Genomic DNA, 144,179 nt, shown 5'->3' on the forward strand with positions numbered 1-144,179 from the left:
TGGTGCATCTCATGTAATATTATGTGGTGTTGTGTTGTGGATGAACGTGATGTGTGTTGTGCATCTCATGTAATATTATGTGGTGTTGTGTTGTGGATGAACGTGATGTGTGCAGTGCATCTCATGTAATATTATGTGGTGTTGTGTTGTGGATGAACATGATGTGTGTGGTGCATCTCATGAATTATTATGTGGTGTTGTGTTGTGGATGAACGTGATGTGTGTTGTGCATCTCATGTAATATTATGTGGTGTTGTGTTGTGGATGAACGTGATGTGTGTGGTGCATCTCATGTAATATTATGTGATGTTGTGTTGTGGATGAACATGATGTGTGTTGTGCATCTCATGTAATATTATGTGGTGTTGTGTTGTGGATGAACATGATGTGTGCAGTGCATCTCATGTAATATTATGTGGTGTTGTGTTGTGGATGAACATGATGTGTGTGGTGCATCTCATGGAATATTATGTGGTGATGTGTTGTGGATGAACATGATGTGTGTGGTGCATCTCATGTAATATTATGTGATGTTGTGTTGTGGATGAACGTGATGTGTGTGGTGCATCTCATGTAACATTATGTGATGTTGTGTTGTGGATGAACGTGATGTGTGTTGTGCATCTCATGTAATATTATGTGATGTTGTGTTGTGGATGAACGTGATGTGTGTGGTACATCTCATGTAATATTATGTGATGTTGTGTTGTGTTGTGCATGAACGTGATGTGTGCAGTGCATCTCATGTAATATTATGTGGTGTTGTGTTGTGTTGTGGATGAACATGATGTGTGCATTGCATCTCATGTAATATTATCTGGTGTTGTGTTGTGTTGTGCATGAACGTGATGTGTGCAGTGCATCTCATGTAATATTATGTGGTGTTGTGTTGTGTTGTGGATGAACATGATGTGTGCAGTGCATCTCATGTAATATTATGTGGTGTTGTGTTGTGTTGTGGATGAACATGATGTGTGTGGTGCATCTCATGGAATATTATGTCGTGTTGTGTCGTGGATGAAAGTTATTGATTTGATTGTTGTTTTAAAGATTGTTATAGATTTGAGAATGATGTGATTGATGCGTTTCCGCCAGATTTGTGTCTTTCATTGATTTTAATTCCCATAACCCCTACGTTAGTTATTACCTCCGCCACCGAAGGTGGATGCAGATTATATACTCAAAGGCAAAAGTTGTTGTGTCACACAAACAACAAACAGAATCAGTGTTAAACATTCACTGCCGCGAATGAAATGTTATTACATGGAAAGACAAATGTTTCAAGGTGTGGTAACGATCAACAGTCCATGAGAACAGTGCACCTGGCATATGCAAATGAGCCACAACACAAGAGGGGGTTCACAAGCAAGTTCACACGGTCAGTAGCGAGTGTGTCCACCTTGTGCATTGATGCAAGCCTGGCACCTTCGCCTCATTGAGGCCACTAAACGTCGATGAAAGTCCCGGGGAAGATCATTCCATATCCGAGGAAGGATTTGGCGGAGTTCCTACAGCGTTGTTGGAGGATTCGGATGACGTCGTAAACGTCGCTCCATTTCATCCCAGACGTGTTCAATGGGTGACAAATCAGGGGATCTTGCGGGCCAGGGTAACACATTAACATTGTTCTGATTAAGATACTGCTGCGCATCTCGAGCAACGTGTGGTCTGCTCCACTGGAGACGTCGACGTCGATGTTCTGGCGTTAGAATTGGCCGTCGGGCTGGGCGTCTTGCACGGATGCCGGAGACGCGTAGATGTCGTCGAACTGTTCTCGCAGATATACCTCTGTTGCCAGGTATGGTACGGGCTGGAAGGGTTGCTGGCTGGAACCTGTGTCGGAGGTGCGTGGTTCGATTCCATCGGTCTTGACGTGGGGTCGTCACTGGTGGGCGGCCACTACCGGGACGGTCTATAACTTGATTGTTTTGCTGAAAACGTCGCCATAAGTGCCAAATGGTGTTTCTATGGACGTTGAATCGACGAACAACGTCACGCTGCGAGGTACCAGACTGAAGCATACCTATAGCTCTCCATCTGTCATTTTCCCCGAGGCGTGGCATGTGGAACTTGTTCCAGAACGATGAATAGAGGTGTTTTTCTGACTTCTGGACTTCTTTCGACTGCATTGAGTGGAAATGATAAGCGTCTGGTTGTCTGGCCTTTTAAAGTGAACATTGCTGGCCATTTTTCTCGAATATGTCATGCTCCTTGCAAATTTCGTGCAATTCGAACAACAACTGCTTGGTTGTGTTTCTTCGACCATTTTAACACTCTTTCTCTGGTTCAAATCCAAAAATTCATTCACAAGATTACCAATGAAAAAATTCCATGTCACTATTTTTGCCTCTGAGTATATATTCACAGATTATATATTCACAGATTATATATTCACAGATTATATATTCACAGATTATATATTCACAGATTATATATTCACAGATTATATATTCACAGATTATATATTCACAGATTATATCTTCACAGATTATATATTCACAGATTATATATTCACAGATTATATATTCACAGATTATATATTCACAGATTATATATTCACAGATTATATATTCACAGATTATATATTCACAGATTATATCTTCACAGATTATATATTCACAGATTATATATTCACAGATTATATATTCACAGATTATATATTCACAGATTATATATTCACAGATTATATATTCACAGATTATATATTCACAGATTATATATTCACAGATTATATATTCACAGATTATATCTTCACAGATTATATATTCACAGATTATATATTCACAGATTATATATTCACAGATTATATATTCACAGATTATATATTCACAGATTATATATTCACAGATTATATATTCACAGATTATATATTCACAGATTATATATTCACAGATTATATATTCACAGATTATATATTCACAGATTATATATTCACAGATTATATATTCACAGATTATATATTCACAGATTATATATTCACAGATTATATATTCACAGATTATATATTCACAGATTATATCTTCACAGATTATATATTCACAGATTATATATTCACAGATTATATCTTCACAGATTATATATTCACAGATTATATATTCACAGATTATATATTCACAGATTATATATTCACAGATTATATATTCACAGATTATATATTCACAGATTATATATTCACAGATTATATATTCACAGATTATATATTCACAGATTATATATTCACAGATTATATATTCACAGATTATATCTTCACAGATTATATATTCACAGATTATATATTCACAGATTATATATTCACAGATTATATATTCACAGATTATATATTCACAGATTATATATTCACAGATTATATATTCACAGATTATATATTCACAGATTATATCTTCACAGATTAATTATATATTCACAGATTATATATTCACAGATTATATATTCACAGATTATATATTCACAGATTATATATTCACAGATTAATTATATATTCACAGATTATATCTTCACAGATTATATATTCACAGATTATATATTCACAGATTATATATTCACAGATTATATATTCACAGATTATATCTTCACAGATTATATATTCACAGATTATATCTTCACAGATTATATATTCACAGATTATATATTCACAGATTAATTATATATTCACAGATTATATATTCACAGATTATATATTCACAGATTATATATTCACAGATTATATCTTCACAGATTATATATTCACAGATTAATTATATATTCACAGATTATATATTCACAGATTATATATTCACAGATTAATTATATATTCACAGATTATATATTCACAGATTATATCTTCACAGATTATATATTCACAGATTATATCTTCACAGATTATATATTCACAGATTATATATTCACAGATTATATATTCACAGATTATATATTCACAGATTATATATTCACAGATTAATTATATATTCACAGATTATATATTCACAGATTATATATTCACAGATTATATATTCACAGATTATATCTTCACAGATTATATATTCACAGATTATATATTCACAGATTATATATTCACAGATTAATTATATATTCACAGATTATATATTCACAGATTATATATTCACAGATTATATATTCACAGATTATATATTCACAGATTATATATTCACAGATTATATATTCACAGATTATATATTCACAGATTATATATTCACAGATTATATATTCACAGATTATATATTCACAGATTATATATTCACAGATTAATTATATATTCACAGATTATATATTCACAGATTATATATTCACAGATTATATATTCACAGATTATATCTTCACAGATTATATATTCACAGATTATATATTCACAGATTATATCTTCACAGATTAATTATATATTCACAGATTATATATTCACAGATTATATATTCACAGATTATATATTCACAGATTATATATTCACAGATTATATATTCACAGATTATATATTCACAGATTATATATTCACAGATTATATATTCACAGATTATATATTCACAGATTATATATTCACAGATTATATATTCACAGATTATATATTCACAGATTATATATTCACAGATTATATATTCACAGATTATATATTCACAGATTATATCTTCACAGATTATATATTCACAGATTATATATTCACAGATTATATATTCACAGATTATATCTTCACAGATTATATATTCACAGATTATATCTTCACAGATTATATATTCACAGATTATATATTCACAGATTATATCTTCACAGATTAATTATATATTCACAGATTATATATTCACAGATTATATCTTCACAGATTATATATTCACAGATTATATCTTCACAGATTATATATTCACAGATTATATATTCACAGATTATATATTCACAGATTATATATTCACAGATTATATCTTCACAGATTAATTATATATTCACAGATTATATATTCACAGATTATATATTCACAGATTATATATTCACAGATTAATTATATATTCACAGATTAATTATATATTCACAGATTATATATTCACAGATTATATATTCACAGATTATATATTCACAGATTAATTATATATTCACAGATTATATATTCACAGATTATATATTCACAGATTATATATTCACAGATTATATATTCACAGATTATATATTCACAGATTATATATTCACAGATTATATATTCACAGATTATATATTCACAGATTATATATTCACAGATTATATATTCACAGATTATATATTCACAGATTATATATTTACAGATTATATATGCTTGTTTGTCTATTTGTATGTTTGTCTGTGAACATGACATGTCAAAATTGTGGACAGATTCGGAAAAAATTGGTGGAGAGCGTTGGTATGTGACAGACTGGATAGTTTGGTGAAGATCTGGTTCTGGATGTGGATCCGAGAATTTTTTAAGTCATTCTTCAAAATTGAGTGATCGGGAAAAAACGATTTATAGCACGATATCTCAAAAAGTTGTGGATGGATTCGGACGAAACTTGGTGAACAGGTTGTGTGTGTGACGAGGAATAATTTTTGCAATTTTGGTGAAGATTTGAATCCGGATCCAGTTCCGAAAGTTTTTAATTTTTTAAAAGTGATTATTCACCATTGAGTGCTTGGACCAAAAACGATATATAGCACGATATCTCGAAAAAAGTTGTGAACGACGTTTTACAAAACTTGGTGGATGAGTTGGGTTGGTGACGAGAACAAGCCGATTAGATTTTGGTTCTGGTGAAACATGTGAAAAAGGATCTCAGGGAACAAAATGACGTGAAACATGTGAAAAAGGATCTCATGTAATATAATGACGTGAAACGTGTGAAAAAGGATCTCAGGGAACAAAATGACGTGAAACATGTGAAAAAGGATCTCATGTAATATAATGACGTGAAACGTGTGAAAAAGTATCTCGTGTAACAAAATGACATGAAACATGTGAAAAAGGATCTCATGGAATAAAATGACGTGAAACGTGTGAAAAAGGATCTCATGTAATAAAATGACTTGAAACGTGTGAAAAAGGATCTCATGTAATATAATGACGTGAAACGTGTGAAAAAGGATCTCGTGTAACAAAATGACGTGAAACATGTGAAAAAGGATCTCATGGAATAAAATGACGTGAAACATGTGAAAAAGGATCTCATGTAATATAATGACGTGAAACGTGTGAAAAAGGATCTCGTGCAACAAAATGACGTGAAACATGTGAAAAAGGATCTCATGGAATAAAATGACGTGAAACATGTGAAAAAGGATCTCATGTAATAAAATGACTTGAAACGTGTGAAAAAGGATCTCATGTAATATAATGACGTGAAACGTGTGAAAAAGGATCTCGTGTAACAAAATGACGTGAAATATGTGAAAAAGGATCGTGTAACAAAATGACGTGAAACATGTGAAAAAGGATCTCATGTAATAAAATGACGTGAAACGTGTGAAAAAGGATCTCATGTAATATAATGACGTGAAACGTGTGAAAAAGGATCTCGTGTAAAAAAATGACGTGAAACATGTGAAAAAGCATCTCATGTAATAAAATGACGTGAAACGTGTGAAAAAGGATCTCATGTAATATAATGACGTGAAACGTGTGAAAAAGGATCTCATGTAATATAATGACGTGAAACGTGTGAAAAAGGATCTCGTGTAACAAAATGACGTGAAACATGTGAAAAAGGATCTCATGTCATAAAATGACGTGAAACGTGTGAAAAAGGATCTCATGTAATATAATGACGTGAAACGTGTGAAAAAGGATCTCGTGTAATATAATGACGTGAAACGTGTGAAAAAGGATCTCATGTAATAAAATGACGTGAAACGTGTGAAAAAGGATCTCATGTAATAAAATGACGTGAAACGTGTGAAAAAGGATCTCGTGTAACAAAATGACGTGAAATATGTGAAAAAGGATCTCGTGTAACAAAATGACGTGAAACATGTGAAAAAGGATCTCATGTAATAAAATGACGTGAAACATGTGAAAAGGATAATGTGTAACAAAATGACGTGAACATGTGAAAAAGGATCTCGTGTAACAAAATGACGTGAAACATGTGAAAAAGTATCTCGTGTAACAAAATGACGTGAAACGTGTGAAAAAGTATCTCGTGTAACAAAATGACGTGAAACATGTGAAAAAGTATCTCGTGTAACAAAATGACATGAAACATGTGAAAAAGTAAATGAAGCAGAATTTTTCATAACGCATTCCTCTTGTTGTTGTCCTCATGATGATCGTGGTTGTTGCTTGTGTACTCCTTCTGTGAACTTTATATTAATATTGTTTTGAAAAGTATGATGTCTACTTTTCTGTGCTCCTTCCGTATCCATCACTCTTTATTCCAAAGGGTCCTTCCTGGCGTTGAAGAATAAAAATGTTACCCTTGGAACCACGACATTAAGCTCCAAGTCCGGATAAAAGGTATTTATTGTTCTTATTATTCAATGGGCGTGATGTTTCAGAACTTTGTAATTTTTGTTTAAAGTTGATTATGTGCTTTCAATGGGATCATTTTTTAAACCACAATGGCAGGGACCCTTCAGAATAAAGTTTGACGTGCGCACATACAGACACACACACACACACACACACACACACACACACACACACACACACACACACACACACGGGGACACGCACACACACACACACACACACACACACACACACACACTGCTCCTTTTAGTGATAGATGGATGATGATTTGCAGGACAATGCCATCAGGGAATATCAGCATGTGCTTTAACATGAATTACAAAGAGAACTGTGAAGAAAGGACAAATCAACACAAACACCTAAGATTTGAACCTCGGATTCTAGTACGATAAGGTAAATGTACATAAAACAGGCCAAACCAATTCAACTTTAATCCAAAAATTGACAACATCTACAACAGCTCAACCACCACCGCACCTGCTCCCCCTCAAACCACCTGCCCCCCCCCTTAACCTGCCAACCCCTGTCTCAGTTCTTCCCAGTCGCCCCTACTGACCTCTCTGAACTCCTCATAGGAATGAAAACTGCCACCTGCACTCTTGACCCCATCCCCTCCAGCTTTGTCAAGGCCTCCCTTCCTGCTCTCTCTCCACTTATCACTGCAACAATAAACTCCTCCCTGTCTACAGGCATCGGCCCACCATCCCTCAAAATTGCTGCTGTTACCCCCATTCTGAAAAAACCTGGACTAAACCCTGACACCCTAAACAACTTCAGACCCATCTCCAACCTACCCTTTCTGTCAAAAGTTTTGGAAAGCGCTGCAGCCACTCAACTTAAACATCACCTCTCTGCCAATAACCTGTATGAAACATTCCAATCCGGATTCCGCTCCAACCACAGTACTGAAACTGCTCTCCTCAAAATCACCAACGACCTTCTCCTCTCCTCTGACACTGGCAACCTCAACATTCTCATCCTCCTCGACCTCAGCGCCGCCTTTGACACCATCAATCACACCATCCTCCTCACCCGACTTGAAACCACCTTTAACATTACCGGCACTGCCCTCTCTTGGATCAAATCATACCTCTCCGACAGACGCCAGTTCATCTCCATCAACAACAACAACATGCATTTTAAAGGCCATTTTCCCTGCTAGAGCGGGGGTTAGCCTTGCGGTCCCCATGACAATCTTCTCCATTTTGCCCTATTTTCTGCATCTCTCCTTGTTAACCCCCTTGCCCGCATTTCTTCTTCCACCATCTTTAGCCAAGTCTTTCTCGGTCTTCCCCGTCTTCTACTTCCTTCTACATTCATTTCCATCACTCTTCTCAACCAGTAACTTTCATCCTTCCTCAACACATGACCAAACCATCTCAACCTGTTCCTCTTCACAGCATCCATCACAGGCTCTATTCCCATCATCTTTCGCAATTCATCATTTGTCTTCCTCTCTCTCAACGATACTCCACACATCCGTCGAACCATTCGCATTTCCACCCTTTCCAACCTTTGTTGCTGCTCTACGTTCATTACCCATGTCTCGCTCCCATAAATCATAACACTTCTCACACATGCAGCATACACCTTTCCCTTCAGCTTCAACGACATTCCCCTCATCATCAGCACGCCACTCAATTCCCGAAACTTCTTCCATGCACATCTCACTCGAGCAACCATTGCCGAGTCTGATCCACCTTCTCCATTCAGCATGTCTCCGAGGTAGCAAAATGTTTTCACACCTTCCAGCTTCATGCCGTCTCCAAGATCCAACTCAACATTTCCTCCATCTGCAGCTCCCTCTGTGCACACCTTACATTTGAATGTAGCTGCCACACTGGTTAATGACCCTCTCAGACCTCTACATTTTTGATGAACCCACTCAGCGCACATTGTACACTGAATGGAGTTCACTCCGACACCCATCCTACACACAGCACAGGGCCACTTCCCAGTTCTTTCCACCTCACCACATGCTTTACCACTTGCCATCACCTTCGTCTTTCCGATATTCACCTTCAGACCTTTTGTCTCCATACATTCCTTCCACGTGTTCATCTTTTCCTTCAGTCCATCCATACTTTCCGCAATCAACACCAGATCATCTGCATACAACAACTCCCACGGTAAACCCTCCTTTACGTTCTGAGCCAGCACCTCCATCACAGCTACAAATAGTAGTGGACTTAGTACCGACCCCTGATGCACTCCCACCTTCACCTCAAACTCACCACTGTTCCCGTCCTTCGTCCTTACAGCTGTGCGCGCTCTTTTGTACATTGCCATCACTACTCTGATCAACCATTCCTCCACTCCTAACTTCCTCAATGCCCATGTCAATACTTTGCGTGGAACCCGATCGAATGCTTTCTCCAGATCAACAAACCCAAGAAACAACTTCTTCCTCCTCTCCATGTACTTCTCCTGCAACTGCCTCACAATGAAAAGTTGTACTCCAACTCCATGTACTCACATCTCCATCAATAACTGCAAATCCCCCACTGCTCCCCTCCCCCAAGGTGTCCCCCAAGGTTCAGTTCTTGGCCCCCTCCTCTTCATCCTGTACCTGTCCCCCCTTCGTCACTTAATCCGCCGTCATGGTCTCCAATTCCACTGCTTCGCCAATGACATCCAGCTTTACATCTCCACCAAGTCCATCTCCACCGCCACCCACTCTATCCTGACAAACTGCATCACTGAAATAAAATCCTGGCTTCAAATCAACTTCCACAAACTTAACTATGATAAATCTGAAATAATCATCATTGGCCCAAAAACGCTCATCACATCCACCCATAACTTTGTCCTCAACATCGACGGTTTCCCAGTATCCACCTCCCCTCACATCCGGAATCTTGGCATCATCTTCGACCAAACCCTCTCCTTCGACAAATACACTAAACAGATCACAAAGACAGCCTGCTTTCACCTGAAAAACATCGCCCGTCTCCGTCCATCCCTCTCCTCCATGGCTGCAGAAACCCTCATCCACGCCTTCATCACCTCCCGTCTGGACTACTGCAATAGCCTCCTCTTTGGTTCACCCTCAATAATCATCAATAAACTCCAATACATTCAGAACTCCGCTGCCCGTCTACTCACCCATTCCCGGACCCGTGACCACATCACCCCCGTCCTTTACAAGCTTCACTGGCTCCCCATCCCCCAGAGAATCCAGTACAAAATACTCCTCTTGACCTACAAAGCCCTCCATAACCTGGCCCCATCCTACCTGACTGACCTCCTCTCCAGACACACTCCCACCCGCAACCTCCGCTCTGCTGGTACCAACCTCCTGACCCCCCCCCCCCCCCCCATGCGGACCAAATTCAGATCCTGGGGGGACAGGGCCTTCTCCATCGCTGCTCCCACCCTCTGGAACTCACTACCTCACACCATCAGAGACTCTTCCTCACTCACCACATTCAAAACATCACTCAAGACCCACCTGTTCAACACTGCATTCAACATTTAACCCACAGCATTTAACCCCTGACTATCTCTTCTCCTTCTCCTTCCTTTTGCTTTGATTATTTACCTGGTGATTTTTGTCTTTTTGCACTTGTTCTTTTTTGTACTCTGTCAAAGCGTCTTTGGGCTTCTTGAAAAGCGCTATATAAAATAAATGTATTATCTATATAATAATAGCGTAAGGACTCGACTTTGTTGTCCCTTTTACGGCGCACCCAGTGACCTGATGCCCACGGCACTAATGGATTTACGATCTACGAACCGCGCTCTTTGTTTATCACATACAGACATACTCGAAAAATCTGAATTGGCCGACGTTGGGGCCCAAAAGCATCCGATTAACTGCCGATACGACGCCATATTACGACGCCATCGTATTGGCGTCTGCTGGGCGAAGGCGAAGCAAGGCGTCCGCTGATTGGACAGGTGAAGGCGACAGCAAGCCGTCCACTGAGTGGACAATCCCAGAGTGGTGCTATGCCGATTCCTATTACGAATCCATTCATTTTTCAAACGTATATCGTAGCGTTGTCATTTAAGTAGATTGCAATAAATACGTTGTTCATATACGCACTCTTCATTCTCATCTTTCTTCCTAACTCTTACTCGGACAAGCAAATCCCCTATGCCATCCATAATGGTACACTCTATCCATACACCACATCCTCCCTTCCGTGGATGTTCCACGGGTTTCGACTAGTCTATGTAATAATAGCGTAAGGACTCGACTTTGTTATCCCTTTTACGCTGCACCCAGTGACCCGATGCCCAAGGCACTAATGGATTTACGATCTACGAACGGCGCTCTTTGTTTATCACATACAGCCATACTCGAAAAATCTGAATTAGCCGACGTTGGGGCCCAAAAGCATCCGATTAACTGCCGATACGACGCCATCTTACGACGCCATCGTATTGGCGTCTGCTGAGCAAAGGCGAAGAAAGCCGTCCGCTGATTGGACAGGCGAAGGCGAAAGCAAGCCGTCCACTGAGTGGACAATCCAGAGCATGCATTTGCGACGGTGTCAGCGATCGTTGTTCATATACGCACTCTTCATTCTCATCTTTCTTCCTAACTCTTACTCGGACAAGCAAATCCCCTATGCCATCCATAATGGTACACTCTATCCATACACCACATCCTCCCTTCCGTGGATGTTCCACGGGTTTCGGCTAGTTATTATTATTATTATTAATCCAAATTCAAAGCCATGTCAAACAGGATGTTGAAGTGTGGTGCTGCGCACACAACTTGCTTGCCAAAGAGGTAGGCCACAACGCGTTTGTTAAAACCAAAAGAGTCTTTATTTCGAAAGCTGGAACTGCAGCACTGAGCGGGCTCGAGCTTAGAGCCCGCATATATGTGCCGAGGCCACGCCTAGTCCCCGGGCGTGGCCGATCGGTCGAAGAGCGGGGCATGTGCCATCGGTCCCTGCCTGGGCGCTCGCGCCACCCACTGGTGCGCGGAATTATTGCCCCTTGTGCCCGCCACATGCGCCCCCTCCAGAATTCCCGCGCACCTGAAGGGTGAGTTTGCGGGGAAGCCGGATGACCCGGCCGAAACGCCCCCTGGCGATGGGTGCAGGGCTGGGGGGCAGCGGGCCGGCGAGGCTGAGGGGTGCCGGGGGTCTGACCGCCGGGGGTCGGCCTTGACGCGGAGGCAGAGCTGATGGCGGGGGTGCCGGGGGTCCGGCCGCCGGGGGGCGGCCTCGACGCGGAGGCAGCGCTGCCGGCGGGGGGTGGTCCGGATGGAGGTGGGCCGGCTTGAGGCGGTCCACGGAAATGCGATCCGGGGCACCGCCGATGTCGACCGTGAAAAACTTGTCACCGGTCTCCAGCACGCGGAAGGGCCCGTCGTATGGGGGCCGCAGCAGTGCCCGGTGGGCGTCGTGCCGGATGAACACGTACTTTGCCGTGCGAAGCTCTGGGGCTACATGGGAAGGCGGGCAACCGTGGTGTGCCGTTGGCACAGTGGCGAACCTCCGGGCGGTCTCCTGAAGGGCGGAGCGCTGTTGCGGAGCGGACCAAGGAGCCATGGAGTCGGGGATAAATTCACCCGGGTACTCGCAGCGGTTGCCCGAAGACCAGTTCCACTGAGGACGCGCGCAGGTCGTCCTTGGGCGCTGTCCTGAGGCCCAGCAGGACCCAGGGGAGCCTGTCGACCCAGCCGTCGTCGCGGAGGCTGGCCCGGAGAGCGGCCTTCATGGAGCGATGAAAGCGCTCACACAGGCCATTGGCCTGGGGGTGGTAGGCCGTGGTGTGGTGTAGCTTCACCCCGAGCCCTTGCGCCACCGCGGCCCAGACCTCCGAGGTGAACAGGGGGCCGCGGTCGGACGAGCTGTCTGAGGGGGCACCGAACCGGGCAACCCAAGTGGCGATAAAGGCTTGCGCCACCTCAGCCGCAGACGTCGCCGCCAATGGGATGGCCTCTGGCCACCGCATGGTGCGGTCGACCATGGTGAGGAGGTGGGTGAACCCCCGCGAGGGGGGCAGAGGTCCCACCAAGTCGACGTGCACGTGGTCGAACCGCCGCTCGGGCACCGTAAACGGGGCCAACGGTGCCTGGGTGTGGCGGTGGACCTTTGCGCGCTGGCACGCGAGGCACGTCCTGGCCCAGTCGCGGACATCCATCCTGAGGCCATGCCAGACGAACTTCGCCCCAACGAGTTTCTGGGATGCCTTCGCGCCAGGGTGGGACAGGCCGTGGATGGCGTCGAACACTGGGCACTGCCAGCCAGCGGGCACGATGGGGCGAGGCCGGCCGAGGGAGACGTCGCCTAGGAGGGCCGTGCCCGTGGCGTCGAACGGCACCTCGGTGACGCGGAGGCCCGTGACGGCGGTCCGCAAGGCCTGGACGCCGGGGTCGGCGGTCTGGGCCTCCGCCATCCGGGCATAGTCGACCCTGAGGTGGACCGCGTGCACGACAGACTGGGAAAGGCAATCCGCCACCGGGTTGTCCTTACCCGCCACATGACGGATGTCCGTCGTGTACTCGGACACGGCAGAGAGGTGGCACTGCTGCCGTGCCGACCATGGCTCGGCGACCTTGGCCATCGCAAACACAAGGGGCTTGTGGTCAACGAAGGCCGTGAACGGGCGGCCCTCCAGCAGGTAGCGGAAGTGTCGGACCGCCAGGTGGAGCCAGAGCAGCTCGCGGTCGAAGGTGCTGTACCGGCGTTCGTGCGGGCGAAGCTGCCGGCTAAAAAACGCCAGCGGTTGCCAAGCACCACGCACCCATTGCTCGTGCACCGCGCCCACCGCGTAGTCCGACGCGTCGGTGGTGAGGGCGATCGGTGCACCGGGCGCCGGGTGCGCCAGCATGGTGGCGTCGGCCAGAGCCAGCTTTGCGCCCGCAAATGCCGCGGCCATCGGCTGCGACCCTGCGATGTCACCTTTGCCCCGCTTGCCCCGAAGGGCCTCGTGCAAGGGGCGGAGGAGCCGTGCGATGTGGGGCACGAAGCGGTGGTAAAAGTTTATGATGCCCAAGGAACTCCTGGAGCCCCTTGATCGTGCGGGGCCACGGGAAATCCCTGACCGCCTCCACCTTGGCCGGTAAAGGGACGGCCCCGTGCTCGGTGATGCGGTGCCCCAAGAAGTCGATGGTGGCGACGCCGAAACGGCACTTGGCAGGGTTGATGATTAGGCCATGCTGGCCCAGGCATTCGAAAAGCGTGCGGAAGTGGAGCAGGTGCTCCTCCCGGGACGCGCTCGCGACTAGGATGTCGTCCAGGTAGACAAACAGGAAAGGTAAGTCACGCAAGACGCTATCCATAAGCCGCTGGAACGCCTGGGCCGCATTCTTCAACCCGAAGGGCATCCGTAGGAATTCGAAGAGGCCGAAAGGGGTGATGACGGCCGTCGTCGGGACGTCGTCCGGTTGGACGGGGACCTGATGTTAGCCCCGGATGAGGTCCACCTCAGAAAACACGGTCGTGTTGGCCAACCGGGCAGAATAGTCCTGAATGTGTGGGACCGGGTAGCGGTCGGGGGTGGTGGCTTCATTGAGCCGGCGGTAGTCCCCGCATGGCCGCCATCCCCCGCCGGGCTTCGGCACAATGTGCAGCGGAGAAGCCCAAGCGCTGTTGGAGCGCCGTACGATCCCCAGCCGCTCCAGCGTGGCGAACTCCGCTTTCGCCACGGCGAGCTTCGTGGGCTCGAGCCGGCGTGCCCGGGCATAGACCGACGGCCCGACCGTGGCGATGTGGTGCTCCACCCCGTGTTTAACGGCCACCGCTGAGAAGGTGGGCCGCGTGAGGGCCGGGAAACTGGCGAGGAGGCGGGTAAAGTCGTCCGCTGCCGGAAGCGTGCAAACCAACCTCGCCGGGACGGAACCTTCCAGCAAGCTGCTTGGCAAGCCGCTCGGTGAGCCGCTCAGTGAGCCGCTCAACGAGCTGTTCAGCGAACAAGCGAGCGAGCTAAAGGTTTCGGCCTGGACGAGCCATCTGCGCTTCACGTCGACCAACAACCCATTCGCACATAGGAAGTCCGCACCAAGCAATGCCATTGGCACGCTGGTGGTCACGAACGACCATTGAAAGCGCTGCCCTCTGAACCGCAGGGAGAGGCAGCGCTTCCCGAACGTGCGGATGGGTGTACCGTTGGCGGCAAGCAACGCGGGGCCCCGGCCCGCGGTTCGCTTGTCGGACGTGGAGGCGGGGATGACGCTTACCTGCGCTCCTGTATCGCAGAGGAAACGACGCCCGGACAAGGTGTCCATGATGAATAGGAGGCTGCAGGAATGGCCGATGCTCAGGGCCGCTAATGAGCGCCGGCCCGGTCGTTTCCCGACTTGTCAAACGAACATGGCGGGCAACACTTCTTAGCCTTGTGGCCGAACTTGGCGTGGAAATGGCACCAGGCTTGAGGCAGTGGGGGCGGCTGCGGCCACGGCGGCCGCGGTGTTCTCGGCGGCGGTGGTGGTGGGCAGGGCGCGGCAGCAGCCACGAGGGACGCTGTAGCCTCTACCCCGGGATCCACGACGGCAGCACCGTAACTCGACCGCGTGTTGCAAGCCGCGAAGAACTTGTCGGCCTCTACGGCTAGGGCGCGGGGTTCCTTTATTTTGGAACCGGCCAGCGCGAGGCGTACCTGTAGAGGTAGCTGGCGGAGGAAAAGCGCCCGGAATAAGAAATCCAGGGCTTGGTCCCCCAGCAGCGACAGCATAAAATCCATCCACACGGATGGTCGTGTGTCGCCGAGTTCGGGAAGGTCCAGGAGGCGGTCGGCCCGTTCGATCTCCGTGAGGCCGTACGTGGTGATGAGGAGACGTTTGAGCGCCCCGTACTTGTGGTCGACCGGCGGGTGCCGCAGGATGGACACGACTCGGGCGGCAGTGCCGGGCCCGAGGGCGGCGACCACGTGGTAGTAACGGGTCTCGTCCGCCGTTATGCCTCGAAGCTGAAATTGCGCTACGGCCTGCACGAACCACACGTCGGCCTGTGCTTCCCAAAACTCTGGGAGTTTTACTGCGACGGCGTTGGTGGCCATGGCGCGTTCGGTGGTCAGCAACGACTGAACCAATCGGGCTCACCAGTGAAGTGTGGTGCTGCGCACACAGCTTACTTGCCAAAGAGGTAGGCCACAACGCGTTTGTTAAAACCAAAAGAGTCTTTATTTCGAAAGCTCGAACTGCAGCACTGAGCGGGCTCGATCTTAGAGCCCGCATATATGTGCCGAGGCCACGCCTAGTCCCCGGGCGTGGCCGATCGGTCGAAGGGCGGGGCATGTGCCATCGGTCCCCGCCTGGGCGCTCGCGCCACCCACTGGTGCGCGGAATTATTGCCCCTTGTGCCCGCCACAATGTATACATTCTCAATATGCCGTATATGGGTTTCATTTTAAATTGTGAGATATGCAAAGATGTTTTAGAAAGCGAATGTTTCAAAGTGAATGTAACACAAGTTATTACAATTTTCATTGTATTTTTACAGGAGACATGAACGAAACTGTTGTGGGATCTTTGCCTCTCACGGTCACATTGGATGTGTCGGACATTCCTTTGGATTACGGCGGGAGAGTTATCATGTGGGTTTTCACGTTTATCATGTGTATTTCAATCCCCCCCAACGCAGCAATCATAGCGGCTTGTTTTTATCGTGGATTCAATTCACCCATGCTCATGTACATCGCTTTATCATCGTTCGCTGACACTTTATGGGGAGTCGTGATGATATCATGCTATTTCAGTCGAATAATTGCAAAGCGTAAAATAATATCGTTTAATGAATGTTTGGTTCAGTTGTTTACTGGACATTGTACATTGTTTCAGCAGTTTCTCACCACGTGGTTAATGTACGTTGACCGACATTGGGCTATTTTCTGGCCGTACAGTTACGTGGCTCTGATGGTGAACAAAGGTGGTGCTGTGAAACTTGTGACTGTAGTTTTAACAATCGGGTTGTTGTTGGGTATAAGCTATGTTATCGTCCCAACAACTATGGTGTACTGCAACTACTCCGTGGTAGTTCATGATGCTGTCTGTGCTTCTTCATCCGTTTCCAGATCAGCTTGTGGAAATGTTAATCCTTCACTCATTTATTCTCTATTTTTTCTTTATGTTGTGTTTGGATTAACCGGTTTTACAGCAGTGTACTCTACATGGTGTATTGTTCGTAAATGTCGAAAATCATCCACAGAGGCAAATCGAAAAGCATTGCACACATGTTTCACACAATTGTTTGCATCTTCAGCACAGTTCATTTCACTTATTGCCATAATTATGATGAAACGATTTTTACGAATTCCCACATTTGATTTTATCTTGCTTCTTATGAGCTCAGTTACACCGGCTCTGGTTAATCCATTAATATTTGGTTTAAGAATGCAAGAGATTCGATCAACGATGGTTCTTGTTTTTCGTAAAATGCAAGTAATTCATCACGAGAAGCCATTCGATCTGGGTTTAATTGTAAATCCTGAGAATGACAATCTTGAAAAGAAAAAAGTAAAAATTACAAAGTTTGAATTTTTGCGGATGTGACAATTTTCAAAATCTGCAGAGGTTTATTTACCGCAATGTCCCCGACACATAAGAACATCACATTTACCTTAAGACATTCTCGGATACAGCCAGGGTTCACATGAGTTCAATATGATGGATGATCGACTCGTTAAAAAGGTGAGAGAAATAAATCGTGCTATTTTACCATGTTTGATGATCACGAACAACATCCACATCGGTATGAAGATTTGATCCAGATAGGTGTGAAGTTCAACATCAATTACAAGCCTGGCGGACAACTGGGTTTGATTTCAGGCAACTTGTGCACCCACTCCGAACAGGAGCAGCAGAAAGGGTCATGTTATTATCCTCTCTGGGGTACATCGATCAACTTTCAAAAATAAATATTGTGCATTCATAGAGAAGAAGAACAAGGGGTTAATGTAGCTTAGAGGGACCCAGAGTAGGTGAGAGAATAGATAAAGCATGTGATGTGATGAATTATGTGAGGACAGATAATGGTGAAGTTGGCTGTCTTTCCTGTTTGCCGGCCCCTACCTGCATCACCTACCTGCCAGCCATATCATCGGCCTGGCGGCTTGCATTACCTCCCTGCCTGTCGCTGTCTCAAACTTTTTTCCTTACAGATCAATACTATTTCATATTGCATTAATGATTATAATCAAATTTCTCGTGATTCTGTGAAGCCTTAATACTAAAGAAAATTTACTATGGATTTGTCTGCTTTTGGAAACAATCAATCGTATTGTGGATTTATCTGCTTTTGACGCAAAACAAATTGAATTATGTTTTTATTAAATTTAGATTTGTCAAATTCTGGCTTTCTGTTAGTTTTCTCACATCAATTTAGGACCATCCTTTTTGGAATCGATATGTTATACCAAGAAAGCACATTTAAAAAATGCATTTACCGAATATTGAAAAAATGGATTTATCGGTTTTTGCGTCTGACTTCTTCAAGTGTTCATCAATGAATAATATCGCGTTTCCTTCACAAAGCTCTTCATGGAGGGGTGGCAAGAAAGAAGGCTTTCCTAAAAAAATACGAATCTAAGAACTCGTATGTGGTTTGCGAAAAAGCATCTTAAAGATACTGCATGAATATGTGGCGAAAAATTTTGTGGTCAGATGAGACAAACATTTCACTTTTGGGTCTAAATTCAAATTGTTTGGTTAGTAATGGTGGTGCAAGCCTAACAATGCACACCACCCGATCAACAGGTTGTCAAGCATGGTGGTGGCAGCATCATGCTCTGGGACTGCTTCTCCTCAGCAGGAACTGTCAAGCTTGTCAGCATGGAAGGAACTTGAACACAATTTAACGTTTATAACAAGACTTGAAGATTGCAGTCCTTCGAAAATCCCCATCAAACTTGGCAGGACTAGAGCAATTTTGACTTGAACAATGGGAAAAGATTTCACTTTATGCCGTGTTGATTTCTGCGTTGTCTGCCGACCTATCTCTCCTCCGCTGGGGGTGTTTCCTCCTTGGCCAAACACTGTGTTAATGTGTATAAATAGCTTATCGTGCCGTTTTTGTGAGCACCGCTACCATAGGTAAAAATATTATAAACCACAAACACGTTTGATTAACTTTTTAAACAGTTGCTAATACTGTTTAACACTAAACTGCAATAAATTTGGAGGAATCTGGACATCAGTCAATACTTATCATGTCGACGAATGCACCTGATCGAACATCTACTTCAGTCTATATACCCCACATGGGTTCATAACATGACCCTTGATGCCACCAACGTGGAATTCTTCCAGGGCGTTTTAGTGGTGTTTTTCAAAAGCCGCTTCTCATTACAAAAGTAATGGCAACGCTTATGATAATAGCAAAATATTAACGATATTACAAAACAATATCCCCACCTCTGCACAAGGGGTTTTGTGACTTGTGATATTGCCCTCCCCACAGAAACCTTCATGGAAGCAATTTTTTAAATAGGGAATTTAGAATGGTGAGGCACAGTCTGATCTTACAATGACTTTATCTAACATAAGTAATAGTAATAATAACTGGCAACAATAATAAGGGTAATAACATGACCCACTGCTGCTCCCGTAATGAGCGGGGGAGGGGGGGGGGAGGGGGTGCGGGGTGTACTCGTTATTGAAGCGTGCATTTAATACTTAAATCTTTACCCTACTTTTCGTCCTTATTCTTCATTATCTACGAACACGTAACGCCGCCCCACCCCAAAATGCACAGTGGTAGGGTCCACAGATAAGCTTAGCAGGTGGTTCCTCCCTCTGACTCCTCTGATTAATTTATCTTTCTTGCCTTCCTCAATATCCCCTCCGAACACATTCAATTCGTTTAGGGGAGCTGCCATTCTGGAAAATATCTCTAAATCTTGAGTTGAATGCACCTGCACACCCATATCATATTCCTCATTGGAAAGCTTATTATCTCTACTTTGAGATTAAGCATGATGTGTTGTTCACAGGTGGTCACCTTTTCTGCAAGACTGGAGTGTTTGATAGGTGCATATCAGTGTCTGAAGCACATTTTGCAATAGCTGGAAAAGTTTAAGGTGACATGAAACCATTTTAAAGCTACTATTTACAACATTTATCGGCATATGAAAAGTTAAATATATTTTTCAATAATATTGTCTCTATACCTTGAATACCTTGAAAATCTGTTCCTATCTATCTATAATTCCAGTAATCTCTGTGTGTATGTTTGTATGTTTGTATGTTTGTATGTTTGTATGTCTGTGACCGCTGTTTCTCGACAACCACGGGTCCGATATACTTGCAACTTGCCAGGTATATTGCTGGGGACCCGAGGATGTGCCTTTTCAAGGTTTGAAATTAATCGGACAAGTAGTTACCGAGCTATGGCGATTTCTTTACCAAACACCGCAAGCCGTTCGCTTTGGACCAAACCATTGCATGTAAATAGAGGGGGGGGGTTCTGTGGTCGTTGCGAATGGACCAAACCATTCATGTAAATAGAGGGGGGGGGGGTTCTGTGGTCGTTACTGCCACGTGGTTTCAAAGTTTTTTTTTGTTGTTGTTGTTTGCACGCATGTTTTTTTGCACCCACGTACGGGCACGCCCTAGGATGTTTACACACACACACCCCTACACAAAATTTTTTTTTTTTTTTTTTTTGGCAAGGAACGGGCACCCACGTACGGGCACGTCCTAGCTTATATATAGTACGGGCATGCCCTAGTACCTATAAAGAAGTCAAATATTTTGAACAGTTGATCTGCACTGAATCATAAACTCATTTAATAGCAGTCATTTCTGTCAAGGAAATCATTGTCGTCATGCATGGCGATGACGTCATGACGTTCGCTCATTAGGTTGGAGCACCAAATTACAGATACTAATTAGTAACTCCCAACCGCATCCAGGTCGATATATATATTCTCCGTCGGTGATCATGTCTGTCTGTCTGTCTGTCCGGGGGAGTGGCTACACCCGGTCTGAGAGGGGCTTCAAAAAACAAATATCCACCATTTTGTTGACTTGCATAGCTTTGAGGCCTCTTTTGTTAGGCCAGCGGTGTCTTGGTCTCTCTCACAGTTTTATTTCAACTCTAATTCGATATCTCATTTCATTTTTCACAGTCGCTAAGATGGTTTTAGACTCGGTTGAAAAAAAAAACGAGAATAAAATTCGATGAAAGTTACCGTTTATAGAACAAAATGCATTTTCAAAGGCATGTAACATAAAGGCCATTCATTGAGTCACCCTCACGATTTTATCTAGAATTCACCATCTGATTTCATTTTTATCGATGGTTTTAGACTCGGTTTCAGCAATAATTGAGAAAATAAACGCACACATGGGAATCGGGAAATTGCCGAGATATATTAAATAATCGCGGCTTTTCACGACTCGGTATATCTTACACCGCCCAAGATGACACAGACAGGAAAATGCCAAGATATTAAATAATCGCTGCTTTTCATGACTCAATATATCTTACACGGCACAAGATGACACAGACAGGAAAATGCCGAGATATATTAAATAATCGTGGCTTTTCACGACTCGATATATCTTACACCGCCCATGATGACACATTCAGGAAAATGCCGACATATTAAATAATCGTGGCTTTTCACGACTTGATATATCTTACACCGCCCAAGATGACACAGACAGGAAGTGTGTGTGTGTGTGTGTGTGTGTGTGTGTGTGTGTGTGTGTGTGTGTGTGTGTGTGTGTGTGTGTGGATGTATATGTATGTGGGTGTGTATGTGTGTGTATGTGTGTGCATGTGTGTGTGTGTGTGGATGTATATGTGTGTGTGTGTGTGTGTGTGTGTGTGTGTGTGTGTGTGTGTGTGTGTGTGTGTGTGTGTGTGTGTGTGTGTGTGTGTGTGTGGATGTATGTGTATGTGTAAGTGTGTGTCTGTGAATAAGAGAGAATTGTGAGGAACAGAAATGAAAAAACGAGATGTGTGTGTGTGTGTCCCACTCCTGTGTGTGTGTGTGTGTGTGTGTGTGTTTGTGTGTGTGTGTGTGTGTGTCTGCCTGTGTGAATAAGAGAGACACAGAATTGTGAGGAACAGAAATGAAAAAACGAGATGTGTGTGACCCACTCCCGTGTGTGTGTGTGTGTGTGTGTGTGTGTGTGTGTGTGTGTGTGAGACCCACACCCCCCTTACCCCCCTGTGTGTGTGTGACCCACTCCCATGTGTGTGTGTGACCCACTCCCATGTGTGTGTGTGACCCACTCCACCATGTGTGACCCACTTCCTGGTGCAGTGTGCGTGATGTGGGAGGGATGGGGTGGGGAGGGAGATGATTTGAGCTCTTGAAGTCACATTTTACATGAGATGTAATTACACATTTCAAACTGTACTTCCCATGTGCATGCACATGCATTCACATGTTAATATCAGAAGTAAATAAATTGTGTCGATTACATCATTCGTGGATCTGATAAATTGCCAGTAACCAGTGTGTAAAACTGAATGTGTAGGTGCAGCATCTAACTCAACATGTCCAAATGTCACACACATCCATGCCCGTGGGAATCCCACGAATGACCCCACTAGTATACATATATTGTTGTGGTTTTTAGAACCCTCCACTTTGTAAATATCTGTAATATTCCCTTACAAATAATCCCCTGTAAATATTCCCATTTTTGGTGTAAAGGTCAAAGGTCGCACCCTAGTTAGGCCACGAGCAACATGTAGCACACCATAGGCTTCTTCTTTAGTTATTTCATTCGTATGTGTTTCAGGTAAGGATCTGTTTCCAATAGTTGAATCTGCGTTGCATTAATCAAATAACCTAGGCCCCTTCAATTATCCCCAATCTCTCTCTCTCTCCAAAGTGCCAGTAGCACCTTCAACGGGGCTTGTCCTTCCCTAAAAAAAAAAATTAAAAAAAATGCTTCCCAATGCTGCCACATAATCTTATTGCCGTCATCGCTGCCTTTTGGTTGTTCCTGCCCACCGCCATAAGCCACGTGGCAGAGTGGGAAAAGAAGGGAGGAGCGGCCAGGAACATAGGCGTGGCCCCATCAACGCATCACGAGGGGAGGTACCAATGAACCCTCACGACCAATCCGGGCCGATGCGTGTTCACGAGTAGGCGGAGCGAAGTGGACGCGGCTTCATACGCGAGGCTTGTAATAAAAGCGCCGCCGCGGACTACTTCGGGAGATGATCGGCAGATGGAGAGATGCGCCAGAGAGAGAAGGAGTCAAACTTGAGAGAACAGCGCAGAGACGGCGGATGATAAGAACACTGCGCAGAGGATCGCTTGGAACGATCGTTTGATACGAACTGCCGTTTGGTTTTGAGAGTGTTCAGCATGCTATACATACGCAGCATCCCAGGCCCTCGCATATGTAAGGTTCGGTCGCACGCCAACGATACGCGAAGCTGCCTGCCGTTCTTCGCCCGTGGACCCAGAGCCTGGACGGATCCCATCGCCTGGAACCATCTGCCTGGACCTTCCTCCCCTACCAGCTACCATTCCGTGTGAGTCTGTCTGTTTGTCCTGGGGTCATGATAAGTTAAGACTGTTCAGATAAGCTTGCCCTATGTCCTTTTATTTCCTTCTTTTGTATATTCTTGCCTTTCGTTTCCTCTTTTAGTGTAGTTAATAAATCATATTTGTTCATCCTTCACCCTTCTTATTCTTTGGGTTTTCCTCTCATCCGGTCGGTCTAGTCTTTTCCCAATTGAGTAACCGTGGCACGATTTGGCCAACCACTTTTAATCAGGTTTAGTGCTTTTGTTAACGGCTCGGATCGTGGATTGCTAAACCGCTCGGCAATTACCATCACATCCGCGGTTCGAGCAGGGCCTCATCTCACTGCTTTGCGGAGAGATTGGTGAAGATATTTGGGAAACCGTTGACCAATCACCCTGGCCAATCTCACCCCGCAAAGGAGCGGGATAGTTCCAGGACCGAAGACGGCCAGCTTAACAAGACAAGGGGATTAACCCCCCCTTGCTAATGGGAGTGCCGTACTCTGAGATCCGTATCAATTGGTAGTCAGGAGTTGGTATCTGGAACCTGGGACTAAATTTTTTAGACCAAATTTTCGACACGAATTGTGCTATTGGCCGCAACAATTTGTGTCGGGGAGTGGGATTTGAAGCCCGAACCAAATTTTAATCCATCGGAAAAAAAATTGGTCAAAATTACGAGCGGCCGAAATTTTGTATAACATCCAAATTGAGTCGTGCCATGGATAGTCAAGGCGATCGGATGCTGGTAGGGGAGAATGAGGAGGTAAATGAGGAGTTAGAGTCGACCCAGGACCCCAGGGAGGAGATGGGGGAGATAGAGGAGGAGGTTGAAGAAGGTGCGGTAGAGGGGGTTGCAGGCGCACAAGATGGCGGCGCCTCACACGTGGTCATGGCAGCACAAGATGGCGGCGCCTCGCACGTGGCGGCGAGTGCCGGGCCCACGGGGCTAGGGGACTTCCAATTATTTATGATGCAAATGAGAGCCTTTATGATCAAGGCGGAGCATGAAATGGGTGAGCAATTGGAAAGTAAATTAGACACCCAAAAGGAAGAGACGAGGGCTCAGGGGGAGCGATTATAAAGCCAAATTGGGGGGCTAGAAGGCAAATTAGGAAACCAAATTGAAGGCTTTCGAAACATAATGTGTGACCGCATAGAAAAATGTGGGGAGGACATAAATCGCATGGCAGGCGGGGAAAGCGCATTTGTACACGACGAGGTAACGTGACTCGAGGAGCGCGGATTGAGCAAGGCAGAGCAGAGCGCGGTTAAAATGACCAGGATAGAAATCGCGACCCGGGGTATGGGTAAGCCGGCGACCGCCGAGGTAGAAGAGAAAATTTTAATAGAGGCAGCGGTCGTCGAAGGAAAAGACATTGAAATTAAAGAAAAAGAAATTAGAATCGAATCAATCGAACAAATAGTCGAAATTGAAATTGAAAAGACGACGGAGGTAGTCCAGGAATTGAAGGGAGAGATGGATAATGCACAAAGTCTGGATTCGCATCGTGATGCCGTGCTTAATCCTTATAAAGATTTGCAGGTGTTGGAGCAAGGAGGAAGAAGCGCCCAGGTGAGTCGGGCTGTATATTGTGCGGGGAGGTTTTGCAGGAAAGTGTTTGTCGCGAAAGGAATGTTTGCACGCTTGGGATTCCAGCGTAACCTGGGCGCTCGTAAAAGGTCCGTGGTGCGCTGTGTGAATGGCAATGGCGCGCGTGTGAGGAAAAGGTGTGTGAAGGTGAACGGCGCGCGTGTGCGAATGGTGCCAGAGCGCGAGAGTGATACCGAGTGCAAGAGTGAATGCACATCGGAGTGTGGAAGTGGAACGACGAGTGATACGGAGAGTGAGATGGATGGAGAGAGTGTGCGAGGATGCACACCTGAAATGGTTGAGCGTGTGCGAGGAGGCACACCTGAGTTGGTGGTGGAGCGCGTGATGGGGAGTGTTACAGGGGATGTAACGGAAGAAGGCACGCCTGTGGTGGTTACGGAGTACGTAACGGGGGAGAGTGCACGCGAGAAGTGTGCGAACGATGAGTGTGCGCCAAGGTGTGTTATGGAGTGTGTGAACAGCGAGTGGTGTGTAACAGAGAGTGCGGTGGTGGAATTGACGGAGTGTATGGGATGTAGGAGCAAAGAACAGAACAAGTGGTGTGAGAATGTACGGGGAGCATCGACGTTAAACGGGACAGCGTTCAGACCGACGTTTAGCCGATGCGAGCTCCCGGTCCGTGCCAGGCGGTGTGTGCTGCGGGAGCCGACGGGGATCGGTGTCGCGTCGCTCCTCTTCAGAGCACCTTGCACGATTCGGGCTGGGCCCCGCCCTGCACGGTCGAATCCGCGCTTTGCCAGGCAAAGCGAACGGCCCGGTTCGAGGGAAGGTAGGAGGGGTCGGAGCGGCGCCCCCTTGTGGTGGCGGTGCTCCACCCGGGCAAGGCTGGGCCATCGCTCATGGGAGCGCAAGGCCCCGCGCCGGGATGGTGCTTGGAGCCTTGGCCCGAGCAAACCTCCCCTGAACCGAATGCCGGACGGACTCAACCTGTAGGAGACAGACAACCCACCCGCATGCATCGCGCGGCTCTACGAAGCCGAGCTTTGAAAATGCATTGACGTACCGAGAGGCTCAGAGTAGTGACTGGATTAGTGATAGTGATGATGGCAAATGGTATATGGTGTAGAGGGATGGTAGATTTACCATCCCTCACATCACATCTGGGGGGCAAAGGAGCTATAGTTTTATGGGGTATGGCTGTGAAAACCTAGCCTGGGAGGGTTAGGATAAAATGATAGAATTTAGAAAGATGTCCATAGGTAACTGTAGATTTAAGTAGCGACATGACACCTGTAGTAGGGGACGTAGGTAGGGTAGTTGGATTATAACGACGTGGCAGCGCTTAGTATAAGGGAAGACGGGGAGCGCGAGTTTCAGAAGGGAGTAGTTAGATCAGATGATGCTGTGTGTGTGTGTGTGTGTGTGTGTGTGTGTGTGTGTGTGTGTGTGTGTGTGTGTGTGTGTGTGTGTGTGTGTGTGTGTGTGTGTGTGTGTGTGTGTGTGTATAAAGAGTATTGAGCAGAGTATTGTGAAAGGTGTGATTGTGCGTTGTATTGAGTGAATGGTCCTGGAGGTAAGGAGGGTGCAAGTGCCACCAGGTGTGCAAGTGCCACCAGGTGTGTGGGCACAAGGTGTGCAAGTGAAAGTACAGGTGAATGGAGAATGGTTATATGGAATGAATGGTCTGGAATACATGGAGTATGGAATGGATGGTGTGGAGTGAGTAGTGTGGAATATGTGAAGTGGAGTGGTTGGTGCGAAAGGAGTGAGTGGGGAAGATGGACCCCTTCACGAATACCCGGGGAGGGTAGTTTAAAAGTAGGTAGAGGGAGTAGGTAAATTGTGGTTGGATATTGGCATCTGTAGTGCGGGTAGTTGCACAGGAGTGTTGTGTTGGGTGCATTAGTAGAGTAAATTGGCTGGGCGTGTGGCCTGTTAGTGTGTGTGATTAAATGGGCACTCCGCCACTGTTAGTCTGTCGGCCAGGTGAGGCCGCAGGTAGGCTCTGGGAGCCAGTAGAGTTCAATGGGGCCTGAGGATCCGGAGGACGGACCCGGGGAGCCCGACGCCAGAGAGGGCGGTAGGGGGTGAGAGCGCCAGAGGGCCTTCCCCAGGTAGGTTAGGGTAAGGAGCAGGTAAGCTCGGGAGACAACTGCAGTGGCGGAGGTGTGCAGGTGAGCGGACCTGCTGGGAGCGCCTCACGACCCAGCTCGGAAATTGTGCGAGGGCACAGGGAGTAGGATCGGGGGAGTGAGACCCCAAATTGGTGAGCACCACAGTTTGGTCAATGGGAGTTCGGTTCTTAGAACCACATAGTGTAAAATGGCCAATGGTTTTGCAGGGAAAGACCCCGGGTAGAGTAAAAGTGTTAGTCATTTAGAAGGTAGTTAGGATTGGAAATCTCTTCGCACCATCCGCATCCACTCACCAAGGTGACAGGACTCCACACCGCCGTTTTTTGCAAATGTCTGGTATGTAAGACGCATCATGATGTGGGGGTGACATTGTGCTGATGTTCCATCTCTTCCTCCTTAGGAGGGATTGGTGATAAATTGATTGATGGCAAATTTGGTTAGAGGGATTGTTGATGAATTTGGTATAGAGGGGAGATATGGGGAAGACAGGACGTTAGCGACGAATTTGTAAATGGTGTAAATACGGGGTAAGGGCAAGGGTAGATTGGGTGACGGGGGGGGGGGGAACGTACGGTAGGGACGAGCTTTCTCGGCACGCTCTCCTGCGCACCTCACCTCTGCATTACCTTGTGTTGATGTGTACCCTTGCGATCTTGCCCTGCTGCTTACTTGTCCTCCTTCCCCCACTCATGGATTTGTTTCTTTTGGGCCCGGGGGGAGTGCGCAGGTGCCCGCAGTTGTGTTCCCGCACCCTCGCTGCTGCCTGCCTGGACCGGTACCACACTTATGGACCGCAAGTTGTTGTAGCCGAGTACCACCATATGGACCACAGGTCTGTGGCCGAGCACCACATTTATGGACCCCACGTTTTGGGGCCTGGCACCTCTGCTGGGGACCGGCCATGGTGGCCAGGAGATCTTGCTTGCGGACCACGGTCACGGTGGCACCTAAGCCATGCAGGTGGACCACCTTAGTTGGCCCCTGCTGGCCATAATTAAAGAAATGGACACGTTTTGTGCCTTCTTTTTATTACTACATAGGCCACAAGCAAAGAAGTCGTCCAGAACCATCGGCCCAGCAGAGAAGACGTCGCAAGGCATCGTTGCTTATTATTTGAAATGTGATGACTGTGCACCGGATGGTGCTTTTGGTGCTTTTTGTGCATGTTGGTGCTTTGGTGCTTATTGGTGCTGGTGGTATCGGTGCAGTGCAGTGTATGCCTTCCCTCTTATCAAAACATCTTCTTTTTGTTTCCCAAAAGACAGGTCCTGGGTTCGAGTTTGTAAATACCAAATAGTGTCTTTGTAAATAATGCTCCCCACCGTCAATGTGTAGTTTTGAAGACAATTCCGTGAATCGGTTATGCTGTGGGCGTGAATCTGTTAGATAGAATGCAACGCAGCAGGCGGGACATACTTAGTTGTTTTAAAAATGTCGCACTCAGGGTGAAGTTAATAGTAGAGGGTTACCACACCTGAGTGTCACACGAAGTTAAAGTTCTTTCGGGCCGGGACGGCCCTGGAGGTAATGAGGGTGCAGTGTTGTGGTTTTTAGAACCCTCCACTTTGTAAATATCTGTAATATTCCCTTATAAATAATCCCCTGTAAATATTCCCATTTTTGGTGTAAAGGTCAAAGGTCGCACCCTAGTTAGGCCACGAGCAACACGTAGCACACCATAGGCTTCTTATTTAGTTATTTCATTAGTATGTGTTTCAGGTAAGGGTCTGTTTCCAATAGTTGAATCTGCGTTGCATTAATCAAATAACCTAGGCCCCTTCAATTTATCCCCAATCTCTCTCTCTCTCCAAAGTGCCAGTAGCATCTTCAACGGGGCTTGTCCTTCCCAATGCTGCCACATAATCTTATTGCCGTCGTCGCTGCCTTTTGGTTGTTCCTGCCCACCGCCATAAGCCACGTGGCAGAGTGGGAAAAGAAGGGAGGAGCGGCCAGGAACATAGGCGTGGCCCCATCAACGCGTCACGAGGGGAGGTACCAATGAACCATCGCGACCAATCCGGGCCGAGGCGTGTTCACGAGTAGGCGGAGTGAAGCGGACGCGGCTTGATACGCGAGGCTTGTAATAAAAGCGCCACCGCGGACTACTTCGGGAGATGATCGGCAGATGGAGAGATGCGCCAGAGAGAGAAGGAGTCAAACTTGAGAGAACAGCGCAGAGACGGCGGATGATAAGAACACTGCGCAGAGGATCGCTTGGAACGATCGTTTGATACGAACTGCCATTTGGTTTTGAGAGCGTTCGGCACGCTATACGTACGCAGCATCCCAGCCCCTCGCATATGTAAGGTCCGGTCACGCGCCAACGATACGCGAAGCTGCCTGCCGTTCTTCGCCCGCGGACCCGCAGCCTGGACGGATCCCATCGCCTGGAACCATCTGCCTGGACCTTCCTCCCCTACCAGCTACGATTCCGTGTGAGTCTGTCTGTTTGTCCTGGGGTCGTGATAAGTTAAGACTGTTTAGATAAGGTTGCCCTATGTCCTTTTATTTCCTTCTTTTGTATATTCTTGCCTTTCGTTTCCTCTTTTAGTGTAGTTAATAAATCATATTTGTTCTTCCTTCACCCTTCTTATTCTTTGGGTTTTCCTCTCATCCGGTCGCTCCAGTCTTTTCCCAATTGAGTACCCGTGGCACGATTTGGCCAACCGCTTTTAATCGGGTTTAGTCCTATTGTTAACGGCTCGGATCGTGGATTGCTAAACCGCTCGGCAATTACCATCACATCCACGGTTCGAGCAGGGACTCATCTCCCTGCTTTGCGGAGAGATTGGTGAAGGTATTTGGGAAACCGTTGACCAATCACCCTGGCCAATCTCACCCCGCAAAGGAGCGGGATAGTTCCAGGACCGGAGACGGCCAGCTTAACAAGACAAGGGGATTAACCCCCCCCCCCTTGCTAACGGGAGTGCCGTACTCTGAGATCCGTAACAATATATAGATATATATATATATATATATATAGTGTTAATATATCAAAATATAATGTTAAATCACGATTGGATTGAGATATTATCGTCACATTTGGGAGCAAGGTCCATGCCGATCTCATTTCAAAATAATTGTGTTGAGGAATTTCTGAAACCTCCTACCGGTACCTACCTTACGACAGTGGCTGGGACCCCAAAACGTTCCACAGGTTATTATACTTCCTTTTTGTAAAATATGCAACTGTAATGGTCAGTAAACGCTGTCCCCATGTCATGTGAACAGATCCTCAACTCATGTGAACAAGATTGGTGGACGTTTGTGGGGACATACAGACAGACAAACGCTGTTGTAGACAGCATTGCCCTACGGGCTACGTCATTAAAAATGTAATTGTCACTCACTATTGTGGCTGAAGCTCAGCTGAGCTGAGGGTCACTACACTTATGGATGTTTATATGAAAACCTGAGCACATCCCACTTCCACATCATACCTAATATCTGAATGAAATGGAAAACCAAATACTGCATTGGAGTCATCAGAAGGAACCAGAAGAAGTAATGAGCAAAGATGGAGTCATCAGGAGGAACCTGGATAGGATTCGGGTTTCAGCTGCTACTCCCCTTCCATCAAACCCATCCAGGTCACAGGTGCAGCTAAGTGAACCTTTCAGAAAAGTTTCTTTCAAGTAGCGATGCTAACCTTTTGTATGATATCGACATGGTGTGTTGTCGCTGTAGCTAAGCGGTGCCAACTGCCGATCACCAGTTCCGTTGGAGTGCTTGCTTGAGTGCTTTGAATCAAGGAAGCCGCTTGGCAAGCTATAGCAAGCCGCTTGCTAACGGAACAATGTCTTTTTGCGCCAGTCAGGCTTCAAACCATGTTTTGTTCAATCAATTGATTACCGTTAAGGTATTGCGGTTGCTTTTTACATGCAGATTTTTGTATGTGTGTCTAGACCCCGTTTCCTTGCCGACTTAGTGTTTGCAATGATGTGACGAATAAAGGTGTATATTTTGAAAAAGTAAGTTCGGTGTGTAAATCTACCATTTTATTTTTCATGTTCATGTACATTTTGTAACCGATTAAAATATAATTGTAAGCAAGGATCTAAGGTTTATATCATATCATGTGTAAATACTGGTGCTTCCATAAAGTTGTTGTAGCAGAAGAAGTCGAAAGATAAACGGAAGTGCTGTTGGCGTACTCCTCGTGGGTTTGCAAGTTTGCGTGGGTGTTGCGCTTTCTTTTGAACTCTTTAAATAATGACTTTTAAACAATTGATTGATCTAGGATTTATCAGCATCCCATTATTGTTCCTTTCCGTTGAAGTTTTAATTGTGTTTACATGTTATCTGTTGACTCGTAGTTGTGGACTTGGGTTATGTTTTCAGCGCTTTTAAAACCTCATCGGAGATCACAGAACATATTTTTAAGAAATTGTTTCGTATCTGTTACAGGAATCCATCATGTCAGGACTGTGGGCCGGACACCGCGTGCTGGGGCTGTTTGCGGGACACGTTCCGCACACGCTGCGTTACCATAGTCGGCGTGGGGAGCTACAGGCTCTTCTCGCCCTGGGCCGCTGTGTGCACGTTTACAATGTGTGTGAGCGTACAGTGTACCTCTTTATAGCCTATGTGTCTCTTTACATTGTTATTGTGGGTCTGGACTCTGGAGTTTACCCCCCACCCCCCTCACTCCCCCCCCCCCCCCCCCCCCCCGTGTGTGTGTGTGTGTGTGTGTATATATATATATTACACACACACACACACATAATAGCGTGCCTCACCACACGTCATTTCAGAGGGCTAGGCATCATTGACCTTGTCTGCTTTCTCAGGCACTTAGGGATGGCGGGACTGGTGGGTGGGGGTTAGTGGTGATTGTGGATTGGGGATCATGGGGGAATGGTGGATGATGATGAGGGAGAGCGGCCAAAATTGGGATTTTTGGGGTATTCAGGGACTTTAAGGATATTTTGGGTCTTTGCAGTCTTTAAGTGTATTTTGGTGGTCTTGGGGGACTTAAAGGGTCGTCAAATATCTGAGGGGTCTCGGGAGTCTAAAGGGTCAAAAGGTATATTCCAACAGTACGTAATTGAGAGTTCACGGATTGTCTTTTGGGTGTTAATTTTATTTGAAGATGATTTTTGGTCACAAATATATACAAACAAACATCACCATATACGTTTGCCCTGTTATAATAATGTGTCAGCATCATTGCCTACAAATGACCAAGCATTGTCAGCATCGTTTGCTGACGTCAGCATCGTTTGCTGACGTCAGCATCATTTCATTGGGTCAGTGTGCTTCTTTCAGGCCTGCGGATTTCACGGAAACGATCGTTACCGGTAGCGTGTTGGTAACGTGATAGCAAAAACACGGAACCGAAAGTACGTTTCCCATCGCAGAAAGGCAGTGTAAGTCAAAAAGATGTAGTATTTCCCTTCACGTGTGATTTGCAGCTAACTATTTTAGAAGTTGAGTTTTATTTCCAACAAAATTAGGCCGGCAAAGCAGATAGCATGTAGTTTCCCACTTTCAGGTTCGCGATATGACCTCCGCTTTGATGGACATGCGCATCGGTCTAAATCAGACTTCCTTTTCAAAATGGCATCCGTTGCTAAGCGAGAAAAAAACCCCGAAAATGTCGCCTTAAAAACATTACGAAAATGTTCATTCAGTGACGATTTTGAAGCGGAATGCGATGGGGAAGGCTTGGCCACATTGCTTCGCTGCAAAGTATGTGCTACTCATTACACAGACATACGGAAGGAGGCATAAGCGGTCCACCACTGACAGCGATTGTAAACTACGTGAACGGCGTGACCTATGTTCACAAGGTAAAGGGAGACACTGACAACCGAACCTGCTGCAGTACATCTGTTCCAATCCAGAATTTATTTAACAAATACTTAGGCCTATATCAGTACTGGGTAGGCCTATATTACTTTGCTAAATGCAAATAATTTCAATATTAAAACATAAAGATTGATAACAGTTTACAACAACAATAGTCCATAAATAATAAATAAATACAATATCATTGACATTTAAAAATGAACGAAAATTTAAAAATATTAATTTATTAATTTTAAAACAGGATAAGCCCATCAAATTGACAGAATTTGCTCTTCTCTGATAATAAACATCAACCTCAATAATGAACATGCGTTAATTACATTGCGTACATGTAAATGACAGGATTTATTATTGGAGACTACATTTTAAATTTTGTATTACAAATGTTTTGCTCTACAAATTCTAAAGGAAAAAAAAAAAATCGTTTCCCATTAGGTTTGGGCACGGAACCGGAATTTTGTTTCCCATCGGTTCCCATAAACTTACATCACGGAACCGAAAAACGGTTACCGATAAGATCTGAAATCCCCAGGCCTGTTCTTTGGTTGATTTTAGTATACCTGGCTACAAACCTGACTGGCGATCAGCAGGGTGGAGACATTCTGCTAGCGTGGCAGGTGACACTTGTTGCTGGCAGGTCGTGCAGCAAGCGCTTTGATGGGACTCGAACTGTGCTCTGCTGCCTCGTCAAGTTAATTTTCGATTTGATATGTATATATACAGGGTGTTTCAAAAAGATTGATACAATTTTGACTTCCTGCAATTTCTTTGTTTTTTGACCAATACCGTTTTCCTTTTCAGGGTTTGGTGTTGTTATCGTGGTATTTGTTCCCTGGAATTTCTAGCTCCGTCGCTCAACTATGTCATTGAGAGTGGAGGCTCTGTGGTATGAGACTAAATCGTATATAGACACCCACCAGAGGTTCTGCCATGGATACGACCTCAGAACACGTGATGGACCCACAAATTGTGCCATTCAACGTATTGTGAAACATTTTGAGCACAAGGGTGCAGTGCACAACCAGAGCAAGGGCAACAGTGGCAGGCCAGCATCAGTAACCAAGATCCGAGCCAACATCGACGCCGTGCGGAATTTTGCAGTGGACAGTCCCAAGAAGTCCCATCGCTGGCGCTCCCAGGAGCTGGGCATCAAACCAACATCATTCTGGCGTATCCGCACTAAGGAACTGAAGCTTTTCCCATACATAATCTCGATTAGGCATAAACTGAGTCAAGATGACGTGAGAAGGAGACTTGATATGTGCAATTGGCTCCGTGACAGGATGGAGCGGTACCCAAACTGCATCAACCTGATGTGGTTCAGTGATGAAGCCCATTTCCTCTTTAACTGTGCCATCAACAACCACAACAACATTTTCTGGGAGGCAGAACCACCTGATGAGATCACTGAGAGGTACCTGAAAGGGCCTAAGAGGAGGGGCACACATCGAGAACGTCAATTACAAGGATTTTGTGTAAATGCCAATTTCAGACCTTGCGCTCTCACTAACTCTAGCAGTGACTTACTGCAATAGCCATCAGTGGTAGAAAATACCATGTCATAAGCTTTCAAGAAATATTTGGTTCATGTTCCTGAGGTTTGTTTCTTTGTAAATAAACGTTTAAAGTTGTATCACTCTTTTTGAAACACCCTGTGTGTATATATATATATATTTCTTTTTCACTGTGCCTTTAGTACACGTCTGTGACATGAATGACAACCAATACACAATTACCAGTACTTGGTTTTTATTTCTCATTGATCTGATTGGTTTTCTTTTATTATTTTTTTATAACCCCTCTTCTTTTCTTTTTTTTTTTTTTTAGGTTGCAAAGTTGGCTATCATCTCGATTAGTAAGTGCACACATAAACAATATGTAAAATTCGGATTGCTATCGCATCACCGTTGGTATGTGTAAATACCTGTAGTACTTGATCAGTATCAGGACTTGTCCTGCATTATATCATGTGCACAATTGTACAAAGAAAAAAAACATATTTTGTGAAATTCCACTCTTTAAAGAATCATTTTGCAGATCTGCCAGACTTGTGCCAGTGAGCAGATTTCTGACTTTTGCCTTTTTACCTCCAACCACCAAACTAGCATGATATTTCAAAACGTTGTGTACAGATTATGACAAAACTTGGTGGATGAGTTGGTTTGGTGACGAGACCAAGGAGATTAGGTTTTGGTTTGGGTCTGGATCCAGATCTAGCTAGCAAAGTTGGAATACAAAATGTAAACTGTTCAGCCTGGCGGAGTTTTGCGCTTTACCCAGTGCCGTTCTAGTTAAAGAATGTAATTGGTGTGTTTTTTGTTTGTTTGCTTTATTTTTTGGTTGATCCACATTTAGGCTATGACCATTTATGTGGAACGTGTACGATGTACATGGGAAAAAATTATAATCCTTTACAAAAATCTGTAAATGTGTATATGGTATATTGCTAATGTTATAAATAAGCCATTGTGTGCACTTTCACATCACCAATCGCACCCAAACGACTGGGCCAATTGCCACCAAACTTTACCCATAGACCAAATTGTATCTCCTGTTGAACATCGGCTATTTCGATTTTTTTAATGACCATGGTGAATGATAATATCGCTAAATTAAATTCAAAATTATATTGTGGCAGTTTGTGGGTGTGGCCTCGACATCACCCGTTCCTGCCTCCCTTCCAATGGCAAACCTGAGTCCCCCACCATCCCCACCTCACGCACCTCTGAGCCCAAAACTGCAAGACTTGCGTGAGAACCACGCTGAACCACGCTGTCCCGTCGAGGTGAGCTCCTTCCTTCCTGCCGTGTAAGTGCTGCTTCATTAGGATGAAGATTGCCTCAATCCTTGCCCTGCTTCATTCCCATTAGAGTTCACCTTTTAACCCCTCGCCCCTATTCTGCCATTTCGTGTTCTCCTGTCCAGACACCTTCATCCATTTGATAAAGCCTCCCCATCTGCAGACAATGGCTACAATGCACCACCTATGTGCACTCGTGAAAGACGATTACCACTTTTTTTTTTCTTTTTTTTTTTAATACTGAATCGAGGCTCGTGAAAGAGCTAACATTTATTTCACAAACAAATCAACCAGACAAAACAAAATATATAAAAAGAGGGAGTGGAAGACAAGATGGGGAGAGAAGGGGGCACAATAAACACACAACATTTCAAACATAACATTTGAGAGCAGGGAGATGTGTGGGGGGGAGGAGGCGTGGGAAGGGGGGGGGGTGGGAGAAGTATAAAACACAAGGACACCAAGGACTTCCAGGACAGAAGTTGGTATTTCAAAAAAGTGGATTTGGGGTGAAATTAGCGGGGGTAGAAAAGATCAAGGTTTTGGATGGGGGAGAGATGGTGGTGAACAGCTGTTTTAAAGACCTGGAGGGTGGAGTGGGATTGAAGAGAGTGAGGGAGTTTGTTCCAGAGGCGGGAGAAAAGAGGAGTGAAGGTGAGCAGAGAGTCTTGATTTTGGCAGTTTAACCCTAAGAGGGTTGCAGGCAGATCTTGTGCGACCTGTAGGAATATTTGGGGGACAGAGCCCAGAGAGAGCTGGGGGGGCAAGGCCAGAGAGGAGTCGGTAGAAAACGGAAAGACCACCAACCTGCCTGCGGTGAGTGAGTGAAAGGCCCTTGGAGTTAGCTTCATCGCGGGAGATTCCAATGATCCTGAACGCTTTGGTTTCAACAGCGTGAAGACGAGCTAGGTGTGAGGCAGGAGCACCAGCCCAGAGGGGGGAGAGCAGTATTCCATTGAGCTGCGGATGAAAGCTTTGTATCTGGTGAGGAGCTCAGGTGTGCCAAGGAAGGACTTCGCACGACGGAGGATGCCCAGTCGGCGACTGGCCTTGGAGGCCAGATTTGAAATGTGGTTTTCCCAGGAAAGATCACGGCAGATAGTGAGACCCAAAAGCTTGAGTGACAGAACTTCTTGGAGAGGATTATTCAGAAAGTGGATGGGAGGGTTGTCCAGTCAGTCTTTTCGGAGAGACATCGTAAGAGTGTGAGATTTGTCAGGATTGAAAGACATGTTCCACTTGTTTGCCCAGTCTGTGATTTTGTCCAGGTCTGCAGAGAGTGAGGAGGCTGCACACTGCCGATCTGAGGGATGAGGAATGGAGCGATCGAGAGTAGAGTCATCACCAAAGAGATAGAGAGGATTTTCAAGAGAGTCAGAGAGATCATTGATGAAGACCAAAAAAAGCACAGGGCCCAGAACACTGCCTTGGGGAACTCCAGCCTGAACAGGAAGAGGAGATGAGAGAAACCCATTCAGGGCCACATTTGAACTTTCAAAAAAAGAGGACACTCCTGAGCATGTATTTTAGTGTGTTAGTGAGGGTCTTGCCATGGCCGGTTCATGCGAGACTTGGGCTGGGGACTTCCCTCCGGCCAACCTGACTGCAACGTGGGCTTAATGGTTGTGGACGTTGGAGAAAGGGAGGAATCTCCTTTGGCATTCTCTGAGTGAGACTTTGTTCGAACATTTTCTGCAGGCAGTACCCCAACCCCTCTAACCCCCACCCACTTCCCCAGTTTAGCCAACTTTTAGAGGTGGCGTGATGCCCTTTTTGGATCATTTTGTGAAGGCCCATCAGGCTGTGCTGGACGTCCCAGCGGGTGTGTTGCTCAAGGTGGCGTCCTTCCTCTTGGATGGGGTGGTTGTCATGGGGCACTGTTTCTTACCCGAAGGAAATATTAAATAAATAGCCGTCCGACGTGCTGGCCTAGCAAGATGAGGATTGTATAGTATAATAAGCACACATCTGCTATGCCGCTGCTTTTTTTTTTTTTTTAATACATTATTTTTAATTGCCCTCGCCAGAGGAGAGGGTATTGCATTTGAGTCCGTCTGTTTGTCCACACAGAATAAATATGATTTTTTTTCTGCAACTGTTGGTCCGATTGACAGGAATTTTTCACCATACGTGCACCTCCACCTGTAGAATTTTTTTTATTGATAATTATGACATCATACGTCACGTGGTTCTGCCGCCATCTTGGAAAAATCGAAAAACTTTGCACCTCTATTTCTCAGAAAGCGCTGAATAGAGAAAATTGAGTCATGACTCATTGTAAAGAACTCTCCATTGGGAATAAAATATGTTGATGGCATAGGTGCCTGGTGCCTCCATTATGACGTCATAATTCGACAAGTACAAAACTTCATCCAATCAAGATGAAATTTCTTGAGCATAATCTAGGAATAAATTAGTTTAGAAAAAAATAATGTCATCGGTCACGTGGTTTGGCCACCATATTTGTTTTAATACAAAAACCTTCAAAACCACTGAAAATACATCCTGGCGAGGGTTTGCAATCTGATTGCTCTTTTTCTTGTTTTTAATGTTTTACGTCTTTACTCTTTCTCAGTAAGTTATTCTTTACCCCTTCTCATATCGGCTTAATTCATCAGTTATAGCTACAAATTAACTGGAACGCAATTACTACATTTACTGATTGTTGTTGTTTAACGTAATGTAATTACTCTGAGAAATATTTAACTTGCATTGCACTTTTTTTTTTTTTGGAGCGATTTGGTAGATTTTAACGTTTTCAGATTGTCAACGAACGGACCGTGTACACGTTTAGCAAACCACATGGATATGCACAGGCCCAATCCACATGCTGGTGTCTCTGGTGAGACTGTTTTGGATTTGCTCACAATTCCTCAGGTCACCTCTAATAACCTAAGGGTGTATGAGTTGCACGTGCTGAATGATTACCGCATGAGACAAATACTTTGGAAATTTGCAATCAGCTGTTCGACATATCCCTCGTGCCAAAAAGGCTCTTGGAATAAACGCTGCAACAGTCCTTCAACAATTACATTATCAAATCTACATGCTCGGTTTTTTATGGTGGAGAGTAAAGTATTTTCAGATAATGTCACACTTACTGATTTTCAGTTTGGTGTATGTTTGTGGTGCTATTTTTTGTTGAATTGAAGTTTTTCAGTTGTTTGGCAAATAGCCTGTACTTGCCATTGGTACAGTAAGCAATATTTACAAGTACATTACATAAAAATGTTATATAAATGAGCTCTTTGTTCTGTACTAGCTAGCTCTTTGTACTTCGCCTACAAATGACCAAAACAATAACTGAATATGTGCGTGGATGTGTGCATACTAGCTAGCACAGTATTTACTAGTACATTACATTAAAATGTTATGTAAATGAGCTCTTTGTAATTCACCTACAAATGACAAAAACAATAACTGAATATGTGTGCGCACCCGTCCTTCGATGCTAGAGTTGATGGTGGCCCATGGTGCCTTGTAGTTCTATCAACTTTGGTTGTTACTTCCAACTCTAGTTATTGTTGTGATTACCTACGCCACCGAAGGTGGATGGAGGTTGTGCTTTCACCCCTGTCTGTTTGTCTGTCTGTCTGTCTGTCTGTCTGTGTGAGTGAACAAGATATCTCAAAAAGTTGTGGATAGATTCGGACAATTTGGCATCGTATGTGACAAGGACGAAATTATTCGATTTTGGTGAAGATACGGACTCGGATCTGGCTAGTATAATTTTTGAAGTGATTCTTCACCGTTGTGAGATGGGGTCAAAACGGGTACATAGCACGATATCTCAAAAAGTTGTGGACCGATTTTGCCGAAACCGAGTAGAGAGGTAGGGTGTGTGACAAGGACTAATAGATTCGATTTTGGTGAAGATCTCAATATGGATTCGGATACGAGAATTATTTAATTTTTAAAGTGATTCTTCACCATTGGGAGATCGGGCCAATAACCATAATAATAATAAAAAAACCACCTTTAGAGGCCATTTTTCCCCGCAAAGTGGGGGTTGGCCTTTTTCGGGAACCGTGGTTGTTGTTGTTTTTCGGTCCCCTATTTGAAGCAATGTTTTACGGCCGGATGCCCTTCCTGACGCCAACCCTTTTTGCCGCCCTTAACGACAAGCAGGGAATTACCAGTGAACTGGTACTCAATTAGCCGACCTCGGAAGGATGACAGGCTGAGTCAACCCCCCTGGCGTTAATTCAGCGATCGACCGGGATTCGAACCCAGGATCCTTGGATCCTAAGCCGGCACCCTAGCCGCTAGCCCAACACCAGGGCCAATAACGATACATAGCACGATATCTCTAAAAGTTGTGGACGGATTTGGACGAACTTGATGGACATGTTGGGTGTGTGACAAGGACGAATCAATTCGATTTTGGTGAAGATCTGAATCCACAAGAATTATTTAATCTTTAAGTGATTCTTCACCATTTAGAGATCTGGTGAAAAGCGATATATAACATGATATTTAAAAAAGTTATGGACGAGTTATGACTGAACTTGGTGGACGAGTTGGTTTGGTGACGAGAACTAGCTGATTAGATTTTGGTTCAGGTCCGAATCCAGATCCGGCCTATCAGTGGGAAACAACAACAACAACAACAACAGGCATTTTAAGGCCATTTTCCCTGCGAGAGAGGGGGTTAGCCTTGCGGGCCCCATGACAATCTTCTCCATTTTGCCATATTTTCTGCATCTCCCCTTGTTAACCCCCATGCCCGCATTTCTTCTTCCAACACCTTCAGCCAAGTCTTTCTCGGTCTTCCCTGTCCTGTACTTCCTTCTGCATTCATTTCCATCACTCTTCTCAACCAGTCACTTTCATCCTTCCTCAACACATGACCAAACCATCTCAACCTGTTTCTCTTCACAGCATCCATCACAGGCTCTATTCCCATCATCGGCCTATCAGTGGGATACAAAACAAAAACTGTTCAGCCTGGTATGCGCTCTACCGAGTGCCATTCTAGTTTATAATGTTTTCAATCTCAAGACTGCAAAGATGTTGAAAAACTATATTTTGGTTCTTTAAATTTTGGCGTAATGTCACCATGCTGTAGTGATTGTCAATGTTTCGAGATTGCAGGTTAAGTCTAACTACTTGGTCTGTAGCTGATGTTTTAATCTTCATAGTTGCTCTTGTTCTCTCCTTTTCCACATTTTCTACTTCAACTTGGTTTTTTAATTCCCAACATTTTTTTTGCGTGTTCCCACCAGGTAACTCTGTTCCCGAAGAAATTTCCTGCCTAGCATCGAACCGGTTTTTGATTTTTGTTGCCTATGGAAAGACCATTGCTACTTTAACACGTGACAAGGAGGTACACGGAGATTCAATTTTGCTTTGAAATTATTTAGAGAAAATTATAGTCATGTGTTAATTTACCGCACTGTTAACTTGACTAGGTGAAATACACCTACAATGGCCACGCTGCTCCAGTACACATCCTACTACCACTGGGTGAGCATCTGCTCTCCATCTCCAGGGACAACCATCTCATCCTGTGGATTGTACGCACTGAAGGTTAGCTCATGTTCATTTATTCGATTGTTACTCTCCCCTCCCTCCCCCCACCCCCCATTGAAAACCATTTTATCGTCCATTTGTGCCGCAAACACCCCTCTGCAATTCTTCATTCAGCTGTATAACATCTCCTTTTCCACACTTTCACCATTTAACCATATTCTTATCAATCTTTCCCATATTTTGTCTCCAACACATATCCTGCTTCACCTTCAGAGCAGTATCTTGAATTGAACTGGAAGCCGGCATCCTTCTTGGTGACTTGTGCCGTCAGCCCAGCCACCCTGACCAACAAAGTTCTGTTGGGGAGCCGTCAAGGCAGTATGCAGCTCTGGAATGTGCACACAGGGTAATGCTGGATGTTTAATCCAATGTCAGCCAAACCAGGCATGAACTGCAGTGCAATTATTGGTCAAGAAGTCACCTACATATTTATATGAAAAATAGTGGAAGTTGCAGTCCTCTCTCTCCCTCGCTCTGCTCCACCCCCACCTTCTCCATACATTTCCTCTACTTCATTCGTCCCCTGCCCTTTGTTACTTTGTGGATTTAAGTATATTGTTTGGTCTTGTGCGTTATTCCATCTGTTTGTCTGTCTGTATGTCAGTTGCCTACAGATCACAATTTTCAACTGACCCTCACGAAACTTCACCAAATGGTCGAGTTGGTCATAAGCAAGAAGCCTATTGTGTTTTGGGGTCAAAAGGTCAATAGGTCAACATACGCCAAAGGTCACCAACTTTGTAAAATTTATAAAATGCTCAATTTTCATATGATTGGCTTAGAATTTGAAGAGGATTTGCATATCTGGTCACTGAATTCAACCACTAAGTATTGTCGTGCAACCGCCAAAATTAATATCTGGCGGTCGCGGATGCCAATCACGAAGGCTTTAACTCCGAGGCGGAAACTCATTGGCGGATTCCAAAATCTAAAACACCTAAGCGCGCGGAATGGAGGGAAGCGGCGAAAGTCCCTGCAGCCTTAACTATTAAATCGATCAGGAAACTGCGTTCATATATTATGTACAAAAAGTAATATAAGGGTTTATTCAATGAAAGCAAGGACAGGAAAAGCACGATAAACCTAATGCCTAATTTTGGGATCCCCCACACACAGATATCAGAGACAGGATGAGGGAATATGAATTAATAAAAAGAACACGTTCGTCATGTAAAATGTACGTGGCGTGTGGTCTTATCTGTCTCGTCGTTGGCTTTGGCCATCGTCCAACACGCGGCTCCTTTCGTCCCGCGGCACGCCTTGTTCCAAGTTCCAAAGCACTGAGCACCAAGCACCACGAGGTCGACCCTCGTACACGGTCGACAAGCCAACTCGGATCACCGGGACGACTGCCAGGAATCCAACGGGTGCGCAACTGCTCACTCGTGCGTAACTCACTCAGGATCCAACTCACAAACAAACTCAACCAGCAAGCCAGGCCTCTCTCAACTCGACTGCGAACCAACTGGCGTTCGGCGCTCGCTCATCAACTCTCGAACTGCGCACGAACTCACTACACTCTGCGCAACTCCACATGCCGAGTCTCAACTCACTCGCACCGGGACTCCAACTGAACGACTCTCTCTCTCTCTGCTGCCTAAAACGAACTCTGGATCAGATCTGAACTGCTCGAAGAGGCGTCCGGCCCCCGTTAATATCTCTGGCCGGTGACGTCAGCTTTGACGCACTGTCCTGCCAATCAGAGCCTCCAGGGGCACGCCCACTGTGCCACTCTCACTCCCGTCCCCCTATTCCTTGGTCACAGCACGTGCTATGCGAGGCGGGTAGGCCTCTCGGAGGTGCAAATGGTGGTGGCCATTATCGGCGGTGTCCTAGCCCGATTTCTTCCTAAGTCATGTCAGGGGGGAAGGGCGTCATTTAATGTTGTACTAAATGTCCTAACTAATGTTTAAGTGGTGTGCAGTGCCAAAATGGACAGAGGTTTGGCTACCAGGTGAGACATACAAGGGCTCTACTCATTAACCCCGACACTACCTATCACCCGAATCTCATGGTAGATTCACAATTATACACCTTGACCAACAAAACGCCTAAACACACAGAACTTATTACAGGTAGATTCTCTATCTCGACAGTCGAAGCATGTTACCTACTTAGCTCTACTCTGCTTTACATATATCACTACCCAAATTCGTAACAGTATTTTTGAGGCCAAAAGGTCAACATAGGCCAAATTTCTAAAATCCTCAATTCTCATCCAATTAACTTGAAATTTGAAGAGGATTTGCATATCTGGTCACTAAATTCAACCACCAAGTATTTTTGAGGTCGACATAGGCCAACAACTTATTTTGGGGATTTTGCAAGTATCGTGCTATGCACGACATATTGTACACCGCTCCTTTCCTATGCCATCTCCAGGCGTTGAATAACGTCATTGCCGGGCACCGAAGGAGGCTCGGAAATGACGCACGCTGAAAGGGAGTACTCGGTTTTCACTCTGGTTATTTCTTTGCTTTCTTGTTTTCTTGTTTTCTTTCTTGTTTGTCCGGGCGATATCTCAGCCATCATTTGAGCTAGGAAGCTGAAATTTGGGCACAATAGTGAGTAAGTACTTTCTCAAAAACTGTATTTTTTGTTTTTTGATAAATCAATTAATTGATAGGTTACTTAATTATTGTCTTCATTAAGTACTTGTATATTTCCTTTCTCTTCTGGGCAATATCTCAGGCACCATTTGAGCTGGGAAGCTAATATTTGGTAATGACAATGACCAAATGATTTGGCTGTAAAGGGTATTTTTGATTCATCAATTGATCGATCAATTAATTTATTGATTAATAAATAAATTATTTAATTTTTTTATTAATGACTTATTTACTTAAATTTCTAAAAGTTACATCTTCGGATGAAGCACTAGTGGTTTCGCTATGCTATTAGCCAATTGATTAAGAAAATATTTTATGACAATCTTTTATTTATTTTAACTATGCAATTAATCAATCAATTATTGTGCACCTCTCCCTCCAAATACAGTCTGAGCTGCACGGCGGTATTGGCGCCCCGGCAATGCCACACTGGAGGATATTTAATTATTTGGCTTGGGGGCGGTGTACTTTGAATGTATCTGTACTTGTTTCTTGGTATTTCTTCTCTGTTTTCTTCCCCTGTATATTGGAATTTTTTACCCGACATGCCCCTTCCATACCTGTCCATCACTTCTAACACTCCTCCCCTCTCACTTTGTCTCCAGACTCTTGCCACAGTCTCCATCCATACTTTCTCTCCTCTAGCCTACCTCTTCCTTTTCATTATTTTAAATTAGGCCCCTAGTTGACCTCTCAAAATTGTTTGAAAAGGGCAGGAGAGCACACATTTGCCCTTTTTTTTTTTCTTTTTTTTTTTCCCCCCCCTCTTTTAACTTTCCCATTTTTATTTTATCTTTACTTTCAGGAAGCTCATTTATACCTTTGCTGGATGGAAGTCAGAGATCACTGCTTTGGCTCAGGTAATATGTTAGACAATAAATATAGACTTGAGGCAGAGGATACAATATTATTTGCACCATTTAATCTTTACTGGATTGGCCTTTTTAATGTTCTCATCTAAATCCGTGGCTCATCAGGATTCTCGATGCAAACCCAATACATGTCAATACGGGACTTTCGAAATGATGCATGAACTCGAACGAGGTCTTTCGCTCGTGTGCTGTGTTTATGTTTTCAGTGACTCGCTTCCACTAACTGGGGCATACTTGACCTGCCGTTGCTCAGGCGAATTCTAAGTCAAATAATCTTTTAAACAATTTTCGGCGTTCAAACGAAAGGATGGCAATTTCAAAATGGTTAATCATAATTGTGTTACTAAATGCAAATGAAACTCACGAAAATATAGGAAATTTCCTTGGATGTGAAAGTTGATTTTAGACTTACCCTGTGCATTCACAGCCCCAGATATGACCTTCCCATCTGTGTAAGAAACACCCAAATCAGATATGGTGTCTCCCTGGTACATCTGACTCTCATAAATATATCTAGCACATGTTTTGTGTATTTTCACATCATGAAGATGTCCTTTGTTGAAGAGTTGATAGGCATTACTTTGTTGGTGTTGACACATACAGCATCGCCTTTCCAATTGCAGACTTCCGTTAAATCCAAGCCATGCCATGTCCAGGCCTGCCAGGTTCATTAGGTGCACTCCCACAAGGTTCAAAGTGAACTCATTGGGATTTGTGACAGCTCACACGTCCCAGTTTTCACCAGTAAAGAGTTTGGGTAACAAGGGCCTGTCTACAATTATTGGGCCCTGCACTGGTCCACGTCATCGGGAGTCTCCAGTATGGGTAGCCAAAATAAGTCAGCCCTGTGAATGAGCTGAGAAAGGCCATTATGGTAGCAATCCTTATCTCGCATGCATGACATACGTTAGCATGTCCCAATGATCGCCGTTGCTAGGGCTTTCTGTGCATGCTTGCAGAGCATAATGGGGCAAATTGCATCATTTTGAAAGTCCCATGTTGTATCCCAATGTCCTCAGCTTCGCCAGAATCGCCATGAGCCTTTCATCGTTGTATAAAATAAATGTAGTTTGGCAATAGAGCCGTTTGTTTTTGTGTTTTTTTAGAGCCAGTAGCTTGAGTTCATCTGAATCCGATATATAAACATAGAATGTTGATTGACGCTACATTACAGTGATAAAATAGTTGAAAACATGTTATTCAAGTAATCTTCCCAACCTTTTGAGCTTGAGTATGTGTATCTGTTGCCGAGGTGAGCATTCATGGGCATTCAGAAAGTTTTTAGCCTGGCCTGTATGAGGTTCCAACCAATGTCGCAGATAACAAAAATTAAAAGACACAAAATGTCATGGTTTTCGTAATTTTGCTGTACGGAGTTGAAGGCTTTCAGTCGGCCATCTTTGGTCAGATGACAAAACATAATCTTCTGCATATGTATACTCATGTATTGTCTTTGTGCCAAGTTTGAAGAAAATCGGTCCATGCATGTCCGAGAAATGGATGGGGAGGCGTTTAAGAAACAAAATGACGGTTCTTTCAGAGAGTGATAGGATAGTGAGAGTGTGAGATTTGTCTGGATTGAAATACCTATTCCAAGTGTTTGACCAGCTTGTGATTTGACAAGGTCTGAAGAGAGGGTTCATCTCAAAGGACATCCAAGAGGACATGTGGGCAATATTGGGGGATGATGCCCCTTCATATGCCAATGTGAAATGCTGAGCAGCTGCATTTGTAAGGGTTAACCAGCAAAGAGGAGGTGACAAGCTCAAGACAAAAAAAAATGACACCACTTCAGAAAAAACCAAACACAGTCCGCAATATTTTGTAGAATGGCAGGAGACCAACAGTTGGGTACGTAGCTGAATAAGGGCACTATCACCAGATCGGGAAAAAGCATCCTTACTGAAACATTGGGCAACTATAGAACGGCACTCCGTAGAGCTTCGACCTCTGCCAGGCTGAAGTTTGTTTTGTATCCCAATGACAGGCTGGACCTGCATTCAGACCTGAACCAAAATCTAATCGGCTTGTTCTTGTCACCTAACCAACTCGTCCACCAAGTTTAGTCATAACTCGTCCATAACTTTTTTACATATCATGTTTTATATTGCTTTTTCACCTGATCCCTCAAGGGTGAAGAATCACTTGGAAATTAAATAATTATCGTATCCGAATCCATATTCAGATCTTCTCCAAAATCTAATCAATTAGTCCTTGTCGCACAAAACGCTTCACCAAGTTTCGTACAAATCCGTCCACAACGTTTTGAGATATCCTGCTATATGTCGTTTTTGGCCCTATCTTCCAATGGTGACGAATCACAAAAAATTCTACTGGCCAGATGTGAATCCGGATCTTCACCAAAATCTTATGATGTCGTCCATGTCACATACACTACATTTCTGCCAAATTCCATACGAATCCATCCACAACTTTTTGAGATATCTTGTTCACAGACAAACGGACAAACAAGAAACATGTCGTGCATAGCATGATACTTGCGAAATCCCTAAAATAAGTTGTTGGCCTATGATGACCTCAAAAATAATTGGTGGTTGAATTCAGTGACCAGATATGCAAATCCTCTTCAAATTTCAAATTAATTGGATGAAAATTGAGGATTTTAGAAACTTGGCCTATGTTGACCTCAAAAACACTTGGTGGTTGAATTCAGTGACCAGATACGCAAGTCCTCTTAAAATTTCAAGTCAATCGGATGAAAATTGAGGATTTTAGAAATTTGGACGATGATGACCTCAAAAATACTTAGTGGTTGAATTTATTGACCAGATATGCAAATCCTCTTCAGATTTCAAATTAATTGGATGAAAATTGAGGATTTTAGAAATTTGACAAATTTGGTGACCTGCGGTGTATGTTGACCTTTTGACCCCAAAAACAACAGGCTTCTTGCTTCAGACCAACTTTACCATTTGGTGAAGTTTCGCGAAGATCAGTTGAAAATTGTGACCTGTAGGTGACTGACATACAGACACACAACGCACAAGACCAACCAATATACTTGAAAAGTCTTCGATTTTTCACAAGTAACAAAGAGACAGGGGTGAAAACTTAACCTCCATCCACCTTTGGTGGTGGAGGTAATAAAAAGGTTTAAGCAAAGTGGATGCCTAGAATGTTGACACATGATCAGAAGAGAGCTCATCTTGACGTTTCCAGGAACTTCTTGAGTGTTTTTGAGCAAATCCAGACATATAAAGTCACGTGAAAAAGTTAGTACACCCCATGTAAAGTTTTGCCTTTTTCAACATATTTCAACTTACAGCTATTTGATCTTCATTTCAACAATATTGATAGATAAAGGTGATATAATATAACAAATATCATGAAACATAAAAAATCCCTGGTGTTGGGCTAGCGGCTAGGGTGCCGGCTTAGGATCCTAGGATCCTGGGTTCGAATCTCGGTCGATCGCCGAATTAATGCCAGGGGGGTTGACTCAGCCTGTCATCCTTCCGAGGTCGGCTAATTGAGTACCAGTTCACTGGTAATTCCCTGTTTGTCGTTGAAGGCGGCAAAAAGGGTTGGCGTCAGGAAGGGCATCCGGCCGTAAAACATTGCTTCAAAAAGGGGACCAAAAAACAACAACTACCACGGTCCCCGAAAAGGCCAACCCCCACTTTGCGGGGAAAAATGGCCTCTAAACGGTGGTTTTATTTACATTTTGTAGTCCATTGTATAATTTAAATAAACATAAATGCAAATTTCGCATGTGGAAAAAGTAAGTATACCCTTGGCTCTAATAGGTGGTATTGCCCCCTTTGGCAGAAACAACCTCAAGTAGGCGTTTCTTATAACTGTCTACCAGTCTCTGACATCGACTGGGAGAAATTTTTGGCCACTCCTCCATGCAGAATTCTCTCAGCTGTGCGATGTTTGAGGGGTTTCTTGCATGCACAGCTCGTTTCAAATCCCCCCACAACTTCTCGATGGGATTTAGATCCGGGCTTTGACTTGGCCATTCCAGAACCCTCCATTTCTTTCTTTTCAGCCATTCCTTGGTGTATTTACTGGTATGTTTAGGGTCATTGTCATGTTGCAAGGCCCACCTTCGGTTGAGCTTCAACTTTCCGACAGATGGCCTCACATTGTCCTCAAGCACCCTCTGGTACAATGAAGAATTCATAGTGGATTATATGATGGTGAGCTGCCCAGGCCCTGATGCAGCAAAGCTGCCCCAAACCATGATATTTCCACCACCATCCTTTACAGTTGGTATCAGGTTCTTGTGGTCAAATGCTGTCTTTGGTTTTCACCAAATATGTCTTCTGGTACTGTGGACAAATAGCTCTACCCTTGACTCATCTGTCCAGAACACATTGTTCCAGAAGTGCTGGTCTTTGCCGAGGTGTTCATTGGCAAACTTTCGTCTTGCCCTGATGTTCTTTCTGGACAGCAAAGGTTTCCTCCTGGCACACCTCCCATGTAGATCAAATTTGTGCAGCCTCTTTCTAATGGTAGACTCGTGCACTTTGACATCAACAGTGGCAAGAGCTACCTGTAGGTCCCTTAATGACATTCTGGGGTTCTTTGAGACTTCTTTCAGCATCTTGCGGTCTGCTCTCGGGCTGAACTTGATGGGGCGTCCTGGCTTGAACAAGTTGGCAGTTGTTTGGAATCTTCTCCACTTGTAGATGATCTTCCGGACAGTCGTATGATTGATTTCAAATTGTTTGGAGATCTTTTTAAATCTCTTCCCAGACTCGTAGGCATCTATAACCTTCTTTCTGAAGGCCTCAGAGAGCTCTTTTGATCTCGGCATGTTGACGCCGCACACCAACAACAAAGAGCAAACCAAACTGAATGTCTGAGGTTTAAATAAGACAGGTTCCTCCAAGATCCTCTCTCACGATGGTCTAAACATTTGCACCTGAGCTTTTGCACCTGATTCAAATTTTAGGTATTTGAAGTAGTGATAAATGTAGGGGTGTACTTACTTTTTCCACATGCGAAATTTGCATTTATGTTTATTTAAATTATACAATGGACTACAAAATGTAAATGTTTCATGATATTTGTTGTATTATATCACCTTTATATATCAATATTGTTGAAATGAAGATCAAATAGCTGTATGTTGAAAAGTCAAAACTTTACATGGGGTGTACTTACTTTTTCACATGACTGTATATGAGCACAATTGTAACACCGGATGATTTAAGGATTCATCACTTTGATCCTGAGACATAGCCAAGCATACATTGGAAGTACACATTGTCCATCTCCATGGAAGCTAAATAAGGAGGTCTCAGCTAGAATGTCATGGCTGCTGTTTTCTGGAGCATCCTACGTTCTGGTGACAGCGACTAACTGCGGCTTTGAACTCCTTCCGTCTGTTTGACTCCCCCAGATTTCTTGTCCCCAAGTTGAAGAAAGAGTTCTGTTGGAAATGTTTTGATTATTATGATTGGCTAGGCCTTAGAGGTACACACACTTGCCTCTAAGCTGTCGACCCTGGGTTTGATTTCTGACCCAGCTATAAACTGTCAGCCCGGTGAGTCATAAATGTGTGTGCCGTCCCTCAGATGGACGTTAAATGGGCGTCAGATCTGCCAGCATTCGTTGGTGGATGTTACAGATCCTGTGGTATGCTTCGCGAAGAGTAGGTGAGCTATCGACGGCACCATGGCCAAATTCCAAATTTCTGCCCTAACTAGTTGAACGTCATGCCTGGCCAGCCGATTCATGAGGAGTCTGGCCATGCTTCCCCTGGCCGACCCCACAAGAAAGGCGGGATAATGGTGGCCGTTAAAGAAGTTTTGTTTATGATGATGATAGGTGATCACAGTGGTCGAGAAGTTCCTGGACAAAAGGTTCTACAAGACGGGCATAGCTACGATACAGCAATGTTTGACCAAGCACCTTGAACGCAACATGGTTTTTTTGAAAATTTAAATAATTGAAAGAAAATTATGTTTTCTATGTTGGGTTAGAAACTTTTTGAATTGCCCTCCTTCCACACGCTGACAACAGAAGTCATCTAATATACACATGTAATGGGTAAATATCTACCTTAATTTGCCACTTCTATAATATGATGGCAGATCTTGGAGCCATTTTATTGCAAAAATCATTAATGAGGCTTCAATGTTCTTATCAGTGAGCTATTGCATGGCATTCGGTTACTTGCATGGTAATGGACTGTCGAGGCATGTAATTTTAATTAGCATTAAAAAGTTTTATGCCTCCGCCGACGAAGTTTTCAGAGGCATTATGTTTTTGGATTGACCGTCCGGCTGTCCATCCGTCCGTCCTTGATAGTTTTACGTTACCGCGATGACTTAAGAACGGCTAGAGGGATTTTAATCAAACTTGGTATAAGTCTTATAATGATGTAATAATGTGGGTGGAGTCATATCGGTCAACATCAAAGAGCGCCGTTTTGGGGTTTTTTGGCGTTTCTGCTGATGTATGTTGGGATTTTCTGTCTGCCTAGGCACCAGCAGTGGGTGTCGTTGGAGTTGGCACAGCATCAGGAAAGATTATAATCCATGACATCATGCAAGATGAGTCTCTCATGCAGTTCTTCCAAGACTGGGGACCAGTTACTTGCCTCACTTTCCGTACAGGTGGGATAATAGTTTAATTGATCATCTTAAAACAGGTATTGGGATTGCAGTTGTTGAAAGAGTATGTAGTGGCAGATCAAGGGTCTCGTGGATGTAATTTTTGTGATCGATTGCTGTGGTGGATCAATATGTCATGTTAAAAGGGAATTTGATCATTCAACATGTCTCGTTGAATATTCATTGTATTATTGTTCGGCTGATGATGAATGAAGTGCTAGTACATGGAGTTTGTTCTCCAAGTTGTTCATTAAAATCCATTGTTCAAAATAAATTGCTATAAAAATTTATTTTCTTTTTCCAAAAACCTTACAATTTAGTTCAATCAATATTTCCATCATCTCATTTAACCCTTAGATGCAGGCGTCAAAAATCCTACATAAACGCAGCCATTGGGCCCCAGAGGCCCAACGGATGTATTCGTGTAATGTTTTTGTTTTTGTTTTTTATAGATTTTTTTTTCTTTCATATACTTTTTCAATCCAAGTCGATGCTCATGGATGTGTATTTGCTCAGAAAATGTGAATCATTGATCCTATTATTTGGAAGAATCCCATACAACTAATGAATGTTTTTTAATTTTATTTTTTGCAAAAAAATATTTTTTGGTCTTGGTTTTTCAACTTTTTTTTCTCTAAAAGGTTGAGGCTCATGGAGGAGTATTTGCTCAAAAAAATATGATTCACTGATCCTTTTATTTAGAATGTATATGTCCACACCATATATGTCCACACCATAGTCAAAAACCTACACCAATGCAGTCCTGGGAGGCCCGGGCATTTTATTTACTTGTTATGATTTTGTGTAATGTGTAATATGTGTAATGTGTGTTTTGGGTAATGTGTTATGAGTAATGGGTAATGGGTAATGTGTAATGTGTTATGAATGAAAGTTTTACCTCAAATCTGAATGAAATATTTATACATTTATTCCATCAAATTATTTGTATCCAAGTTATAGGAGCACACAAGAAGGCTCATGCAAAGCAAAAAAATTATATAACATGGATATAACACAAGAAAAATAATGAAGCGCCTCTAATGCCCCAGTAGTACGGCAGATAGGTGACATATTTGGGAGAATTGTGCCTTTGATGATACAAGCACGAGAGTTGGCACACAGTTAGAGTATGCCATAAGGAAGGTATTTGGCTATAGGGCCATCGCAGATTTGTCCTGTGACAACAATGGTGGCCATTTTTCAAAATGGCCTCCATTGCTTGTTATTTTACATATATTTGGTACATTATTGTGTATAAACTGTTGTTGTGGTCATACAAGCTTGACATTTGGCAAGCCAGCATTTTGTGCCTTAGCTGCTACCCTGGCCCTATAGTCCGTAGAAAACTGGCTGGTGCCTCTGGAACGATTTGTGGTCTTGCTATTTCACCGTACCAGCACTCAGGAGTGTGTCAACCAGGCCCGTAAAGCGCTGTTCACTCAGAAAGGTAGAGCAATGGATGGTATTCCTCCAACGCAGGCAGTGCTTTTGCAACACATCAAGAGGGCAGCCTATCAGGCTGGTCACTGTTGGGGCCAGGTGATGATTGCTTCTCCAGAGCTTCCATCTCCTCGTGAATGGGGCTGGAAAAGGAATGCCACAGGTACCTGGGACATACTTTGGACATCTTTCACAAGCCACACAAGCTTGTCGAGAACTTTTGCGCTGTGGTTGCAAGAAGAAGAGGGGTTGCAGAGGGCAGTGCAAATTCCGAAATGCAGCACTCCAGTGCACCGATTTTTGCAAGTGCCTTGGACTTTGTGCTGACAACTAACAACAACAACAACAAGACCACAAGAACATTATTTTTGTTTAAGGGCTGCCATTTTTAGGACAAATCTGCCATCTCTTTGTGGGCACAAAAACATCTGCAGACATGACTGAACTGTGTGCCAAATTACCACATTCTTGTATTGCTAAAGGTACAATCCATACATTGGATACTGAGTAAAAACAGTAATCCATGGTGGTCATCTTGGTAATGGCAGCCATTGACAAGCCTATGGTGACCCTATGGTCACATCACACCTGTTTGGTGTGTGTCATTTATTTACTATTTTGTCAAACAAATGGATGTGCAGATGTATCGTTGAGAGAGAGGAAGACAAATGATGAATTGCGAAAGATGATGGGAATAGAGCCTGTGATTGATGCTGTGAAGAGGAACAGGTTGAGATGGTTTGGTCATGTGTTGAGGAAGGATGAAAGTGACTGGTTGAGAAGAGTGATGGAAATGAATGTAGAAGGAAGTAGAGGACGGGGAAGACCGAGAAAGACTTGGCTAAAGATGGTGGAAGAAGAAATGCGGGCAAGGGGGTTAACAAGGAGAGTTGCAGAAAATAGGGCAAAATGGAGAAGATTGTCATGGGGACCGCAAGGCTAACCCCCGCTCTCGCAGGGAAAATGGCCTTAAAATGCATGTTGTTGTTGTCAAACAAAACACCATTAATTCTCAATTCTATACTTAGACAAGTGATTAAACTAAACTAACGGATATCAAATTGGTATTCTGAGCAATTTATGACCCTGAAGTTTCTTTATATATATTGTTGTGGATATGAGAATTGTGTTTAATTGTTGTAAAATATCACCCTCCTTCCTCCAGTTGTTGTGTATAAAGGTCGAAAGGTCGTTCCTGTAGTTATTTCATATACCACACGTAGCCAATCATATATCCTTCTATACAGTTATCTCCTTATTCTATGTAGGTTAAGGCCTTGTCTTCCATTAATTAACACTCCATTGCACCGAATTCAAATAGAGTAGATTCCCTGCACATCCCCCCTTTCGTCAATTGCCAACTGCACTGGGCGGTTTGCTACATTCTGCCGCTGCTGTGGGGTTGTGGTTGTTTTTCGCTGCAAGACTCCATTAGCCACGAGGTCATCTCGGAGCCGAAGGTGGGAGGGGTCGGCCCAGCGCCGGGAACAAGGCGTGGCCTTGCCAACGCCTCCTCTAAGGGCGGGATCGGCGAGCCCTCGCGACCAATCAGGGCCGAGGCGACCTCACCGATGGGCGTGTCCTGGAGGCCGGCGGCTTGATCGCCCGAGGGAGATATAAGCGCGCGCGGAAGCCTTTATGAGAGACGGGAGATATACGGCGAAGAGACAGCGAACCATTAAGTTCAAGAGGGAGGAGTCCAGAGAGCAAGTTCAAGAGAGGGAGAGAGCCAAGAGAGTGAGAGAGTCCTGCGAGTTGCGAGACAGAGAGAGAGAACCCGTCACGCCAGACCCCCCCCACCAGCAGCTTTGGCCCCACCAGCAGCTTTGACTCCACCAGGTAGCGTTGGCTCCACCAGGCAGCTCCGACCCGTTACCCCGCGGGAACCAGGATCGGTGGCATCGGTGGCCTTCGAGGTCCAGCCCGACGTCCCGTGCGGGATCAAGCTCCAGCCAGCTCCGTGCCTTCCTCTCCCTCCAGCCATCCACCTCCTGCCATTCCTGTCATCATCCCCCGTGTAAGTGTGCTCGTAGTCTGTCTTTGTGTGTCTTGTCCCTGGGTATAAGTAAGACTGCCATAGGTAAGCTAGCGTTGCACTGTGTCTCCTTGCTTCTTTCTGTCTTTTATTTTATTATCCTTCCTTCTTCCTTGGTTTCTTTAATTGTGTAAATAGTAGTAATAAATAGTATTCGTATTCCCAACCTTTTGCCTTTGTCTTCTTCTTCACATCCGTCGTCTTTGTCTTTTCCCCATTGACAACCTGTGGCACGATTTGGCCAACGTAAAGAATCGGGTCTAGTCTTGGTAAACGGCTCACGCCGCAGCTCGCTTCGCTCGGCGCAAACATCCAATCCATTACGCTGCGGCCGTGAGCGGGGGAGTATTTCCTCGCGTGCCGGGAAGCGCTGGTAATTAGGTCATAGGACGTTTGGGCGTACTACCCTACCCAGCGCCGACCGGGCGTGGCGTCATACCCCCGGGACCACGTCGGTCAGTCATAAGCGAGGGGATTAATCCCCCCTTGGTAAGTGGGGAAGGCCGACGTTGGATTCCGCAACAATATATGTGTGTGTGTATATATATATATATATATATATATATATATATATATATATATATATATATATATATATATATATATATATATATATATATATATAGATATATATATATATATATATATATATATATATATATATATATACAGTGGGACCTCTAAATCCGAATTTAATTCGTTCCAGCGGCAGTTCGGATTGGGAAAAGTTCGGAATTAGAAACTATTTTCCTTATCTATCTATAATTCCAGTAATCTCTGTGTGTTTGTATGTGTGTATGTGTGTGTGTATGTTTGTCTGTGACCGCTGTTTCTCGACAACTACCGGTCCGATATACTTTAAACTTGCCAGGTATATTGCTGGGGACCCGAGGATGTGCCTTTTCAAGGTTTCATATTAATTGGAGAAGTAGTTACCGAGCTATGGCGATTTCTTTACCAAACACTGCAAGCCGTTCGCTTTGGACCAAACCATTGCATGTAAATAGAGGGGGGGGGTTCTGTGGTCGTTGCGAATGGACCAAACCATTCATGTAAATAGAGGGGGGGGGGTTCTGTGGTCGTTACTGCCACGTGGTTTCAGTTTTTTTTTGTTGTTGTTGTTTGCACGCATGTTTTTTTGCACCCACGTACGGGCACGCCCTAGGATGTTTACACACACACACCCCTACACAAATTTTTTTTTTTTTTTTTTTTTGGCAAGGAACGGGCACCCACGTACGGGCACGTCCTAGCTTAGATATAGTACGGGCATGCCCTAGTAAGAAATAATGGAAAGTGAATTAATCCGTTCCTGGACCCCAAAAACCCATTATCAAGACACTGTTAACTGCAAATACACATGATTCAAGGTAAAATAAGATGAGTAAATGCCCTAAATATCAAATAATAATCATAATAAAAACAAGAAATAAATGTACTAACATGAAAATAACTGCATTTACCTTAGTGGAGAGTTCTGATGGTGCATGTGGAAGCTGGAGAGGAGGAAGGAGGGAGAGGGTTTTATTGCTTGGAAGGTGAGGCACCTTCCAAGCTAATATCAGATGACTGTGCTTCTGGTGTTTGCTCTCTTTGTCTCTTAACACCACTTGTAGAGGGTTGGGGCTCACTAGGCTTGCTTTCTTTGGAGAACCACCTCTCCAAAGTTGCCTGGTGTTGGCGACTTTTCTTAATTTTTCTGAAGTGGTCAATCACATTGTCACTGAACAAGTTAATGCTCCTGTTAACCACTGCTTTATTAGGGTGCCACTTTTCAACAATGGCATGTGTTTTAGACCAATGGAAGCACAGTTCTCTAATTTCAGCACTGGAAATATGAACGACGCTCGCGGCGGGAAATATGAACGACGCTAACGCTATGTTGGCGGTTCGGTTATAGAAATACATTCGGAATTAGGGACAAAATTTTCTCGGATTTACGGTTCGGAATTAGAGTAGTTCGAGATGAGGGGCGTTCGGAATTGGGGGTCACTACTGTATATATATATTGTTGCGGATATGAGGACTGTATTTTTTTTATTGTGTGTATTATTATTATGGTTTATTCTGCGCCTCCTGCCTCCGGAGCTGTGTAAAGGTCAAAGGGCGTCCCATAATTAGTCCAAAAGCATGCACGTCAGCCAATCATAGAATACCCCTGTTCAACAGTTATATCTTATTATGTGTTTTAGGGTAAGGCTGTGTCTCCCATTAATTGAAATACTCCATGGCACCAGTGAAAGAGATAGATTCCCTTCATTCCCACTCCCAAAACTTCCATTCCCCCTTTTCGTCAATTGCCATTCGCATTGCCAACCAACAATTGCCGCCATTGGACCACGAGGCAGGGTTGGGGAAGAAAGGCGGGTCCCCACCTCGTCATAGAGGGGAGGAGTGAGTCAGCCCCACTCAACCAACCACGAACAAGGGGTTGGACTTGGAGAGGGTGTGGAGAGAAACATCGAGGAGGTTCGCGAAGGTTGAGGGGCGGGGCCTATATAACCCGCAGCTAGGGCGTTTCCCAGAGAGATGAGCTTTTACAGAGAGACGAGAGGAAGTCCAAGCGGTTGAGTCCAAGAGAGGCGCTTTGAGTTGAGTCCGAGAGAAGTCCAGAGTTGAGCTGCAGCTCGAGCCACCGAAACTGCATTTACTGCAGCTCGAGCCACCGAAACTGCACTTACTGCAGCTGGAGCCACCGAAACTGCAGCCACAGCAGCGTGAGGCCTGAACGGCAGTTTGGAGCAGGGCCGCGAAGGAGCGGCGGCTGCCCAACGAGTCGATCGGTTGCAGGACCAGTTGGACCTCCCTATCCCGCCAGCCATCCATCTCCCGCCAGTCCTATCATCATTCCCCGCGTGAGTCTGTCCTTGTTTGTTCTGTCCCTGGGTTAATTAAGACTGTAGGTAAGCTAGCGTTGCACTGTGTATCTAATATCTTCTGTAAATAAACGTGATTGCTTTCTTCCTGCTTATATGTGTAAATAATAAATCCAATTACTCTTCTGTACGTCTTCTTCCTCTTTGTATTCGGTCGCTTTAGAGTTTTTCATATTGAGCAGCCGCGGTGCGATACGGCCAACGTTTGGGTGGAATCGGGTTCTAGTCGGGGAATAACTGTTCGGTCGCGGTAATACCACCGCTCGGTAAAATAACATCCTTTAACCGCGTCCGTAACAATATATATATATATATATATATATATATATATATATATATATATATATATATGTATGTATGTATGTATGTATGTATGTATGTATGTATGTATGTATGTATGTATGTATGTATGTATGTATGTATGTATGTATGTATGTATATATATATATATATATATATATATTGTTACGGTTCTGAGAGTGTACATACACCATCATTAAAGGTTAAAGCTTTGCCCCCATAGTTAGTCCACAAGAGCAACACGTAGGCCACCTTAGAACAATAGTTATGTCATAGTATGTGTGAGGATGAGGACATTTCCATTAGTGATACCTGCGTTGTGTAAAAGAAACAAGCGTAGGTCCCGTTCATTTTGCGGCCACCCTCCAAATCGACCTCGTTGAGCAGCATCCATCCTGCACCCCATTCGGCTAATCCACCTCGTTTGTTACGCGTTGGGCCGGCAGCGTTAGCTGCCAATCGCTCGCTCAAACTAGACGGGTGGCCACGAGGTAGGCCTGGAAAGGGGGAGGAGCGTGAGGAAGAGGTGTTGCCGCATAAAGCAGCACGTCAGAAGGCGGTGACGGTGAGAGCCAACAACCAACCAGGGCTCGGGTGACATGGCGTAAGGGGCGTGGTAAGGGCGCAGCTGGCAAGTTCCAGACGGTTCGCTGGGCGGCTCTATATAAGTGCATGTACAAAGCCCTTGAAAAGACTGACCTGGAGGACTGACGCAACTGCACTCATGCGAAGAGGACTGAAGCCAAGCATTGGTCTTGAGAGGACTCGTGAGGAAAGGGCGTGTATAAAGAACTGCAAGGGATCGCACTCTGCGTAAAGGACTCGTTGGGAGGGGCGCTTTGCAGTGAACTATATTAGGAGCGAATATAAAGCCCGGTTCATTTATTACGTATGCGGCTGAGCCGCGAAGTAACCGCCAGCCAGCCTACCTTTCGCCCCGCATTAACCTCGTAATTGTCCGCTCCGCGTCGACGACCCGCGGGGGGCTTCTGCCGCCCTGACCATCTGCTTCGCGGTACGAGACGGGGACCGGAGTGGACTGCCTGGACGCGATCATCCCCGTGACCATCAACCCGACCATCTACATCCCCATGTGAGTGTGTCTGAGTGTGAAACGGGCCCGCGTCCTGGGATAAGTTAAGACTGTATAAGCTTCACTGTGTGTTATTCTTCTCCTTCCTGTACAAATTGTAAATAAACGAATCTGTTCTTCCTGTCTTTCCTGATTCGACCGTGTCAGTGTTTTCCTCCATTGGGTAAGCGTGGCACGATTCGGAACCGCTCAGATCGGGTTTAGTTCTTGTTAACGGCCCGGATCACGGCTCGCTATCGCTCGGCGTTTCCACTTATAACCGTGATTCGGGCGGGGTTACTTCCTTGCTTCCTGGGGGGCGTTGGTAATTAGGTAATAGGAATTCGGCCTGCCACCCTATTCAACGCCGTCCGGAAAGAACGTCATAGCCCCGGATCGCGTCGGCTAGTAAGAGACAAGGGGACTAACCCCCCCTTGGTAAGGGGAAAGGCCGACGTTGAGATCCACAACATTTGGTGTCAGGAGTGGGATTGGACCCGAAGTGCGCCTTACGCACTCAAAATTACGAGCGGCCGAAATTTTATTAACATCCAAATTAAATTCGTGCCATGGCTAGCCAAGACGGTCGGATGCCGGTGGGGGTAGAAATAAATGAAGAGGAATTAGAATCAACCCAGGACCCCCGGGAAGAATTGGGAGAAATGGAGGATGCAATTGATGAGGGTGCAGCAGTAGCGGTGGCAGGCGAAGAAAATGGCGGCGCCTCGCACGTGGCGGCGAGTGCCGAGCCTACGGGGCCAGGGGACTTCCAATTATTTATGGCACAAATGAGGGCCTATATGTCATATGATCAAGGCGGAGCATAAAATTGATGGAATGGGTGAGCGATTGGAAAACAAATTGGACACCCAAAGTGATAAGTCCACTCGGGAAATAAAAGGATTAGAAAGCAAAATGGGGGGCCAAATGAAGGAAATGGGGGGGGCAATTGAAGGACATGGGTGGCCAAATGAAAGAAATGAAAGAGGGGTTAGTGGGGTTGGAAAACAGGATGGCCACCCAAGAGAATCAAATGGTAGGAATGAAGGACGGGTTAAAAGGGTGTGGTAACAGAATAGGAGGCCAAATAAAAGAGATGGGGAAAGAAATAAAGCGCAGGTCAAGCGGGAAGGTCGCATTGGAACGCGACTTGAGAAACGCGTGGAGAGCCGGGTAGAGCAGCAAAGCGCAGTTAAGTGGACCGGGGTAGAAATCGCGACTCGGGGTGTGGAAAAGCCGACGGCCGCCGAATTGTAAAGTTTTCTTTTATGTGCGCCAGCGGTCGTCGAGCTTAATAAAGAAAAATAAATTATAATTGAAATTGGGGCCGAAGAGACGACAGACTTAGAAAATATATCGGAGGAAGAAATGGAATATGTACCAGGTCTGCATTCGCATTGTGATGTCGTGCTTCCTAACCAAAATGAAAGTTTGCAGATGCGGTTAGAGGAGAAAAGAATCCCGAAGGTGAATAGGGCTGTGTATGGCGCGAAAAGGTTCGGCGCGAAAGTGTTTGGTGTGAAAAGATTTTTTAGGCGCTTGGGATCGCGACGTCACCCGGGCGCTCGTGGAAGGTCCGTGGTGCGCTGTGTGAAGGTGAATGGCGCGCGTGTGCGAACGGCGTCGGAGCGCGAGTATGAAACCGAGAGTGAGAGCGAATGCACGACGGAGTGTATGTGTGAAACGGAGTGTGGAACGGAGTGCGACAGAGTGTGAGATGGATGAAGAGAGTGTGCGAGGGTGCACACCAGAGCGTGTTGTAGAGCGTGTGCGGAGATGCACACCAGAGCGCATGATTGGGTGTGCAGCAGGAGATTGCACACCCGTGGGTAGGTGTGCGCTGAGTGGGTGTGTGCAGGAGTGCACACCCGTGGGTGTTACAGAGGATGTAACAAGAGAGAGTGCACGAGAGGAGTGCGTGGAAGAGAAGTGTGTAACAGAGTGTGCGAGTAGAATGAGTGTGCCAGGGTGTGCACGAGGATGTGTAGTAAGGGAGTGTGTGAGCGGCGTGAGTGCGCCTGGGTGGTATGCACGAGCGAGTGCAGTGCCGAAATGTGTGGAATGTATGAGAGGCGCTGGGACGCCTTGGTGTGGAATGAGTATGGGAAGGGTCGCGTGGTGTGAGAATGCGGCTCGAGCATCGACGCAGACCGGGGCAGCGTTTAGGCTGACGTATAGCCGACGCGAGCTCTCGGGGCGTGGTGTTCTTTGTATGCTGCGGGAGCCGGCGGGGATCGTTGCCGCGGCGGTCTCGCAAGGAGCACCGTGCACGATTCGTGCCGGGCCCCGCCCTGTATGGTCGGTGCCGCATCGTGGCGCAAGGGGAAAACGGAACGATTCCGGGGGAGGAAGGCGAGGTCGGACCTTCGCCCCCTGGCGGGCGCGGTGCTCCGACCGGGGGAGGTTGGGCCACCGTGCGTGGGACCGAAAGGCCTCGTGCAGAGATGGCGCCTGGAACCTCGGCCCGAGTATGCCTCCTCCCCAGAATCGAAAATGCCGGACGGACCCAACCAACAGGAGACTGACCACCCGCATGCATTGCTCGGCTTTGCGAAGCCGAGCTGCGAGAATGTATTCCCACCCGACGAGGCTCGAGAGTAGTGGACTAGTAGTAATGGTGATAGTGATGGCATTGAGGCACATGAGCTTTAGTTTATGGGGACGGCAGTGAAAGCTAGCCGAGGGCGGGCTAGGATATGGTTAGGGATTTAGAAAGATGACCATAGGGCCAAGATGTAAGTAGTGACTTGTACCAGTAGAGGGGACGTAGAGAGATTCGAAGGATGATAATGACGAGGGAAGTGCTTATAGTGCAGTGGCCTCGGCCCTAAAAATTAGGTACACCCCTACCGGAGGTATAACAAGCTGGGACCGGTCTCATTTTAACCGTCTGGGCCTCTAGTTTTTGAAGAATGATGTTGTAGTTGCAGCAATTTTGTACGACATGCTAAATTAACCCCTTATTTCCGACAACATGCAATAAATGGACCCATTTCATCATTTTCTTATTTCATTAAAATAGCCCTATAGATTTTTAGTTATGGTGGTTACATCAATGTTATTCATTGAAATGGACCTGTAGCAACCCATTTCAGGTAGTTTTAAGCTGCTAGGGGGTTAGGGGGCCAAAATTATACCCCAAATTTGGCAATTTTTCACAAATTTGACCGAAATGAATTTTATTTTCTTCTTTTATATCAATAAAACCTGTTATTTCAGTGACAAACCTGATTTGTTTTATTGGTAACTACGTCTCATTGATATAAAAGCTTGTTTTAGTGCAATGTAATGGGTACAACATGGGCCATTAACCCATTGTTTGCAACTGCACGTAAAAGTCCATTTTTCACCAATTTGCCTAAATCTCTGCATTTAGCCTGGTTATCTTAAAACTGGTGGTTGCATCACCGTCTTTCATTGAAATAGACTCGTATCAGTGTATATTAAGTGGTTAAGCCAGTAGGGGAGTTAAAGGGCCAAAGATGTACCCTAAATTTGGCACTTTTTACCAAAAAATTAAAACCAATCTCGTCTTCCATTCTATGATCATCATGATAATCAGTACCAAAATCTGATTGTTTGATCAGCTCGAAACAGTCTGTCGGAAGTCTCATTATAAAAGTCTCTTTTAGGATAGTGGAAGGGCACAGCATGGTCCATTAACCCCTTGTTTACAGTGGCACACATAACCGTAACATAACTCACCTAAAATCTGGTTGCATGGTACGTGTCTAGGCCTATGTGTCCACCTCCACTTCATTGTCATCTTCGGATATATTATTCTGATTTTCACAGTCCGTACAGGAACAAGCCTCTATACACTCTAGTCCAGCAAGGAGGCAGGGGCACTTCCTTCCACTCAAACAGGCCTTGTCAGTGCAATAGAGGTGTGTGAGATCACGAACTTCAACCGGAGCAGATGGCTGGGTGGACATTGTCTGAGTGATGCCCCCAGCAACACAAGCAGACCAGCCATGACCAACAGGATCAATCAGTTCTTGTTGAGCAATATGGCTCTCGCACCATATGCGTGTTTGATACCTTGCACGAAGGACATGCTGTTTGAAGGCGTCCTCCGTTGGTGGAAGCATTGATGCTGACTTGTCGGTTGTTGTGGCCAGCATGTAGCGCAAGGCATCCAAGGTGTCAATGTCCTTCCCCTTCGTCCCGTACAGGAGGAGAGCATAGGCTCGGGCTACTGTTACAGATGTGGCTACATTGTCCTGATGGAAGGTCTGTAATTCGGATACTGCGTCCACATTTTTCAACAGTTTAGAATAGGCAGTCTACTTGCCTATTCTATTCAATGAACAAGTTGTGTCACACCCTGTCAGGGCATGGGCAGCAGGGAGACGCTCACAAACAGTTTTCCCTCATTGGTTTCCAATGATGCGCACGGTTATGTAACGTTCCTTTCCGGAATGTCCAGCATACATGTACACATGGTCACTTAACAGTCCTCTGCTGAAGTAGTAAACCAGTAAGACCAGGATGTCTCTGTCATCGCAGCGAACTATAATTCTGTCATGGTCTTTCGCCAGGCTGCATGCATGCAGGATCATCCTGGTGTCGGCTTCCTCATGGTTGCTGTGGAGACTTAACAGGGACGATACAGCAGATGGAGTAACAGCATTGACTAACTCCCCGTCACTGAAACCTCCTGCCAAGATGATAGCTTTTCCATTTGGAATGTGTTCAGCTGCATGCTCCTGGGTGTACGTCGATATAAAATTCGCAAGGCTTGCCTTGTTACCAACCCATTTGAGAAATGACCTGTAGTTCGGAACAGGTCGGCTTCCCAGTATCTGATAAGATGGAAGCTGAGCAGCAGAAGCACCCCGACGCTCTTTCTGCTGTCTTAACAGATGGCACACTGTCATAGCGGTCGAAGACAATGGTTAGCTCCAAGGTTTGGTTTCTGAGAAGTCGGATTGTGCGTTTCTGAACAACTCCGGCCAAATCGTTGAATGTTCTGAAGTGGTTCTCATTCAGTGATTGAACCATAGCCATGCCGTCGATGATATACGCGGACGAAATCCCTGCTGCGATCTGTGGTAGCTCTGCTAAAACCTCTGGACAATTTGATTCAAGCTTCTGTGCAAGGTCAGCCTTGTTCGTCTTTCTCATCGTTCCATCGTCATGGAAGAGGGCCGGTGGTACTGCTGCCAGTTCATACTTGAGGACGTCCTTCAAGTCTACATCACGACTCCTAGAGACTGCCAGAAGCCGCCGGAACAACACCTCAGTGTCAATTATCAGCTTCCGATCCTTGTCATTTGGAAGGGCCTTCTTCATATCCGCAAATGTCGACACAGTGGACTTCTGCAGAGGTTCCCAAAACCTTTTCGTAGGCTTGTCTCCAAGTCGTTCCTTGACAATGTCATCAAAAACAACTTTACCCCTGTCTGGGATGCCCTTCATCAAGTCTTCAACCTTCTGTGAAACTGTTTGACCTGTTGTGATGTTGGTCAGATGGTCTGGAACATTCTCCAAGTCAAATGGATCCTGGCATTGAGTACGAAGGTATTCCTTCATGTCATTCACATCCCTTCTGTCCTTGTTTAGACGGGCTTTCCCCAGCTCTTCGTGCAACTTTTCCTTTGCCCCAGAGTTGCAAAGTTCTTTGAATGCTTCTGCGTATTCACCTGTGATGTGCCGTGTCATTAGCCAGCGCAGTCGTGCACCTTTGCGCAAGGTGAAACCAACCACACCCCCCTGACTCTTAGCCTCGCGATTGACGGTTTGTTCTAGCGCTTGATCTGTTGGAACACCGTTGAAAGCACGACTGGCCGATCTGCGGACAACAAAACCTTCCTCCATCATGTGGCGGTACATCAGGGGCTCTTGTTCTTCTAACTGCTTCATCTCTGCAATGTACACTGGAGTGTACCGGGCATAGTTGATTCTCCCAGCAAGGAAGAAATAAGGGAGTGTCCGTGATTGCCTGAATATGCATCAGGAAGTTTGCTTCCCGGTCGGCTCGTAACAATCGCAGCAATATGTTCCCAGACTTCAGAAAGCTATCCCAGAAGCCAAATGTACTGGAACATTGTCGTCCTTCTTTTCGGAAGAGATCTATCGTATGCAACACGTATTGGGGGATTGTGTCTTCTGCTTTCTGGCAAGAAGTTGCACACGTAGTCGCATCCTTGGACTTGAAGGCCTCCTCAAGATCTCGTATCACCTGCTTGGTTTCATCAGTCAGCCATGGCAAGTTGTTCTTGGTGGCATAGGTTTCAGCTGAGGTCAGGAACATATGTGAGAGTGCTTCGTGCGCCAAACGGACACCTCGGATTCCCCGTGCGTACTGCTTTCCTTGGAGCATCTGGCTAGCTGTCACGGCTGCATACACATCAGAGGAGGTTAGGATGTTCTGAAGGCCACCATCTCCGAATATCTTACCAATGCTTGCCAAGAAAGCCATTGTGAGGTGCATTCCCCCCAGCCGCATGGTAACTTTTCCTACCAGCGGTTCTGGTCTGCTCCACAAAATCTGTTGTGCTTTGCTATAGATTGCAAGGTCGGCAGTTATGAGAATATGAAGTTGCCCCAACTCTTTGGCTATCTGTACTAGTCTGAGCAATGTTGTAAATATGGTGGAAAGGTCAGACGACGAGGCATTGATGAATGGTAGATAGCGAATCTTTGTGACTGGGACAGTCCTGGTGCTCACGAGGGCATTGAATCCACTCCATGCAGGAATGGGCGAGTCGTCACCACCACATGCCCTTGCCACTTCCCATACCAAGTCTTTCTTCAAGACCATCGAAGAGTCATTTTCGAATTGACCCTGCTGACAGCTCACAGCAGGTTCCGGCTTCTTTGCTGGCTTGCGATAGACTTGGATGGGTTGTTCTTCGTATTGTCCAGGGTCCAAGGATTTCTGCTTTGTGCGAGGAATGGATGCTAGTTCATCAGTATCCTGAGATCGTTGGTACAGGACGATCGCCATGGCATGTGTAGTGTGTTTACCATCGATAGTCTCTTCATTCCGATCGAAATTGTCAATGGCGGCATCTACTATGGATCGGATGTCTTCCAAGTTGAAGTTAGAAATACCGCGTGGAATGGGTTGACTGGATGGTCCTGAAAGCTCATCAAGAGCTGCTGATGTTAGAAACTTCCGTATATCATCATAGTTGATGGAGTGCCCAACAGAACTGAGAAGCTCTATCAGTTCCTTACTGCCATGATTATGGTGCATTTCAACACTAAGACCGAATGTGATGGGGGTCTGTGTATTACAAGAGAGGGCAATGATGTTGTGGCAGATACCCAGAACCCTCAAGTCAGCATTACCAGCGCCGCAATGATTGGCCTTATCAAAGCATTCCTTCGACGTGCACCATGTTATGAAGTCATACAATGTCTCAGGAACGAAGTTCTTGCACTGCTGCATATTCAGGTCCACACTTGGAGTGTAGTGGGTAGTCTGAAAGCTAATTCCAGACATTGAACTGCGCAGAATACCAGCAGCTTGATGGAGGATAACAGCGTTATCCAGTTCACCCGTATCTTCACTATTAGTGTATTCACATTCACCAGATTCACTGATCTGAATGTTCAGCGCTGCAACCTTTTTCAAGGCATCACCAACACTCACTTCACTGGAACAAACTAGATCAGACTTGCCAGGCTGGGCTATGAATAATAGTTTGTCATTAAAATGATTCTTCAGCTTCTCTTTAAGTTTCCATGAGGGATATTCACTGGGCTAGTATCAGGAGCTAGTGCTAGTATCAGGAGTATCAGGCCTACCTTCATTGAGCATTTCAATGAATCGTTCATGTAGAGAGGACAATGTCACAAGATTCCTGCTTCTTGATAGAATAGTGCACTCAATTTCCTTACTCAAACGCAGAACACCATTATCGAAATCGGAGATTTCTGAGCTTCAGCCTTGCCGCTGTCAGCATTGATATTTTGTGGTGAAATATAACGACTATAACATGACCTATGGTACTTTGCATCATATGCAAACAAGTCTGGGTAAGCTAACATGCGCATGCGAATTTTGTCATCTAGTCTTTCTAAAGAGGCTGCTATGATGCGGTCACGAGTTGATGCCCCAGTGCCAGTGGCAATGTTGGTCAGCTTTTTTTTTCTAATGTTAGATGACCCACATATGAGACAGTCTGTTCTTATATTGAAAGCAGATGTTTCAGCTCGCCTAAGCCGTGTTGGACCACTGTGACAGTCAGGTGTATCATTACCAGTGCTAACCGTTCCACTGGGATCGCTTTGCACATACTTCAGGTTACTCGAGGATGTATACCAAGCTCTGCATTTTGTGTGGTATCTCACCGTAACAGTTAGATTTAAAATGTCATCTTGGATTTTAGAAAGTCTCTCATGAACATCATCTTGACGGAGTTCTGCGGCATGAATAACGGCTTTGATTCCCTCCAGTGTTGGTTTTTTTTACGAATGGACAATCTGCATCCAATGGGTGACGACATATCACACAGTTGTCGTTGGCATTGCTGCTTGTTCGTATCCGCTTCTTGGGAGGTTCTTGTGAGAGGTCCATCTTCTTTCCTGAAAGTAAGAAAATAGGATTCAGTTCGGTCAAATTTGGTAAAGAAAATGCCAAATTTGGGGTATAATTTTGCCCCCCTAACCTCCTAGCAGCTTAAAACTACCTGAAATGGGTTTCTACATGTCCATTTCAATGAATAATATTGATGTAACCAGCATAACTAAAAATCTATAGGGCTATTTAATGAAATAACAAAAAGATGAAATGGGTCCATTTATTGCATGTTTTCGGAAATAAGGGGTTAATTTAGCATGTTGTACAAAATTGCTGCAACTACAACATCATTCTTCAAAAACTAGAAGCCCAGACGGTTAAAATGAGACCGGTCCCAGCTTGTTATACCTCCGGTAGGGGTATCTCCTAAAATAGAGCCCTTTTTCAGCTTCGGCCACTGCACTATTAGTGTAAGGGAAGACGGGAAGCCCGAGTATTAGGGGAAATAGTTCGTTGGTTAGATGATGCTATGTGTGTGAGTGTGAGGATGAGCTTTCGGCGCAAATGAGGAATTGAGTGAAATTGTTTGTGGATGAACTTGGTGAAATGAGGCATTGGTCGTGAATGGTTGTGTGTGTGAGAATCTGGTTATTGGTGAACTTGGTGAAATGAGGCAATGGTCGGGGATGACCACAGAAAGTGTATGAGTGGAGTATTGAGGATGTGTGTAATTGTGTTGTGTGAATGACTTGCATAGGGTGCAAGTGGGTGTGTGAGCACAAGAGTGTGCAAGTGAATAAATGGTGTGGAATAAATGGTCTGGAGTAAATGGTGTGTGGAATGAGTGGTGTGGAGTGCATGGTGCGAAGGAGTGAATGGGGGAAGATGGACCCCTTCACGAATACCTGGGGAGGGTAGTTTAAGAGTAGGTAGAGGGTTTAGGTAAATTGTTTGGATATTGACACCTGTGGTGCGTGTAGTAGCAGTGTAGTGCTTTGAGGGGTGCATGAGTGAGTGGAATGGCTGGGCGTGTGGGCTTAATTGGTGAGTATGGTTAAATGGGCACTCCACCACTGGTAGTCTGTCGGCCAGGTGAGTCCGCAGGTAGGCTCTGGGAGCCAGTTAGAGTTCAGAGTAGAGTTCAGTGGGGCCCGAGGATCCGAGGAGAGGACCCGGGTCGCCCAATGCCAGAAAGGGCATCAGAGGGGTGAGAGAGCCAGGAGGGCCTTCCCCGAGTTAGGGTAGTTGTTAGGAGCTGGGCAAGCTCGGGTGGCGACTTCAGTGGCGGAGGTGCGCAGGTAAGTAGGACCTTCTGGTAGAGCCACACGACCCAGCCCCGAAATTGTGTGAGGGCACAGTAGGAAAAATTGGGGGAGTGAGACCCCAAATTGGAAGAGCACCACAGGATGGTCAATGGGAATTGGTTTTTAGAACCGCATTGTGTAAAGAGGCCAATTGGATTGGCAGGGCAAGACCCCGGGTAGTTTAAGAGTTAATGTTATTAAAGGATAGCTAAGATCAGAATCTCTTCGCACTACCCACATCCACTCACCAAGGTGACAGGACTCCACACCAGGTTTTGTGAACTATTTGGAATGAAAGACGCATCATGACGTGAAAGTGAAAATGTGTTTATTCCATCTCTTCCTTCTTGGGAGGGATTGGCTGACGAATTTGGCATAGAGGGGGGATAGAAAAGACAAGACGGTAGAGACGGAATTTGTAAAGTGTAAATACGGGGAAGGGCAAGGGTAGTGTAGGATGACATGGCTGGGGGGTGACGTACGGCTAGGGGCGAGCTTTGTCCGCTCGCTCTCCTGCGCCCTCATGTTGCATTGCCTTGCATTGTGTGTACCCTTGCGCCCTTTCCCCCGCTGACTCTGCTTTGTCTTTCCTCCCCACCCATGGACCCATATCTTTTGTTGAGGGGAGTGTGCAGGTACCCTGAGCTGTGCTGCTGCACCTTTGCGCTGCACCCTGCTACCTGTTGCCTGCACCGATACACCTATGGACCACACGTTCTGTGGCCTGGCACCTTTGCTGGGGCAGACAATTGCTGCAAACATGATCTTGTCCTGCGGAGCACTGTTTTAAGTGGCATCAATGCCATGCAGTCGGACCACCTAAGTTCGCCCTGCTGGCCGAAATAAAAACGGACACGTTTTGTGCCTTTTTATTAATTCCTTTGGTGTGTCAGGAAAGAAGACTTCAAGTTTTGACGATGGCACACCAAAGACGAAGCAAGAAGACGCCGCAGCCCAGCAGCCAAGCACAAGACATCATTGATTTATTATGAAATGTGATTTTTTGATGATTGTGATGACTGTGCATTTTTGTTTTTGTGCATTTTGCTGATGGTGCATTTTTGAGCACATTGCTGTATGGTGTATTGGTGCAGTGCATTGCAATTGTGTTCCTCCAAATTTCTCTTCTCTCCCACAAAAACAACAGGTCCTGGGTTGCAGTGTTGTAAATAATTAGGTAGTCTTGTAAATAACATGCTCCCCACCGGCTTTATGTTTAGTTTGCGAATTCTTTCCGTGATTCGGTTAATTGTGGGCGTGAGTCTGATAGTCAGTACAAAACGCAGTAGGTGGGACATATCTAGTGTTTAAAACTGTCACACACAGGGTGTTAGAGTAAATGTAGAGGGAAACCACACCTACGTGTCACACTGAGCTAAAAAGTAGCCCTGACACTTGCATCAGAACCGGTCGTACTCACTTGTGTGGGTTCGGCTCGGGCACGAGCCTGGAGAAGGAGAGGTGCAGTGTTACGGTTCTGAGAGTGTACATATACCATCATTAAAGGTTAAAGGTTTGCCCCATAGTTAGTCCACAAGCAACACGTAGGCCACCTTAGAACATTAGTTATGTCATAGTATGTGTGAGGATAAGGCCATTTCCATTAGTGATACCTGCGTTGTGTAAAAGAAATAAGCGTAGGTCCCGTTCATTTTGCGGCCACCCTCCAAATCGACCTCGTTGAGCAGCATCTATCCCGCGCCCCATTCGGCGAATCCACCTAGTTTGTTACGCGTTGGGCCGGCAGCATTAGCTGCCAGTCGCTCGCTCAAACTAAGCGGGTGGCTACGAGGTAGGCCTGGAAAGGGGGAGGAGCGTGAGGAAGAGGTGTGGTCGCATCAAGCAGCACGTCAGAAGGCGGTGAAGGTGAGAGCCAACAACCAACCAGGGCTCGGGTGACATGGCGTGAGGGGCGTGGTAAGGGCGTGGCTGGCAAGTTCCAGAGGGTTCGCTGGGCGGCGTTAAATAAGCGTATGTACAAAGCCCTTGAAAGGACTGACCTGGAGGACTGACGCAACTGCACTCATGCGAAGAGGACTGAAGCCAAGCATTGGTCTTGAGAGGACTCGTGAGGAAAGGGCGTGTATAAAGAACTGCAAGGGATCGCGCTCTGCGTAAAGGACTCGTTGGGAGAGGCGCTTTGCAGTGAACTATATTAGGAGCGAATATAAAGCCCGGTTCATTTATTACGTACGCGGCTGAGCCGCAAAGTAACCACCAGCCAGCCGACCTTTCGGCCCACATTAACCTCATAATTGTCCGCTCCGCGTCGACGATCCACGGGGATCTTCTGCCACCTTGACCATCTGCTTTGCGGTACGAGTCGGGGACCGGAGTGGACTGCCCTGGACGCCATCATCCCTGGACCATCTACATCCCCATCTGAGTGTGAAACGGACCCACGTCCTGGGATAAGTTAAGACTGTATAAGCTTCACTGTGTGTTCTTCTTCTCCTTCCTGTACAAATTGTAAATAAACCAATCTGTTCTTCCTGTCTTTCCTGATTCGACCGTATCAGTGTTTTCCTCCATTGGGTAAGCGTGGCACGATTCGGAACCGCTCAGATCGGGTTTAGTTCTTGTAAACAGCCCGGATCATGGCTCGCTATCGCTCGGCGTTTCCACTTATAAACGTGATTCGGGCGGGGTTATTTCTTTGCTTCCTGGGAGGCGAGCACTTCTTCTACCAACTCCTCTCTGGCCTTGCCCCCCCAGCTCTCTCTGGGCTCCGTCCCACAAATATTCCTACAGGTCGCACAAGATCTGCCTGCAACCCTCTTATGGTTAAACTGCCAAAATCAAGACTCTCTGCTCACCTTCACTCCTCTTTTCTCCCACCTCTGGAACAAACTCCCTCACTCTCTTCAATCCCACTCCACCCTCCAGGTCTTTAAAACAGCTGTTCACCACCATCTCTTATCTTCCCCCATCCAAAACCTTGATCTTTTCTACCCCCGCTAATTTCACCCCAATTCCACTTTTTTGAAATACCAACTTCTGTCCTGGATGTCCTTGTGTTTTATACTTCTCACACCCCCCTCCCCACACCTCCTCCCCCCCAAGCCCTCTCCCTCCCACACATCTCCCTGCTCTCAAATGTTGTGTTTGTGTGCTTCCCCTTCTCTCCCCATCTTGTCTTCCGCTCCCTCTTTTTATATATTTTGTTTGTCTGGTTGATTTGTTTGTGAAGTAAATGTTAGCTCTTTCACGAGCCTCGATTCAGTATACAAAAAAAAAAAAAAAAGGCGTTGGTATTGAGGTAATAGGAATTCGGCCTGCCACCCTATTCAACGCCGTCCGGAAGGAACGTCATAGCCCCGGATCGCGGCGGCTAGTAAGAGACAAGGGGACTAACCCCCCCTTGGTAAGGGGAAAGGCCGACGTTGAGATCCGCAACAATATATATTCACCTTTTTATGTGTTTATGTGGTTGAAATTTATTCCATGATGTGAAAATTGAGGGCGCTATTTATTTTTAATATTAATTTTCATCAATCAAAATTGATTTATATACTTTTATTCATTTATTTTATAAGTATTCATAAAATTGTGTTGCTTTTTTTTTTTGGTTTTTCACCTGTTTTATGGCAATAAACATGATTTAAGGTAAATACCACCCTCAAAATTCACATTTAGTTAATACTGATGTGCATTCTACATAGACTAAACAGGTGTGACATGTCTTTAATTGTGTGCTAAATTCTATGATTGTATGACCAAATGTAGTTTTATGCATGCCTAATGTACCAAATAAATGTAAAATAACAAGCAACGGAGGCCATTTTGAAAAATCGCCGCCATTGTTCTCACAGGACAAATCTGCGATGGCCCTATAGCCAAATATCTTTCTTAGGACATACTCTGACTGTGTGCCAAATGCCATGCTTGTATCGTCAAAGGCACAATTCCTGCACCTATTTGCCATCTACAGGCCTGCATTAATGTTATGAAAGAAGAATGAATCTTTTCCCACCAACCTGAATGAAATTTTCATATTTTTGTCGCTGAATTATTTGTAACCAAGTTATAGGAGCATTTAATGAGGCTTATATCAAGAAGATGATGATAAAACATAGTAGTACAACAACATTTGTGCGGGGTCCCGAAGGCCCCAGGCTTGCATTCGTGTCGGATTTTCGGGTTATAAGTGAAGAATGAAGATTTTCCCACGAGCCTGAATGTTTTTTTGTTTTTTTTACATCACTGAATTTTATGTAACAACATGAAAGTCGGTGAAAATGAGGCTCATTCCAAAAAAAAATTGTACAACATAGTTTTTGCAGCAAAAAATACCTTGTGGGCCTCTGAGGTCAAAGCATTGCATCCAAGGGTTAATAAACTTCCACATGCCTGTTTGAAACATCAGAAATTATTTTTAAAACGAATGCGCATTTCTCAATTTCTTTTGAACGCTTTTTGTCAAATGGCAACACAGGAGAAACTAGAACGGCACTCGGTAAAGCACATACCTCCGCCAAGCTGAACAGCTTACGTTTTGTATCCCACTGATAGGCCGGAACTGCATCTGGACCTGAACCAAAATCTAATTGGCTTGTTCTTGTCACATACCCAACCTGTCCAGAAAGTTTAGTCCAAATCCATCCATATCCTTCAGAGATATCCTCAGACAAATAGGGGTGAAAACATCCACCTTTGGTGCCAGATGTAAAAAATATAACTTGATATTTGAAACGGAGACAAAAAATCTTTTATCAATATCAAATGAGAAGGTGAGAACTAATTGATTTTAAAGGAAGGAGGGTACGTATCGTATGCCTGAGCGTTTAGAGTGAATATCTCTTGTTAAACCAAAGGAGAAAGTAAGTTGATAATCGAAAGACAGGGGAAGGGGGAGGATGTTGGGAATTTTTTTTTTTTTTTTAACGAGATAAACCTGTTGTCTTTGTTTATTATTGTCATCAAGTGAAAGCAATTGCATTATCTGAAGACTTCATTTTGGACACACTGCTATGTTGTATGCCATATCTTGTATGCCATTGTAAGAGTATTCAGCAGGAAGAGGGGTCTTGCTTCCATCACTGTAAGACAGGCAAGATGCAATATTTTTGCTGCAGATGGAGAGGCTGTATTGGCCGCAGGTTCACCATTGGGCCACTTAGGCATCTGGGATCTGAACAATCGGCGTCTCATTGGACAGCTGCGTTCGACACATCGTGGAGGGCTGGGTACTGCTACCTTCCTTCCTAGCCAGAGCCAACTACTGACTTCTGGTCCTGACAATGCAATCCGGGTGAGATGGGGAGAATTAATTGCTTGTTTATGGAATACCTCTGTCCTCTGTGTCTTACATCATGTATAAGTGAAATTTATCAAAAAATATACAGTAGTCTGATTTCATCATTAAAAAAGTGAATACTGCAGTTTCTATCCTGCAACTACTATATTGTCAAAATGTGTTGTGTTGATGGAGTTATTGCCTATATACTAATAGGTTTGTGTGACAGGTTTGGGTATTTGATGGTCCAGGAGGAACAGGCCGTCTGCTATCGAGCCGTTGCGGCCTGGCGGCCCAACCGAGCTGTCTCCTGCACTATGGATCAGATGGACGTGGTATTCTGGCAGCGGGTAAATTCAAATTGTCTGTCGTTACCGACTGTGAATCAAAACATGTCCTTCGTGGGCACAAGGTCAACGTGAATAATCTGTCTCTTCCTGTCATCTGTGATGTGAGAGTACGAGTTAATACTGTACCTGTTTGTATAGCCAGTTATTGTGTCCTCAGGTCTTGATGGATCTCTTCAACTTTTATCAACGGATCATGACAAGTTGAATAAGACGCTACGGCAAGGTATGTGTTAGGCCAAGCTTTTTCTCTTGTTTTTCTCCCTTTTCCCCCTTCTTTTTCTTTTCTTCTTCTATTTTTTTTGGTCATCTTCTCCAAACATTTTATTTTTGAGTGTGGCTCGTAAGATTGATTAAAATGTGTAAAATCTATCGCACTGAGAGACTTTTTATTTTATTTGGCTTTGAAGATTTCTAGTTTTATTGAAGCTGTTGCGCTTTGCATTGGCATCACAAGTTGCTTTCCTTTTTGCCAATGTGTTGAAAAGATTTAAGAACCCCAATGTTTTTTTTCTTTTGTTCTCAGGGTGGAAGAGGAGTAATTTTGAAAGTGAGGACTGTCATGCACCTCCAATCACCTTTATTGCAGCAGGTGGGTCAGCTTAAGGACGGTGCCCGGTGAGGGGAGGGGGTTAAGGGTGGAGCACAAAAAGCATGTACCTGACTTGTCGGAAAGTGATTCTCAACCCACATTTAACCTTTTGCCTCAAATTTACTGCAATGATAATAACTAGGAAGGACCTGTGAAACATTTGCGCAATGTAGAATGTTGCTTCAAGTCCAACTCTCCGCACCCCTCCTCACTCACACGCCCCAAGTCCCCGACGTCCGCCTGCCGATGTCCCTGACGTCCCCGACGTCCCCGACGTCTGCCTCCCGACGTCCGCCTGCCGACGCCCCCGACGTACGCCTCCCGAGTCCCCGACGTACGCCCCGCCTCCCGAGTCCCCTACGTACGCCCCGCCTCCCGAGTCCCCGACGTACGCCCCGCCTCCCGAGTCCCCGACGTACGCCCCGCCTCCCGAGTCCCCGACGTACGCCCCGCCTCCCGAGTCCCCGACGTACGCCCCGCCTCCCGAGTCCCCGACGTACGCCCCGCCTCCCGAGTCCCCGACGTACGCCCCGCCTCCCGAGTCCCCGATGTACGCCCCGCCTCCCGAGTCCCCGACGTACGCCCCGCCTCCCGAGTCCCCGACGTACGCCCCGCCTCCCGAGTCCCCGACGTACGCCCCGCCTCCCGAGTCCCCGACGTACGCCCCGCCTCCCGAGTCCCCGACGTACGCCCCGCCTCCCGAGTCCCCGACGTACGCCCCGCCTCCCGAGTCCCCGACGTACGCCCCGCCTCCCGAGTCCCCGACGTACGCCCCGCCTCCCGAGTCCCCGACGTACGCCCCGCCTCCCGAGTCCCCGACGTACGCCCCGCCTCCCGAGTCCCCGACGTACGCCCCGCCTCCCGAGTCCCCGACGTACGCCCCGCCTCCCGAGTCCCCGACGTACGCCCCGCCTCCCGAGTCCCCGACGTACGCCCCGCCTCCCGAGTCCCCGACGTACGCCCCGCCTCCCGAGTCCCCGACGTACGCCCCGCCTCCCGAGTCCCCGACGTACGCCCCGCCTCCCGAGTCCCCGACGTACGCCCCGCCTCCCGAGTCCCCGACGTACGCCCCGCCTCCCGAGTCCCCGACGTACGCCCCGCCTCCCGAGTCCCCGACGTACGCCCCGCCTCCCGAGTCCCCGACGTACGCCCCGCCTCCCGAGTCCCCGACGTACGCCCCGCCTCCCGAGTCCCCGACGTACGCCCCGCCTCCCGAGTCCCCGACGTACGCCCCGCCTCCCGAGTCCCCGACGTACGCCCCGCCTCCCGAGTCCCCGACGTACGCCCCGCCTCCCGAGTCCCCGACGTACGCCCCGCCTCCCGAGTCCCCGACGTACGCCCCGCCTCCAGAGTCCCCAAGCCCCCGACGTCCGCCTCCCGACCCCAAGCCCCCGACCCTAAAGCGTCAATCCTTTCCTGACTATAAGCCTTCAAACCCTCTCCCCACCTTACGCCAACCATGACTCCTCAACCCTGTCCAGTCCTTTTAACTGTCACTTTAGTCATTTTGCACTGAAGGGAAAACTTGTAGGGAGGGAACTCCAATGGGAATATAACAGCTCTGAAGATGGCTGACTTTGCAGTGAGCATCAAGATGGTGGCCGTAATATTTTTTTCAGGTTCAAATATTTGGGTGAAGTCAGGCAAACTGTTCAACCAACGGGTGGAACAGAATGTTACATACAGCCAGACGGACAAACATATTATATAGCTAACTCGGAAGCATTTGAAAATGCAAAGCCCGTCTGTATCTGCTTTGCATCCAGACTTCTTCTTCCGTATGTTAAACATGACTAAAACAGCTAAAACTAGAAAGAGCAATCAGAGATTGCAGACCTTCGCCAGGACGTGTTTTCAGTGGTTTAAGGCTTCTTTTTTTTTTTTTTTGTATACTGAATCGAGGCTCGTGAAAGAGCTAAAAGCAGCAGCACTAAGCAGCTAAGAGCAGCAGCAGCAAAGCAGCACGCTTTTGGGTTAAAACAAATATGACGGCCGAACCACGTGACCAATGACGTCATGGTTGTTTTTTTTCTCCACCAATTTATCCCTAGATGATGATCAAGAAAGTTCATCTTGATCAGATGAAGTTTTGTACTTGTCGAATTATGATGTCATAATGGAGGCACCTATGACATCATTAACATATTTTATTCCAGATGGAGAGCTCTTTACAATGAGCCATGTCTCAATTTTTCTATGCAACACTTTTGGAGACATAGAGGTGCATAGTTTTTAGGTTTTCCAAGGTGGTGGCCATACCACCTGACCTATGACGTCCTAATTATCATTGAAAAATTATACAGGTGGAGTTGCACCGATGGTGAAAATTTCCTGTCAATCGGACCGACGGTTGCAGAGAAAATCATATTTATTCTGTGCAGACAAACAAACAAACAAACGGACTCAAATGCAATACCCTCTCCTCTGGCAAGGGTAAAAATAATAATTGACGATTTAAAGCAACCTTGACCTTTTGACTTTAAAAGCAATAGGCTTCAGGGAACCAATATGCAAACCTTGCTCAAATTTCAGGTCAATCGGATGAAAATTGACAATTTTATGCAGACTTGACCTTTGAGCTATTGAAATAAGAAACGAAAAACCCAATCGGCTTTTAATTGGTGAACCAATTCAGTGAACCAATGTGGAAACTCTTCAAATTTCAGGTCAATCGAACGAAAATTGACGATTTAATGTGTAGGTGACCTTTGACCCTTTGACCAAATTATTAATTTTGCTTCTCCATGTTTTCATAATAAACCTTTTTTGAAAATTTGATTGGAACAGCTCAAATGGTAAAAGAGTTACGACCTGGAGAGAGACACAAAATACCGACTGCCTCTGCAACGCGTTCTCTTACAAGACACTTCAATGCAGGAGGAGGCCATTAGGCACATCAAAACCTGCACTATTTTTACCAACCTCTGGTTGTTTGGCCATGCTCTATCCTTTTGGATGTTGAGCGTTGAGCAAGGAAGCAGCACGTACCATTTTTAAACACTTTGGTATGACTGCCTTGTTTGGGTTCGAACCGCCGACCTCCCAGACTCTGAGCATTCCACTTCCCCTCACTTTAAAGTTCCATATAAGCCCAGTGTACTTAGTTATTTTTGTTTTCTTTTTGAACGTCATTTCTCCTCTGGTTTTGTCTGCTATGACAGAGCCAAGCCGTGAGCGAGATTGGGCTGGCGTCGTGGCTTGCCATAAAGATCGCGTTACCGTTAGCACTTGGTCTGTGCGGCGTAGCACCCAGGAGGAACAACGACTGAAACCACCCAGCCTCACACAGCGTGCCACGGCCACGGTCTGTCCAGCATCTACAACACATTGCTAAAATGCTCATAAGCTGACCATCCTCATTCTCGTGTATTGTCATAATTTTTTTCTTTAAATATTTGCACAAATCTAGTTTGATCTCACCTCAAGAATAAAGCCACAGCTATAGTTGTGGCCGTAATGGTGGTTGCTTCTATGCAGGCGGTGGCTGTGAGCAGTTGTGGGAACTTTGTAGTTGTCGGCTTGTCTTGTGGTCGAGTGGATGTGTACAATCTACAGTCTGGAATCCACCGGGGCTCATATGGATCCGATGCAGGTATACGATTCTCTTTGCAGATGACCTGGGTGACAAATCATGACCATACCTCTAGGATAGAAATCCAAATTTGGTCTGTCAAAAATAATAATAATTCCATACAGAAATGCACTTGGAAAATAGCTTAATGAAACAAGCATTCTGAGTATTGCGCTGCAATACATGTCCCCTACCAAAGTTCAAAGTGCCATAACTTTGTCAAAGATGATCGAATATGCAAATTTATGCACGGTTGATGCTGGTTTTCAAACTTGATCTGAGGTATGCTGAGACACGTGTGTCACGCCTCACTTCATTGAGAAGCCCGCAAGGTCGCTCCGTGGAGCGGCCTGCACGTATTGCACTGTGTGAATTATATAATTACCAACTCACGGTCTGAGGTACTAGCGATTCAAGAGATATCCATTTTTTAAATATTTTTGTTAAATTAACGATATCTGCCAAACCATGTGACCTATCGCAAATTCCAAAATGACGTTTTAGTAGATTGACATACTGAACAGATCTGTGAAGTTTCCCCTCATTTGGATCAAAAATGAGGGAGGAGCTCGGTTTTAAAGGTTCATGCTTAAAAACGTCAACTCTGAACCATGTGACGCATGACGTTATGCTCGCTGACTCTTTTGTTCGTCATGGGTATGCGATCCTGCCTGCAAAGTTTGGCCTCGATCTGTCCAGCCGTTGCAGAGAAAAAGGGGTTTTCATGTTTTCACGAAAAACAATATGGCGGCCGAACCACGTGACCTGTGACGTCATAATTACCATTAAAATATTCTACAGACCGAGTCCCCCTTACGGTGAAAATTTGATCTCAATCGGTCCTATTATTGCAGAGAAAATCTTTTTTAAAGGAAATTAAAACTTAAAATGGCACTGAGTTAAGGATCATCAGAATTATCAGAATTTCCAAAGTTCAAAGTGCCATAACTTTGTCAATAATGATCGAAACGTCGTGAAGTTCGAACTCGATCTGTAACTTATCATGAGGAAACCATCTGCCAAGTTTGAAATCATTAGCATTAAGCGTTTAGAAAGAAAGTCCGGAAAACTGTTCTTTGCGTGATGGACGGACAGACTGACAGACTGACGGAGGGTCGGCGTGCAAACCTATAGTCCCCTCCGGTGTACACCGGTAGGGGACTAATAAGTTGTAATGCCGAAGTGTGCACAGTCAAGCGGTCAGTAACAGGTAGACATTGAACATATTACAAACGGTATTTGCAATATCTGGTATGACTTCATGGGGTGTGTGCGAGAGGAGAATATTGCAAACCAGAGCTTTCCGTTGCTTGTTTTAGATTAACATTATATGGCCTGAAGGGGATGGAATTGGTCAGATGATTGAAAGGGTAATATGGAAGGGGTGGGGTCATGCATGCCTTCATCAGAGACTGTAGCAAAAGGAAATGCAGATACTACTTCAACTTCCTGGAGGTTAATGTCTATGATGTTCAACACTTCCTCTTCGTTAAATTTCTGCAAAAATTAAATATATCCTTTCCATCCCAGCTCATGATGGCCCAATACATGGTGTGGCGATCGATGGGTTGAACCAAGTGGTGGTCACTGTTGGGGGTACCACGAAGGGTGGTGAGAATGGGATGAAATTTTGGAGGTTCAAAGCACGAACGCTTCTTGGCAACTTGAATCCTGGTGCTTCACCTTCTGGCCTATCCCTCCATCGTGACAGGTGGGTTTAAACCCCAACACCAAGGAGTTTTTTTTGTTTTTTTTTTGGGGGGGGGGGGTTCATCTACCCATGCTTCCTTCCTCTTCACTGCCCACAACACATTTACCCTTGCCAGAGGCATTGCATTTTGGTCCGCTTGTTTGTCTGCCCACACACAATGTGCTAACGTAGGCCATAAACGCCACCTGGTGGTTGCGAGTCGTGCACATTATCTTTTCCGTACAAAACCAGTTTTGGTGAGAGTCTGCCATATCTGATTGCTCTTTCTTGTTCATCTGGCTTCAAAATGCCCTTTTTCTTCCCCAGTGGTTTGTGTGCCGTTCGCTGTGATGATTTCTCAGCAGTGGTTGTGGATGTGACACTGCGGAACATGGTCAGACGCTTTTCTGGTCACTCTGCTGCTCTCACTACCTCGGTATGTTACCATGTTATTTTGAGCTCACATCATTTAGAAAAAGGATATGGTGTGAGAAATGGAGAAGGTGAAAGGATTTTGGAGTTTGCTGATGGAGCTGATTTGTTGATTTGTAATACTCAGTTCCAGAAAGAGGATAATAAGCTTGTTACATACACGTCAGATGGGTCGATGACAACCGTTGACTACCTGCTGGTGCGTAGGCGAGATAGGAGGCACCTCCGGGACGCAAAGGCGATCCCGGGGGAGGAGGCTGTTTCACAGCACCACTTGGTTGGCTGCCACATAAGGGTGAAAGGTGCGAGGGGAGCTCGGCGGGTGAAGTACCAACCGAGAATGAAGGTGTGAAGGTTGAAAGAGGCGACAGTGAGGGAGGCATTAAAAGAGAGGCTGAGTATGGCAGAGGATGATGTGGTTGAGCTTGAAAGTGGTTGGATGTCAATGAAAGATAGTCTGTTGGGAGCCGTTGGTGAGGTATGTGGATGGACAAAAGGACCACCGAGGCACTCGGAAACATGGTGGTGGGATGATTAAGTTGGAAAGAAGATTGACGAGAAGAGGAAGAAGTTCAAGGAGTGGCAGAAGGCGAAGGGTATGGGGGCAGAAAAGGCAGAGCATGAAAGTTAGAAGGCTGCAAAGAAAGAGGTAGCAAAGGCGCAGGAGGCATGTAGGAAAATGTTCGGAGAACACTTGGATTTGGAAGAGGGTCAGAGAGAGCGGTATTCAGGATTGCAAAGCAGATAGCGAAAGAGGTGTGATGTGATGGGGGTGAGTTGCTTGAAGGATGAAGTGGGACAAATCGTTGTGGACCCACATGGATTAAAGGAAGATGGAAGAGATATATGGAAATACTGTTGAATGCAGAGAATGAATGGGATAGCAACATGGAGAGTAACCCAGTTTTAGGACCGGCAGAGAAGACAACCGAGAAGGAAGTTGAGAAAGCGATAAAAGCAATACAACAACACAACAACATGCATTTTAAGGCCATTTTCCCTGCTAGAGCGGGGGTTAGCCTTGCGGTCCCCATGACAATCTTCTCCATTTTGCCCTATTTTCTGCATCTCTCCTTGTTAACCCCCTTGCCCGCATTTCTTCTTCCACCATCTTTAGCCAAGTCTTTCTCAGTCTTCCCTGTCCTCGACTTCCTTCTACATTCATTTCCATCACTCTTCTCAACCAGTCACTTTCATCCTTCCTCAACACATGACCAAACCATCTCAACCTGTTCCCCTTCACAGCAGCAATCACAGGCTCTATTCCCATCATCTTTCGCAATTCATCATTTGTCTTCCTCTCTCTCAACGATACTCCGCACATCCATCAAACCATTCGCATTTCCACCCTTTCCAGCCTTCTAGTACGTTCATTACCCATGTCTCACTCCCATAAATCATAACACTTCTCACACATGCAGCATACACCTTTCCCTTCAGCTTCAACGACACTCCCCTCCTCATCAGCACGCCACTCAGTTCCCGAAACTTCTTCCATGCACATCTCACTCTCGCAACCGTTGCCGAGTCTGATCCACCTTCTCCATTCAGCATGTCTCCGAGGTAGCAAAATGTTTTCACACCTTCCAGCTTCACGCCGTCTCCAAGATCCAACTCAACATTTCCTCCATCTGCAGCTCCCTCTGTGCACACCTTACATTTGAATGTAGCTGCCACACTGGTTAATGACCCTCTCAGACCACTACGTTTTTGATGAACCCACTCAGCGCACATTGTACATTGAATGGAGTTCACTCCGACACCCTTCCTGCACACAGCACAGGGCCACTTCCCAGTTATTTCCACCTCACCACATGCTTTACCACTTGCCATCACCTTAGTCTTTCCGATATTCACCTTCAGACCTTTTGTCTCCATACATTCCTTCCACTTGTTCATCTTTTCCTTCAGTCCATCCATACTTTCCGCAATCAACACCAGATTATCTGCATACAACAACTCCCACGGTAAACCCTCTTTTACGTTCTGAGCCAGCACCTCCATCACAGCTACAAATAATAGTGGACTTTGTACCGACCCCTGATGCACTCCCACCTTCACCTCAAACTCACCACTGTTCCCGTCCTTCGTCCTTACAGCTGTGCGCGCTCTTTTGTACATTGCCATCACTACTCTGATCAACCATTCCTCCACTCCTAACTTCCTCAATGCCTATGTCAATACTTTGTGTGGAACCCTATTGAATGCTTTCTCCAGATCAACAAACCCAAGAAACAACTTCTTCCTCTTCTCCATGTACTTCTGCAACTGCCTCACAATGAAAAGCGCATCTGTCGTTCCTCTTCCTGGCATACATCCAAACTGCATTTCGTCTATCTTCACTTTCTTCCTTATCCTCCTCTCCAACACCCTTTCCAATACCTTCATTCCATGCTCCAATAACTTTATCGCTCGGTACGAGCCACACTCCAGAGGGTCACATTTCCCCTTGTATAGAGGGACGAGGGTACTCAGTTCCCAAATCCAGTGGAATGCGGCCTTCTTTCACCACCAGATTACAGATCTCTGTCATTCTCTTCACACCCCAACTTCCTGCTGCCTTCAACATATCTCCCACAACTCCCGTCGGCCCTCCTACTTTTCTACTCTTCATTGCTTTTATCGCTTCCTCAACTTCCTTCTCAGTTATCTTCTCTGCCGGTCCTAAAACTGGGTTACTCTCTATGTTACCATCCCATTCATTCTCTGTATTCAACAGCATTTCCATATATCGTTTCCATCTTCCTTTAATTCCATCTGGGTCCACAACGATTTGTCCCACTTCATCCTTCAAGCAACTCACCCCCATCACATCACACCTCTCTTTCACTATCTGCTTTGCTATCCTGAATACTGCTCTCTGACCCTCTTCCGAATCCAAGCGTTCTCCGAACATTTTCCTACATGCCTCCTGCGCCTTTGCTACCTCTTTCTTTGCAACCTTCTTGGCTGCCTTATAACTTTCATGCTCTGCTGTTTCTGCTCCCGTACCCTTCGCCTTCTGCCACTCCTTGAACTTCTTCCTCTTCTCGTCAATCCTCTTTCCAACTTCATCATCCCACCACCATGTTTCTGAGTGCCTCGGTGGTCCTTTTGTCCATCCACATACCTCACCAACGGCTCCCAACAGACTAGCTTTCATTGACATCCAACCACTTTCCAGCTCAACCACATCATCCTCTACCCTACTCAGCCTCTCTTTTAATGCCTCCCTTACTGTCACCTCTTTCAACCTCCACACCTTCATTCTCGGTTGGTACTTCACCCGCCGAGCTCTCCTCGCACCTTTCACCCTTATGTCGCAGACAACCAAGTGGTGCTGTGAAACAGCCTCCTCCCCCGGGATCACCTTTGTGTCCCGGAGATGCCCTCTATCTCGCCTGCGCACCATCAGGTAGTCAACGGTTGTCGTCGACCCACCTGACGTGTATGTAACAAGCTTATTATCCTCTTTCTGGAACTGAGTATTACAAATCAACAAATCAGCTCCATCAGCAAACGCCAAAATACTTTCACCTTCTCTATTTCTCACACCATATCCGTAACCCCCATGAACTCCTTCAAAACCATCCATACTCCTTCCCACATGTCCATTTAGGTCTCCAGCTACCGCAACAACTTCCTCATCTTTCACGTTTTCCATCAGCTTCTCTATCGCACACCAGAACTTGTCCTTCTCTTCATCGCTCCGACCAACCTGCGGAGCATATCCCGAGATGACGTTCACCAAGAGCTTTCCAATCATCATTTTCACCATCATCAACCTATCACTCACTCTAGTCACACTCACCACACTGTCTACAAACTCCACAGAAAACAGGACACCAACACCATTCACTCCCTCCAGGCACCCTTGCCACACAAACTTGTATTTCTGTCCCTGCCTACCGTTCGCCATTCTCACACCACTTCCCTTCCATCTCGTCTCTTGCACACAACATATGTCCACTCTTCTTCTGACCAATACTTCCACCACTTCTCCTGATCTCCCTGTCATTGTCCCTACATTCCACGTCCCAAACCTCAGAAACCGATCTCCACTTCGGGCTTTACCCTGCCCATATAAAAGCGATAAAAATTTTTATCATAAAGCGATAAAAGCAATGAAGAGTAGAAAACCGGGAAGGCCGACGGGAGTTGTGGGAGATATGTTGAAGGCAGCGGGAATTTGGGGTGTGAAGAGAATGTCAGAGATCTGTAATCTGGTGGTGAAAGAAGGCCGCATTCCTCTGGATTTGGGAACTGAGTACCCTCGTCCCTCTATACAAGGGCAAAGGTGACCTTCTGGACTGTTGCTCGTATCGAACGATGAAGTTATTGGAGCATGGAATGAAGGTATTGGAAAGGGTGTTGGAGAGGAGGATGAAGAAGAAAGTGAAGATTGACGAAATGCAGTTTGGATTTATACCAGAAAGAGGAACGACAGACGCGCTTTTTATTGTGAGGCAGTTGCAGGAGAAGTGCATGGAGTAGTTTCTTGGGTTTGTTGATCTGGAGAAAGCATTCGATAGGGTTCCACGTGAAGTATTGACATGGGCATTGAGGAAGTTAGGAGTGGAGGAATGGTTGATCAGAGTAGTGATGGCAATGTACAAAAGAGCGCGCACAGCTGTCAGGACGATGAACGGTAACAGTGGTGAGTTTGAGGTGAAGGTTGGGGTGCATCAGGGGTCGGTACTAAGTCCACTACTATTTGTAGCTTTGATGGAGGTGCTGGCTCGGAACGTAAAGGAGGGTTTACCGTGGGAGTTGTTGTCTGCAGATGATCTGGTGTTGATTGCAGAAAGTATGGATGGACTGAAGGAGAAGATCAACAAGTGGAAGGAATGTATGGAGACAAAAGGTCTGGAGGTGAATATCGGAAAAACGAAGGTGATGGCATGTGGTGAGGTGGAAAGAACTGGGAAGTGGCAGGTGCAGGAAGTGCTGTGTGCAGGAAGGGTGTCGGAGTGAATTCCATTCAATGTACAATGTGCGCTGAGTGGGTTCATCAAAAATGTCATGGTTTGAGAGGGTCATTAACCAGTGTGGCAGCTACATTCAAGTGTAAGGTGTGCACAGAGGGAGCTGCAGATGGAGGAAATGTTGAGTTTGATCTTGTAGACTGCGTGAAGCTGGAAGGTGTGAAAACATTTTGTTACCTCGGAGCCATGCTGAATGGAGAAGGTGGATCAGACTCGGCAACGGTTGCTGGAGTGAGATGTGCATGGAAGAAGTTTCGGGAACTGAGTGGCGTGCTGATGAGGAGGGGAGTGTTGTTGAAGCTGAAGGGAAAGGTGTGTGCTGCACGTGTGAGAAGTGTTGATATTCATGGGAGCGAGACATGGGTAATGAACGTGGAGCAGCAACGAAGGCTGGAAAGGGTGGAAATGCGAATGGTTCGGTGGATGTGTGGAGTATTGTTGAGAGAGAGGAAGACAAATGATGAATTGCGAAAGATGATGGGAATAGAGCCTTTTATGGATGCTGTGAAGAGAAACAGTTTGAGATGGTTTGGTCATGTGTTGAGGAAGGACGAAAGTGACTGGTTGAGAAGAGTGATATAAATGAATGTAGACGGAAGTAGAGGATGGGGAAGACCGAGAAAGACTTGGCTAAAGATGGTCGAAGAAGAAATGCGGGCAAGGGGGTTCGCAAGGGGAGATGCAGAAAATAGGTCAAAATGGAGAATATTGTCATGGGAACCGCAAGGCTAACCCCCGCTCTGGCAGGGAAAATGGCCTTAAAATGCCTGTTGTTTGTTGTATTATTTAGAAAAAGGAACACTTCATAGATATTTATCGATGAAATAAACGTTGTTCCCACGATTCTGATGCACTTTCTCTGTGGCTGATTGAGCAACACAAGGTGGTTTTCTTTCTCAGCAGTTGTTTGAGTTTTGTTTGCCTTTGTTTAATGAAAACCTATTGGCATCATGGAAGTTTGTTCATGCCGTGTTTGCTGGATTTTGCCATGAAGTGTTGCATGAAAAACTTGGCAAGCCATTCTGAAAGTCTCGCACTTTGTGATGGCACAGGCTTCGTCCTAGATATTCCCATGGGACAAAACTATTTAACTTCATTCAGATGCACACCCTCCCCACCACCCATCCAATCTCCAACCAAACTCGAATCCATATCGTTCCATCTCTTGCAGTTTAAAAAAAAAAATTAATACGAACTTGTTTTCATTCATCGACAAACTTGCCTTTGGTATTGTCGCGTGTCTACCCTGTAGTGAACACCGCAGGGCGAGAGATGACCAAATGAGCTTTAACTCTGAGGCGTTCAGTCAAAAATATAGTGGTGTTCTTCACACGCGAGGGAAAGGAGAATGACGAACTTACCTTCACGGGTTCACGGGTCAATGTCTTTGAACCTTCGATAATTAATTCCAAGCCAGCACAGAATTAGAATGTGCAAAAATACCGGCTTTATTGAAGAAACGCTGGCAACAAAGAATGCACGATAAAAATAATATTCCTAAATGGGACGTCTGTGCACAGACTCGTATACAGACAGTGGGAAAAATAACTGTGAAAATAAAAATGTGTGTGTGTGGGTGTTACGGCCTGAAGCACACCAAACCCAACCCTTCAATCACACCAGCCTTATTTATGGGTTATCACACTCAAAATCTATTCCCACACCTAAAACCAAGAAGGGAGAAGAGAGGGAAAAAACCAAAGTAGGCCAGCACGAGAGGAGAGGAGTAGGCAGGTCCAAGAGTAGGCCCCAGTGCAGGCCCAGCAGTAGGCCCCAATGTAGGCCCAGCAGTAGGCCCCAGTGCAGGCCCAGCAGTAGCAAGAGTTTAATCCAAGTCAACCATCAGGTACAGAGGTGGCCGCAGGGGTTGATCCGGCACAAGTCAACCTTCAGGTACAGAGGTTGATCCGGCACAACCTTCAGGTGGAGATATTTCCACTGACAACTCTACAAGCACACGAAAAGGCACTCCGCCATGAGGCCTCTTCCAAAATGGCCACTCTCTCTCCTCTGAATCACCTTCCCAGCCTCTCCCCTGCCCCACAGCCAATCATAGGCTTTATACCCATGGACCAAACCACTTGGTATAACTCACGGGGGGGGGGGGGGGGGTAGGGGAGGAAGGGGAGGAGAAGAAAAAGGTCACAGACCGTAACAGTGGGGCACTAAGCTCAGAGGCTCTTGACCCTCATCAGGAATCGTCCCAGATCGTTACAGGCCTCCACGTCCTTGCGCGGAAACACAGGCTGCACTGCCCGCGAGCGGGAACTAGGCCTCACTGTGCAGTCCACTCCTCTAGCCGCCGAGCGCGAAGTCAGCAGGCCGCGCCCATTTCACTCGCTCCCGCTCGTCCCCGTTGATCTCATTCACCAACACCGATGTGCCAAGGAAAGGAAAATGTGGCCGTGCCTTCAATCGGAACCCCGCGCAAACAGAGCACGCAAATGCGTCCGCATTCCACCAACACCTCCAAGTCCAGCTCAAGAGGCACTCCGCTATGGAGGCTAGACCGGAGAGAGTGATCGAACCAAAGAGGCAAAACGTCATGAACACGACCATTCGCCACCAAACCCAGAAAAATGCAAGAAAATGTCTGCCCTCCAACTCCTTTGTACTCAAGGCTATGATATCATCCGACGACGTCTGCGTGTCCGCTCCTATTGGCTAGTGCCATCTCATCGCTCTTTGTGTCCTGACCAATCGCTGCCCTTCGGGGGCGTGGCCTCCCGGACCTGCCTGCCTTTGTGCTCCCCAAGTCGGCGGTATCATCGTTGGTGCTCAGAGTCCTGTTTCCGGTCGCTTTTATTTAGTGTTATAAATGCACGATTTCTTGCTTTGTGTGTGTACTGCATTGTCATAAGGAACAGAGGAAAAATAACAGAGGCCATTACATACAGGGGATTAATTACCCATAATCGCTAACTAATTAACATAACCCCACCCCTCTCATGGGGACACTTGTATGCGCTTACACGACATCCGGTCTAAACAAATTTCCGACTTATGATTCATGGGTTTCTTCTTCTTCACGACAGTCGGAGCACACTACCTATACAATTCTACCTTGCTCTAAGGTAATCATTGTCTAACCCCCACAAATGTAACAGTATGAACATATCGCATTCCCATGATTTATTCCCTGTTGTGTCAATTCAAGGATTTCAGTCCCGATGGCCGATGGCTTGTGACTGCAGCTATGGACTGTACGGTGCGCACCTGGGACCTACCATCTGGCAGGTGCGAGGGTTGAGGGATTGCTGGAAAAAAATGTATTGAAACTAAGAAAAAGTTTAAATCAATAAATATGAAAAATGTTATTGTAGAAGTATTGGGACAGAGTTTCCATCTTGCTTCATTGGAGTAAAAATCATCAACTGAATTGCTTTTACTGTGACGGTTCCAGGCTTACTGTTGAATTTGCATTAATTTTGGGAGATTATGCACACAAGAGCCATCTGAGTAACTTGGTATTGCTTTCTCAGTCTCGTGGATTGCTTTTTGGTACCGAGTGCTGTGGTCGCACTCAGTCTTTCTCCGACTGGAGACTTCCTGGCCACTGCGCATGTGGACGAGGTTGGAGTCTTTCTCTGGTTTGTGGCCCTTTTTATGATAATTCACCTCCAAAATAATGTTACTATATTTTTCTACACTTCATGCTAGGTTGAGAGACTAGGGAAAGCAAGGTAAAAGGGTAAAAAGGCATCATACTGAAAGTGGAGCAAGGGAGGGGGGAGGAGGGCAGGGAAGGTCACAGTTTGGCAAACAAAGCAAGGAAAATAATAAACAGGAAAAGAGGTGGTGGTGGGGGGGGGGGGGGGGGGTGGATGCTAACCTGCAATAAAGAGGGCTGGGTAGGTAGGGTTAATTTGAGGTAGAGGTTGGAAAGGATTGTGGGTAGGTATGGTAGATGACATGAAATGGTGTGCGTCGCCTGCTTTGAAGCCCTGGAGGGAAGAGTATGAATGAATAGCCGCAGGAAGGCAGTTCCACAAACAGAAGAAAAGAGGTGTGCAGTAAGCCTGGATTTTGAATAGTTTAACCATGACAGGGTTACTGGAAGAACATGTGCATCATGAAGTTGCTTCAGATGGTCAGATTCCAGAGAGGGTGCTTGTTTGGAGGAGTTTCAGTAAAAGGAAAGCAGGCTTTTGTCTGATGTGATTGTAACAGACCTTAGTTGTGCTTTCACCATCATTGTGGGAGATGCCAATAATGTTGAGAACTTTAGATTTTGCAGAATCAAGGAGAGACAGTTGTGATGCTGGTGACCATGGCGAGAGACAGACCACAGCGAAGGGCATTACTGCATGGAGCTATGGACAGTTGCATTGTAGGTTGTGAGTAGTTCTGGGCTTCCCCCACCCCCCACCCCCCCCCCCCCCCCTCCCACATTCCCCCCTTAAGGAAGGACTTGGAATGATGGAGGTTGGCCAGGTGCCCGCGCCTGCCTTTGGTGGCCAACTTTGATATCTGGCCAGCACGGAAGAAGTTGTAGCTAATGGTGAGGCCTTGTGGATCAAGTGAATGAACATGCATTTCCTGGCTGACCATATAAATTGCTAGTTGGGTTCTTTAGCAATCCTTCCACAGCGATGGAGTGAGCCATTGAGATTTTCCAGGACTGAAAGATGTTGATGGGGTACTGTCCAACACAACGTGCATGAGTCTGCAAAAAGGAGGAGGGTTTTCCAGAGGATCGGAAAAGTCGTTCAGGTAAATTAGGAACACGATTAGGCCCAAGACAATGTACTTGGGCATTCCAGACATCAAGGGAAAATAAAGGAAAGGAGATTGTTTCATTGATAGCAAGGCTTTGACAGTGCAACTAAAGGAAGTTGTAGGTCAGGTTTGAACATCTTTACCAAGCAGGTTATGTCAAGCAGAGAAGACGACTGTCGAATGCCCAAACTATGTCGAGGAATACTGTTCTGCCATCTTTGAGATTTGGGGGCTCCAACCATTGCTCAGAAAAAGCAGCGTGGCATAGTTCAGTGATCAAGATGGATTACAAACTGATGGTTGAGCGTTGAAACAGTACATACTATCTTTTATGTTATTTTGGAATTTTTCCAAAATAACCTCAGAATGGGTCCTGGTTTCCGGCCGTCTGTCTGTACGCACATATGTATGTACATACGTCCGTTAACATTTGACTAAAACTTCTCACAAACTACCTGATCGATATGGACCAAATTTGGTACGATGCATCAGGACAGCAAGGATGTGCAAAAGCAGCAGAGCAGGTTTTAGGACACGAGAGCTGATGCAGTCCTGTCTCGTTGTTGAATTGGTGTCGAGGTTTGCCAGAAACCTCTTCATATTCTTTCTCAGGTGCAAAAACCATGAGAAGTTTGGTGCAACTGAATAGGGTGGGTACAGAAAACGAGAGGGGAGCACAAGATTTGGAGCAAACGCAGAATTGAAGGGTTGGGCCTTCTCACGAGCAGTCAGCTGTGGTGCCATTTGAATTGAGGGAAGGGATGTTGGGGGAGCATACTCCAGAAACACGTAACAAGGCGCACCACCAGGTTTTAGAGGAGGGAGTCGAGTTTAAATGTTCAAGGCCTTTGACGATGAGCATTTTAATGTTATGCCCCTGCGAATGTCGAACTCTCTTCTTTTAAAGTCGCACTCCCTCATTAAATTTTAAAATTTTAAAATCTTTTTTAAAAGTTGGTTTTTCTTAATTTCTACCCTTGGTTCATGTCATTTTAAATATTTTTTTACTTGTTTTTATTTTTAGCCTTTTTTTTTTTAAGCCTTTTGAAAGTTCATTTAAAATGAAAAATTGGTGTTTGAGAAATAAATTGATTGAAGAGAGCAAAGGAGAAACAAGAGCAGTAGAGCAGTATTTGATAACATGGGCACTGATGTCATCTGGGCTTGTCACCAATGAAGAGTTGAGGCTAGACAGAACTTTCCCTACATTCTCATGTGTGAAAGACAAAGTCAAGAAGGCAGTGAGTACAAGGGAGTAAGGTGGGGACAGAGCAATACTACCACCACTTGGGTTGTGTTACGTGAGAGTTGAATTCCGAGTTGAGACATTCTGACTTTGCCTCGAGCTCTCTCAATCCACTCCTAACCTTAACTGTTTTGATTGATACTCAATGTACCTTGTGCCTTATAGTCATTTGATGCCATTACTGGAACCATGCTGCTTAATTTTATCATCAACAATAACTTTATTATTTTGCTTATTACTCATTATTATTATTGCATTTGGTTGTTTGCCATTTAAAGCTATCCATTCTTCTGATGTCGTAATTTGTGCAAGTTTGTCCTTCATACGATTAAAGTACCAACTCCTCTGTAAGCTTTACAATTTTATTTTATGTAAGGTTCACTTTACAACGTCTGGGTGGGTTCAAGGGTAGAGGAGTAGCAGTTGAAACCCGAATCCTATCCAGGTTCTGCCTGATGACTCCATCTTTGCTCCATGTTTCTTCGAGTTCTCTCTGATTACTCCAATGCAGTAGTATTTTATTTATTCATTTTTTCATTTGATTAGATCACTGTATGGCGAGGATGGTTCGCTGAAGTTGTGGCACAAAATTCGCCAAGAAACTTGATACCAGATTTGAACTCGCAGGTACACCCGTTCCCTACGGGAGCAGCAGGAAGGGTCGTTCCTCTCAGGGCTATATAGATTACTGTAGATCTAGGGTCAGACCTCAATAACATCTGTGGTGTTTATTTACCAAGTTTCTTGTGGAGAGCTCGCCAAGTGGTTTAAGCATTCGAGTAAGCACTCCATTCCAAACCATTGATAAGGAACTGCTCGCTTGGCAAGCGCAAGATGGCTCTTCGGTAAATGAACACCAACCTCCCCCCCCCCCCGAATTTCCTCCCTTTCAGTTTCGTGTTAAACGCGTGTTTTAAAAGGCCGCCACGAAAAATGCCACGTTAGTGGCAGGAAGGGTCATGGTATTAACTCTTGTGGGATATATATGTTACAGTAGATCTTCACGCAGTTCCGAAAGTAAAATTTGCCTCACGGATCTCAGACTCCTCCAAATTTATTTGTTTAGTGTTATTACCAGCATTAGCGACTGTGTAAAAAGCTAATCATTTGTGGTTTAAAATATTTTTACTTCTGGTAGAGGCCATTGGCCCATTGCTCCCACTAAAACGCCATGATAAACTATTAATAAACGTTGACACAGTGTTTGTTCAAGGAGAAAAAGCACTTGGGGAGGTGGGACATCCTTAACGTGGATATACACCAACATGCAATCCCATTGGCTGCAATGGCAGGAAAACCCCCTTCGTGGGGAAAACCCCTTTGAGGACGGGGACAAATTATTTTGCAACAACCTTCATTTTGTGACCCCTTAGTCCTCCTGTAAAGTTTGATTGTGATTGGATAAGTAATGACCGAATGTATCATGGTCAAAAATCGTGAGACAGACAGACAGACAGACACCAAATTGCATATTTTAGTATGATGATGATTATTCACTTCAGGATTTTTACATGTCCTTGTCCTCATGAAAATCTTGTCTCATCTCAACTGTCTCCATTTTCAGGTCGAACCGGAAGCTTTACACACAGGTTCCTTGTCGCCCTCTTCCCTCGGACTTCATTCCAATAAAAGTCTCCCTTCCCGGATTCCAGTCTGAGCAAGGTGCCACATATATCAGCCTTGGCTCACTGTAGCCTTTGTACATTCAGCATGCTGTACAACAAACACACTTCATTGTTTCTTTTCACCATTTCTCTCCACCCTCGATACCCTTTCCAATTTTTTATTATTATTATGATTTGCTCCTTCATTTTTTTCCTGAAATCTATTTCATACCATTTGCAAAACTTTCTTGCAGAAATATTCATCAAAATGTAATAATTGTACTTTTTATATTTTCTTTTTATCCTCCACACAGATGCAGTGCAAGTTGTAGAAATCAAAGATGAAGAAGAGGAAGAGGACAATAATTGGCAGGAGCCCGATGTTCTAGGGGAGGGGCTTGTGACACTGTCCGGAAAAGCAGGCAGCCAATGGCGGAACGTACTCAGCTTGGACGCCATCAAGGTGAGAGACTAGTTCCTTCCTTGCACAATGAAATTTGGACAAAGGCTGAGCCTCTGTACTCATTTTATCCATTACTGTAATTACAGGAATGGCAGAGTTGTTTTTGTAATCCTTCCCTTTCAACCTGCCAAAAACTATTTGAGACTTTGGCAGTGTATTGGTATGGTCTGATGTGAACGGTTGTATGCCTAAGATTTGACAGGGAACGGATTGTTTATTATACTGTATATGACTAATGTTTGAGGGACAAAAGGTGACGAGTTAAAATGTTGTACTGCAGTTGAACTTTGAAGGTGTGTGGCAAGATCACGAGAGTTCGGGAAATTTCTGGTTACTTGCAGTTGTAGACCCATCTAGTAATTACGAGTATGCTAAAGACTAATAGGGAGGCTTTGGCAAATGGTCTTTCTCTGAGCATATGTAAATGGTAAAATAGAGTTAAAAATCGCACCGCAAAGTGGGCATAAACCCTCTGCCCATGCATGGTGGAAACCAATTTCAAGATGGCTGCCGTGGCGGCCGTATTGAAAATCGCAGCGCGCCCATGAACCTTCCTCTACTCAACCCCAACACACACTGCAAAAATGGATTTAATCGGACAAGCCGTTTTCCTTGAAATTGACGGAAACCAAAAGTTGACGGACGCCCGGACGACGCCCTTGACGACAATACCCCTTAGCCCAATTTGGGCTGAGGGGTGAAAAGGGAAGAAAAGCCAGTCCTCAATTGTTTTGCCTTGTACAATGACGTTCTCCAGATTTTTTGCATATAAACCAAGAGGGGAGAAGCGACTGCCAAAAAGGGCACCAAGAGCGTAAAATTAGTGCAAAGTTACTTCGGACCCAAACAACCCGGAATATTTTCTCTTTGGTTCGGTAGTTCAGAAAAACCGGCAGTCTCGCATTCACATTTTGGGTATTGTGTTTCTATCACTGGTTAGTTCATTCATGTGTGTCTTCTTAAAGTAGTACGTATCTGTTACCTTCAGTTAACATTTATAAGAGCAATTTTGAATGAATAAACTTAAGCTATTCAGCAAACATGTTTGCCTTTTAAGAGAGCAACTCTCGGTTTGTTTGTATTTTGTGATTTGTGTTTTTTTTGTACTGGGTTGGCCACAAAACCCGGCCCGGCTCAGTTCGGATCGGCTTTGTTCCTTGATAAAGCCTTTCAGCAAACAGGTCTAAAACCCCAGTAAAGAGTCAAGTTTTCTCTGGATTTTTTGCATACGAGTCTGGCAGGGCACAAACAACACAACAACATGCATTTTAAGGCCATTTTCCCTGCTATAGCAGGGGTTAGCCTTGCGGTCCCCATGACAATCTTCTCCATTTTGCCCTATTTTCTGCATCTCTCCTTGTTATAACCCCCTTGCCCGCATTTCTTCTTCCACCATCTTTAGCCAAGTCTTTCTCGGTCTTCCCCGTCTTCTACTTCCTTCTACATTCCTTTCCATCACTCTTCTCAACCAGTCACTTTCATCCTTCCTCAACACATGACCAAACCATCTCAACCTGTTCCTCTTCACAGCATCAATCACAGGCTCTATTCCCATCATCTTTCGCAATTCATCATTTGTCTTCCTCTCTCTCAACGATACTCCGCACATCCACCGAACCATTCGCATTTCCACTCCTTCCAGCCTTCGTTGCTGCTCTACGTTCATTACCCATGTCTCGCTCCCATAAATCATAACACTTCTCACACATGCAGCATACACCTTTCCCTTCAGCTTCAACGACACTCCCCTCCTCATCAGCACGCCACTCAGTTCCCGAAACTTCTTCCATGCACATCTCACTCTTGCAACCGTTGCCGAGTCTGATCCACCTTCTCCATTCAGCATGTCTCCGAGGTAGCAAAATGTTTTCACACCTTCCAGCTTCACGCCGTCTCCAAGATCCAACTCAACATTTCCTCCATCTGCAGCCTCCTCTGTGCACACCTTACATTTGAATGTAGCTGCCACACTGGTTAATGACCCTCTCAGACCACGACATTTTTGATGAACCCACTCAGCGCACATTGTACATTGAATGGAATTCATTCCGACACCGTTCCTGCACACAGCGCACGGCCACTTCCCAGTTTTTTCCACCTCACCACATGCTTTACCACTTGCCATCACCTTTGTCTTTCCTATATTCACATTCAGACCTTTTGTCTCCATACATTCCTTCCACTTGTTCATCTTTTCCTTCAGTCCATACTTTCCGCAATCAACACCAGATCATCTGCATACAACAACTCCCACGGTAAACCCTCCTTTACGTTCTGAGCCAGCACCTCCATCACAGCTACAAATAGTAGTGGACTTAGTACCGACCCCTGATGCACTCCCACCTTCACCTCAAACTCACCACTGTTCCCTTCATTCGTCCTTACAGCTGTGCGCGCTCTTTTGTACATTGCCATCACTACTCTGATCAACCTTTCCTCCACTCCTAACTTCCTCAATGCCCATGTCAATACTTCGCGTGGAACCCTATCGAATGCTTTCTCCAGATCAACAAACCCAAGAAACAACTTCTTCCTCTTCTCCATGTACCTCTCCTGCAACTGCCTCATAATAAAGAGCGCATCTGTCGTTCCTCTTCCTGGCATAAATCCAAACTGCATTTCGTCGATCTTCACCTTCTTCCTTATCCTCCTCTCCAACACCCTTTCCAATACCTTCATTCCATGCTCCAATAACTTTATCGCTCGGTACGAGCCACACTCCAGAGGGTCACCTTTCCCCTTGTATCGAAGGACGAGGGTACTCAGTTCCCAATCCACTGGAATGCGGCCTTCTTTCACCACCAGATTACAGATCTCTGTCATTCTCTTCACACCCCAACTTCCTGCTGCCTTCAACATATCTCCCACAACTCCCGTCGGCCCTCCCGCTTTTCTACTCTTCATTGCTTTTATGGCTTCCTCAACTTCCTTCTCAGTTATCTTCTCTGCCGGTCCTAAAACTGTTAGGTTTTCACACCTAACATACAACTATGTTGCCATCCCATTCATTCTCTGTATTCAACAGCATTTCCATATATCTTTTCCATCTTCCTTTAATTCCATCTGGGTCCACAACGATTTGTCCCACTTCATCCTTCAAGCAACTCACCCCCATCACATCACACCTCTCTTTCGCTATCTGCTTTGCAATCCTGAATACCGCTCTCTGACCCTCTTCCGAATCCAAGCTTTCTCCGAACATTTTCCTGCATGCCACCTGCGCCTTTGCTACCTCTTTCTTTGCAGCCTTCTTGGCTGCCTTATAACTTTCATGCTCTGCTTTTTCTGCTCCCGTACCCTTCGCCTTCAGCCACTCCTTGAACTTCTTCCTCTTCCTCTCTCTGGCAGGGCACAAGCAACTGCTTAAAAATGCCACCAACAACCTCAGAGCGTAAGATTGGTACAAAGTTACATAAAGGAACAAGAAAGAGCAATCGGAGATTGCAGATCCTCACCAGGATGTGTTTTAGTGTTTTTTAAGGCTTTTGTGTTAAAACAAATATGCCAGTCAAACCACGTGACCGATGACGTCATTTTTTTTTCCTCCACCAATTTATCCAGAGATGATGCTCAAGGAATTTCATCTTGATCAGATGAAGGTTTGTACTTGTCGAATTATGACGTCATAATGGAGGCAACTATGACATCATCATTGACACATGTTATTCCGCATGGAGAGTTCTTTGCAATGAGCCATGTCTCCATTTTTTTCTATCCAGCACTTTCGGAAATATTGAGGTGCAACGTTTTTCTGTTTTGCCAAGATGGCACCCGTACCACGTGACCTATGAAGTCATAATTATCATTAAACAATTCCACAGGAGGATGTGCACCGATGGTGAAAATTTCCTCTCAATTGGACCAACGGTTGCAGAGAAAATCATATTTATTCTGTACGGACATACAGACAGACAAACAAATGCAAAATTTGTCAGAGACCGAGGACTTGCCGGAATGTACTTTTTTTTTATGGGCCATTTTGGATCAAAATAATAATACATAAGGACATGGGTTGAATCCCTGCTTGAGAGAATGCCAACCCACTCCCCGCCATCACGGTCGTCCCTCCAACTCACAATCCCACGAGATATGCGGAAAGGGTGACCCAAAACCAATTGTCTTCTTTTTGATTCGTATATAAACATCATTAAAAGTAATTAATGACCTCTGCCAAAGTTCAAATGATGTGGGTTTAATCTCTAAATGAGAGAATTCCACATAGCTATTTGGGTGGTGTATAAGCTAACAGATCGCTGTCTCCATCGATCTTGCCAAGGCCGTAACACCTATCGGCTCAAAATCCTTTTAACTGTTGACTTGGTAGTTTTTACAATGAAGGAAACACATATCGGGAGTACATACGACATAGCGATTGTGAATGTGACAGCTCTGAGGCGTCTTTCGCTTCGCATCGCAGTGATGGCGAGCACCAACATGGCGGCTGTAAGATTAAAATCTGGCTTCAAGCCCCATCACCACCCAAAATTTATCCCGGTGAATCTATTCCGGCAAGTAACAAACCAACCAACATACTTGCCGGAATCTATTCCGGAATCTATTCCGGCAAGTAACCAACCAGCCAACCAACCAACCAACCAACCAACCAACATACTTGCCGGAATCTATTCCGGCAAGTAACAAACAGACAAACAGATAGGGATGAAAACATAACCTCCATCCACCTTTGGTGGCGGAGGTACCGAAATCAGGATGAAGGTCCCAATGAAATTCCGCCTCATCGTGGCTTCATTTAAACCGTCGAATCCTGCCGCTGTATCACTCCGCCTCGCCCCGGCTTTACGCTGCGGTCACGATTTTCACGTTTTGGGTGACCTCAGGCTTGACATTGGGCCTAGAGAGGTAAAAATTGGGCACAGTCTATTCCTGGGCAAGGCAAATATGTGTGTAAAGTATGGCGATGCTATGTGCAACGATGTAGACGTAGTACTACGCACAAACAGACAGACAAACCAACCAACCAACCAACATACTTGCCGGAATCTATTCCGGCAAGTAACAAACGGACTCGAATGTAATACTTTCTGCTGTGGCGAGGGTAAAATCAGCCATTTTTGGCCATTATATTTTTTCCCGGGTAATGTGTCTTCCGTTATATGGATATCCGGATAAGTGGTTTTACTGTATCTCTAATAATAAGACAATTTGTCAGTCAGTCAGATAGTTTGTGTGTTTGTCTTGTTACGTGCTCCTCCCCAAACCCCGGTCACGGTGTACCTCCGAGCCCCGAAAGGAGTCACGGCAGAAAGATGTGTTATAATGTGTGTCAATGACCAATGGTGAAACCACACCAACCAATTGTTACCAAAAACAAGTATTGTATTAAGGTCACACAAGTATAACAGCACAAGTACAATATGTTTCAATTGCACCACAAAAATACCATATCATTCCTATGATGGTACCATCAGTTTCTTACAATATAACTCACTGTGCTCCAAGTGAGCGAAAAGAACATTCCCAAAGTCACTGTCCCGGCACCCAGCCAAAGTCGATCCACGCTCCGGTGATCGCAAGAAAAATGTCGAATCGAGACCAGAATCCAAGTCGGCTGACAGTCAACGCTGCCAAAGAGGCGCAAAGGTGCACCCAAAAGGTGACTGGGAAATCACACCTTCGGGTATGAACGTTCAGCGGCTCCCAAACGGAGAACCACAAATTCCCAATCGAAATCCACGTTACACTCGCAAACCAGGCTAACGGCTCGGTGCGGTGAAATGGCTGGAGCGAGGTGGAAAGGCTGGAGCGATGTGAAATGGCGGGAGCGAGGCGAAATGGCGTGCAGGCCTGTACTGGAGGCGTACCTGCTCTCCAACGATTCTCTTCGGAATCAACCGCAAAACCCGACACGCAGGTTTATCTGTCACAGCGATAACCACTCTGTCACAGGAATCCCTTTCCCAGGAAACCCAAAGTTCGCTCGTGACCCCCGTTCGCCAGCGTCTCCTCGAGACTTCAAAGCAGCTCGGCTTTTCTTCCCGACCTCACTTGCTCCGCCTTTTTTTTCTTCCTCCTCTTCTTCTTCCGGTTCCCCCGATCCGGTTTCTTTTAAAACACTAATTTTTTACCTTTTGAAAACTTATCTCCATTTCACTTAAACGATAACAATAATAGTACAGTGGTACCTCGGCTTACGAGTTTAATCCGTTCCGTGACGGAGCTCGTAAGCCAAATCGCTCGTAAGTCAAAGCAAATTTTCCCATTCAAATGCATTGAAATGCTATTAATCCGTTCCAGCCTCAAAAAAAAAACACCAATTTTTTTTGTTAGGTGCTTTTAAATAACAAAAATGTACTTTATAAATAACAAATAATGTATAAACAAGCACGACCTCGTATATACTGTACATAATACAAGAGAATGTAAAGAAATAAACTGGTTTTATTAAGCAGAGGAGAAGAGCATGCCAGGTGAGGTGTGCGTGTTGTCGACTTGGCGAGGCAGTACGATCGTACTCCTTCTACGATATGTACGATTTTGAAGCAGAAGGAGTCCATAAAGGCTATAACGCCAGCCAAGGGCGTTACGATTATTTCAAAGCTCCGGACCTCTATCCATGAAGATATGGAGAAGTTGTTGTTTGTGTGGTTGAAGGAGAAGCAGCTCGCAGGAGATACCGTGACCGAGAGCATCATGTGTTTGAAAAGATTGAAACTCGGATATCGAGCACGGACCACGAGGTGTTTTTTCTTTTTTCTTAATCTCGGTTTCAGTGAACTTTTGCTCTGTGCTCACGTGTACTGTACCTGTACCTGTAATGGTACGTCAGAGGATGGCACCTGTTGTCATCATATTAAGTGCAAGATGTTCTGCATCGTAAGTTGGTACACCGTGGTCTTTCGGCGGTGTTTAAGCCGGCCGTCTTGGCTTCTGTCACCATTGGCATTGAGTCTTTCGATGTAGGTAGGTCGTTGTGTGCCGGTGCCTTGGCCGAATTCCTTCATTGCTGCATTGTTAGCTCACCTGGTTTTTTATACCACATCTTTGGTTATCGGACCAGCGAATGACGTCATCTCCAAAGTATGGCTTATTCTCACTTGTCTTGGACGATCTTCTACTTCTAGCCTTCCACCGTGCATTTGGTGTCCACTGTACTTACTGTACAGTGCCTGGTAAAATTGATGTAATGGGTTTTTGACCGTCAACGCCATGAACCGTCATGAACCGTCATGAACCGTCATGAACCGTCAACGCCATGAACCGCTAACACTCAAAAGCCCATTTATCGCGCCTTATAAAGCAAAACGCAAACCGAAAGCCATGCCTCTCAAGCGAGGCGTGCTTCCGTGGTCACGTGATCCACAGGTGTAGCTCATTATACCCGCACGCGCGACACGCTTTGGCGGTCACGTGACCAGCCACTCTGGAGGCGGGGATCCCCGCCGATGACGTCACCGGCTGGAGCAAGGAGATTCCTCGCTCATGTATTTCGACGATTGCGTGTTTTATATCCAAGCAGAGATGCTTTCACGGCAAGATAACCACGTGACCGGAACCGGAAGCCACAACCGGAAAATTCAAAAAAATAAATTTTTTGAGCTCGTACATCGGATCTCGGCTCGTATCCCAAAGCAACAAACCGCCCGAGCGACGGCTCGTATCCCGAAAAACTCGTACGTTGGGGCACTCGTAAGCCGAGGTACCACTGTACATGGAACCAAAAATGCTTACAGTGGATGAAAACCACGACGACGGAAGTGATGAATCTGTAACGGTCTCCTCTATAACTCCAAAACCATGAACCCTCGTGGCCACAAACTTTGCATGCCTACTCTGGGATTGACTTTGGCCACGATTCCGCGATATTCTCACATAAAGTTGGAAAATATCGCATACAATTTTGGCCAGAGCGATAAAAAAAATCGCATAGAGTGCGTCATTTGGCACGGTATAGTTTTCAGACGAAACGGTTTCAAATCGTGTACTTACTACTGTTTTTGTCAGGTCTGGAAGTTGTCAAAGACGAAGCTATTCTAAACTGTAAACCGACCGTAGCCATTTTAATTTTGCTTTCACGCTTTACGGTAGCCGTGACAATGTTTTGCGGCATTAAACGACGGCTTTTCGGCAAACACGTATTCACTGTCTGCAGTAGTTTCTTGATTACGCTTTTCCCGAAAATGCCGCCGAAAAAGAGACCATGTCTCTGTGAATGTGCAAAGTATAAAACGATTCTTTATTGGTACCAGCAGTAGTTCTAACACTGAGGACAACCAGGATGATCCAGCTAGTGACCGTGTGCAGGGCAAAAGCGGGACAGTGGCCAGGGCCGCCACAGTGCAGACAGCTACTTCCGGCAAAACTTTAATAACGTTTCAAGACAGCTGGGTCCTTAAATTCGGAGACTGGCTGAAATATGATGCCGATCAGAACAAAATGTATTGTTCACTGTGTAGATCGGAGAAGTTAGTCAACAGTCTAAGTCAAGGTACAAATAATTTCAAAACGACGACAATAACCCGACAGCCGACATATATCGTCATCTGATCACCAACGAGCGATTGCAGCACCACTGGCGAGAAGAAATCTCCAACTCACGGTTGAGGGGGCTAAATCAAAAGAAGAGGAAAGTATTTTGACGTGTCTGAAAGTGGTGTATTGGATATCGAAGGAAGCAATTCCTCTGTCTAAGTATAACAGCTTGCTGACCTTGTTGTCAGAGCTTAATACCCCAAATCTGGAGAATTTAAAAGTGAACAAACATGTGACATGCGAGTTATAAATCAGTCTGTGGTTTTCTGGATGCCATTTCCACAACAATTGACAAATCTGTCAGCGAGAAGCTCCACAAGTCACCTGCTATTACAATTATGACAGACGAGAGTACAGACATTGCTGTACATCACAAGCTGCGTGTAACAGCCAGAGTTTTGGATCCTAAAACTATGACGCATTTGGTTTTGATATTCTTGGTTTTGATACCAATGAACATTCTTGGTTTTGATAACACTATCACCAGGGACAAAAAAAGCGACAAAAAGGGTTGGCGTCAGGAAGGGCATCCGGCCGTAAAACATTGCTTCAAAAAGGGGACCAAAAAACAACAACAACCACGGTCCCCGAAAAAGGCCCTTTGCGGGGAAAAATGGCCTCTAAAGGTGGTTTTTATCACCAGGGACATTGTGATTGACATGATTTTTCAGCAAAACTGATGATTTACTGTCTGAGGTTGAGAACATTGTTTCTTGTCTTATGATAACAATCTATCTTCAGGGAGGCGGACATTGTCATGTGATCAAACAACTTGACTTTTGATGTTTTCAATCAGTATTATTAAATGTGATCAAATGTGCTAATTCATGGCAACTTATGTGATAAACTTATCTGTGGCATGGTTAATCATTTACGCAATAAAAGGCACATGGAGTGAGATAGTCTATTTGAATACAGAAGGAAACACATGTCTTTGTTTTCTTGACCATATTTATTTTTAATTAATACCCCGAGAATAATGAGATTTGACGAGCGCGAGTAAAATTTTATCTCAAAACAATTTTGTATAATCCCATCGTGTTTGGAAGAAATCTCATTGTTTTGTACACAGGGAGATTTTCTCCCATTGCTAAAATCCTCCAGGATAATCCCTGCTTCCTAAGGTAATTCCATAAGGGTGCATGAATGAAAACTGGGTGTTTTGGATAAATACAAACACCCCTTTTTAAGAGAAACAATGGCTTACCTTCATGAAACACTCTATCCTTGGTCAGCTCAACATCACCTTGCAGGGGTCTTAACAGCCATTTTGTTTGGGCCTATTCAAATGTGCCTGGCCTTGGAAACATGATCTACTATTATGAACAAATTAAAGTATATAATATAAATCTGTGTTTGGGTTTGAGGATCTCGAGGACTAAATAATTAAGTGCCAAATTCTGGAGTGAAACCTGTAAATTTAAAGAAATCGGTGATTCTTATAACTCAGCGTATTTATATGCGAGAAAGGCTGTCAAACCTCCTCCATATTTACACAAGGAAATACAAAAACATATTTAGTTGGGAAGCCGGGGAAATTTCCGAGATATATATATTTTTTCTTTTTACTTTTAGACGATATTTGAACAACAGAACGTGTATATAGCAATACACCACTTTAGTCGTAATATACTTCATAATATATGGATGAGACGATACTTCAGATTTTTTTTTTTTTCGAGTTGCAAAATTCTTCCACTTTATTCCCGTTTGTCATAATTTAATTGGTGTTATTGTAAAAAAAACAAAAAAAAACCGGACTATGAGCAGACTATGGAGAAACAGCGTGAACAAAGCATTAGCGCGTATTCGTCTTCTTCAAAGCATGAGGGAGAAACTCAGCTACCAATGAGATTGGCATAACATTAACAATTAAAACGATCATTTTATTATTCTCTGCATTTTTTTGGCAAAATACGCCACAGAGATAGTCTTCAAACTCAGCAAGAAACTTTCTTCAAACCCGGAAAACATTACAGAGAAACTCTTTCTAAGCTTTAGATTACCTAAAGGCTCCTTTGTTAACCGCTGTTATATCTGGGTGCATGACATGTAGAGAGCCTCATGGCTCTGAAAACACCATAAAACTTAAAAAGAAGACGAACAAGATCCCTCCTTCATATTCAGCAAAGTGACGGGTGTTATTTTGAGAGAACTGCAGTGTGGTCCCATGGTGTTCACACACATCGGATTAGCAATGGTGCCTGAGAAGCTCAAACCAGGGGCCCTTCATCTTGGGAAAGTTAACTCCCCAGCCCCCATCCTCCTGTGGTATGTTCCATTACCACTCGGCTTGCTAAGCCAGTCGTTCCTCATCTACCCTTTCGTTGGAGTGCCACCTTAAGTGCGTAAGCCACTGGGCGAGCGCTCTTCAAGCTTAATGGTAAATGAACTCTCTCTCTGCCACGTTCTACTGCTCCCTGCTCACCCCTCCCCCGCTCACTCCTCCCCCTGCTCCCCGCTTACCCCTCCCCTGCTCACTCCTCCCCCTCCCCCATTCCCTTGCTCATCCTCCCCTTCACCCCTCACCACCCTCTTCCCCACCCCCCATCTCCTCCCCCTCCCCATCTTCACCTTCCTTCTCCTCTCCCTCCTCTCTCCTCTACCCTCCCCCGCAACCTCCCCCCTTAATATTCCCGTCAGCGAAGTGACTGTGTTGCCCGGTAATGCCAGTTACCTTTGCTTAGTTTTAAGTTGGTGCAAGTTTGGACTGTACTTCCCTACCATTTGAACATCGATCGATTGAATAACCTTTGAGATTTGTGACATAATTGCTTCATCTTTTTCTAGTCATCACCCTCCTCCTCCTTGGCTTCTTCTTCTTCTCAAACTCCTCCATCCTTCCATCTCATCCTCTTGCACTCTTACATTTTATTCCTTTTATTCTTGGTTTCGTCTATGTTCCACACCTTGCATTGGTACTAATGTGTAGATGACCCCCACTTTCTGCCCTTGTGCATTCTCCTCCTGTTTTCATTTAGGAATCGTTTCACAATCTTGTTACTGCTTTGTGTTCTCGATCACACTGAATGTATGAGAAAGGTGTCACGAAATGTTTGCAGGAGAGAAACAAGCCAAAGAGTGTTGAGGTCCCAAAAAATGCTCCGTTCTTTCTCCCTACACTTCCGGGCTTAATCCCCAAGTTTGCTGATTTGCTAGAAACGGACAAGGTTGGTGACTCCTTACCTCCCTCCCACACCCTCTTTTGTCCCCACCACCCTTGTGCTTACTTTATCAGTTGGGGAATTGTTTTAGTCCAACTTTTCTTCCCATGTCTGACTACTATAATATATTCTCCGTCAGGCAACTCCATCCACAGCTGTAAAAGTTATCCCCTTACTGACCGAGCAAAGCGAATTTGGGAGGAAGCTGGAGGAAGCATCATATACCAAGGATTGTGAGATCTTAACAACTTCTGGCCTAAGACCTGGACTTTTTGTTAATAGTTAAACCATCTCACCCCACCAGCCCTCTTCTATATTCTCAGATGCTCCTGCTTTGGCTGTTCTGCACTCTCTCTCACCGGCATCACTTGAGGCTGAATTGAGGGCCTTGGGTCCTCACTGGGCTGGTGGAGGACCAGATAAGGCCTTGGCTTTTCTGCAAATGGCTCAAGCTGCCACTCTTTCTCCAACTAATTTTGAGCTAAACCAAGCTCACCTGGCACTGTTCCTCAAGGTAAGGGTGGTTTGCACAGATTTGCACTTTTTAATGATATATCTAACAGCATGTACCAATTGACCTTGCTCATTATTGTTCAGCTTTGAATTCTCTCTCTCTTAGGGATTCTTGTTTCTCTTTCTACCGTTCCTATTTCTCTTTTCTTCGCCAGTCCCCCCTCCCCCCCCCCCCCCTTCCCCAAACATTTTGTCCTTTTCTGCCTTTTCAACACTATCCTATTTCCCCTTGCTTCAAAAATGTTTTAAACGACAAAAAAAAAATTTTTTTTATTCGTACACGACCTTATTATGCCTTCTATCTGAACTTCCTGTACCACAATCATTTTCGAAAATACTTCTTCCTTTAAAAGCTTTTGAAGAAGCTTCATTCATTCACCACCTCCACTCATTCGTTCCTAACCCCCTCCCCCTCACCCCTACCCCCCTCCCCACACCTGTGGAACAAACTTCCACATTCTCTTCAGCCTCATTTTCTCTCCAGGACTTCAAGACAGCTACTTACCACCGTCTCCGGTCATCCCACATGCAAAACCATGATCTTTTATACTCCCGTTAACCCCAACCTCCTTCCAAATTTCCAGTTTTTCCAATGAGTTTGCTTCTGCATCCATCTTGTCCACCCCATGCATCCAGGTTAACTTTAATTTAGACTTTTTTGTACACTTGGTCGAGGCTAACATGAGAGCTAATTTAATTGCAAATACTCCACCGAACAAAGAATACACTTTGCACTCCGAATAAAGTCTCAAACACATTAATTATTCAAACAAGGAAGGCTGTTTTCCTCTCCAGGTTCTCAATGATTCCAATTGGCTTTTCGTGGGAAAGAAGGGCTGGCACAGACATTCACACAAGCTTAGAAAATATTTGATTGAATTGCACAATATAACAGATAGAATCCCAGACAAAAGACAACAAACAAACACGATACTTTACGGTGAAAAACTATTCCCCTTCAGGGCCCGCACACAACGAGCATTCACTGAAACCGAGTGAGATAAATAGAAGTTGGTAGACAGTGAAAGTCCCAGATTGGAGGGGCAGCAAGCTTGCGCAGGCAGAGCATCCTGCCAGATCCGTACACCAGTGAAAAGAGGCAAAGTGAACATAGAAAAGCGACCCAGCCTTTTTTTGGATGTTCTCTTTGTTCTCAAGGAACCTACATTGGTGCTCCCAGAGTGCGAAGGAAAGGTGTGGTGCAACATGGACGCAGGGAATGACGAAAGCACCTCCGTCTCGCCCAAAAGTCCTATAAGCTACATGAGGCACACACACACACACACACACACACACACACACACACACACACACGCCTCCTTTGGTATCCATGGAAATCTCCACGCAAGGCTGGCGGACTTCCTCTCTAGTCGTAGTCAACGTGTGGCCCTGAATGGGTTTCTCTCATCTCCTCTTCCTGTTCAGGCTGGAGTTCCCCAAGGCAATGTTCTGGGCCCTGTGCTTTTTCTGGTCTTCATCAATGATCTCTCCGACTCTCTTGAAAATCCTCTCTATCTCTTTGCTGATGACTCAACTCTCTGCCGCTCCATTCCTCATCCCTCGGATCGGCAGTCTGCAGCCTCCTCACTCTCTGCAGACCTGGACAAAATCACAGACTGGTCAAACAAGTAGAACATGTCTTTCAATCCTGACAAATCTCACACTCTTACGTTGTCTCTCCAAAAAGACCGACTGGACAACCCTCCCATCCACTTTCTGAATAATCCTCTCCAAGAAGTTCTGTCACTCAAGCTTTTGGGTCTCACTATCTGCCATGATCTTTCCTGGGAAAACCACATTTCAAATCTGGCCTCCAAAGCCAGTCGTCGACTGGGCATCCTCCGTCGTGCGATGTCCTTCCTTGGCACACCTGAGCTCCTCACCACATGTAAGGCTTTCATCCGCAGCTCAATGGAATACTGTTCCCCCCTCTGGGCTGGTGCTCCTGCCTCACACCTTGCTCATCTTCACGCTGTTGAAACCAAAGCGTTCAGAATCATTGGAATCTCCCGCGATGAAGCTACCTCCGAGGGCCTTTCACTTACTCACCGCAGGCAGGTTGGTGGTCTTTCTGTCTTCTACCGACTCCTCTCCGGCCTTGCTCCTCCAGCTCTCTCTGGGCTCTGTCCCCCAAATATTCCTACAGGTCGCACAAGATCTGCCTGCAACCCTCTTATGGTTAAACTGCCAAAATCAAGACTCTCTGCTCACCTTCACTCCTTAATTCCTCTTTTCTCCCGCCTCTGGAACAAACTCCCTCACTCTCTTCAATCCCACTCCTCCCTCCAGGTCTTTAAAACAGCTGTTCACCACCATCTCTTATCTTCCCCCATTCAAAACCTTGATCTTTTCTACCCCCGCTAATTTCACACCCCAAATCCACTTTTTTGAAATACCAACTTCTTTCCTGGAAGTCCTTGGTATCATTGTGTTTATACTTCTCCCAGCCCCCCCCCCCCCCTTCCCACGCCACCTCCCCCCAAGCCCCCTCCCTCCCACACATTCCCGATGTCCCTGCTCTCAAGTGTTGTGTTTATGTGCTTCACCTTCTCTCCCCATCTTGTCTGCCGCTCCCCTTTTTATATACTTTATTTGTTTGTCTGTTTGATTTGTTTGTGTGATAAATGTTAGCTCTTTCATGAGCCTCGATTCTGTGTACAAAAAAAAAAAACACACACACACACACACACACATACACACACACACACACCTGCATGAGGATATATGCCTTAATTCTCATAACTAACCTCACCTGCTCCCCTCCCCCGCCCCCTTTTTCGCACGTTGCTGCTCGTATATCGATGCATTTTGTATTGTATTTTATATATATATATATATTGATGACATTTTCTCTTGTCAATACCAGCTTCACTTGGATTGGATTGCAAAAGTACCTGGTGCTGAGCCTGAGCTACAGCGTTTGCTTTCCCATCACCGTGCTGGCTGGGCAGGAGTGCGCCACTCGGCGCTGCACTCGCTCGCCATCTTGTCATACCTTCGCTCAGCCCTACTTTGACAAGTGAAAAGGGGGCAATAGGATTTCCTTGCTGTTAATGTATCTGTAAATAGCCCATCCATCTTGTGGTTTCTCATCAAATGCTCCATTTTAAAACCTCAGCCCACCACAAGCATAATTAAGAACACAAATTCAGGAAATTGGACTCGACATACGAAACATTTCCACGAAATTCAACCCGTGGCCTCCAAGATGAATAGCAGAGATTAGAACAAAGCTCCACCAGCATCCAGCAGTTGAGAGGTAGAGAAAAAACATTACAGTAATGTTCTACCGTGTTCTTCAACATACTGTATCTGTCCAAGTTCTTCTGGTAGCTGAAGATGAGGGGAAAACGAAGTGAAACTTTGGACCTTTTCCTTCTCATTGCCTCAAACTAAATCTTCAGACTGATGTGGACATTTCCTCGTTGAAGGGTGAGGCTTGTGTTATTAGTGTAAATATATTTTTTATTTTTTCATCAATCGTGCATTTCTTGGAGGAACCTTGTGGTGACTGTGGAGGGCATAGCATACGCTAATGTTTTGAGAAATAAATATTTCTTTTCACCAGTCTTCAATTTTATTGGTAACCTTTTATTTTTGCAATTTAACCTTCTCTTTTATTTTGTTCAGTATACTGAACCTTTTATCATTTGAATTTTCTTGCTTGCTATACCATCAACTATTGAATCCCCTGGTTGCAGATATTCAGAGTACTAAGCTTAAGTAGAACTGAGGAGGATATTGTCGTGTGACTACCCTTGGTGATCACCTTTGGGTAGCACGGATAGCCAAACGAGCTTTACTCCGAGGCACTTGGTTCAAAATGTGGCGGAGTTGATACACGCGGGGAGGAGGGAGAAGGAGTGTGCTGCAGAGAACTTACCTGCACGGATCCCACCAGCAGTCTTCAAACCTGAAAAAAATAACTCGAACAAAAACGGATTTAAAATGTACAAAAATAACAGGTTTATTCAAAGAAATGAATGAATTTGTTTTTTTCTTTGTTTTTTTGTATACAAGATCGAGGCTCGTGAAAGAGCGAACATTAATCGCACAGAAAGACAAACAGACACATAAAACAAATAACATCGGGAGCGGTAGACAAGATGGGGAGAGAGGGGGAAGGACACAAACACAACATATGAGAGCAGGGACCGAGAGACATGGAGATATCGAGAGATCTGTGGGAGGGAGAGGGCTTTTGGGGGGAGGCATGGGAACGGAGGGGGGGGGGGGTAGGAGAGGTATAAAACATATGGACACTGCCAGGACTTCCAGGAAAGAAGTTGGAATTTCAAACAAGGTGGATCTGGGGTGAATTAGTGGGGGTAGAAAAGATCAAGGTTTTGGATGGGGGAAGACAAGAGATGGTGGTGAACAGCCGTTCTAAAGACCTGGAGGGAGGAGTGGGATCGAAGGGAGTGTGGGAGTCCGTTCCAGAGGCGGGAGAAAAGAGGAATGAAAGAGTGAAGGTGAGCAGAGAGCCGATATTTCGGCAGTTCAACCATCAGAGGGTTGCCGGCAGATCCCGTGCGACCCGCAGGAATATTTGGGGGACAGAGCACAGAGAGAGCTGGGGGAGCAAGGCCGGAGAGGAGTCGGCAGAAGACAGAAAGACCACCTACCTGCCTGCGGTGAGTGAGTGAAAGGCCCTCAGAGATAGCTTCATCGCGGGAGATTCCAATGATTCTGAAAGCCTTGGATTCAACAGCGTGAAGCCGAGCCAGGTGTGAGGCAGGAGCACCAGCCCATAGGGGAGAACAGCACTCCATCGAGCCGCGGATGAAAGCCCCGTATGTGGTGAGGAGCTCAGGTGTGCCCAGGAAGGACCCCGCGCGACGGAGGATGCCCAGTCGGCGACTGGCTTTGGAGGCCAGCTTGGAAATGTGGTTTTCCCAAGAAAGACCATGGCAGATAGTGAGACCCAAAAGCTTGAGCGACAGAACTTCTTGGAGAGGATTGTTGAGAAAATAGATGGGAGGGTTGTCCAGTCGATCTTTTCGGAGAGACATAGTAAGAGTGTGAGGTTTGTCAGGATTGAAAGACATGTTCCACTTGTTTGACCAGTCTGTGATTTTGTCCAGGTCTTCAGAGAGTGAGGAGGCTGCAGACTGCCGATCTGAGGGAAGAGGAATGGAGCGGCAGAGAGTGGAGTCATCAGCAAAGAGATAGAGAGGATTTTCCAGAGAGTCGGAGAGATCATTGATAAAGACCAGAAAAAGCACAGGGCCCAGCACACTGCCTTGGGGAACTCCAGCCTGAACAGGAAGGGGAGATGAGAGAAATCCATTCAGGGCCACACGTTGACTACGACCAGAGAGGAAGTCCGCAAGCCATGCATGGAGATTTCCATGGATACCATAGGAGGAGAGTTTGGTGAGCAGAGCTGGGTGCCAGACCGTATCGAAGGCACGTGATATGTCAAGGGAGACGGCTCTGATTTCCTGTTTGGCATTGAGGACCTCCATCCATTGTTGAGACAGCAGAAGCAGCATGTCCAGAGTAGAGTGACCTGGTCTGAAACCAAATTGATGATCAGAGATCAAGCCATTGGAGAAGAGGAAAGATTTCATATCCGAAGTAATGATGGATTCCATGACTTTGCTGATAATTGGGAGCAGGCTGATTGGTCTGTAGTTGCAAGGATCTGTTTTTGCATCTTTTTTGTGTAAAGCGGTAATGTTTGCTGATTTCCAGGATGCTGGCAGATAACCTTGAGCAAAAGATAGGGTGAAAAGAACAGAGAGAGGGTGAGATAGAGCGGCAGAGCAGGATTTTAGGACCCGTGGGCTGATGCCGTCTGGTCCAGTTGCAGAATCAGAGTCGAGGTTTGACAAAAACTCCTCCACCTTGTCAGGAGAGAAGGACACAGAGTCCAGGAGCAGTTGGGTTCGACTGGGAAAGGTGGGAACAGAGAGAGATGGGTTTGGGACTAAGGATTTTGAGGCAAACACAGAGTTGAGGCATTCGGCTTTGTCACGTGCGATGTCAACTGTGTGGCCATTTGAGGTAAGGGAGGAGATGGAGGGGGAACAAACACCAGAAACGGATTTGACCAGACGCCACCAGGATTTGGAGGAAGGAGACAGGTTTGAGAGTTCATTCTTGAGTGAGGAGAGATAGTGCTTCCTGGCACTCCTGAGGGTAGACACACACTTGTTCCGAGCTTGGTGAAAGGAACTGAGATTGCCTTCAGTTGGATTAGCCTTTCAAGAGGCAAAAACAAGTTGTTTCAGGGCAACTGCCTCACCACAAGATTCAGTGTACCATGGACGGGAGGAAGGGTAAGACAACTGAAGGCGAGATGGGATAAATCTGTGCATGAGAGATATCAGTTTGCTTTGAAAGAATTCAAAGGGTTAGGGAATTAGGGAAAGAATTCAAAGAATTCAAAATTCAAATGATTGTTTTAAGGCCATTTTCCCCGCTAGAGCGGGGGTTAGCCTTGCGGGCCCCATGACAATCATGGTTCCCTGTTTGAGGCAATGTTTTTATGGCCGGATGCCCTTCCTGACGCCAACCCTTGGTCGCCTCTTACGATGCGCAGGGATACGGTGTACCTATTCTAAATCGGGGTACACACCGTGATCATTCATCCCAGCAAGCTGGTACTCAATTTGCCGACCTCGGAAGGATGACAGGCTGAGTCAACCCCCCTGGCATTAATTCAACGATCGACCGGGATTCGAACCCAGGATCCTAGGATCCCAAGCCGGCACCCTAACCGCTAAGCGAATACCAGGCTTAGGTTTATTCAAAGAAATACCTGTATAAAATAAAACACAGCGAAACTAAATTTCCTATGTGGAGCGCTCCCGCAACAGACACACACACAAACATGGACACAGGGAGAGATAACGATATATAAAATAACTGTGTGTGGTTATTTCGTGCACCTAGCTCTGATCACTGGTGGGGGGTCTCGTCAAGAATCGTCGGCCCTGAACGTGCAGTCCAGACCCGGCTCTGTTCTTGGTGGGAAGAAGGCCGCAGTCTGCTCGTTCGTGCGCTGCTAGGCCTCACTGAGCGTACTCACTCCTGGCCTCGTCGAGCACGAAGCGAACAGGAGTTGTCGCGCAGCTCCCCGTTCCCAGCTCTTGGTTCACAACTCTGCCTCCTCACAATCCCCAGCAAGGTCTCGGCACACTGTCGCCTGCACTGAGGTCCAGAACGTGAAGAAAGGGGCAGAATCGTCGGCGCACAACCGTCTCCACCAAAATCCGGATCCAAGAGAGAAAATGTCTGCCACGCTAGTATTTTTTCCGCACCGCTCCGACATCATCCGTCCTCTTCACCAATCAGCCAGTCCCATCTTTTCAATCCAATTGTCACTCAATGCCCCCCACCAATCACGGCTCTCTTTGGCGTGGCCTTTGGCCTGCCTGTCCTTGCAGTGATGTAGTGGCTGCGGTGCCAGCGGTATTGTTCATGCCTGGCTTCCGGTGGTTTTATTATTAATTAGTGAAGTTAATGGGCGATTTTAACTAGTGTCTAATGCGGTGCCACAAGGGACATAGGGATAAATTACAGAGGGCACAACATACGAGTATACAAGCTTAATGATGGGGACGAGTATACAAGCTTAATCCGAACACACGGTCTAAACAATTACTTATTACATCAAGGTTTCTAGACGACATTCGGAGCACCTACCTGTACAAATGTACCTGGACTAAAGTAATCACTGCCTACCCCCTACAAACGTAACAGTATGTTTGTAACATTTGGCCTGTTTTGGGAAATGTTTTGCTCTGCATTTTACCAACAATTTATTTTCTTCACTGTGGGGGAGTACACTTGACATTTGTGTTCAAATTGATAATAAAACTAGAAGGATCATAGAGCATGATACCTCACGCAGTGTTCAAGTATATACTAGAGGGCCTTGCCGTTTGCAGGGGTTACATTCTTGATAATCCCTGTAAACCGCAAATCCACAATCTTGGGGGTTAATTGGGGAAATAAGGTTAGGGACTTCATCGATAAAAATTTGTCCAAATTGCACCACTGACACTTACCTCTGCCACCAAAGGTGGATGGAGGTTATGTTTTCACCCCTGGCTGTCTGTTATATCTCAAAGTTGTGGCTGGATTTGGATGAAACTTGGTGGACCGGTTGGTTGGCTGACACGGACAATTCAATTCGATTTGATTTTGGTGAAAATCTCAATATGGATTCGGATATGAGAATTCTTTCATTTTAAAGTGATTCTTCACCATTGGGAGATCAGGCCAAAAACGAAACATAGCAGGATATCTCAAAACGTTATGGACGGATTTGGACGAAACTTATTGGACAGTTTTTGTGTGTGTGACGAGGAAGAATCTGTTCAATTTTGGTGAAGATCCAGATCCATCGAGTAGAATTTTAACGTGATTTCACCATTGAGTGATATGGCTAACCAGGTAGAGGTACTGAGTCTCTACTCTCTACTGAGTGCCGTTCTAGTTTTCTTGTGTTAAGATCATGAAACTTACCTTCAATAATAATGATGATGATAAACTTGATCCAATGTGATGGCAACGATACAGAAGAGTTGGAGATGGTGATGGAGGGTTTTAAGTGGTTGTGTTGACGGACCATGTTAGGTGAGTAAATGTGGAAAATTTGCCAAGCCAAGATTATTCGAGCGCATTGACCGCTACCGGTGTGTACTTCGATTTAGAATAGGTACACCATATCCCTGCGCATCGTCAGAGGCGATTAAGGGTTGGCGTCAGGAAGGGCATCCGGCCATAAAAACATTGCCTCATACAGGGACCCATGATTGTCATGGGGCCCCCAAGGCTAAACCCCGCTCCATGAAGGGGAAACCCACGGACGAACGGCAAGGCTCTTCTGTACTTCAATTTTAATAAAAATGATTGAAGCACTAATGAAGCCTTTTATACCAAACACCCTTGCACACTAATAAAACAATGTAGTGGCAATTTAGGAGATGGAGGCTTTATTGGTCACCAATGAACGCAGCATCAATAAGCATGGTGCAATTGGTGCATTGCCATTATGGCAGCCTCTTCTTCACCCCGATACATGCCACACTCTCTTGTGCTATATAATCGACTAGCAGAAGTACCCGGCATTGCCGGGCAGGGGAGGGGAAGGGGAGGGGGGGAGGGAGGGGGAGGGGGGGAGGGAGGGGGAGGGCGAAGAGGAGGAGGGAGGGGAAGGGGAGTGAGAGGGGGGGAAGGGGAGGGCCAGTCAACAATGACGTTGCAGTTCTCATGGGAGGAGAGCAGCACAACAATCGCGACATCGTCCTGCATCTTCGCAACAACAGCACAAAGCGGATTTTGGAGACTCACGATCCTGTGACGCCCTCCAGCACCGGCGTTGCCGGGCGGGGGAAGGGAGACCCATACATTCCCAACCCGTACATTCGCCCTCTCGACTCAAGCTCACTCGGACAAAAGCCTTGCACAAATTACACCGTGAAGACCCAATGGCCATGTCTATGCCACAAATCAAGTACGTGAGCGAGTCTGGCGCACTGAATTGAAAATATATAGAATGCTCATACTCCATGAAAAGTGTAGCCGCCGTGTCGCCATCGTGGTTAACACGACTCGACCAACTGGCTTCGCGGATCTCGTTTGTTTTGAACGTGTCCCAGATTTTAAAAGCGAGACAACTGTTAAAATGCCATTTTGTGCGGCAATAAACTGCTTCAATCGGTTAAGGAAGGGTTGGGGAAAGACTTCACAGTTGTTGGAAAGACGTTTAATTCATATCGCCAAAATCGACACAAAACACGATCGCACAAAAGGTGAAAAAACGCATTCGCTTTTCGCTCTGAATTACGTGCAAACGCGTGACGGAAATCGCCCAGCATCGAGTGCCAACCAAGATGGCGCCCGGTAGCTGCATCTCCACCTATGTGGTGTGAATGGCAATGATCATTCTATATATTTTCCATTCAGTGCTCTGGCAACGAGGATGGAACATCACGTGATCGCTCTGAGCGAATCAGCGAGCTGCTCTGGCACCGGCGGAGATAATGTATAATGTTCCTCGTGGAAATGCGCTGAGGTAAATATGAATAAAAAATATGGATCTCGTCAAATATTTTTAGGTCGGCCATGTCTATGCCAAATATCAAGCACGTGAGCCTCAGTTTAGGAGTCTATCGGTAACATACACACCCACACAAACTGTTGTTTTTTTTGTTTGTTTGTTTTGTATACTGAATCGAGGCTCGTGAAAGAGCTAACATTTGCTTCACAAACAAATCAACCAGACAAACAAAATATATAAAAATAGGGAGCGGAAAACAAGATGGGGAGAGAAGGGGAAGCACACAAACACAACATTTGAGAGCAGGGAGATGTGTGGAGGGGGGAGGAGGCGTGGGAAGGTGGGGGGGGGGGGAGAAGTATAAAACACAAGGACACCAAGGACTTCCAGGACAGAAGTTGGTATTTCAAAAAAGTGGAATTGGGGTGAAATTAGCGTGGGTAGAAAAGATCAAGGTTTTGGATGGGGTAAGATAAGAGATGTTGGTGAACAGCTGTTTTAAAGACCTGGAGGGTGGAGTGGGATTGAAGAGAGTGAGGGAGTTTGTTCCAGAGGTGGGAGAAAAGAGGAATGAAGGAGTGAAGGTGAGCAGAGAGTCTTGATTTTGGCAGTTTGACCATAAGAGGGTTGCAGGCAGATCTTGTGCGACCTGTAGGAATATTTGCGGGACAGAGCCCAGAGAGAGCTGGGGGGGCAAGGCCAGAGAGAAGTCGGTAGAAGACGGAAAGACCACCAACCTGCCTACGGTGAGTGAGTGAGAAGCCCTTGGAGTTAGCTTCATCGCGGGAGATTCCAATGATTCTGGATGCTTTGGTTTCAACAGCGTGAAGACGAGCTAGGTGTGAGGCAGGAGCACCAGCCCAGAGGGGAGAGCAGTATTCCATTGAGCTGCGGATGAAAGCCTTGTATGTGGTGAGGACCTCAGGTGTGCCAAGGAAGGACTTCGCACGAGGGAGGCTGCCCAGTCGGCGACTGGCTTTCAGGTCTGCAGAGAGTGAGGAGGCTGCAGACTGCCGATCTGAGGGACGAAGAATGGAGCGACAGAGAGTAGAGTCATCAGCAAAAAGATACAGAGGATTTTCAAGAGAGTCAGAGAGATCATTGATGAAGACCAGAAAAAGCACAGGGCCCAGAACACTGCCTTGTGGAACTCCAGCCTGAACAGGAAGAGGAGATGAGAGAAACCCATTCAGGGCCACACGTTGACTACGACTAGAAAGGAAGTCCGCCAGCCATGTGTGGAGATTTCCATGGATACCAAAAGAGGAGAGTTTGGTGAGCAGAGCGGGGTGCCAGACCGTATCGAAGGCACGTGATATGTCAAGGGAGACTGCTCTAATTTCCTGTTTGGCATTGAGGACCTCCATCCATTGTTGAGAAAGCAGAAGCAGCATGTCCAGAGTCGAGTGTCCAGGTCTGAAACCAAATTGATGATCAGAGATCAAGCCATTGGAGAAGAGGAAAGATTTCATATCTGAAGCATTGATGGATTCCATGACTTTGTTGATAATTGGGAGAAGGCTGATTGGTCTGTAATTACTGGGATCTGTTTTTGCACCTTTTTTGTGCAATGCGGTGATGTTGGCAGATTTCCAAGCAGATGGAAGATGACCTTGAGCAAAAGAGAAGGTGAAGAGAACAGAGAGAGGGAGTGAAAGAGCGGAAGAACAGGATTTTAGGTCCCGTGGGCTGATGCGGTCAGGTCCAGTTGCAGAATCCGAGTCGAGGGTTGACAGAAACTTTTCCACCTTGTCAGCAGGAAAGGACACAGAGTCCAGGAGCAGCTGGGTATGACTGGGTACAGTGGGTACAGAGAGGGATGGGTTTTGGACACAAGATTTAGAGGCAAACACAGAGTTGAGGCATTCAGCTTTTTCACGTGCGGAGTCAGCCGTGTGGCCATTTGAGGTGAGGGAGGGGATGGAGGGAGAACAAACACCAGAAACAGATTTGACCAGATGCCACCAGGATTTGGAAGAGGGAGACAGATAAGAGAGTTCGGTCCTGAGAACGGAAAGATATTGTTTCCTGGCTCTCCTGAGGGTGGACACACACTTGTTTCGGGCTTTGTGAAAGGAAATGAGATTTCCTTCCGTTGGATTTGCTTTCCAGGAGATGAAAGCAAGTTGTTTCTGGGCAATAGCCTCACCACAAGATTCCGTGTACCATGGACGGGAGGAAGGGTATGACAACAGAAGACGAGATGGGATAAATCTGTGCATGAGAGAGAGCAGTTTGCTTTGGAAGAATTCCCAGGAAGAATTTATGTCAGAGGCAGTAGAGATGGGAGACCAGTCCAGATGATTGATGGCTGCTTGAAGACCGTGCCAGTTGGCCTGAGTGAAATGCCAGACTCGTCGACGCTGAGGAGGCTCTCTGAGAATGGTCAGAGAGATGTCCACTTTAACAAGCACATGATCAGAAGAGCCGATTGGAGCAGAAGAAGAGCAGCAGACATTTTCAGGGAAGTTAGTCATAACCAAGTCCAGAAGAGAAGATGCTCCGTTGACTGAAATCCGGGTCGGGAAATTGACAGATTGTGTCAGTCCCAGTGAGTCACAGAAGTCCTTTGCTGAAGAGCCATGGCTGGTGAGAGAGGTACCCACACCCGGCCAACTGGCATGGTGACAGTTGAAAACACCACATATGAGGAAGAGAGAGTTGGGATGGGTAGATAGAAGTTGGTCCATATTCTCAGACAGCGAGATGTAGATGGAGTCATCACTGTTTGGTGGACGGTACAACACACATATGAACAAAAGGTGGGGGCGAAGGGGAAGCCGTAGCCAAAGGTATTCCTGGGGGTGAGGTGGAGAGAGGGCAGTGCAGGGCGAGTGAGGAAGAGAGTTTTTTATAAAGATAGCAACCCCACCTCCAGGACGAGGCTCAGGTCTATCATACCAGAGGAGGGAGTAACCTGGGAGAGATACCAAGGAATCAGAGACATCATGAAGGAGGAACGTTTCTGTTCAGCAGATCACGTCTGGTTTGTCAGAAGCAACCTGTATGGAGAGATCAGACAAGTTTGAGCGAAGGCCCCGGATGTTTGAGGTCCATACTGTTAAGGAAGAGGAAGGGGGAGCATCGGATACAGAACGGGGGGGGGGAGCGGTAGGGTAAGATGTGGAAGAGGTAGGGAGAGCTGTTGAAGGTGTGTCGGAGATTACAGAATAGCTTGGAGAAAGGGAAGAATGTGGCAGACAAAAGGTTTGATGGTGATTGGGAGAGGCGCAGTGAGGTGTTATTTGACGAGGGGGAAGAGCGAGGCAGAAGGTTGAGGGAGATGAAGGTGAAAGTTGGAAGGGGGAAGAAGCGGGGAGGACGCTTTGAGGAGGAGGGGTGAGAGGGGAGTCTAGGAGGGGAGGAGCGAGGGAGAGTCTCGGAGGGGAGGGGTGTGGGGGGAGATTTGAAAGGAATGGGTGATTGGGAAGATTTGTAGGGGAGGGGGAAGATTTGAAAGAGATGGGTGATGGGGATGATTTGGAGGGGAGGGGAAAGGGGGTAGATTTAGAGGGGAGGGGAAATGGGATTTTGGGGTGATGGGATTTTGAAAAGTGTACGATTAATGGGAAACGAACATTTATTGCAAAATGAGTTTCTTGAGACATTCGAATAAAAAATACGTTTGAGGGCGCTGGAGGGAGGATGGAGTGCTGGAGAGTTTAGGGAATGAATGAAAGATGCACTATAAGAGATGGAATTTTTTTTGGGAATGAATGGATTTGGTGAGCAAGTCGAAAGCATCCTTTTATAGAAGAAGAAGAAAAAGGTGTTGTAGAATATGACAGAATACAGGTCTTCAGGGGTCAGATGAGACATTTTTAACAACGTGATCACGTGATCACAAACAACGTGGTCGAAGAAAGAACGAACAAATAAGAACGAATAAGAACAGAAGGAAAATGTTTTTTTTTTTGTTTTTTTGAGATTTTAAAACAAGGAAGTATGGGATGAAAAGACCGTGAAAAACAGAGACCGGAAAGTAATTCTGTGTTTTATTTATATAGGTAGATATAGCATGGTTTTTGGAAGTATTATGAAAGTGATTTGTGTTATACAGTCTCCAAGTATGTAATTAAATTTAAAGGTTTAAAGCCTAAAAATAAATAAATTTTGGGTTTTACTGCCGTTTTCCCCCAGTGTATATTACATCACGCTATCCAACATGTTACATTAGTTATTCTTGCCAGTTGCAAAAACAGATGTATTCCAATGACATTTATTACAACTGTTTATTATTTATTTATACATGGGCTCAGGGTCATAATAGAGCCGACACACACACACACACAAAGGACATACTGATGAGACAAACACTTAACACAGCCACTGAGCTTGGAGGAAGTGTCGTCACTAACGCTATTTCCCAGAATACTTTGGGTGCCAACAATGTTATAACAATGGTGCCACTTCTCTCACCGTACTCAGTGGGACATTTCCTCCTTCCCATGGATGCCAATCGAAGGGGATTGTCCATGCTCTGCCTTTTCAAGCAACCAAACAGCACGTACCATTTTTGTCCCCCATCGCACCACGGAGTGAAAGGGGGACTCTGGTTTTCCCCTCCGTCCATGCGTGTGTGCATGCGTGCGTTGAACCTTGTGAGCGGAATATCTTGAAAAATAAATGAACTACTAACTTCTAATCTGGTGTGTGGGTGTATCTACGTGTAAGGAAGAACGCTATTGAAAATTGGGTCGCCACGTCAAAATCCAAGATGACCGCCACCATGTATGTCTGAACCTTGTGAGCGGAATATCTTTAAAAATAAGCGAAGTACCAACTTCTAATCTGGTGTGTGGGTGTATCTCGGCATAAGGAAGAACGCTATTGAAAATTGGGTCGCCACGTCAAAATCCAAGATGGCCGCCACCATGTATGTCTGAACCTTGTGAGCGGAATATCTTGAAAAATAAATGAACTGCTAACTTCTAATCTGGTGTGTGGGTGTGTCTCCAACCCACTCGCAAATATTATCGACTCTTCCATGTTTCCTGCGTCTTCCACTTTGTCAACTCACATCACTTCACCGACAGGGGACCTAGGCGTAACGCTTGTTAGTCTTTGGTGTGACTTGAACCAGTCCAAACCGGATGGATGTTTTGTTTTTTAGGAGACATCTCCTTTCAGGATGGCCGTTGGCTCCCTACGGGAGCTTTTCCACCCTTCACCAGGTGTGTGGTTTTTGGTCCTGGCAGGGTGTCGGTGTCAGTCACCCTCCCCACTAGCAAAGAGCCAGTGAGGGGGTGTCGGTTTAGTCACCAACAACCTGACCATGCGGCAGGTTACATGTTACCAGTGGCAGTCCCAAAAGAGTGACCTGACCTTGCACCAAAACTGGTTTGTTTCTTATTAAAACCAGAACTGTTTTGCAAATTAGGTACTTAGCCAAAAACATGTCGCCAAAAACACTTAGCCAAAAACATAAAAACTTAGCATCAAAACCAACAACGACTGCAAACAGCTGAACTGCAATGTTCATCTCGCTACAACAAAGTAACAAACTTGCACATCAGAGCTGGCATGCAAATTAGGGGGCACGAGTCATTGTTAAATCGCCTGTGAAGCGACCCATTCTCATGCAAATTAGGGGACGAGTCATTGTTAAATCACCTGTGAAGCGACCCATTCTCATGCAAATTAGGGGACGAGTCATTGTTAAATCACATGTGAAGCGACCCATTCTCATGCAAATTTGGGGGCACGAGTCATTGTTAAATCACGTGTGAAGCGACCCATTCTCATGCAAATTAGGGTACACGAGTCATTGTTAAATCACCTGTGAAGCGACCCATTCTCATGCAAATTAGGGTACACGAGTCATTGTTAAATCGCCTGTGAAGCGACCCATTCTCATGCAAATTAGGGGACACGAGTCATTGTTAAATTGCCTGTGAAGCGACCCATTCTCATGCAAATTAGGGTACACGAGTCATTGTTAAATCGCCTGTGAAGCGACCCATTCTCATGCAAATTAGGGGACACAAGTCATTGTTAAATCGCCTGTGAAGCGACCCATTCTCATGCAAATTAGGGGACGAGTCATTGTTAAATCACATGTGAAGCGACCCATTCTCATGCAAATTTGGGGGCACGAGTCATTGTTAAATCACCTGTGAAGCGACCCATTCTCATGCAAATTAGGGTACACGAGGCATTGTTAAATCGCCTGTGAAGCGACCCATTCTCATGCAAATTAGGGTACACGAGTCATTGTTAAATCACCTGTGAAGCGACCCATTCTCATGCAAATTAGGGGACGAGTCATTGTTAAATCACATGTGAAGCGACCCATTCTCATGCAAATGTGGGGGCACGAGTCATTGTTAAATCACCTGTGAAGCGACCCATTCTCATGCAAATTAGGGTACACGAGTCATTGTTAAATCACCTGTGAAGCGACCCATTCTCATGCAAATTAGGGTACACGAGTCATTGTTAGATCGCCTGTGAAGCGACCCATTCTCATGCAAATTAGGGGACACGAGTCATTGTTAAATCGCCTGTGAAGCGACCCATTCTCATGCAAATTAGGGGACACGAGTCATTGTTAAATCACATGTGAAGCGACCCATTCTCATGCAAATTAGGGTACACAAGTCATTGTTAAATCACCTGTGAAGTGACCCATTCTCATGCAAATTAGGGTGCACAAGTCATTGTTAAATCACCTGTGAAGCGACCCATTCTCATGCAAATTAGGGGACACGAGTCATTGTTAAATCACATGTGAAGCGACCCATTCTCATGCAAATTAAGGGGCATGAGTCATTGTTAAATCACCTCAGAATCAATTAAATTCAGAATCATTAAATTAAATGATGGATTAAATGTTAAATCAATTTCAGAATCATTGGAATCTCCCACGATGAAGCTAACTCCAAAGGCCTCTCACTCACTCACCGCAGGCAGGTTGGTGGTCTTTCCGTCTTCTACCGACTCCTCTCTGGCCTTGCCCCCCCCCCCCCCCCAGCTCTCTCTGGGCTCTGTCCCGCAAATATTCCTACAGGTCGCACAAGATCTGCCTGCAACCCTCTTATGGTCAAACTGCCAAAATCAAGACTCTCTGCTCACCTTCACTCCTTCATTCCTCTTTTCTCCCGCCTCTGGAACAAACTCCCTCACTCTCTTCAATCCCACTCCACCCTCCAGGTCTTTAAAACAGCTGTTCACCACCATCTCTTATCTTCCCCCATCCAAAACCTTGATCTTTTCTACCCCCGCTAATTTCACCCCAATTCCACTTTTTTGAAATACCAACTTCTGTCCTGGAAGTCCTTGGTGTCCTTGTGTTTTATAATTCTCCCTCCCCCCCCCCCCCTCCCATGCCTCCGCCCCCCAAGCCCTCTCCCTTCCACACATCTCCCTGCTCTCAAATGTTGTGTTTGTGTGCTTCCCCTTCTCTCCCCATCTTGTTTTTCCGCTCCCTCTTTTTATATATTTTGTTTGTCTGGTTGATTTGTTTGTGAAGTAAATGTTAGCTCTTTCACGAGCCTCGATTCAGTATACAAAAAAAAACAAAAAATAAAACTGAAGCGACCCATTCTCATGCAAGTTAGGGGACACGAGTCAGTGCTAAATAAACTGAATTGACCCATTGCCATGCAAATTAGAGGGCACAAGTCATTGTCAAATCACCTGTGAAGCGATCCATTCTCATGCAAATTAGGGGGCATGAGTCATTTTTAAATCACCTCTGAAGCGACCCATTCTCATGCAAATTAGGGTGCATGAGTCATTGTTAAATCACCTGTGAAGCGACCCATTCTCATGCAAATTAGGGGACATGTCATTATTAAATCACCTCTGAAGTGACCCATTCTCATGCAAATTAGGGGGCATGAGTCATTGTTAAATCACCTCTGAAGCGACCCATTGTCATGCAAATTAGGGAGCACAAGTCGGTGCTAAATAAACTGTGAAGCGACCCATTGCCATGCACATTCAGGAGCACGAGTCTGCTAAATCACCTGTGAAGTGATCCATTATCATGCAAATTAGGAGGAGTGTGTCATTACAATAACTCAGGTCGATATGACCCATCGATTGTGATCTTAAACGGTAATACATACTGTCGTGTGACTATCCTTGGTGAATACCTTAGGGTAGCACGGAAGGCCAAGCGAGCTTTAACTCTGTAGCGTTCACTTCAAATGGCAGAGAATACACGTGGGGAAGCAAGAGAGAGGGGGAGGACAGGAGCATTACTTTGTCAATCCCACCGGCAGTCCTCAAACCTGCAAAAAATAAACTCAAGCAAAAACGGATTTTAAATGTCCAAAAATAACAGGTTTATTCAAATAAATGCCGGTACAAAGAAAATGCGCGATAAACGAAATTCCTAAACGGGACGTCCCCACAAACAGACTTGAAAACAGATGAAAGGGAAGGATAACTGAGAAGAAATGTGTGCGTATTCACTTAACTCTAATCGCTGGTGGGGTCTCGTCAGGGGTCGTCAAAATCGCCCGGTGCGTCAGCGGGAACCGCTCGCTCGTTGGCGGGAACCGCTCGCTCATTGGCGGGAACCATGCGCTTGTTGGCGAGATCTACCCGTTAGTTGGCGGGAACCCAGGCCTCGCTGTGTATCGCACTGCAGCGAGCCAGCAGCGTTCGTCCACGCGTCGTTCCTGCCTGGAAAACTGCAGCTCTCCGTCCGTGACTCTTCTGCCTCTTCACGACCACCAGCAAAGTCTCGGCATGCGGGCGTTTATGATGAAGCCTCCCCGTGCAGAGAGCAAACATAATTGTTCGCTTTAACATCCAGAACGAGAAAGGAACATGTCGGCCGCTCCAACTATTTTACACTCCGCTCTCTGACGTCATCGGTCGTGCTTTGCCAATCAGCGAGTTGCTCCCTACCAGTCCTTCCCGTCAATCAAAAACCCTCTCCAATCACGGCACTTCTGGGCATAGCCTCATGGATCTTTCGTCCTATGTGCTTCCAAAGTCAGGGTTTTCAGCAGCAGCGCTCAATGTCCTGGCTTCCGGTAGGTTTTTTTTATTAGGGCGTTTAAATGTGGGATTCTAGCCCTACCTGTGGTGTCGTGCCAAAAGGGACATAGGAATAAAGTACAGAGGTAACGATGTACAAGGGATAATTACCCATAATCCCTGTGCTAATTAACATATCCCACTCCTCGTAATGGGGATAAAGATACACCTTAATCCAAACACATGGTCGACCAGATCCCTACTTATTACATGGTGGTTCTTTACGATAATCGGAGCACACTAATTTATGCAAATCTACCTGGACTAAAGTAATCGCTGCCTACCCCCTACAAACGTAACAATACTCCTGTGTTTGTATTCCTGTGTATGTGTTTGTTTCTGGGTTAGAGGGGCAAATTTCTTGAAAATTTGTGATGTCAGGGAAAAATTGTGACAGGATGTAAAAATTAAGAATTTCCCTCGATCCTGAATGTTCAGCATACATCAAGTACAATTCCACCTGCTCTGAAGTGAAATCACAAGGGCTCAGTGTTTTCAAAGAAAAGGGCATGTTCTTATCCCCAGAGTGGACATGAGCTACAGTAAGTAACATCCAAAAAATGTCTTCTGTATTTCGCACAGTGTACATACTAGCCAAGATGAATAACCCATACTCCGACTACAATGATCTCATTCAACTTCAGCAACAAAACTAGAACAGCACTCAGTAGAGAGCAAACCTCCGCCTGCTTGGCCATATCACTCAATGGTGAAGATTCACATAAAAAAAATTCTACCAGCTGGATCTGGATCCGGATATTCACCAAAATTGAATCGATTCTTCCTTGTCACACACACAACGTGTCCAACAAGTTTCGTCCAAATCTGTCCATAACTTTTTTAGATATCCCGCTACATATAGTTTTTGGCCCCATCTCCCAATGGTGAAGAATCACTTAAATTAAATAATTCTCATATCCGAATCCATATTCAGATCTTCACCAAAATCGAATCGTCCCTGTCAGACACCGAACCGATCCACCAAGTTTCGTCCAAATCCATCCATAACTTTTTGAGATATCCTGCTATGTATCGTTTTTGGCCCTTTCTCCCAATGGTGAAGAACCATTTTTAAAATTCTAGTATCCAGATACGAATCCAGATCTTCACCAAAATCTAATCATTTCGTACTTGTCGCATACACTACCTCTCCGCCAAATTTCGTCCGAATCCATCCACAACTTTTTGAGATATTGTTCACAGACAAACAGTGGTGAAAACATAACCTCCATCCACCTTCGGTGGTGGAGGTAACTAACTCAGTGAGGATACCAACAATTTTATTTTCCACAATGCTTCTTTGTCTTTGTTTAGAAGCTATTTGGCATGGGAATGTGTGTGTGTCTGTGGCTTCTCTATGACTTATCAGCCAAGACCTGACATAGTCTTTCGGATCCCTTTTCTGCACTGGAGAGACCATCAAGATTGAGGAACATCAAGGAAGATACATTCTCTAGCATTAGACTGCTTCACAAGGGATGTACAGTCACGTGAAAAAGGAAGTACACCCCATGTAAAGTTTTGACTTTTTCAACATATTTCAACATACAGCTATTTGATCTTCATTTCAACAATATTGATAGACAAAGGTGATATAATATAACAAATATCATGAAACATTTACATTTTGTAGTCCATTGTATAATTTAAATAAACATAAATGCAAATTTCGCATGTGGAAAAAGTAAGTACACCCTTGGCTCGAATAGGTGGTATTGCCCCCTTTGGCAGAAACAACCTCAAGTAGGCGTTTCTTATAACTGTCTAACAGTCTCTGACATCGACTGGGAGAAATTTTTGGCCACTCCTCCATGCAGAATTCTTTCAGCTGTGCGATGTTTGAGGGGTTTCTTGCATGCACAGCTCGTTTCAAATCCCCCCACAACATCTCGATGGGATTTAGATCCGGGCTTTGACTTGGCCATTCCAGAACCCTCCATTTCTTTCTTTTCAGCCATTCCTTGGTGGATTTACTGGTATGTTTAGGGTCATTGTCATGTTGCAAGGTCCACCTTCGGTTTAGATTCAACTTTCCGACAGATGGCCTCACATTATCCTCAAGCACCCTCTGGTACAAGGAAGAATTCATCGTGGATTCTATGATTGTGAGCTGCCCAGGCCCTGATGCAGCAAAGCTGCCCCAAACCATAATATTTCCCCCACCATGCTTTACAGTTGGTATCAGGTTCTTGTGGTCAAATGCTGTCTTTGGTTTTCGCCAAACATGTCTTCTGGTACTGTGGCCAAATAGCTCTACCTTTGACTCATCTGTCCAGAGCACATTGTTCCAGAAGTGCTGGTCTTTGCCAAGGTGTTCATTGGCAAACTTTAATCTTGCCCTGATGTTCTTTCTGGACAGCAAAGGTTTCCTCCTGGCACACCTCCCATGTAGATCAAATTTGTCCAGCCTCTTTCTAATGGTAGACTCATGCACTTTGACGTCAACAGTGGCAAGAGCTACCTCTAGGTCCCGTGATGACATTCTGGGGTTCTTCGAGACTTCTTTGAGCATCTTGCAGTCTGCTCTCGGGCTGAACTTGCTGGGGCGGCCTGGCCTGAACATGTTGGCAGCTGTTTGGAATCTTCCCTACTTGTAGATGATCTTCCGGACAGTCGAATGATTGATTTCAAATTGTTTGGAGATCTTTTAAAATCCCTTCCCAGACTCGTAGGCATCCATAACCTTTCTGAAGGCCTCAGAGAGCTCTTTTGATCTAGGCATGGTGACGCCGCACACTTCAACAACAAAGAGCAAACCAAACTAAATGTCTGAGGTTTAAATAAGACAGGTTCCTCCAAGATCCTCTCTAATGATGTTCTAATCATTTGCACCTGAGCTGGTGCACCTGATTCTAATTTTAGGTATTTGAAGTAGTGATAAATGTAGGGGTGTACTTACTTTTTCCACATGCAAAATTTGCATTTATGTTTATTTAAATTATACAATGGACTACAAAATGTAAATGTTTCATGATATTTGTTATATTATATCATTTTTATCTTTCAATATTGTTGAAATGAAGATCAAATAGCTATATGTTGAAAAAGTCCAAACTTTACATGGGGTGTACTTGCTTTTTCACGTGACTGTATTATGATCATCAGGCTCCTCGTCCATTCAGCAGGACTCAGGAATAATGTTCAGGATGTAAATAAGCAGTAGTCGACCATCCGATACAACTCTATTATTCTCTTTATAGTCCCTGAACCCTTTACTTGCACATCTGGAATCCCAGTGAAACTGTTGAGCAAGCTGTTTGATTTGGATTTCACCATCGTGCTCATCCATCCCTTCAGGCCAGTTAGGTGAGTCGAACTTCAAACATTTGAAGCAAGTCAGAATACTGGGCTGTTTCCCTCCGCCACCTTTGGTGGATGGAGGTTATGTTTTCAGCCCTGTCTGTCCTTTTCTTCGTTTGATTGTGAACAAAATATGTCAAAAAGTTGTCGACGGATTCGGACGAAATTTGGCAGAGAGGTAGCGTATGTCACAAGGACGAAATGATTAGATTTTGGTGAAGATCAGATTCAGATCCGGCTACTAGAATTTTAAAAATGATTCTTCACCATTGGGAGATCGGCCAAAAACGATACATGGTGGGATATCTCAAAAAGTTGTGGACGGATTTGGACGAAACCTGTTGGACAGGTTGTGTGTGTGACAAGGAAGAATCTGAAATCTCTGACACACCTTCAACAGCTCTCTCTACCTCTTCCTCCTCTTCCACATCTTACCCTACCGCTCCACCCCCCCTGTTCTGTATCCGATGCTCCCCCTTCCTCTTCTTTAACAGTATGGACCTCAAACATCTGGGGCCTTCGCTCAAACTTGACATCTCTCCATACAGGTTGCTTCTAACAAACCAGACGTGATCTGCTTAACAGAAACTTTCCTCCTTCATGATATCTCTGATTCCTTGGTATCTCTCCCAGGTTACTCCCTCCTCCGGTATGATAGACCTGAGCCTCGTCCTGGAGGTGGGGTTGCTATCTTTATTTGAAAAACCCTCTTCCTCCCTCACCCTGCACTGCCCTCTCTCCACCTCACCCCCAGGAATACCTTTGGCTACGACTTCCCCTTCGCTCCCACCTTTTGTTCATATGTGTGTTGTACCGTCCACCAAACAGTGATGAGATGACTCCATCTACATCTCGCTGTCTGATAATATGGACCAACTTCTATCTACCCATCCCAACTCTCTCTTCCTCATATGTGGTGATTTCAATTGTCACCATGCCAGTTGGCTGGGTGTGGGTACCTCTCTCACCAGCCATGGCTCTTCAGCAAAGGACTTCTGTGACTCACTGGGACTGACACAATCTGTCAATTTCCTGACCCAGATCTCAGTCAACGGAGCATCTTCTCTTCTGGACTTGGTTATGACTAACTTCCCTGAAAATGTCTGCTGCTCTTCTTCTGCTCCAATCGGCTCATCTGATCATGTGCTTGTTAAAGTGGACATCTCTCTGACCATTCTCAGAGAGCCTCCTCAGCGTCGACGAGTCTGGCATTTCACTCAGGTCAACTGGCACGGTCTTCAAGCAGCCATCAATCATCTGGACTGGTCTCGCATCTCTACCGCCTCTGACATCAACTCATCCTGGGATTTCTTCCAGAGTAAATTGCTCTTCCACATCTTGCACAGATTTATCCAATCTCGTCTTCAGTTGTCATACCCTTCCTCCCGTCCATGGTTCACGGAATCTTGTGGTGAGGCTATTGCCCAGAAACAACTTGCTTTCGTCTCCTGGAAAGCAAATCCAACGGAAGGAAATCTCATTTCCTTTCACAAAGCCTGACAATTGTGTGTCCACCATCAGGAGAGCCAGGAAACAATATCTCTCCGTTCTCAGGACCGAACTCTCTTATCTGTCTCCCTCTTCCAAATCCTGGTGGCGTCTGGTAAAATCTGTTTCTGGTGTTTGTTCCCCCTCCATCCCCTCCCTCACCTCAAACGGCCACACGGCTGACTCCGCACGTGAAAAAGCTGAATGCTTCAACTCTGTGTTTGCCTCTAAATCTTGTGTCCCAAACTCATCCCTCTCTGTACCCACCGTACCCAGTCGTATCCAGCTGCTCCTGGACTCTGTGTCCTTTCCTCCTGACAAGGTGGAAAAGTTTCTGTCATCCCTCGTCTCTGATTCTGCAACTGGACCTGACAGCATCAGCCCACGGGTCCTAAAATCCTGTTCTTCCGCTCTTTCACTCCCTCTCTCTGTTGTTTTCACCCTCTCTTTTGCTCAAGGTCATCTGCCATCTGCTTGGAAATCTGCCAACATCACCGCTTTGCACAAAAAGGTGCAAAAACAGATCCCAGCAACTACAGACCAATCAGCCTTCTCCCAATTATCAGCAAAGTCATGGAATCCATCATTGCTTCAGATATGAAATCTTTCCTCTTCTCCAATGGCTTGATCTCTGATCATCAATTTGGTTTCAGACCTGGTCACTCTACTCTGGACATGCTGCTTCTGCTTTCTCAACAATGGATGGAGGTCCTCAATGCCAAACAGGAAATTAGAGCTGTCTCCCTTGACATATCACGTGCCTTCGATACGGTCTGGCACCCCGCTCTGCTCACCAAACTCTTCTCTTTTGGTATCCATGGGAATCTCCACGCATGGCTGGCGGACTTCCTCTCTAGTCGTAGTCAACGTGTGGCCCTGAATGGGTTTCTCTCATCTCCCCTTCCTGTTCAGGCTGGAGTTCCCCAAGGCAGTGTTCTGAGCCCTGTGCTTTTTCTGGTCTTCATCAATGATCTCTCTAACTCTCTTGAAAATCCTCTCTATCCCTTTGCTGATGACTCCACTCTCTGTCGCTCCATTCTTCATCCCTCAGATCGGCAGTCTGCAGCCTCCTCACTCTCTGCAGACCTGGACAAAATCACAGACTGGGCAAACAAGTGGAACATGTCTTTCAATCCTGACAAATCTCACACTCTTACGATGTCTCTCCGAAAAGACCGACTGGACAACCCTCCCATCCACTTTCTGAATAATCCTCTCCAAGAAGTTGTCACTCAAGCTTTTGGGTCTCACTATCTGCCATGATCTTTCCTGGGAAAAACACATTTCAAATCTGGCCTCCAAAGCCAGTCGCCGACTGGGCATCCTCCGTCATGTGAGGTCCTTCCTTGGCATTTCTGAAGGCTCCTCACCACATGCAAGGCTTTCATCCGCAGCTCAATGGAATACTGCTCTCCCCTCTGGGCTGGTGCTCCTGCCTCACACCTAGCTCGTCTTCACGCTGTTGAAACCAAAGCGTTCAGAATCATGGAATCTCCCGCGATGAAGCTAACTCCAAGGGCCTCTCACTCACTCACTCACCGCAGGCAGGTTGGTGGTCTTTCCGTCTTCTACCGACTCCTCTCTGGCCTTGCCCCCCCCCCCCCCCCAGCTCTCTCTGGGCTCTGTCCCGCAAATATTCCTCCAGGTCACACAAGATCTGCCTGCAACCCTCTTATGGTTAAACTGCCAAAATCAAGACTCTCTGCTCACCTTCACTCCTTCATTCCTCTTTTCTCCCGCCTCTGGAACAAACTCCCTCACTCTCTTCAATCCCACTCCACCCTCCAGGTCTTTAAAACAGCTGTTCACCACCATCTCTTATCTTCCCCCATCCAAAACCTTGATCTTTTCTACCCCCGCTAATTTCACCCCAATTCCACTTTTTTGAAATACCAACTTCTGTGCTTGAAGTCCTTGGTGTCCTTGTGTTTTATACTTCTCCCACCCTCCCCCCCCCCCCCCCTTTCCCACGCCACCTCCCCCCAAGCCCTCTCCCTCCCACACATCTCCCTGCTCTCAAATGTTGTGTTTGTGTGCTTCCCTCTCTCTCCCCATCTTGTCTTCCGCTCCCTCTTTTTATATATTTTGTTTGTCTGGTTGATTTGTTTGTGAAGTAAATGCTCTTTCACGAGCCTCGATTCAGTGTAAAAAAAAAACAAAAAAAACGATTCAGTTTTGGTGAAGATCCGGATCCACATCCGGCTAGCCTCATTTTTTAAGTGATGCTTCATCATTGAGTGATATGGCCAACCAGGCGGACGCGGAGGTATGCACTCTACTGAGTGCCGTTCTAGTTATTGTCGGTGAAGAAGAAGATGTCGGAAGAGTTTTTTTTTTTTTCATGTAAATTGAAACCAGGCCATCTCGCCTCACCTTATTATATACCACATGATGGCCTACCTGCCTCTTGGCCTTGTCACACATCCTGTCCGGACATTCCAACCAGGCTCCCAACCGTCCTCTGGTCCTTTTTACTCATCCCCTGCAGCGACAACCTTTCTTCCAAATCTGCCCTTTATAGCTCCAAGCATTTACCTGCTGTCATTCCTGGTGTCACTTCTCAAGGTCGAGCCATGCCCCTACCTTGTGGCCTACGCCAAACTCTGCTCTTTCTAAACTGGCATCTATGTCTGCCCCATCTCACTACCATCACTGCTTCTTCAACAGCTTCTGCTATTGTACACCGCACCTTTCCTATGCCATCTCCAGGCATTGCAAATCGTCATTGCCAGGCACCGAAGGGGGCTCGGCAGTGACGCACGCTGAAAGGGAGTACTCAGTTTTCACTCTGGTTGTTTGTTTGTTTGTTTTCTTGGTTGTTTTCTTGTTTGTTTTCTTTCTTCTTTTCTTGCTTGTTTGTCCGGGCAATATCTCAGCCATCCTTTGAGCTAGGAAGCTGAAATTTCGGCACAATAGTGAGCAAGTCCTTTGTGAAAAACGCTATTTTTTGTTTTTTGAATAATAAATTAATTGAGGAGTTATTTAATTATTAGCGATTAATTAAGTACTTATTTAATTAATCAAATTTCCTTTCTCTTCTGACCATTAACTCAGGCACCTTTTGAGTTAGGAAGCTGATATTTGGACATGCCAATGACCAGGTGATTTGGCTGCAAAGGATATTTTTGATTTATTAATTAATCAATTAATCAATGAATTATTTAATTATTCGATTAATGACTAAAATGTTTTTTTTTTTTAAGTTACAGATTCTGATGAAATGGTGGTGGTTTATGTGTTCTGTGACCGAATTGATTAATAATTTAATTTTTTCATGATTATTTATTTTCATTATTAATCATTTCTTTATTTTCTTTCTCATTTGGCCAATATCTCAGGCACCTTTTGAGCTGGGAAGCTAATATTTGGACATGACAGTGACCAAGTGATGTGGCTATCAAGGATATTTTTGATTTATTGATTAATCATTTAATCGATTAATTATTATTTATTGATTAATCGATTAATTATTTATTGATTAATCAATTAATTATTTAATTTTTTTATTAATGAGTTATTTAATTAAATTTCTAAAAGATACATCTTCGGATGAAGCACTAGTGGTTTAGTTATGCCATTAGCCAATTGATTAAGAAAATATTTGTGATAATCTTTTATTGATTTTAATTATACAATTAATCAATCAATTAGTGTGCACCTCTCCCTCCCAATGCAGCCTCGATGAGCTGCACTGCGGTATTGCCGGGTGCCAGAGGCGCCCCGGCAATGCCGCGCTGTAGGATATTTAATTATTTGGCATGGGGGCGGTGTACTTTGAATGTATCTGTACTTGTTGTACACCGCTCCTTTCCTATGCCATCTCCAGGCATTGCAAATCGTCATTGCCGGGCACCGAAGGGGGCTCGGCAGTGACGCACGCTGAAAGAGAGTACTCAGTTTTCACTCTGGTTTCTTGTTTTCTTTCTTGTTTTCTTGTTGTACACCGCTCCTTTCCTATGCCATCTCCAGGCATTGCAAATCGTCATTGCCGGGCACCAAAGGGGGCTCGGCAGTGACGCACGCTGAAAGAGAGTACTCAGTTTTCACTCTGGTTTCTTTCTTGTTTGTTTGTTTGTTGTACACCGCTCCTTTCCTATGCCACCTCCAGGCATTGCAAATCGTCATTGCCGGGCACCGAAGGGGGCTCGGCAGTGACGCACGCTGAAAGAGAGTACTCAGTTTTCACTCTGGTTTCTTGTTTGTTTTCTTGGTTGTCCGGACGATATCTCAGCCATCCTTTGAGCTAGGAAGCTGAAATTTCGGCACAGTAGTGAGCAAGTCCTTTGTCAAATACGCTATTTTTTGTTTTTTGAATAATCAATTAATTGAGGAGTTATTTAATTATTAGCGTTTAATTAAGTACTTATTTAATTAATTAAATTTCATTTATCTTCTGACCATTATTAACTCAGGCACCTTTTGAGTTAGGAAGCTGATATTTGGACATGCCAATGACCAGGTGATTTGGCTGCAAAGGATATTTTTGATTTATTAATTAATCAATTAATCGATTAATTATTTAATTATTCGATTAATGACAAAAAAAATTTTTTTTTTTAAGTTACAGATTCTGATGAAATAGTGGTAGTTTATGTGTTCTCTGACCAAATTGATTAATAATTTAATTTTTTTATGATTATTATTTATTTATTTTCATTATTAATCATTTATTTATTTTCTTTCTCATTTGGCCAATATCTCAGGCACCTTTTGAGCTGGGAAGCTAATATTTGGACATGAGTGACCAAGTGATGTGGCTATCAAGGATATTTTTGATTTATTGATTAATCATTTCATCTATTAAGTATTTATTGATTAATCGATTAATTATTTATTGAGTAATCAATTAATTATTTAATTTTTTATAAATGACTTATTTAATTAAATTTCTAAAAGATACATCTTCGGATGAAGCACTACTGGTTTAGTTATGCGATTAGCCAATTGATTATGAAAATATTTTGTGATAATCTTTTATTGATTTTAATTATACAATTAATCAATCAATTAGTGTACACCTCTCCCTCCCAATGCAGCCTCAATGAGCTGCACTGCGGTATTGCCGGGCGCCGGAGGCGCCCCGGCAATGCCGCGCTGCAGCATATTTAATTATTTGGCATGGGGCGGTGTACTTTGAATGTATGTGTACTTGTTTGTTTTCTTTCTTGTTTTCTTTCTTGTTTGTTTGTCCGGACGATATCTCAGCCATCCTTTGAGCTAGGAAGCTGAAATTTCGGCACAATAGTGAGCAAGTCCTTTGTCAAAAACGGTATTTTTTTTTTTTGATTAATCAATAAATTGAGGAGTTATTTAATTATTAGCGATTAATGAAGTACTTATTTAATTAATCAAATTTCCTTTCTCTTCTGACCATTAACTCAGGCACCTTTTGAGTTAGGAAGCTGATATTTGGACATGCCAATGACCAGGTGATTGTGCTGCAAACGATATTTTTGATTTATTAATTAATCAATTAATCGATTAATTATTTAATTATTCGACTAATGACAAAAAAAATTTTTTTTTTTAAGTTACAGATTCTGATGAAATAGTGGTAGTTTATTTGTTCTCTCACCAAATTGATTAATAATTTAATTTTTTTATGATTATTATTTATTTGTTTTCATTATTAATCATTTATTTATTTTCTTTCTCATTTGGCCAATATCTCAGGCACCTTTTGAGCTGGGAAGCTAATATTTGGACATGAGTGACCAAGTGATGTGGCTATCAAGGATATTTTTGATTTATTGATCAATCATTTCATCTATTAATTATTTATTGATTAATCGATTAATTATTTATTGAGTAATCAATTAATTATTTAATTTTTTATAAATGACTTATTTCATTAAATTTCTAAAAGATACATCTTCGGATGAAGCACTAGTGGTTTAGTTATGCGATTAGCCAATTGATTATGAAAATATTTTGTGATAATCTTTTATTGATTTTAATTATACAATTAATCAATCAATTAGTGTACACCTCTCCCTCCCAATGCAGCCTCAATGAGCTGCACTGCGGTATTGCCGGGCGCCGGAGGCGCCCCGGCAATGCCGCGCTGCAGCATATTTAATTATTTGGCATGGGGCGGTGTACTTTGAATGTATGTGTACTTGTTTTTGATTTATTGATTAATCATTTCATCTATTAATTATTTATTGATTAATCGATTAATTATTTATTGAGTAATCAATTAATTATTTAATTTTTTATAAATGACTTATTTAATTAAATTTCTAAAAGATACATCTTCGGATGAAGCACTCGTGGTTTAGTTATGCGATTGGCCAATTGATTGTGAAAATATTTTGTGATAATCTTTTATTGATTTTAATTATACAATTAATCAATCAATTAGTGTACACCTCTCCCTCCCAATGCAGCCTCAATGAGCTGCACTGCGGTATTGCCGGGCGCCAGAGGCGCCCCGGCAATGCCGCGCTGCAGCATATTTAATTATTTGGCATGGGGCGGTGTACTTTGAATGTATGTGTACTTGTTTTCTTTCTTGTTTGTTTGTCCGGGCGATATCTCAGCCATCCTTTGAGCTAGGAAGCTGAAATTTCGGCACAATAGTGAGCAAGTCCTTTGTCAAAAACGGTATTTTTTTTGATTAATCAATAAATTGAGGAGTTATTTAATTATTAGCGATTAATTAAGTACTTATTTAATTAATCAAATTTCCTTTCTCTTCTGACCATTAACTCAGGCACCTTTTGAGTTAGGAAACTGACATTTGGACATGCCAATGACCAGGTGATTTGGCTGCAAAGGATATTTTTGATTTATTAATGAATCAATTAATCGATGAATTATTTAATTGTTCGATTAATGACAAAAAAAAATTTTTTTTTTAAGTTACAGATTCTGATGAAATAGTGGTAGTTTATGTGTTCTCTGACCAAATTGATTAATAATTAAAAAAAATTTAGGATTATTATTTATTTATTTTTATTATTAATCATTTATTTATTTTCTTTCTCATTTGGCCAATATCTCAGGCACCTTTTGAGCCGGGCAGCTAATATTTGGACATGAATGACCAAGTGATGTGGCTATCAAGGATATTTTTGATTTATTGATTAATCATTTCATCTATTAATTATTTATTGATTAATCGATTAATTATTTATTGAGTAATCAATTAATTATTTAATTTTGTATAAATTAATTATTTAATTAAATTTCTAAAAGATACATCTTCGGATGAAGCACTAGTGGTTTAGTTATGCGATTGGCCAATTGATTATGAAAATATTTTGTGATAATCTTTTATTGATTTTAATTATACAATTAATCAATCAATTAGTGTACACCTCTCCCTCCCAATGGAGCCTCAATGAGCTGCACTGCGGTATTGCCGGGCGCCGGGGGCGCCCCGGCAATGCCGCGCTGCAGCATATTTAATTATTTGGCATGGGGCGGTGTACTTTGAATGTATGTGTACTTGTTTGTTGTACACCGCTCCTTTCCTATGCCATCTCCAGGCATTGCAAATCGTCATTGCCGGGCACCAAAGGGGGCTCGGCAGTGACGCACGCTGAAAGAGAGTACTCAGTTTTCACTCTGGTTTCTTGCTTTCTTGTTTGTTTGGTTGTCCAGACGATATCTCAGCCATCCTTTGAGCTAGGAAGCTGAAATTTCGGCACAATAGTGAGCAAGTCCTTTGTCAAAAACAGTATTTTTTTTTTTGATTAATCAATAAATTGAGGAGTTATTTAATTATTAGCGATTAATTAAGTACTTATTTAATTAATCAAATTTCCTTTCTCTTCTGACCATTAACTCAGGCACCTTTTGAGTTAGGAAGCTGATATTTGGACATGCCAATGACCAGGTGATTTGGCTGCAAAGGCTATTTTTGATTTATTAATTGATCAATTAATCGATTAATTATTTAATTATTCGATTAATGACCAAAAAAAAAATTTTTTTTAAAGTTACAGATTCTGATGAAATAAAATGATGGTGGTTTTTGTGTTCTCTGACCGAATTGATTCATAATTTAATTTTTTTATGATTATTATTTATTTATTTTCATTATTAATCATTTATTTATTTTCTTTCTCATTTGGCCAATATCTCAGGCACCTTTTGAGCTGGGAAGCTAATATTTGGACATGACAGTGACCAAGTGATGTGGCGATCAAGGATATTTTTGATTTATTGATTAATCATTTAATCGCTTAATTATTTATTGATTAATCGATTAATTATTTATTGAGTAATCAATTAATTAATTATTTTTTAATTAATGACTTATTTAATTAAATTCCTAAAAGATACATCTTCGGATGAAGCACTAGTGGTTTAGTTATGCTATTAGCCAATTGATTAAGAAAATATTTTGTGATAATCTTTTATTGATTTTAATTATACAATTAATCAATCAATTAGCGTACACCTCTCCCACCCAATGCAGCCTCTATGAGGTGCACTGCGGTATTGCCGGGCGCCGTAGGCGCCCCGGCAATGCCGCGCTGTGGGATATTTAATTATTTGGCATGGGGGCGGTGTACTTTGAATGTATGTGTACTTGTTTCTATCAATGATTGCTCTAACTCCGAGTCTGGGTCTATTACTTTTGCTGATTACAACTCTGTCTCTGACTCTGTTTCAACTGGTGCTATTAACCTCTCTGATGTTATACCCTAACATGCAAGTGTACATCTCTCCTCCACTAGGGTCAATATCCGTGTTAATGTCAATCTCTAACTCCTTCATTCCTGTTGGTTAGACCACTGTGGCTGCGCTGCAGTTGGTCGCACCACAGGTGACTGCACCATTCTTGGTTGTACTGTTCCTGCGTGTGCAATACCGTGGTGCTTCATAATTGGTTGCGTACTGCACTCGGCTGCACCAGTTTACACTGATGGTCCGGGATCATTTCTCTGTCCTCTAGCACCAGTGACATCACCTCCCTGTCCATCTCACCTGCTCGTGAGGATGCCATATCAACCGCCTTTCTTTTTTCATGTAAAATTACAAATTCTAAAATTTGCATATTGAATTTGTAGACGAGGCAACTTGCACTCATGTACTTAAAGATCCATGCTGTCCTTCACGAAGAGTAGGCGAGCTATCGCCAGCACCACCATGGCCAAAAATTCCAAACATTCCTTCCCTAACTATTGTTGGGGAGGCATTGGCAAAACATCCAGGCAGCACGGATGCTCTGTAACAGAGTATGGTACATCAGAATTATGGCCGTGAACCTGCACACATAAAGGACATGGGGCAGGAAAGTTAGGGGAAAACAAAGAAATGAAAAAAAATTGGGAGATAACAGAGGGTGGTGTAGAAGATACCATGCCTCGTGGCCGATGGCAGGTAGAGACATGGACCCAATGTCAGTGTGTGCCAATCAGCTACCCAAAATATGCATCTTCACTTGACTGCCCATACTTCACTCAACTACCCATACTGGCTCCTTCTGCTCTGAAGTCCACCGGACTGAACTGAACTCTACACTTGTACTTTCCACGCACCTCCGTAGCACGATTTCGATACCAAGACTGCCATCTGCCTGCGTGCTTATCGGATATACCCACGCCGAATGGCGACCCAAGGTCCTCCATTTTCATGATTACAAAGTAATAAAGGAGGTTGTTCCTGCGTTGGCAAAGGGTGTAGACAGGCCAATAATTCTTTGGTTTTTTTTCAACAATTTTATGTTAGATTTGCACACTTACTGATGAAGATGACTGATGTTGTGGCGGATACGAAAGCCCACTGGCGTGGTGACATCATTCCGCGCACCAAGTGGGCGGCGGCCACGCCCGAGTGAGAGGCGTGGCCTCAAGATATACACGGGCCGCGCAGCCCGGAGCAGCTCAGTGCTGCAGTTTGAGTACTTTCAATAAAGACTCTTTTATGAACCGCGTTGTCCGCTTGCTCCTTGCGTAAGCATTAGCGCGCAGCATCGCGCTTCAATGTAATCTACTCTTATTTCATGCAATGGGAGGAGATGGGGAGATTTTGTGAAGAGGGATAAGCTGGGAGTGATTGGAGAGTGGAGAGAGTTGGCTGAGGACAGAGGGAAGTGCAGGAGTATTGTGTTCAAGGCCATTATAAAAGGAAAAGAGGAAGATGTCGGGATGTTTCTCCAAAAAGTACAGAAACAACAAGAAAGAGCAATCAGAGATTGCAAACCCTCACCTGGATGTGTTTTCAGTGGTTTTTAAGGCTTTTGTGTTAAAACCAAATATGGCGGCCGAACCACGTGACCGATGATGCCATCATTATTTTTATTCTCCACCAATTTATCCATAGATAATGCTCAAGAAATTTCATCTTGATCGGATGAAGTTTTGTACTTGTCGAATTATGACGTCATAATGGAGGCACCTATGACATCATCATTAACGTATTTTATTCCCGATGGAGAGTTCTTTACAATGAGCCATGTCTCAATTTTTTCAATTTAGCGCTTTCGGAGATATAGGGGTGCAAAGTTTTTCCGTTTTTCCAAGATGGCGGCCCAACGACGTGACCTATGACATCATAATTATCATTCAAAAATTCTACAAGTGAAGTTGCACCCATGGTGAAAATTTCCTGTTGATCGTACCAACGTTTGCAGAGAAAATAATATTTATTATGTGTGGACAAACAAACACAGACAAACAGACAAACAAATGAAAAATCGGTCAGAGACCGAGGACTTGCCGGCATGTACTTTTTTTTTTGGATTTGCCAACCACTCCCCATCATCACGGTCATCTCTCCAATGCACAATCCTACAAGATATGCGGAAAGGACGACCGAAAACCAATTATCTTCTTTTTGATTCGTATATAAACATCATTAAAAGTAAGTAATGAACTCTGCCAAAGTTCAAACGACGTGGGTTTAATCTCTTCATGAGAGAATGCCACATAGCTATTTGGGCAGTGCATAAGTTAACAGATCACTGTCTCCATCGATCTTGCCAAGGCCGTAACACCGATCGGCTCAAAATCCTTTTAACTGTTGACTTGGTAGTTTTTACAATGAAGGAAACACGTATCGGGAGTACATACGACATAGCGATTGTGAATGTGACAGCTCTGAGGCGTCTTTCTCTTCACATCGCAGTGATGGTGAGCACCAACATGGCTGTAAGATTAAAATCTGGCTTCAAGCCCCCTCACCACCCAAAGCCTTCAACCAGACATATTAACATGCTCCTCCCCCTTCATTCCCGTTCTTCAAAACAAAGCGGTAAAAATTGTTGTATTGTGGCGGACACGAAAGCCCACTGGCGTGGTGACATCATTCCGCGCACCAAGTGGGCGGCGGCCACGTCCTAGGGGTAGGCGTGGCCTCAGGATATACACTGGGCGCGCAGCCCGGAGCGCGCCAGTGTTACAGTGACCTCTTGTCAATAAAGACACTTTTGTTTAACCGCGTTGTCCGCTTCCTCCTTGGTAGCAAGTCGCGTGCATAGCACCACGCTTCATTGGTGACTCCGACGTTTTGGTCAGCCGTCACTGACCACCCGACCCGCCACAGCCATGGCAACCAACGCAGTAGCGATAAAGCTCCCCGAGTTCTGGGAAGCTCAGGCGGAGATCTGGTTCCTGCAGGCCGAAGCCCAGTTCAGGCTTCGACGCATCACGGTGGACGAGACACGCTACTGCCACGTGGTCGCCTGCCTCTGGGCCGGCGCGGCCGCCCGCGTCGTGCCGGTCCTGAGGAACCCTCCGGCCCACGACAGGTACAGGGCGATCAAGCGTCTCCTCCTCGCCACGTTCGGCCTCACCGTGGCCGCACGGGCCGATCGCCTCTTGGACCTCCCCGAGCTCGGTGACACGCGACCGTCGGTCCGAATGGACCATATGCTGTCGCTCATGGGCGACGAAACCCCGAACGCTCTATTCCGGGCGTTATTTCGACGCCAGCTGCCGGCACGAGTCCGCCTCGCGTTGGCCGGTTCCGCGACAACGGAACCCCGTGCGTTCGCGGCCGACAAGTACTACGCGGCTTTGGACACGCGGGCGAGTTTCGGTGCAGCCGTAGCGGCTCCCGAGCCCGAACCTCCTGCGGGTGCCCACCCCTGCTCCGAGGGGCGCCTCGTGGCGGCCGCCACACCCCGCCCACCACCACCGCGGAAACCGCGGCCTACGGCCTCGCCGCAAACCTGGTGCCATTTCCACGCTAGGTTCGGCCACGAGGCTCGGCAATGTCGCCCGCCGTGCTCATTCGGCAGGTCGGGAAACGCCCGGGCCGGCCCTCGGTAGTGGCACTGAGCGCCGGCCGATTAAACAGCCTCCGATACATAACGGACACCTTATCCAGGCGCCGTTACCTGTGCGACACGGGAGCGCAGGTGAGTGTCGTTCCCGCCGGTACGTCCGACAAGCAGTCCGCGGGCCGGGGCCCCGTGCTGCTTGCCGCCAACGGTACGCCCATTCGCACGTACGGAAAACGCTGCCTTTCTCTGCGGTTCGGAGGGCAGGTTTTCCGATGGTCGTTCGTCACTGCCGACGTGCCTATGGCACTGCTCGGTGCGGACTTCCTCTGTGCCAATGGCCTGTTGGTCGACATCAAGCACAGAAGGCTTGTCCAGGCTGAGACGTTCAGCTCGCTCGCGTGCGCGCTGCCCGCCTCGTTGAGCAGCTCACTGAGCGACTCATCGAGCAGCTCGCCGAGCGGCTTGCTGAGCGGCTCGGTTCCGGCCAGGTTCATCTGCACGCTTCCGGCAGCGGACGAATTCACCCGCCTCCTCGTCCGTTTCCCGGCCCTCATGAGGCCCACCTTCTCGGCGGGGACTGTCAAGCACGGGGTGGAACATCACATCCCCACCGCCGGGCCACCGGTCTACGCCCGGGCACACCGCCTCGAGCCGACGAAGCTCGCGGTAGCTAAAGCTGAGTTTGCTACGCTGGAGCGGCTCGGCATCGTGCGGCGCTCCGAGAGCGCGTGGACGTCGCCGCTCCACATCGTGCCCAAGCCCGGCAGGGGATGGCGACCGTTCGGGGACTACCACCGTCTCAACGACGCCACCACCCCCGACCGCTACCCCGTCCCCCATATTCAGGACTTTTCCGCCCACTTGGCTAATATGTCCTTCTTCTCGAAGGTGGACCTCATATGCGGTTACCACCAGGTACCCGTCAGGCCGGAGGACATCCCGAAGACGGCTGTCATCACGCCGTTCGGTCTTTTCGAATTTCTTCGGATGCCCTTCGGTTTGAAGAATGCGGCTCAGGCGTTCCAGCGCCTCATGGACAGCGTCTTCCGTGACTTGGATTTTGTGTACGTATACCTGGACGACATCCTCGTCGCAAGCGCGTCCCGCGAAGAGCACCTACACCATCTCCGCACGCTCTTCGAACGTCTGGGCCAGCACGGCTTGATCGTGAACCCCGCCAAGTGCCGGTTCGGTGTCGCCGAAATCGACTTTTTGGGGCACCGCGTCACCAGGCACGGGGCCATCCCCCTACCGGCCAAGGTGGAGGCGGTGAAGGGGTTTCCGCGCCACCGCACGATCAGGGAGCTCCAGGCGTTCCTGGGCATGGTAAACTTTAACCACCGTTTCCTGCCCCGCATCGCCCAACTCCTGCGCCCCTTGCACGAGGCCCTCCGGGGGAAGCCGGGCAAAGGTGACGTCACCTGGACCGAGCAGATGGACGCCGCGTTCGTGGGCGCGAAGCTCACCTTGGCTAACGCCACCATGCTCGCGCACCCGGCGCCCGATGCACCTATCGCCCTCACCACCGACGCCTCGGACTACGCGGTGGGCGCGGTGCACGAGCAATGGGTGCGTGGAGCTTGGCAACCACTGGCGTTCTTCAGCCGGCAGCTTCGCCCGCCCGAACGCCGGTACAGTACCTTTGACCGCGAGTTGCTCGGGCTCCACCTGGCGGTCAGGCACTTCCGCCATCTGCTCGAGGGCCGTGCATTCACAGCCTTCGTCGACCACAAGCCACTGGTGTTCGCGATGGGCAAGGTCGCCGAGCCGTGGTCGGCCCGGCATCAGCGTCACCTCTCGGCCGTGTCCGAATACACGACGGACATCCGGCACGTCGCGGGGAAGGACAACCCGGTGGCGGATTGCCTTTCCCGGTCCGTTGCCCACGCGGCCCACCTTGGCATCGACTATGCCCGGAT

At 45.4% G+C, this 144,179-nt stretch overlaps 1 protein-coding gene across 3 annotated transcripts; it reads left to right on the forward strand.

Moving 5' to 3' along the window:
• Positions 1 to 31,649: 31,649 nt before the first annotated feature.
• WDR36 (WD repeat domain 36) lies at positions 31,650 to 109,851 on the forward strand. 3 transcript variants are annotated; one of them, XM_068099012.2, is made up of 24 exons: positions 31,656 to 31,717; positions 31,948 to 32,091; positions 35,179 to 35,206; positions 41,377 to 41,477; positions 41,563 to 41,680; positions 41,897 to 42,029; positions 45,098 to 45,152; positions 51,622 to 51,754; positions 74,327 to 74,502; positions 74,717 to 74,837; positions 74,995 to 75,060; positions 75,361 to 75,426; positions 78,588 to 78,730; positions 78,904 to 79,018; positions 80,528 to 80,708; positions 81,015 to 81,123; positions 89,241 to 89,320; positions 89,566 to 89,673; positions 93,613 to 93,710; positions 93,967 to 94,115; positions 105,668 to 105,775; positions 105,909 to 106,002; positions 106,093 to 106,283; positions 109,149 to 109,851. In XM_068099012.2, the coding sequence occupies exons 2-24, from the start codon at positions 31,957 to 31,959 to the stop codon at positions 109,296 to 109,298; spliced, it is 2,658 nt and encodes an 885-aa protein (XP_067955113.2). In that variant the 5' UTR covers positions 31,656 to 31,717; positions 31,948 to 31,956; the 3' UTR covers positions 109,299 to 109,851. The 3 variants fall into 3 exon arrangements, with proteins under 3 accessions (XP_078626059.1, XP_067955113.2, XP_078626058.1); XM_078769932.1 differs by having other exon boundaries at positions 31,656 to 31,699; XM_078769933.1 differs by lacking the exon at positions 35,179 to 35,206 and having other exon boundaries at positions 31,650 to 31,717.
• The last annotated feature ends 34,328 nt before the right edge of the window (positions 109,852 to 144,179 follow it).

The sequence above is a fragment of the Myxine glutinosa genome, chromosome 1 (genome assembly GCF_964187855.1).
Source record: "Myxine glutinosa chromosome 1, kmMyxGlut1.1, whole genome shotgun sequence".
Lineage (NCBI taxonomy): Eukaryota > Metazoa > Chordata > Myxini > Myxiniformes > Myxinidae > Myxine > Myxine glutinosa.

Excerpts from the sequence above, each read along its gene's own strand:
- WDR36 (XM_068099012.2), top strand. The coding sequence starts at position 31,957 with ATGTCAGGACTGTGGGCCGGACACCGCGTGCTGGGGCTGTTTGCGGGA. Across the intron at positions 75,427-78,587 it reads AATCACCTTTATTGCAGCAG|AGCCAAGCCGTGAGCGAGAT; the intron begins GTGGGTCAGCTT and ends CTGCTATGACAG. Across the intron at positions 106,284-109,148 it reads ACCTGGCACTGTTCCTCAAG|CTTCACTTGGATTGGATTGC; the intron begins GTAAGGGTGGTT and ends TGTCAATACCAG.